Below are 134941 nucleotides of genomic sequence, written 5' to 3'. Positions count from 1 at the left end.
TCTGAACCCTGAACTGAACCCCAGGAGCTGCTCCAGGACAGCACAGCCACCCAGGAAAAGACGGACCTCTGGCGGCTGCAGGAACCCCTTCCCTGGCTGGGAATTAAACCCAGGTTGCAGCACTGAGAGTGCCAAAACCTGACCAGTATACCACCAGGGATGAGTAGTGACCACCAGGGAGGAGTGGTGACCACCAGTGTAGGGTGGCCAACACCAGAATGACCTGCTGCTGGCATCAACCAAGCCCTGAAGGGACAGGGATGCTTGCTCCCCACAGTTCAAGGAGAGGACTAGAGAGGATGGATGCCACAGCCTTCCTGGGGAAATTGGTAGGGATGCCTGTGGCATTGGGAAGCCCCTCTGTGAAAAGGGACCCCACCTCTGTAGGCCAGGGAAGCAGGAGTTGGTAGTGCCATGACTCTGACCACCACTCAAGGCAGGTTTGGGGAAGGCAGTGACAGCAAATGGTTCAGGAAAAGGTGTAGCATCCTCTCGAGGTTCACCAGGGAGGTTTTCCTGCTGCTGCTAGATCATGGCTCCCTTGGGGCTGCTGTGCACTGCTGGTGTGACATACACCACACTGAGCCCAGTGTCATGGACACAACAATACTGACCCCCTGTGCACAGCCCGAGCTTCCCCAGTGTCACCTGGGGAGAACAACAGAAGTGCAGGTATAGGCTGACTGTCAGCAGAGCCTTTCCTGAGCAAGGAAAACTTATCTGAGCCCTGGTGCTGGGCAGGGAGTGTGTCTGGAGCCCCATTCCTGCTAGTTTTACAGTAACTTGGTCATCTTGTTTGTCTATGAGAAAACAGCTGGTTGGGGCCAACTTTTGGAAACTAATCTGGAGCTGTGAAGGGCAGATAACCAGTAGGTGATTCTCTTTTACAGAGAGTCCTTAGGGGGAGTAGACACTTCTGCCTTCCTTTGCCCCACAGAAGGGGATCAAAAAGTGGCTTCCTAATGAACAGGGAGATAGAGGAGGCTGGAAATGATCCCCCCACTCACCAAGGATTTGCTACCAGCAAAGACAGGCATTGCAGAGCTGTAAACCCCTGCCCAGGACAAAAAGCACAAGGGAGAGCCCAGGGCTCAAGGGGACACTACAAGTGTCACCTGTACCTGCAGCTCCCAGCACAGCAGGGCTCTGATTCAAGGGGAAGAAGCATTGACATAGAGGATGGAGCTCCTGGGCTGTGTGCAGGGAGGACACCCCAAGAGGGGAGCATGGGGGCATCTCCAGGGCTCCTCAGCAGGGGGATGACCCATGGCTGAGGTTGAGGTGAGTGGAAGGGCTCCAGGAATGCTTTCCGTGGAGGACAGCAGAGGGCCCAGTGGTCCTTGGATGCTCGCATGTGGTTGGGAGGGGAAGTAAATGGACAGAGAAAAAACCTCCCCGGTTTTCAGGGGTGGAGGCACACAGATTGCAGAAACCTTCCTGTCCCATGCAGCTCCAAAAAATGGTCAGTGCAGCTCCCATCTCCATCCGAGGCCAAACCCCACCATGGTCCCCCTGTGCAGCCCTTCCATGACCTGGTCAGAGGTCCCAGTGGGACTCTGGGCATCCCCCACCCCCTGGGTCCCTGTGGTGCCACAATCTCTTCCCAGGTTCCTCTGCAGAGCCTGGTGGATCCCAGCTGCCGCTTTTGCCAACACCCTTCCTTGAGGAGCTGCCCTGCAAGGAGAAGGAGAAGGCAAAGGAAGGCAGCTTTGGGCAATGTACTCTGGAGAAAGGATGGAGCTACAACAAATGACCTGGCATCTTTCCAGACCTCTGGCATCTCTGCTGTGAGGGCCATGACTGCAGAATGCACCTTCAAAAACCCTGCACAGGGCAAAGCCCCTGAGCAAGGGGCAAGGCTGGGCTGTTTGATGATCCTACAGGATTGTGCCAGTCCTTGGGCATGTCTGGGACAGGGAAGGGAGAGACTGTGCAGGGCTGAGGAGAAGTCACTCTGTGCTGTGAGAGCAATAATCAGATATCATTGTTTTGGTTGCCTTTACCAGCCATGACAGAGCGTGAGTTCTGGCCTCCTTGCGGTTGGGAGATCAGAATCTTTCTGTGGTTTCTGAGATCTTGATCTGGCCCTGTCACACATCATGTCACAGGCAGTAACAGTTCCTTCATCTGCCAGCAGATCTGGGAACACCAAACAGGTTCATTTGCATGTCCCAAGGCAGGACAGTCTCCATCTCTGCCACTCACCAAAGGCAAGTGGGAGGTGACGCAGCACAGCAGCTGTTTTGTGGAGCTCTTTGTAGGGCCATGTGGCAAGGCAGGTGGGGGACATAAAAATAGACTTTTTCTATTGGCACTGCTCCTTGGAAAGAGAAATCCCAGCCCCAGGATCAGCCTTGGGGCAGTGGGGATGAGGCTTAGCACAAAATACAGTTGTTGTTGTTGTTGTGCTGAGAAGATGAGGGTGAGTCCCACTGCCTTACTTTACACCCTACATGGATCTGGGGCATAAGCAATGCTCACATCAATTAGCCATACCAACAGACAAATCACAATTCTGGAATATAATATGGCAGTAGCAATAAATAATCTGTCTCCCCATCTCTGACAGGGAGAGACCCTTGGCAAATTCCAGCTGAGGCTGGTCCTTCGCAAAGCCTGAATACCTGCAGCACATAGCAGTGCTGCCCCAAAATGCCACCCCTATGTGTCTGTGACAACCCCATGATGTCAGGCACCTGGTTCAGCTCCAGCTCCTGCTCATGAAGAGTCCTCAGGGTCCTCAGGCCAGCACCTGGATGCCTCCTGGGAAGATGATTTGGAAAAACCATGGGCTCCTGCCCACCCCAGCAGGGTCCCTGGCACTGCCCTGGAGACTCTCCTGCAGCCCTGGTCCCCACCCATGGGGACATTGTGGTGGAGGGTACACTGGGAAGGTTCTGAATGCCCCCACAGACCCATGAGGCCAGTGGGGGAGAAGGAGAATGGCAGCAGAGCAGCCCTTCTCTGCAGCCCTGGTGCAGCACTGGGGCAGAGGGTCAGTGAGGAAATCTAGGAAACACGAGCTAGTGGCACCTTGTGAGCAGCATCTGGGCTGCAAAACACCCGGAGGAACCACAGGCTGTGAGCTGGCAAAATGGGGACCAGTCACAAAGTAGAGAGATGGAAAAAGGGGAAATGCTCCCTAGCACATCCTGAGGAACCCATCATGTACTAAGGGCAGTGCCAGGGGCCTCTGTGCAGTCCATGCCATGACCTCTGTGACTGTAGGTAGGCACCAAGGACTGCAGTCTCTTGGTCCCTCTCAGCTCCCTGGGATGGGGGAACTCCTGCTCTGCCCTCTGCATCCCACCTTGAACCAAACCCACTGGCACTTGGAGAACATGCCCTTTGTAGAGTTAGCCCAGGCAGGATTCCCAGTCAAGCCCATCCCCTACTCAGATTGTTGGGAGGGGTTTGGAGGGCACAACCCCACACTGGAAGCACAGCAGTGAGAATTCTGTGCTTGATGGTGCCAAGGCTGCCAGGCTGGATCAACAGCCAATCTCCAGGCTGAGTGTTCCTGCTGCCCGTGCTGCCCTCACTGACCCCCTGTATCCACCCTGGACATTTCCCAGACCCACCACTGGAAAAGGGACCCCTTGGTGGAACCTGCACCTTCCATTTGAGGTTCTGAGCACCCCTGACCCCCAGGCCTGGTTCCTTGAAGATGAGACTGAGCTGGGTCCTCCTGGGGCTTTGGTGGGGATGCCGAGGTAACTTTGATAAGCAGAGTTGTTTTGGATGATGCCAATGTGAATCTGCTGCTCAAGGGTGGTTTCATATCCTGTCTTGGTCACTGGAGGCCGATTTGCTCACACTTACCTCCCTTCACACAAAGGCTATTCTGCTACTTCCTCAGCCAACTGTTTCTTTTTTTTTTTTTTCTTCAGTATTTCTGAGGCAAAGGTGCCATGACATCAGCTCTATTATGTTTTGGAAATTCCACGTTTGCCCTCAAATCTGACTGACTGGCCATTGTCCCTATAAAAAGCAAGGACTGAGCTAGCACCTCACAAAAGGCACAGGAGGAACCTGCTCTGATCCTGCCTCTGCTTATCCCTGTCCAGGATGAACATCTCCACACTCTGCCTCTCCATGATCCTGGTTGCTGACCTCTTTTCTCAGGCCCTTCCTGCTCCATGTGAGTACAGCATCCCTCTGCTCTCCTGGAGTGGACTTTTGCTCTGACTGCCTGTAATTTAGAGCAGAACTCACAAAAGCCAGCTGCAAATGTTGGAAACCTGTTTTAATAACTTCTCCTGATTTATTTGGACTGGTCTTCCTTTCTAATATCCTTTTATCTTAGGGAGGAATTTTACTGGTATAAAAGTTTTCAGGTTTCCTCCCCCCTCATTTTCTTGCTGGCCCTTAGGAGTGGACACAGGGTAACAATGGGGATTTTTACCCTGGATGTTAGTGTAAAACATTTAACAAACAATCCTAGCAATATTTTTATCAAGCTTTTTTATCCCAATTTCTCACTGATTTTTAGGGAAAACGGGAGGAGAAGGGACAGTTCAGCTGATTAAGGAGGTGGTTACCTGCACTCTCAGCCAGGAATGTACAATTTATTGAGTTATGGTCTCAGGCTGGATTTCCTGATCTCTTCCAGTGGGGTCTGACATGGCTTTATGCTGCTTCAGCTACATCTCACGAAAGCTGCCTCAGAGTCATGTGCAGGAGTATTTCTACACCAGCAGCAAGTGCTCCCAGCCAGCAGTTGTGTGAGTACCAACACTGGGCCCTGGGGGGAGGCTCTGCCGGCCTTTGGGCTCCTGGCTTCACATCTACCAGGGCCAGGAGCAGGATGCTGTGAGGCATCATACCTGGTGGAAGGGAGCAGCCACCCAGGTTCCATGTGCAGTGTGTAAGCCCTCACCCTCCTCAGGTGAGAATTAAGTGGTCCCTTGGTCTCCTTGGACTGCACTGATGCTGGGAACATGGGAATGAGGTCAGGAGGCAGCTGACCGGGGACCTTCCAGAGATTGATGAACTCAATCCACACAACATTCCACACTGCACCCAGGCTCACCTCTGCATAGGACAAGGGGACAAATATCTGAGCATGGCAGGGTCTCCCAAGGGACCCTGATCTCCCCCTGGGGTTTAGCACACTCTGCAGCTCCAGGATGCTTGAGAGTTTGTGAGAGATGACTCAACAACATGACCCCAGTCCCTGATGCCCCTTTTCCCCCCTGGGACTGTAACCCCTGAACTCATGACTTGCCAGGTTTGTGACCAGGAAGAAGCGGGAGGTCTGTGCTAACCCTGATGCCAGGTGGGTGAAGGAATATGTGAACAGCCTGGAGCTGCAGTGAGCACTGGAAGCTGAGAAGTCCTGCCAGACCACCCATGAAAGTTTGTCACAGACCTAGAAATGCTACTTCCAAGCACCAGGACCTGCTGAGCCACCTTGGGACCCTGGAAGTTTGTTTTGCCTTGCAAAGGTGTCATTTATCCACAATAATTCAGCTACACTTAGGGCAGACGTGATGCTGAAGACCTCTTGGCCTTGCAGACCCATCTTGGGGTACCCTGCTGTGTGATGTAGCTAAACTGAGCCCCACCTTGTGCCTCCACTGCTGGAATGGGAGGGGGATTTCATCCCAGAGCTATTTGTGGGCTGGAATTAGGTCTGAGTGCTGTTTTATGAGCCCAGGATGAGTTTCCCCACTCAGTTTTGTAACAGTGCAGTAGATGCTGTGAGTAAGATCTGTCCCTAGAGAAGGAAGTAGTACCCTGATTACTTACAGGATGCTTGTTGTGGAACCACAGTGTTCAGCCTTATTCTCAAACTGCTTTTGTGCTGGTGCCAATAAATAAAACTGTTTTCTCTCTGTGTCATCACTGTTTGTTCCCCTCCTGCCTGGAAAATGGGGACCCCACTACAACTATTTTTGGAGATGTAGGGGAAAAACCGAACTTCTCAGCTGGAAGTGCTCCAGCCTTCTTAGGTCTAAAAGCCTTCCCTTCTGCTTGGCCTCCCTGATCCCAGCACCACAGCATCAGCTGCCCCAGCACCTCCAAGTCTCTGCGCTGATGTGGAGCCAGAACTTCTTCCCCCATCAGATCATAGCCAAGGCTGGGAGATAGTGGGGCTGTGCCACTGCGGATTTGGCAAAGGAATGCCTGGAAATCTCAGTGTGGGGATTCAGGGGTGTCCCTATGGTGAGAGGAAAGGGGGATGGCCAAGACTACATCCCTGGCACTGGCTCTTTTGGAATGCAGCCTGAGCCAGGCTTAGCTCTTGGGATGCTCTGTTAGTGTTTACTGCAAGACAAACACCAATTCACTGTTGTTCTGCAGCTTCCTAGGGCAGGAAACAAGATTTCTGTTTTAGAAGCACAAAGTAAAACCAACAAAAGCACTTTATCAGCCTGCGGTTGGCACTTAAAACTGGCTGGTAACTCTGTGGGTAGAAAACGAGACTGCTGGTCCCACCTCCCTGCTGGAGCTCTGCAGGGGATGGGAACAATTCGGGCTGTGTCCCTCAGAACTGGTTATGAGGGACAAGAAAACCAGTGTGAGATAAACTGCCTGTAAAACAGCCCCAAGCCCTGTTGGTACCACAGTGGTCTGCAGATGCTCAGATTGTCTCCTGACCTCTCCTTGCTCATCATCACCTCGGCCCAGGGCAGGGGTGGAGTCTCCATTCCTGGAGGCATTTAACAGATGTGTGGATGTGGCACTTAGGGACATGGGTTAGGGGTGGTCTTGGCAGTGCTGGGGGAATGGCTGCAGCCACCATCCTGGAGGTCTTTTCCAACCTTAGTGATTCTATGACTCACCTGGAGCAGAGCAGAATTGGGAAAGAAAAGCAGAAACAAGGAGAGAAACAAGGCTCAAGCAGAGAGACCTTCAAGTTCCCACCAGGACATGGGCAGATATACAGACCATGTTTGTGATCCATCCAGCCCCACTTTGCACAGGGTAGCACCAATGATGGCATGTATAAGTGGGTGGGTTTAGGAGAAAGGATTCTTGGATGAAGTGGCCAGTGCAAGTTGAAAAGACAGAAATTGAAGAGGCTGAGATGTGAGGCCAAGATCAAACCATCAGTTCTCCAGGAGTGGCAGTGGGAGGCCATGACAGGATATTCATTATGGGGTTGGGAGCAGTGACCAGCAGGGAGACAATGTAGACACTGGGACTGAGGGTGTCCATGGCACCTCTCTTCTTCCAGGGCTTCTTTAAGTGAAGCTGGGAGAGACGGAACAGCCACAGGGTTCATGGTCTCAAAAAGGCAAGAGAAAACCAGGCTATTCAGTGTTTTGCCCATGGAACCATGAAGGTCTTCTGATCTCCTGATGCCTCCTGCCATTGCAGGCAGGGAAGGAAATGTTCCCTAAGTCCAGCAACTGGAAACTGAAACCAGAAAGGCTTGAGAGGGAAATTCCCACAAGTGCCTGGGCACACAGCCAGGGACTGTCCTGAGGGGAGACAGCTGCAGCACTGGATGATCCAGCCTCCCCAGCCTGTCCCTGCATCCTGGGCATGGGATAAACCCCAGTGCCCCCCTCAGCTTCCCTTTCTCGAAAACATCCATCCTCCATCACCTCTCAGCTCAGAGTCCCAGAGCAGGGACAATTTGGGGCTCCTGTAGTTGGTCTGCAGTGCCAAACTTGGGGTTGAAATGTCTTCAGGGGTAGAGGAGACATCCAGCACCCCATTCCCAGGATCTTCACCTGCTCCTGTCTATCCACCAACCACTCTGCTCCATGGTTTCACAGCACAGTGAGGTAGCCACACTCAGCCCCCTGCAGATTTTCATCTCTCCATGTATGGCCCCAGCACCATCTCCTGGGACACAGAATGATGCTGGGCTGGGCTGCCCTTGGCTGGGATGCTGCTCCTTGGGTGTTCATGACTCTCTTGACTACAGTCAGCTTTCCTGCCCAGAAAACACAAGACTAGAGAGAAATCACAAGACAACACAGAGGTGCTTTCCCAGCCTCAGAGTTGCCAAATCTGACCTATAACTGCAGGGAGAAAAAAAAATAAACACTAAGAGAACGGTTTTTTTGCTTTAGGAAGAACAAGATGTGGGCACGGCTAGGTCAGCTCTGGACTATGCTGTGGGGGCAGTTGAAGGGGTTCAGTAAGAAAGATGGGAACAAAACTTTTAGCAGGGCCTGTTGCTGTAGGTCAAAGAGGAGTGGTATTACACTGAAGGAGGTCAGTTTAGAATGAGCATTGGGAAGAAATTCTTCCCTGTGAAGGTGGTGAGGCTTTGGCACAGGGTGCCCAAAGCAGCTGTGGCTGCCCCAGCCCTGGCAGTGTCCAAGGCCAGGCTGGAGAGGGCTTGAACCATGCAGGTCCAGTAGAAGGTGTCCGTGCCCACAGCAGGGGTGAAATGAGATGAGCTTTAAGTTCCTTTACAATCCAAATCCTTTTGGGATTTCTTCACAGAGTGCAGATGTCAAGGAACCCTGAGCATGATCTCCATGGACAAGGTGTGCCCAGCACTGTGCCTTTGGGACTGCTCCTCCCCATTTGGAAAGCTGCATCCTGGGAACAACTGCAGCAGGTTTTCTGCTGGTTGTTTTACCCCTACAGCAAGAGCTGGGCCTTTCCCCTTGTCCTACAGGTGGGAAAGTGAGGAAGAACCCCCATCGGAGTGGGCAGAATGAAAGATGGGGTCCCTGTCCCTCTCCAGCACTGCTGGTCTCAACGTTGAACACCCAAGTATCAGTTTGATGTGGGATGTGTGGAGCTGGGAGCAGCAAATGTGTGCAATGTGCCTGGGAATGTAGAGAGCAGATTAATGAATGTAAAAGTCCCCCATGTGGGTACAAACACTTCTAATTCTGTAGAGGATGTGGGGACTGGGGGTGTGTGCTGTGGGGGAATGAGGTTTTGGAGGATGCTCCTGAGTCTGCAGTATGGAAACTTTATGGGTTTGCCTCAAACCATTTTCCATCTTCATGTGTCCTATAGAGGCTCAGATGGCTCAGAGGTTTGTTCTGAGTGTGCTGGTGAACACCACAGAGGCACGTAAAAGGGAAAAAGCAAAGGTTTTCTCCAAATTCTTTATTCTCCAGAATCACGAGTTGACATGTATAAACCAGGGTTTCCCGTCATTCAACACTGGGTCCCCCTCCTAGAAATACCCTCTCTGTCACCCCCCCTATAAATAATATCATCATCCACAGAAAAAAAAATTGACTGCCCCATATGATGAGTTCTTAAATAACTTGAAATAATACAACAGCCAAGGTGCAGTCCCATGGGCCTGGGGTTGGGGCAGAGGGATGAGGCTGAAGCCTGGTCTGTGCAAGCCAAGGATGAGCAGCAGCCCCAAACACAAGGTGCCCTTCCAGCAGTCCCTTGGGGACATTTGCAGATGCTCCTGTGGCTCCTGTTGTCCCAGGGTCCTCCTCCACAGCTGGAGCTCAGGATAACATGACTTGTCCATGACAGCAGCTACTCTTGCCACACTACTTGGCTCAGTTCTGCTCCAAAATTCTCAGGTAGCTTTGGACCCAGGTGTTTTCAGGATTGACACAGACCTGGCGGCCTTCCTTTGTGACAAACCTATGGAACAGGGATGGGACATGTTAGATCTCTGTTTACACCTTTTTCCCAGGAGAGCTTGGATCCCAGCATTGCAAGAAGTTTTTCCCTGTGCTGATGCTGCAAGCAGCAGCTGACTGTGATGCTCCCCACTCCCATCCCTTACCCCTCACTGCTTCCTCCACTCCTGCAGGAGCATCTCTGGGAATCCCCACATGAGCATCCCCAGCAATCCCTGTGCGAGCCCTTTCTCCTTGGTATTCCCCTCTCCCTGCTCTGTTCCTACGGCCCCACCTTGCTGTGCAGAGCTGGTCACTCACCCACCCCCCCAGTGGCTGTCCCTGCCCTGCCCATGCTTGCACTCACACGATGGCCGGCTGGGGGCAGCTGCTGCTGGTGCTGTAATGACGCTGGATGAGCTTCTGCGGGAGCTTGTGCTGGCTGTATGTGAAACAGCAGATTGGGATGTCGAGTCCAGCTAGAAGAGGCAAAGGAAGACAATGTGAGCTCTGGGATCTGTGCTGGCAGGGAAGGTAGCGAGAAATTAGAGAATAATTAAGGTTGAAATGGACATTGGGGATCATCTGGTCCAATGCCCTGAGCAGTATCGAGGTACTGTGAGATTGTCACTCTGCCATTGCTTAGAGCTTCACTTCCGCAACTCCTCCAGCCCTAGAGCAGAGGAAGAAATCTCTCAGTTCTAACCAGGAATAAGTAATTTGAGCCCAGGTTGGAAGGATGGGTGGACAGATGCATGGATGCATGGAGGATGGATAGATGGACGGATGGACAGAGGGATGGATGATTTTCTGATTCCAGGGTTCCTACATGCAGCTGATCTCTAGCCAGAGTGGAGAATGGCACAAATGCTGATAAATTCCCAGTTATCTGTCATGGGATCTCAGTGGAGAAATAATATGAAAGGTTCAGATCTGTTCTCCCTTGACAAATGAAAAAGCAGGACTCACCTGGGCCAGAGAAAGTTTGGGAGAAGGAGGCTGAAATGAGGACAAGAGCCAATCCAGCTGCAGAGACCTTCATCTTTCTGTCGGGTGAGGGCTATCAGACCAGGAGCAGAAGCTCTGGAAGATGCAGCTCAGTGTGCAACAGCTGGATTCAGCCCTCTTTTAAAAGGGAGTCCTGGAGGCAGCTGGGAGCAGCTGAAATGGAAATTCCAGGATGATGATAAAGGATGACAGGAAAGTGAAATAGCTATAGGGAATTAGAGGGAACAGAAAAAAGTGAGGTAGAATGGAATATGGTCCCTCACAATGCCAAGTGACTCAGCACTCATTTTTGCTTTATTCTAATCAAAAGGAAACTAAAATGTGCCCAGTGGCCTGGCCACAAAAAGGAGAATGGTTCCACTGGAAGGGGGTTTCCCTATGAGGCTGTGTAGGGAAAGACAATGTTTGCATAGGATTATGCAGTTCTGGAAAAAACCCCAACAGGCAGCACAGAAGTGCTCTCGTGCCGTTGTGTGCTGGATGTTTGCCAGAGACTGCTGTGCTGAGCTGCTACCCCAGAGCTCAGGGGTAGCTGCACTGAGGGCTCTGTGTCCCCCAAAGCACTCAGCCTGCCCTCCCCACAACCACAGGGCTGGTGAGGAGCTGAGGCTGGAATTCATCCAGCCCAGTCCCTGGAGATGCTGCCCAGGACCACATCCAGTGGGCTGTGAGACTCCACAACCTCTCTGGACAGCCTGTTTCAGAGTGCAATAAAGTTTTATCTGGTGTTTAAATAGAATTTCTTGTTGCCTCTTGTCCTGTTAGTGGCCACCACTGAGAGTTGGGCTGCATCTACTTTATTCCACATACATTGGACAGAATCCTCTGAGCCCTCTCCATCCTGAACTGTACCAGCATCTCCTCCCTGGACAAATACTACTCTCTCTTCATCATCTCTGTGGCCCTTTGCTGGACTGTCTCAGTATGTCCACACATCTCCAATCCTGGGGAGCCCAGAACTGCACCCAGGACTTGAGGAACAGCCTCACCCATGTTGAGTTGAGGGGAAGGGTCCCCTCCTTCAACCTGCTGTCAGTGTTCCTCCTCATGCAGCCCAGGAGCCTGATGGAATTTTGGTGGCAAGGGAATTTTGCTGCTCATGTCCAGTCTGGTGTCCACTAGGAGCCCTGGGTCCTTTTGTGCCAAACTGCTTTGTGCCAAAAAGCTGGTCAGCACTGCCATATACACGTGCCTGGGGATGTTGTTCACAGGGTCAGGACTTCGCACTTCTTTTTGAGCTTCATGAGGTTCTCCATCCTGATGAGGTCTCCATGGATTTCACACAGGCCAAAAGTGATAAAACAGGGGGAACAGCTTTAAACAAAAAAAACAAAAAAAAAAAAAAAAAAACAAAAAAAAAAAAAAAAAAAAGGGAGATTAGGATTAAATATTAGCAAGAAATTCTTCTCTGAGGGTAGTGAAGCTCTGGAGCAGCTTGCATCCAGGGGGAAGCAGTGACTGCCCCCTCCCTGGAAGTGTCCAAGGCCAGGTTGGACAGGCCTTGGAGCAGCCTGGGATAGTGGAAGCTGTCCCTGCCCATGGCATGGGGGACAGACCTGGGTGGGTTTTAAGGTCCCTTTGATCCCAATACATTCCATGATTCTATGATGGCAGCATGTCCCTGTAATGTGACAAGCCATCCTCCCAACTTTGTGTTGCCTGCCAGCTCACTGAGGGTGACCTGTGTCCCATCAGCCAAGACATAAACATATTAAAGACTACCCAGTCTCAATCCCTGGGTTTGCCTGCTACTGACTGGCTCTAGCTGGACTTTGTGCAATAGATCACAGTCCTCCAAGCACAGTGTCCAGCCCATTCTCAGCCTCTCTCACTGCTGTTTCACTAATCCACCCTTTATCACTTTGCCCTTAGCAGTCACAGGCATCCCAAAGGGCAGGATTTCACCTGGGAGCAGGGAACTCGCTAGCAGAAGGGGTTTGCCAGACCTAAGACATTTTGCCAGCCTCAGCCACTCCCTCCAAGTGATGCATTGGGTACAAGATGGATTTTCTGGCTAAAGAGGTGAGATGAAAGTAGGGGACAACCAGCCTGATGTGGGAGAGACTAAGTCTCAGCAGGTCAACAACTCAGGGCAGCTCCTTGGGAAGCAGGAAGAGGGATGACCTGGGCTTCCTGATGTCCTGTCACATTCTGGGCATGCAGTCAAAGACCCCTCCACTGCAGAGAGGCTGCTCAGACCTCTGGTTATGTTCCTGGGCCTGGATTTTCTCTCCCAGAACTCTAAACCCCCTGCTTGGCTACCCTGGAGCTGCACATGAGAGCAATGCAGGCACTGTCCATCTCCAGCTGGCTTGTCCCTGGCAGGGACTAAAAGGAGAAGTTTGGAGGTTCCTTAGACTAGTCTGCTCCTTCCCATGCTTATCCCATGGGGAGGGTTTGTTTTGCATCCCTCCTTTCCCTCATGGTCTGGTCCTGCATTACACCCCTGGTGCTGCTGGCTGTGGCACATCCTCATCTGAGCAGAGACCTCACCAGAAAGGCCAAGGATGTGCTTTTAGAGGGAGCAGAGTCTCTGTAAGTCCTGACAAGGATATCAGAAAAGCTGGTGGATTTTGCCAGAAGCAGGATATAAGGTCTTTGTTCCCTTGGTTAGTCTGATCAGCTCAGCACAGAACAAGAAGTGGCTCCAGCTTGCGGCTGAATTGCTGCTGAAAAAAAATAAATTATGGCTTTTTGCCACGGAAATAATTCATTCAGAAACCAACAGTGGGAGTTTTATGTTGCTCTGTTCTTGCAACTCACATTTGAGTGTGACAAACACCAGCGCCAAACGGAGCAGTGACAAAGGCTGCAGAAAGGCACCCCGTGGCTGGCACCACCCTGTCACCAGCAGGTCACAGCTTTGCTCATGGGAACTTTGCACCTTCCTCTCACCAGCTGCCACCTGCAAGGCACAAACCATGAGGCTGATTACATGCATGGGGCACAGGGGGATGTGGGGAGGTGAGGTGCTGCGATGGGACCTGCAGCTCTGTCTTTCACCTGGAAGCTCTGAGATGGTCAGTGTGAGGAAAGAAAGCACAACTGAATGTGAGGAGGTGAAGGGGGAGGAGGAGGAGGTGGAGGAGGTGGTGCTGCAAAAAACTGCTGCAGCTGCAGCCCCTTGGTTATGTCAGCAGTGGGTGCCCACAAAGTTGCTTTGTCAGCTGGAATGTTGCTTCCCCCGGGGTGCTGGGAAGCCTCCTGGACAGGGGGGCAGCTCCTGCCAGTCACAGTCACCCCCTGCCCGCAGCACTCCTGCTTTGAGTCACCGGCCGCAGCCCCTGGAGCTCTGCACGGCGACCCCAGACCAGTCGCCCTTGCGGACCTCTGGGCCCAGTTTCTGTTTTCTGGTTTCGGTTTTCTGCTTCTGTCTGCTGGTTTTCGCTTCTCTGGCAAATGCTAGAGCTCTTTGCTATTGCAGTTCCTGCAGTTTTAGTGTTTATTAGCTGACCCTTCCCAAGCTTCCTTTATTATTCCTGGAAAAAAGCCATTCTTTACCATTGGCCTCACTTGACTGGGCTATGAGGTTTGTTTTGGTGCAGGCAGGGTAGAAATAGAAAGCTAAAATTATTCAAAGGAGAAGCATGTAGGAAAGGCTGTTATGGGGCTGCTGAGTCTTCACCCCTGGGATATAAACAGTGACAAGGATTAAGCCAGAAGCTTTTAAATTCCTTCAAGCTGCCCTGAAATCCTGCCCTTGCCTAGAGACACAGGTCACAAAGCCAAGAACCCAGGGCAGGGGAATGGGGGTACTTTGCCCATGGGTGATGGTGAGGGCTCCCCCCAGGCTGGTGGGGGACTTTGTCAGCCTCCACCTGTTGCAGTGTGAAGCAATATCCTGTCCCCCTTCAGGTGTGCCAACCTGTCCCTTCCCCTCCCCCTTGCCCCCTTCCTAAATGCTGTCCGTCATGCTCCACATTCCAGTAAGGGCGTCGTGTGATTGGCAGAAGTTCAAAAGCTGCTTCTCAGACTTTGGGTCATTGGCCTGTCCAGGTGTCATTGTCCCCTGAGACCCTCCCCCTCCCACCTGGTTGGTGGCTCACCTATCCTTTCCCTTCCCCCTCCCTGTGGGTTTAAAAGTCACAGAGACCATGTGGTCGGTATTCTGTTGGGAGCTGTTACCAAGATTCAGAGCTTTGTGACCCTGGAATAAAACTCTGGATTTAACCCTCCGGCAGAATCCTCTTCTCTTCCTCTTCACCGTCGCCTGAACCCTTTCCACCAGAGGTAAACTGAGTGTCTACCATGCCTGGACTTGTTCCGAGTGCCTAACTGCAACTTCCAGCCAGCCAAAGGTGTCTCTGAGGTGAAAAACCACAGCTGCTGCCTTTGGTCCAGCACCAGGGCCGGATGAGCCCAGGCACGTTCCACCCAGCAATATTGGGATTTTATTCCAGTATCCCCCTGGGGCACAGCTCATCTGTGGGGGCTGCACTATCCCAGCCCTGGCACTGAAGGACCTTGGAGCACAGGAAGGATTATAATTCCATCCCTGTTACTGCCTGTAGCCTTTTCTCCTCTTTCCATAGGTCCACAAGTGGATGCAAGCTCTGGGGAGTGGGATGATCCATTTGGGAGATGCTGGTGGCTTCACCTGGGGCAGAGGTGAGGTGCTCTGGGGGTCAAAGGACTGCCCCTCAGGTGATCCTTGACTGAGCTCAGGTCCTTCTACTCCCACTCACAAGCTGACCCCACCAAGTCCCAACATGTGGGACCCTGTGTGGTCCCCATGGGATGCAGGAACCCTGGGGCTATGGAGGGATGGGGATGCTGTGGCTGTGGAGGTGGAGGGGGGGGATGTAGGAGAGGCCGTGGGGGTTGTGGAAGGATGCAGGGGCCCACAGGGGGAGGCTACAGGGCCATGAAGGGATGCAGGAGAGGCTGTGGAGCTGCAGCACAATCAGTGAGCAGTGCCAAAGCTCCCTGAGCCCTCCCCTCTCTCCCAGGGGATGCCAGGCACAGCCCGTGCTAGCTGGGGAAGCCAGACAATATCCCCTTTGACGGGCACAAACCCATCTGGGGTGGAAAAACCCTCCATATTACTGGGGACAGGACCTGCACTTCAGAGAAACACTGCCAAGCACCCCTACCTCCAAACAGTTCCACACGTGGGAAGTGGTTTGACAGCTTTGAATAAATCATGAGGCCAGTGAACAACAGTGCATGAGAATGGCTGTTCACTGGCAGCTGCAGAGCTCACACCTCACTGTGGGACTGGGGCTCACACCTCCCATGGGGCTCCAACCTCCCCACAGTGATACAGCCCTGCCAGGACCTTGCAGAGAGGGGCCAGCACTGGGCAAGGGAGTCCAGGGGGCCATCAGTCCCCATCCCTAGAGGGGTTTAACAGATGTGTGGATGTGGCGCTTGGGGACCTGCATTAGTGGTGGCTCTGGTAATGCTTGGAGGATGGTTGGACTCAGTGACCTCAGAGGGCTTTTCCAGCCTAAATGATTCCATGATTCTATGATTAGAGATGTCCTCCAGCTGTGGCAATAGCCCTGACACAAGTTTGGAGGTTATTCCTGCTCTCAGGGGAGGTTGTGGTTCTAACCTGTGGGGATCAGCCAGACATCCCATGCTCCCTGGGGCTGCCTCCAGCCATCCCACCCAAAAATGCCTAGAACACTCCACAGCAGGAGCACCAATGAAAATGAAAACTATTTGTGTCTTGCTTATTTTTATTTTTCCTTGATTATAATGAGCAGGCAAGGCCCACTGGGTTGATTAAAAGTGGGTTTGCTATTCATAGAATCATAGAATCAAAGAGTGGTTTGAGTTGGAAGGGGCCTTAAAGAGCACCTTAGTCCACCCACCTCACCCCCCCCACCACTATCGACAGGGATCCCTCCCACTGTCCCAGGCCGCTCTAAGTCCCAGTGTCCAACCTGGCCTTGGGCACTTCCAGGGATCCAGGGGCAGCCACAGCTGCTCTGGGCACCCTGTGCCAAGGCCTGCCCACCCTTACCAAGAAGAATTCCTTCCTCATATCTATTCTAACTCTACCCTCTTCTAGTTTTCATCCCAGCAGAGCTCTGAATTTTCAGCCTGGTCCTCTCTGCTTCTTTCTGGTGGACTCAAAAATGATCTGAGTGAGGTGGGCAGAGGATGCAGCCCCAGGAGAGACACTTTTTCTTGTCCTTCCAGATATTTGGGGTTTGAGGGATGCTGAAGGGGGTGGGTTGGGTATTTCCCAGCCCCTGAAGCCAGCAGTCAGGGTGAAACAGGGACACAGCCCCACAGTCACCTCCCTAAGGCTCAAAAATTGCAAAACCTCAGATTTTCCCTCTTTCTTTCTTTTCTTTTCATGCCAAGAATGGAGAGGGGTGTGGAGCAAAGAGGCTTTTTTATTTCACCTTAATTTGCTTTAAAATACTGTACAGTTTATCCTTTTTGGTTTGCTCTGCTTCAAAAGAAAGGCCAGGAGGTGTCAGCCATTAGAAAGAGGAGTATTCCCTAGAATATTTTATTTTGCCTTTGCTGGAGAAGAATGGGACCTTTAGCGAGATACACATTTCTTATCAGCTATGACCATCTTCCTGTCCTGACATGACTTTGGGGAAACACAAAGTGTTTTCTGTGAACCAGCCAGAGGTGACCAGCCGAGGTGGCCGTGCTCTCCCCTGGACCCACCAAACTGGAGACAGATGGTCCCCAGTCACTCCCACAGGCACAGCTTCTTACTGGAGTCAGTTCTAGGATGTGACATCATCTAAAAAATTCCAACATTTCTCCAGCAATGTCAAGAATGGTAGGGGTGAAATTTCTCCACGCTGATGGAATGTCATCAGTGCTGGAGCTGGAGCAGGGCAGGATGGAGCTGCAGCAGGGGTTGGTGGATCTTGGCTTAGGGGCAATTTCTGAACTCAGGACATCTTTAATGACTTCCTTTTCTGAGTGAATCCCAATTCCTCAGCATTAAACCCTGCTATAAATAGCAACTTACATCAGCCAGTCTCACCAGTTTTTTCCAAGTTCTCCTTTCATTCAAGACAGAGAATTTCCCTATTTTCTTATTTTGGGCATTTGCTTTACTTAGCACTTTCTCCTGGGATTTTTCAGGGGACTCATAGAAAACCTCAGTCATATCCCTCTATGTAAAACAGGGCAACATCAACCAGACTCCTTCAGATGGCAAATGCCACTGACTCCAAGCACTGCCTGCTGGGTCAGGAATTCTGAAACCACCTGATGGGAAAACTTCCTTCTTACACCACCACTTTGCTGTGTAATTAAATTAATCCCCCCAGAGATGCTCCAGCCCATTTTTCCCACTCTTCCATGGCCATCTTCATGTCTCAAGGCAACTCCCAGGGAAGCTGGTTCCTCCTCTGAGACACACTCAGCCTCCCTTCCTAAAAGGGGGAAGAGCTGGAAGAGATGACTTTCTCTTTTCATCATCATTGGAATGTGGGAAATGGGTAAGAAAACATTTTTAGGAGCATGTTGCATCCCAGGGCATCACTGGCATGACTGTAACCTCCCACCTCCATCCAGCTGGCCATGAGCTGGCAGAGCAGGATCTTTTATCAGATTTCTAGGGAAGAATTAGATTCCTAGAAACCAAGCAACTTGGCTTTGGGGTTCTTTTTGGCTCTCAGCAGTAGAAAAGTTTCAGCCCTTACCAGTCCCCTGTAAGACACATTACCTAAACTAAACTGATCCTAAACTGACTTAGGAAATTTTTCCTTTTATTAATTTCAAAATAGCCCCTGAGAGTCTAAAATAATTTGATATGTGCTTGCTGACAAAGGGATTAAGGCACAGAGGTGTCCAGCTGCCTGAAAGGAAAAATCTCTCATTGAAAACATTTGAATAATCAAAGCAGATCCCAAACTAATTCTTCTGTTTTCATGAAACTCGTCTTTTAGCAGAACATTCTCCACATTTTGGCACTGTGTGCCTCGGGAGCAGGACGGGAGCACTTGGCTGGAGGTGCCAGATCTCCAGGCGTAACCCATGGATGCTTGAAGGCACAGTCAGAGGGGACAGTTCAGAGGCAAACCATGCTCCTACATCCATGTACAAGTTATATTCCCTGAGCAGCCAGGCAGGATCCAAGGGAGCTGATGCTCACTCCCTCCCAGGCCAGCTGGTGTCTGTCAGAATACCAGGTTCCCACCTCCTGCCTGGCTGGGCACCCTGCATGTGGAGGCAGGCTCTCTCCTCATCTTCCCAGGATATTTGGAGACAAGCAAGATGACAAACAGAGTGAGGCAATGGGACATAGACTGATGAGTGAGCCTGCAAGGTGCCTCTCTGCAAAGGGAAAGATGGAAAGGGGCCAGATCAGCTATGCAAGGGGATGCTCAGCTTGGCAAGAGCCATATTTGCTTCATGGGGTAGATCTGCCCTCCCCAGCCTGAGTGAGAGACACCACCACAGCTCCCAGTAGGAGTGTCCCTGAGGGTGGGGACAAGTCTGGGCCATCTCCTGTGCCTTGTCCTCTGGAGCCCTCGCTGCCCACCTGGAGCATGGAGCTAACCCAGCATGGCTGGAGGAGAGCTGAAGGATGTTGGGAAAACACCAGGTTATTTACAGAAGGTTCCTGGGGCAGTAACTGGAAACCTTTAATAGAAATAGGATGAGTCAGTACCCAGCGCTGCCAGGGGGAGTGCAGAGGTGCCAGGCTGAGGTTGTGTTGCTTCATTTACATTACAGACCTTCCACTGTTATTTAGGAAGTGTCTATCAAGACGTCACCATTCCAAATAACAACATGGAGACATTGCCCAGTAATGTCTGCTTTCCTTTAGAGAACAAATATCCTCCTGAGAACATCTCACTACAGCTGGACAGCCCTCAGCTCTTCCCAGAGCACTCATCACCTCCCTGCCCAGCCTTCCCTCTCCTCCTCAGGAAGTCTGTCAGACCTCCATGGCTCTCTGTGTGGAAGGTGTGGCTTCTTCCCAGTGACCCGTCCCTGTCTCAGCCCTTGCCCAGCCTTCTGAGAGCTCTTACTCTCTCCTACACATTGTACTACTTCCCCAGTCTGTGGTCATTTTCCCTCATCAGCCGAGACATTTCTTCCCAACATCCTAGTTTCTGCCCATGCTCTCACCGCACAGGTAATCTGCTCCTCATTTTCAGAATCACTGTTTCCTTCCTCACCTTGTTCCTGGAACTCCTTCTGCCTCATCTTCAGGGTTACAAATGTCCACACTTCTTTCAGCTTTTTGCATCCCTATGCCCAGACTACCAGTAGCTCTCAAAATGTAACTGTATAATCTTTATTTTTAAAAAGCAACTGTTTAATTAAATTGCAATTTAATGTCTCCTTACAGGACCTGGAGTGCATCAGGCATTTCCAGGAGATAACAAGTAGCCCATCTCAGCACTCCTTTCCTTTAAATTGAGGAGAAACTTGAGTGTTTCAGCTTCTCAGATTCCTCTTTCATGCCCACCACTACCTATGCCAGTGCCTGCAGTGCTGTCACAGCTGCAGGACGTGCCCTGAGGCACCTCCAAACATGGGGAACACATGCAGGACACTGGTGACAGCTCCTACCTCCTGCTCCTGGGGCACCAAGGGCTTCGCAAATATGGGAGAAGTCCTTGATAAAGGAGACTTCAGTCTCTTTTTCCCTAACCAGCCTCATCCCACTGATGCTTCTCGGCCCTCCAGTACAGCTCTTTCATGGATGCACTCTCCCCTCCAAGCTGCCAGGAAGCTTGGGTAACAGGGGACTTAACAAATGGAGGAACCTCCACAGAGGAACTTCTTACTAAGGGACAGGCATGAGAGAAGCAGAAATAGCCACAGTGACTGTTTCATATCCTGTGTCACTGGGGAGGCACTGAATCGAGCAGGGAGCTTCACTCTTCCGGAGCTGGGGCTGCCCTTTTCCATCACGAGACTGCAGCACAAGTGGACTCTGGTGGAAATTCCACCATGCCTACGCAAGCCTCTGCACAGACCCCTCGCTCCATAAATTGAGGGGCTGCTGATGGTCTCAGCATCAGACAGCAAAGAGGCTTCCAAGCTACCCTTGCCTGCTCCAGCTCCAGCCACCACTTCTCCAGCAACATGAAGGGGTTTGTGGTTGCCCTCACCATCCTCATCGCTGCCTTCTGCTACCAGACTTCTGCTGCTCCATGTAAGTCCAGGGTCTCTCCACCCTCTCTAAGTGGGGACAGGAGGGATGTTGCTGCTGGAACAGCCTCTTCTGGCAGCAATTCCACTCCGGGTCCCTCCCTCTGTCCCACCATCTTCTGGCAGGTGCTCCAGGGTTGTGGGACAAGAAGAGCTCAAAGACCATTAGCATAAAAGCTAAAGGTTTGTTACCCTTTTTAGGGTAAAAGCACAACCATGCCCCCCACCCCTGCTACAGGGGTAAAATGTGGGCACCCTGAGGAAGGCTAGGGCTGGCCAGGTTTAGGCTGGGAGATGTTGCCTGGTGGCATGGGCTGTGTCAATGCAGCTCAGGGTGAACCAAACAGGGAAATAACTGAGGGAAGAAGAAAAAAGATCCCATCTTTTCTCTTCCTCCTCCACATAATCCCTGCTCCCTAGACCCAGGGATGGGTAATCCCAGCTCCGTGCCCTGTCCCCCATCCCTTGCCACTGCTTATGACTGTCTTTGCCCTTCACAGTTGGCTCCGACCCACCAACCTCCTGCTGCTTCTCCTACATCCCACGGCAGCTGCCCCGCAGCTTTGTGAAGGATTACTATGAAACCAACAGCCAGTGCTCCCAGCCTGCTGTCGTGTGAGTCCCTCCTCCGAGGCAGGGGTGTTTTGGGCTGAGGAGCCAGGGAAGCAGAGGCCCTTTTCCAATGACAGGGAAGGAAGGCTGGGATAGACAAGAAGTACAAGGTGGTGCTTGGAGCACAAAAGCCATATGCTGCTCCTGCTCTACCCCTTTGCAGATAAAACTGGTGGCTGCTGGATAGGATGGGGCAGACATGGAGCTGCTCATCTTTGGGAGAGGCGAGGCTTGGGCAGGGCTCTTGTCCCAGCCCTGGAGGTATCCAAGGCCAGGTTAGGTGGGGTTTGAAACAACCTGGTCTAGTGGAAGATGTTCCTGCCCGTGGCAGGGGATGGAACTGAATAAGCTTTTAGGTGCCTTCCAAAGCAAACCATTCCATAATTCTATGATTCTGTGATTCTCCATTCAGTGCGCTCTCCCACCAAAAACTGACCTCCTTGCACCCCACAGGTTCATCACCAGGAAGGGCCGGGAAGTCTGTGCCAACCCCATGGAGGACTGGGTCCAGCAGTATGTGAATGAGCTGGAGCTGGACTGAGCTCCTGCACAGATCCAGCTACTCCATGTCCCCAGCTGCCGGGATGGATGAGCGTGACCAGCTGGAGTCCACTGGAAGTGCTTCAATGTCATTTAGAGCTAACTGAGAAACTGAAAACATTCCAAAACCCAACTTAATGTTGTGCTATTTAATTTTTTATAGGGGAGGGATCAGGTGCAATAACTCTGAGATAAAAAATATTTTTATTTAATATGTATATTATTTTTTTAACCTGTAGACTCAGGTTATATTTTCTGTATTTAAGTAACTATATTTTTGATATAAAATTCAATTCAGATGTCAATAAATAATTTTTTTTGTAAGAATCTTCTGTGTTTGCCTCTGTTACAATCCTTTGGGATGACAGTAGCTGAAATTATAATTGACAGCTGGTTCTTTATTTCCTCTTCCACACTGTCAAAACTCCTACAAGCTTTCTGTGTTTGAACATCTTGTTTTGCAAAATAATGACAAGAAAAGCCATGAAGAAGGAGTTGTGAGAAAGGCAGGGATTACATTCAGGTAACTTGTCTCAAGCTTTTTTTAAGGTATTTAATCTCCATTCATTATGACAACTGGAAGCTCAATAAATTCCATTTCTGGGCCCATTATAGTCAATCAAAATATTACCTTTAGGGGCTGAAATTCAACATATAGGCTGTTTTAAGGAAAGCTTTCTGAGAGGTACAGATAAAATAGATCAGCTGTTTCCAGAGCTGAGGGGAGAAAAAATATGTTTCACTGCAAGAATTTTATAATTATTTCATTAAGCTCTCATTTAGCTGGGACATGAAGCTTGCCAGATATTCTCTCTCAGTAATACTTTGACTGCAAAACCTGCTCATCTGTGGAGATGCCTGTCCAGACATGACCATGCCAGGCCCCAGCCCAGGGCAGGACCTGACCCTGCAAGGAAATATCTCCTCTAGTCCCACCCTGAGGCTGAAGGAAATGGAGCCCACCTTAGTGAAGGTATTTCCCACATCTGATGGCATTTCCCACACCACTGATGGTGTTTGGGATGCTCTGATCAGCTCTGGACAGGCTCTGTTGGATCACCAAGGAGTATTTGGGTTCCTCCTGCCTGGATCTCTGGTGCACTCCACAGAAAAATTCTCAGCTTCCCACACTGCGTTTCCCTACTGGATTTGGGATTTCAAACATAAACATCAGCGGGACACAGGCTAGTAGGGCAGGAGGTGGCCCTGGGGAGGGGCCTTGAGCAGAAACAGAGGGTGGATGGTGAGCAGGGAGAGGCAGATCATCTGGGGCTGGGAGGGATCAGGGGGACGTGGATGAAGGAACACATCGCTCCTCGCTCAGGGAGCTGCAGCCCCCGGCTCCTCAGCCCACGGGGCCCTGTGGACCCCATCAGTCATCCCACCCCACTGCTGACTGCATCCAGCTTAAAACAGCACCCTGAGAGGAGGGAAGTGAGGTAGAGAGCAGGACTAGAGCCCCCTTCCCTGAGACACTCCTGGGAGGGGAGGGAGCCTGTGGCTGGGAGGTTCAGATGGGCATTGCCACTGGCATGTGAAGGGGCTGGCTTTGGTGAAAGCCTGGACTCACCAGACCCTGCACACCACAGGGCCAGCTCCAGAAGGCAGACTCATCTTGACCACTGAGTACCAGCCACCCTGGGTGCTGCTGGATAGATTCACCCTGAGGACTGACATTGGCACAAAGCCTAGTGCCCAGAGCTGCCCTCACTCCAGGGAACAGCAGGAACAGGAGACAGGAGGGGGAAGACCTGTGATGGGATTATCCCAAAATCACTTGAGTCTTCACAGTCCCTCTTGCATACAAGCCCTGCCTGCCTCTGTGGCACTGGGAGCAGTCCCACAGCCTCAGGTCTCTTGTGGAAGGGCACAGGGTCATCCAGTGAGTACCATCCAGCACTGCTGGAGCCTGCAGCAGACAACCTCTTGTGCAGTGTCCTAAAGCACCAAGGGCATGTTCCAGCCTCCCACAGCCATGCCCTCCCCCTCCACTCCAGGGTACCTCAGCTGGCTCCTCACCGCTGCTCTGGGAGCCTGCAGGAGCCCAGAATTACTCATGTCTTTCTTGATCTTGCACCCGTCTGTGTGTGACAGCTCAGAAGAGCCAGCGAGGAGCTGTAGCTCTACACCCCCAGCAGAGAGGTGAGAACTGAGCGCCTTCTCAGAGGCTCAGAGCAGGCAGGGGCTGTAGTACCCATGGCACCATCAGCTCAGATACTCAACCAGGGTCACCCTGCCATGCGTCCTGGATGTATTTGTGGTTGATGCAGCTGTTTGAGGCTGATTTTGCTGCTAGAGCTGAGGCATGCAAGGAGACCCTCACATTATGCAATCATTGGGTCACAGAATCATGGAATCATAAAATCAAGGAATGGCTTCAGTTCAAAGGGACCTCAAAGCTCATCCTGCTCCACCCCCTGCCATGGGCAGGGACACCTTCTGTCGTCGCAGGCGCCCAGCCTGGTAGTAATTAGCATTGACTCCATGATTCACAGAAGGCTGATCAATCACTTTATAAAACTTACTTATTAAGAAACCCATTGCTTTATAGACAGTTACAATACAGCTGGACTTGACTGGTCCTTCAATCAAAACCCATCACCACTGGCTACTCAAGAAGCCCCCCTTTGGTAAACAAATCTCCATAACACATTCCACATGTTCACAACAACAGGGGCAGCAAGTGAAGACAAGAATTGTTTCTCATTATTTTCTCTGATCTTCTCACAACCTTTCCCAGCACAATGCCTGGGAAAGTTGTGCTGCTCTCTGTAGCCAGAGAGCTACTGCCACAACCTTCCACTATCCAGGCTGCTTCAAACCCCATCCAGCCTGGCCTTGGACACTTCCAGGGCTGGGGCAGCAACAGCTGCTCTGGGCAACCTGTGCCAGGGGCTCCCCATCCTCATGGTAAAGAGGTTTTTCTCCCCAGGAAGTTCATGCCTGGAGCTCAGGGCTAATTGTGGTGCTCATCCCTCCCATAAACGGTATCATGGGGTGCTCCAGCAGGTGGGCACCAGAATCACAGAACATGCTGAACTAGAAGGGATCCTTAAGCTTAACAGACAAAGAGAAAAGTGGGGCTGGGACCAAGAGGAGGGTGGTTTTCTGTGGAATTTTCTCAGAATTCAGATCAAAACAAGAACAATGTTGTTAAGGGGTTTGGAATTTGTAAACTACTCATCCTGAAATCAGAGTGTGGAGTTTACTGAATGTTTTGCACAATGTATATTAAAAAAATCACTTTTTTTTTGGTTTTGTGGGGGTTGGTTTGTTTGGTTAAGTTTTGTTGCTGTTGTTGTGGTTGTTTGTTTGTTTGTTTGTTTTTTGCCAAAAGTTCTGTGCAAACCTAGCTGTGAACAAAAATTCAATCATTACTGTGATAAGAATATCATTATTATACTATACGTGCATATGTCTCCATATTTGCTGTTTACATCACTCTAGTGTGTCTGTAGGCATTTTGAGGCACATCAAATACCAGAGGAATCAGAGGCTGGAGTCCAGCATCTCACAGAAGGAAGAGCCAGGCTGTGCTGATGAAGATGTGGATTGAAGCCAGTCAATGTTCATGGTCTGGGCTTTTACATCTCCACTTTTCAGAGAGGAATTAGACATACTGAAGGTAAAATGCTTGTGCACCCAGAAATGCCAATTCTGTGCCTTCCTCCCCATCCCAGGGCCCTGGTTTGCCACAGGGAGGGGAGGCTTAGTCCTGCATGCAGAACAGCTCTTCCCAGAGACACTATGAGCAGGGGGTGTGTCACTTCTGAAGGACCAGAATCCAAATATAATGTAAAAGGGGATGGGTTTGTAAGCTGCATACAAAAGAAGGGTTTTCCTAAAGTGGTGAAATATCCCAGACTTCCAGGGCTAAGGAAGACACATAAGTATTACAGAAGAAATTGTGCCTGGCTGTTGCCTTCCCTATGATGCCCAACAAAAGGCAGAAGTGGCCAGGAGGACCCAAAAGAACATTTCTGTTGAGTTCTTAGAAAGATGCAGATGATGACTCACATCCCCCTGAGATGATGAAGCATTTTCTTCTAGAAGAGAAGGGTGCAACATTTTTGAGAAAGCACATTTCTAAAGTTGCAGGTCTGTTAACTGTGCTGAATCATAACAAGGGACACTGCCAGTGCCTGGGAGTGAGCAAACTGCCCTGGGAGCCAATGCCTAAAGCGTTATTTTAATCGATTGATATCTCAGAAAAACAGTAACACCCAATCCATGGTTCCTCTGCCGGATTTGGTATCTCAAGGGATTCCTCCTTCAGCCAAACCACACCCCTTGAGCAGAATAGTCCTTGGCTGGGGTAATAGATGGACTCAATGACATTAGAGGTGTTTTCCAACCTGAACAATTCCATGATTCTATGATTCTCTGCTGTGCTGTGCAGCCATTCCCTCTGGATGAGGCTGAGCAGGATCTGGTCCTTGCAGGACAGGGTCTGTGTGGAGACTATAGCCAGACAACAATGCACTGCCACTGAGGACCGGGACAAACTCCATTTGCCATGGCTTAGAGAGGAATCCTGCTTGCAAATCACCCCAGGATCAGTTTCAGAGCAGCAGGGAGCTCCCAAAGCCAGGTTCCAGTGCTCCCAGCTGCTCTCCAGCTGCCTACTGCCAACCAGTCTGGGCATCAGAGGGCAGACTGGTATCTGCTCCAAGCAGTTCCTTAGAAGCACATGATGCAGAGTCCACCAGATGGAAAATCTGGGAGCCTACTCAGAAATATCTCATACCTTTGACCTCCACTGTCCTTCTCGGGGGAGGCAGATTCATGATTGCTAGAAACACTTTGGATGCTGCATTGGGGTGAGCTCATATAGTTTCGTTTCTTCCCCTGCTTGCAAGATCTCTGAATTGTTGCACTTCCTTCTGCTTCTTCTGGAAACACTTTATCCCCCACAGCACTGCAGCAAGTGCCATTTGTCCATCACCTGCCAGGATCAGGTTGCTCTGGACGGTTTCTATTCCATCACCTCCTCCCACTCCTGGTTCAGTGACATTTACCCTACTTCCTTCCCTGCACAACAGGTTTCTGTGGCTATCCTCACCATTCCTTCCACCAGCTGCCTCTGCTTTCAGCTCTTTGTTAAGGTCCTGAAGTTTATGTCCTTTCTTATCTCCTCAGGCTCCATAAACTCCTTCTCCATGGAGTGAAAGTAAGATCACAATCTCCATGTAATATCTCCAGGGTGTCAATACACTGCAGGACCCACTGAGACCAATCATCCTTCTCCTTCCTGGAACTGGCAAAGCTGTGGCTGAGCTTGTCTCACTAGTCTCTTCTCTCTGTTGTGCAGCCTCCAAAACATCCTGAAGGAGTGTGGGACTCCCCAAACACAGCAAAACTCAGTCAAGAGGAACTGCTCTCCCAGTCCAGCTAATTTATTCACTAGAAGACTCCTAAAGCATCATCCAGGACATCCCCAGAGAACTGGAGAGAGAAAATTTACAAGGGCTTGTAGTGACAGGACAAGGGGGAATGGCTGCTAGAGGGCAGGGTTAGATGGGATATGGAAAAGAATTCTTCCCTCTGAGGGTGGGGAGGCCGTGGCACAGGTTGCCCAGTGAAGCTGTGGCTGCCCCAGCTCTGGAAGTGTCCAAGGCCAGATTGGGCAGGGCTTGGAGCAACCTGGTTTAGTGGAAGGTGTCACTGCCCATGGCAGGGGGTGGAACAACATGAGCTTTAAAGTCCTTTCCAACCCAAACCAGTCCAGGACTCTATGATAAATTGTGCTGAGCATTTCAGACTATGTTCTAACAAATCTCATTTTATTTGCATTGAATCAGACTTCAAATTAGGCATCTTCTTGATTTCTGTCTGAAGGACACACTGGATAGCCACTCCAGCTGGTAGTCCAGGGCTGGTGGCACTGCTTGCAAACCATGTGCCATGGGGCAGTGTTTTGTGCACTCAGGGCAGTGTCTCCTCCTCCTGGCCCTGTGCAAAGAGACCATGGTTCCACTCAGGTTCAGATGAGCTCTTCCTCCAGTGACACACTGGCAGCCTGTTCAAGGCAAGAGCCTTGGGGCAGCAAGACAGCCTGGAGGAGAAGGGATGTCCCAGGGGATGGACAGACCAAAGGTGAACACTTGAGACAGAGTTTGGGCTATTTTTCTTTCCCTGGATCTTGCATCCCTGAAGTACCCCTGCCCTGTGATGGGTAGCTCCCCACACTTGGAGATTTCCCACTCATGGGGTTTTGAGGGGGGGGGTGGAGGGGCTGGAGCTGACAGACCTGGAGGGGATCTCCTGACGAGGGGACCAGGGACAGCAGCCCAGGGACCACCCCACCCAAACAGATGTCCTCTCTCTTCACCCCAGGCCCCAGTACCACAAGGCTGGGGTGAAGGCACCACACAGGCATCTGCCACTCCCAAATCCCTGCCTGGAGAGTGCTGCTGTGTCCCACAGATGCCACAGTGGGATCTCTCAAGGACCGTCTTGGAGAGGATCAGGTCCAGCAGCACCCCTTCGCCTTCTGAAATATTTCAGCAGCAGCAGCACTACAAACCCAAACCATTAACCACACAAGGTTCCCCAAATCAAGCCTTTATTGCTTTATTCCAATACAATTCACATCAAAGTCAGCACTACATGGCAGGCTGGGCACATACGCTGCTCCAGCAGCCTGTGAGATGAGTATCAAGGCATCAGTAATCAAGGGACTCCCCTGTCCCCACTAGTGGCACAGAGGGTTATGGCACATTCCTGCTGCAAAGTGCCTTCCCAACACATGGCACACAGTGGGTGTCACACATGGCAGGTCACTCCAGCAGCCAGAACCATGTGAAAATCCTACCAGGACACTCACCAGAGCACTGAAGTTTTCCCCTAGTGCTGCCCCACTCACTGGGAGAAGCAGGTTGGGCTCCCAGGTCTCTGCCCACCAGTGACAAGCCAGGGCAGCCACTCTCACAAGATGATGCATCCGGTCCCCTGTGGGTCCCTGACCCAGGAGATCACCAAGGGTTCTGCATTTCTGCCCCCCAAAAAGGCACCCAAGAAAAAGAGAGGCCGGAGATTGCCTGAGAACTTGTCAGTGAAGGTGTAAATGTGGGAGCGGTCGCTGATGTTGTAGAAGGAGATCTCTCCTGCCTCATAGTCCAGGAAGATCCCAACACGCCGGGGTCTCACACTCAGGGTTACAGGGGACACGGGTATGGTCAGGGCCTCGTAGGTGCCCCCGTTTTGCAGCCGCAGCACCCAGTAACCGTTGTTGGGGGAGAAGAGGACAGAGCCTTTCCGGCCAGCAGCCTCTCGACACAGCCCCAGGCCCCACTCGGGCTTGTCTCCCACCTGCACCTCCCAGTAGTGGCGGCCCGAGAAGAAGCCAGGGCTGCCCAGCACCACTGGGGCGCTGCCAAACCTCTTGGGGCTGTCGAAGAGGGACAGAAGCAGCTTCTTGCTCCCGCGCCGGACACTCTTGCCGTCCTCAGACACAGTGAGGTCTGGGTGTGCCGTCTCTGGGTCCAGAATCACGTCCACTGGACAGAGAGAAGGATGGAAGGATGGACAAGGCTTCAGGCATCTGCAGGCACAGACATAAGCAGGTGCCTGTGACCTGAATGCTGGGCTCTCCCAAACCATCCCACATCTCACAATTATTTGCTTGTGGTTTTGCACAGGTCCCAGCACTGCCTGGCAGTGGGAAGTGTAACATAGAAAATGAGCCACATCAAAATATTTGGTGTCAGGCTGCAGAGCCAAGCCAAGGAGGGCAGTTCCACAGCTTCAGAAAGATGTCTGAAAGCAAGAGGTCATGGGCAACATGGTGCTTGAAATCCCCAAAGACATCCTGGGCTTCAGGGTCCCCTCACAATTCATCCAAGACCACAACAAAAGTCTTCCCACCATGAAACCAGACTGAACTCATCAGTGCACAAACCTGGAGCAACTGGACAAAGCTTATTGGAAAAACCTCCCTGTGCTCCAGGGTACTGGGGAAAACCAGAGCCCAAATGTGCCCGGAGCTGCCCCCTCACCTTTGAACTTCTTCAGCATGTCCCTCATGCCCAGGCAGCGCTCAGGAATGCTGTAGTTTTCCTTCAGGGTCACAGACACAGCCTTAGGGGATTGGAACTTTACCCCTTCACACCTGAGAAGGGAGGGATGACCTTGGGCTGTATTCAGAGCCTGCACCATGGCCCCTCTCCAGCTGGGAGGGGGGTGAATGCCCTTTTGTTGCCCTTCGCCTCCTGGAGCTCTGGCTGGGAAGAGCACTAGGGATAATTACTTGGATACCGGCAATCCAAATGAGAACAGAGTTAAACAATACAGGGAGCAGCAATGCCAGGCCTGGGGAAGGAAGGAACAAAGCCACTGGGCAGCACATCCCTTAGGAGGGGATGCAGCTCACATGTCACAAGCCAGGCAAGACCTTGGCTCTGAGCCCCTGGAAAAAGAGGACGGAACCTCTGAGGGATTGTCTCAGTCCCTCCTGTGTCTACCCCAGGAGGACCAAAGCAGATGCTAGGCAGGGAGAATGGGGTGGCTGTTGTGGAACAGATGCAAATCTGCCTCAAAGCCTGGAGGCATCCAGGACAGTAGGAGGAACAGCCATGGTGCTGGCCAGGAGTAACCATGGGTACCTGCCAGGAATAATCATGGGTACCTACCAGGAATAATCATGGCACCTACCAGGAAAAATCACCCACCTACTCAGGATGCTTTTCATGTCCTAGAAGAAGACAAAAACAACTCTGAGTTTGTCTGGGCCAAGCCACCCACCCAGATGACAAAGGCACCAGGGCTGTGCTAGTGGTGCTGGTGGCAAAGCCTAACCTTGAGCAGCCCATCAGCTGGCTGCTGGCTCTTCCCCTTTATCTCCAGGATCAACTCCTCCAGCAAGCACTTCTCCTCCACCAGCCTGGCCAGGTTTTCATTGATCAGCAGCAGAATCTGCTTCTCTTCCTCCTCCAGCTTCTGGAGCAGTAGCTTCTCCTCATCAGCCAGCAGCCGATGCAGCTTCCCAAACTCACTTACAATCCTCTCCCGCTTTTTCTTTACTGTCTCCTTGGGATAAGAAGATTCATGGGGTGAACATTATCCAGGCAGCCAAGACAGAGCCAGATGCTCCGGCATCCATGCCCAACATCAGGCCCTGGGAAAATACTACATTTTTGTGATAAGTGCATGAATTTAAAAACCAGCCAAAGGCAAACTTGTGCTTCCACCTCACTGTAGTTCCCACTCCACATCCTCAGTTTACCAGCAGCAGGACCTTGCCCGGGGCATTTCTGCTCAGCTGGACCCCAGAGGTCTGGGGTGTGTTGGGCTGCAAGGAGGTGCTTTCAGGTGTCGGGGTAGGTTTTTATTACAACTCATACCTCCAGCCAAATCCAGGCTAATAAACTGCTTGGGCAGGTGGACAATGCTGGAAAAATCCCCAGTTAAGAGCAAGAGGTAGAAAAGTCATAAAATCATGGAATAGTTTCAGTTGGAAGGAATCTTAAAGACCATCTGCTTCCACCCCCTGCCATGGGCAGGGACACCTTCCACTAGACCAGCTTGCTCCAAGACCAATCTAGCCTGGCCTTTGACACTTTCAGGGATGGGGCAGCCAAAGCTTCTTTGGGCAACCTATGCCATGGCCTCAGCACCCTCACATGGAAGAATTTCTTCCTTATATCTAATCTAAATCTCTCCTCTCTTATTTTAAGACAGTTCCCTCATGTCCTGTCTCTATCTGCCATGTAAAGGAAGCCCTGAGGCTGTGGAGGATGGAAAGGCTGTGGAGGATGGAAAAGCAGAGCCCAGGAGGCTCCCTAGGTTTCACTATGAGGTGAAGAGCCAGCAATTGGCAGGGTCTGCCAGTGTCTTACGGCTTTTCACCTCATCCCTAAAAGCTGGCTGGAAATCTGGAGCTGCAGAAAGACACTCTGCAGTGAGCTTGGGCCAGGAAACCTCAGAATGAGGACAATAAAGGAAAGGAAATTGAACTCTTTTTTTCCCCCCCATCCAAGTACTTGGACCTGAGTCATGAAGACTTGATAAGCCAGGACAGCCTCTTCCCCCCACCATTCACATGGGACTTTTTGCTCCTTTTGCTATAAAAGCACAACCAGAGGAAACTGGAGGCAGCTGAGCCGTGACCCTGAGCCTTGACTCAGCAGATAGGAGGACAGTGACACGACACAGCTCTCACAATCTCTGTCCTTTTCCCCCAATGGGGACAGAGGGTTCATAGGGACATCCTTAAAACCCACCACCATTTGTCTGGACTGTCACAGGCAAGGGAGCTGAGCAAAAAACTAGGGGAGTTCAGAGAAACCTGTCTTCCCTGCCAGAGCTGATTAACCATCTGCTCAATAACTGGGCTGGATAACTCATCCAGCAGTTTCATTTCCTTTTCTGCAGTTACTTTTACTTTCCAGCTTTTACTCCAAGAGACTAGAAATCCAGCTGTTTGCTGGCGTCTGCTCTTCCCAGAACTGTCTGGAGTGGGACACAGTTGCAGTAATTCAGCTTTTTTTCTTCCTTATGAAAACACCTCTGGTTCCTGCTGCTGTGGAGCAGAGCTCACCATACAGCTCATACCTGGCTTGGAACTCAAGCACATGTTGTAAAACAAAAGGCAATAAAAAATAGCCCATGTCTACTTGTTTAACCAGCCTAAAGTCCTCATGATTCCAGGGAATCTGGCATGCTGCTCCTTGCAAATCTTTTTATAGAGCTGCACACGTTTACTGAGCCTGGCTTCCAGCATTGCTCATACATGTGACAGCAGAACACAGGGACACAGCCTGGAGACAATGATAAAACTGTGTCCCCAGACAAGATCATTCAGAGTGGTTTTTTTTTTTTAATTCTGATATCTCTGAAGCTCATTCTTTAAGAATTAAGACAGGCACCTGCCTTGCACTCCTGGGTTTTCATCCTTTCTGCTGACTCACTCTTCTTCACCTCCTCCACTTCCTTTAAAAGACTCTCCAGGGATTTCTGGAGTTTGACCTGGAAAGAAGAAAAATGGGCTCAATTCACCCCAAGAGCACCCACTGAGCACTGCAGGTTGGCTGGGTCCCCTCTGCCTGGGGGGAGACACTGACCCAGTGTCTGGCACGGCCTGGCACCCGAACAAAGCAGCTGTGCTCTTCACTTAGCTCACAGTGTTAACCTTCCCCATGCTCCGCAGGTTTCCCCTATATTTTTCCTCACTATTAAGGTTCTGGAGACCAAAGCGACAGCCCTCTTTCAACGCTGGGGTGAAGGGCGGATGATGTCAGGATCATAGCTGGGATGTGGGATTTGGGTGCCAGCATCCCTCCACCGGGGCAAAATGTCCTCTGGGGCCCATCGGCTCAGCTTCTCCAGGGGTCGTGAATGGGCAGAGAGCCAGGCTGTGTCCCTGAGCTGGATGGACAGGGTGAGCCTGGGTCCACCAAAAATGTGTAAGAGAACCAGGACCAGCTTTATCCCTGCTGCGAGGGCGGCTGGGGGAGCGGGGGAGGGGCGGGGGGGGGGGGCAGGGGAGGGGGGGGGCGGAGGAAGCGGGGGGGGGGGAGGGGGGAGATGACCGTCCGCGCCACCCCTACTTCTGCTTTCCCAGCGATGCCACTGAGCATGTTGGGGTCCCGGTGGCCGCACACCCCCGTGCCAGAGTGCCTCGGGGCACGACAGGGACCCGGTGCCTTACCCTCCCGTACCTTGTAGACGTGCGCCGCCTCCTCGATGGGGTACACGGTGTGCGGGCGGTGCTGCAGGGACTCCCGGCACACCACGCAGATGGGCTCCTCGTCCTCCTCGCAGAACAGCTTCAGCCGCTCGTCGTGCTGGGGGCACAGAGGGGTCCCCGGCTCCAGCTCGGGCCCCAGGCCACCCCGCAGCCCCAGCTGGCGGATGCTCTCCACGATGTTGGCCAGCTGCCGGTTGGGTCGGAAGCCGCTGCGGTGGCAGGAGGCCCGGCACTGCGGGCAGGAGAAGGGCCCGTCGGCCCACAGCCCCTTGTCCTGGCAGTGCTTGGCGATGCAGCCTCGGCAGAAGTTGTGGCCGCAGTCGATGCTGACCGGCTCGCTCATGTACTCCAGGCAGATGGGGCAAATGGCCTCCTCCTGCAGCCGCTCCAGGGCACCTGCCAGCGCCATGGTAGCCCGCTGCTCTTCACGGGAGCTTCCCTCGCCCCTCGTCAGCCAGCAAAGGCGGGCTCGCAGGCAGGTGTGGCTGGCAAAGTCCCACGGCGAGGAAGAACGGGCAGTGCCACGAAAGCCTGGAGGACGAGCCGGCCTCGCTACCGGGTAGCCCCGGCCACGGAGCCTCTGCGCTGCTGGGGGGAGGAGCTGGCACCGGCCGGGACAGCTGCAGCCGGCCCCAACGGCTGGGCCTGCCTCCAGCCCTGCGGGGCAAAGCCAGACAAAAACCTCGCGGGGAGAGTGGGACAGATTAGGAAGCACCAGAAGTAACCCGTGGCCAGAGACAGCCCCGGGCCGGGACGGTGGTGGAGATGGGGTCGGGTCTGTGATGGCTGAGCTCAGCAGCCCGTGGAGCCCCTGAGGCACCTGCCCCCTGCCCAGAGATGTTGGCCGAGGTAAGGGACCCCTCGCCACACCAACAATTGTGCCAAGACATCCCCCGTGACGCCCACCCACTGCAAAGAGCAGGGAGTTTGGGAATGTGCCGTGGCAGGAGGCAGGCAGGACAGGCAGGATGAGAAGTGCTCTCCTTTGCATGCACAGAGGGGCTGGGGAACAGCCAGGTGTCACCCCATCACCCACAGACCCTCGAGTGTCCAGCCATTGCTACACACCCCAGTCTCTGTGGAGCATCCCAAGAACTGCTGGGAGAAGTTGCAAGTTTTGCTCCTTTTTATTATACAAAAATAACTTCAACACTTTCAGTACAAAGGAGAATTAAAAGTTTCACTGAAAATGTCAAATAAATTAAGACTGCCTTTGCACAGCCTTCCATAAAAGAGCTAAACACTGAGTTGAATACTCTGCCAAATTCCCAGGCAATGAGAAAATAGAATATGTCTTGGAGGTGTCCATGAGAGCACATCTTGCAGAAGTGGTGCTTGGAGAGAGCAGAGTATTGCTTATCCACTATGCTTATTGTCCTTTAATTGATTCATTATGTCCTTGACCCACATGTCATTAGGGTTGGCACAGACCAGCTTGTCCTTGATGGTGGTAAATCTGGGAAAGGAAATCCAGTGAGGAGAGAAGGAAAGGAAGACAGAGAGGGGAGTGAGACCACCTGCTCCATGCCAACAGTGACACCCCACCAGATACCTCTACAGGCTGCATAACACCCCTAGGGAAATGGGGTGGGGATGGCTCCAAGTCCTTACAGGTGTCCTGCTCTCTGCACTTAAAACACTTTGTCCCCAGCATCTCTACATCTGGGACACCATCCTGGCTGGGTCCCACTATCTGTGGTGAGGGGGGTGACCAGCAAAAGCTCTTTTGGCTCAAATCTAATAAGGAGGTCCACAAACTGGCTGGCTGGGATGTGGGATTGCCCTCTGATATGTTCCCAGGCTGTTCTCCTCACATGGGAGAGCCCTGCCCAGTGTTTTTCCATGTCAGGATGAGGTATGATGTGGGGTTCCCCCATACTGTCAGGACAAGCAGGGCAGGAGATCTACTTACATCACAGCTGGTGGAGAGCAGTGGCTGCCCGTGTGCTCATACTTTACCACACGGCTCAAGGGCAATGTTCTGGTGATGTACTCAACACAGCAGGGACCATAAAAGTTGAGAGAAACTGGAAGAGAAGTTTTCTGTTACATCAGACCAGGAAAAGTGTCAGTGGGGAGAAGTAGGGTCAGAAGATGAGAAGATTTCCACTGGAGGAAGTGCTGCTCCCACAGTGGGCTCCCACCACAGCCATCTTCCCATCAGGGAGACAAGGTAAGTCAAGCCTCTCCTTTCCTACAGCAGATGCTAGTAAGAGAGAGCTGCCAAGCATTATTAGACCTTATACAGCAGACAGAAAGAGGAGACAGCTCCTTGGAGAGGAGAGATTGGACTCACTTGGAGAAGAGGTGGCCTGGTAGCAGAAGACAACCACAAAAAGTACAGAAAGGGCTGCTGTGAAGGTCTTCATGGTCCTCTTGGGTGGAGGTGAATTGTAGGAGTGAGGCTGAACTGTTGCAGTGTGTCCCTCACTGTTCCTGGTGTGGGATCCCTGGGTTCAGCCCTCTTTATACAGGGAGACAGCAACCAAGGATGGAAACATTGCTGAAAGCCGTGACACAATGGAAAAAGTGCAGTGTCAAGGATACCACACAGCCTTGCAGAAGAAACCGTCTAGAGGCCTGATGACAGCAGCATCCTGACATGGCACAGGGTATGATACCATGGGTGATAAGATACCATGAGAGGACAGAGAACAGGATATGACTTGTCATTTCATTTCCCCTGACCCAAGGGCTCTGCAGAAAACCCAGAATTAGCAATTCGGAAGATCAGTAGGTGGACCTCTTGCCTAGAAGTCACAGCAGTGGATGAAGGACAACCATGGTTGTCACGCACTTGTGTTTCCCAGAACATCTGCATCATGGACAACAGGAGATCTCACCTCTGCCACAGCAACTAGAGCAGGGAAAGTCTGAGAGTCAGGCTGACCACCCATGTGCCCACCCAGCCATGCTGGGTCCCACTTGCAATGGGGGCTTCCTCCGTGGGACTCTGAAGGCCATCGGTGCATAAATGTGCAGAGCAGAGGGTGGAGCATGGTGCAATTCCAAACCCAGGCTCCTCTTATGTCCTTGAGCATCCCTTCCAACAAGTCTTTAGGGAACCAGTTCTGCTACATCACAGCTTCTCAAATACTAGTGACAGCTAAAAGAGTGTTCAGTTCTTCATGGACATGGGAATCGGCCACTGATGCCCTCAGAGAACTTTAGGAGCTGATGACTATGTTTGCAGCGCAAAGCTGACAAAGATGGTTATTTGGTTCCAGCAGTGTAGCACTAGCATGCTTCTGACACTGCTCTGTCATTGTCCCCACTGCCAAACACGCACAGAGAAAAGACTGGCTGATTTAGCGCATGTTGTTTAGGATGGGAATGGTGTCTCTGCACTTTCAGAAAAACAGTTGGAAAATGTTACGTCCCTCCAGAAGGGCTCTGCTCTTTCCCAGGCAAAGGTTTGTGGAGAAAGCCTCAAGAGAGTGGAGGAAGAGTGAGGTCTTTTCCAACCAATTGATTCTGTGAAATCAGGCTTGCCATGACCCGCCTTGGAAGAGACCTGGGCTTGGTGGGGTGCTCCAGCTAGACCTGCTTGCCATGCCAAGGGGACACTCTCCAGCAAGTGGAAAAAACACTTCCCACCTCCAGGTCCTGCTCATGAGCTGGTTTCTCACCTAGGCATCTGCCCCTGCAGCCCAATGTCCCTGTGGCATTCAGGTCTTCTCCTACAGATCCATCTGGAAACCTCTTCAGCTTTGCTTTTGAATTCTTGGGCAAGCAGAGGCAGTCGCTGAGGCTTCTGTGCAGAAAACACAGCAGATGATGTTTTGGGGTTACAGCCCTCCTTGTAACACCTGGGCAAATAGGGGACCTAGACAGGACAGAGGTGAGGGCCCAATTGGACCTCAAGCACCTTATCCAAGGAGTCCTCTCCAAGACCAGCTCCCAGTTCCAGACTGTTCTGCCTCCAATGCTTTCCCAAGACTCCAATTCTTTCCAATGCTCTCCCAGGTCCTGCACCAAGACTGTCCCTGCCCCTCATAGCAGTCCAGGGTCTCTTTGGGAGCACAAGCAAAGACTCAGCAGCAACATCTGTTTGCCCAAAGCATTCAAAACATGGGATCAAAAGATGAAAATTCTCCCCGTGCTCCCATGCCTGCTCCTCCTGGCACAATCTTAGCTCCCCAAGGACCCTCCTGCTGGGTCTGGACCACTACCCTTCCCATTCCAGCTGGGTACTTTGGCTCAGAAGTTGTTTTTATCCCAGAGTCTGAGCAAATTACCCCATCACCAGGGCAGGGCTGCATCTGCGGCTTAAGGATTTGGTTTATGGAAGGCCTGACATCGCCAGTGCCCTTTCAAGACGTGGCCCCAGGAATTGCTCATCTGCTTGGGTGGGATCAGGATGGTGTGCCTTGGAATGTGTAAAGGGACTACTGAAGGGGATCCATTTGGGATCCATTTTTCCCACCTCCAAGGGTGAAAGAGCAGGGTCTTAGCACAGCCCACTCTGGCACAGCCAGCGAGATGACAGAAGAAGGACTGTGGAGCTCTGTGATTCTGTTTTGCTGTTGAAACAAGGGGGATCTGTGCTCTCCCTGAGCCCAGGCCACGCCATGGGAGGGTGACGTGTGTTGCAGCAGCACCCGGGGACTCTGGCTGGGGAGGGAACTGTAAAAACAGACTCTAGCTCCCAGCCCCCGTGAAAAGAGCATCCTTGAGCCCTGGACAGGGCCCATAGCCCCTACAGTCCCTTCTGGCCCCTCTCCTGGCACTTGTCTTTCCCCTTTGGGTTAAGGATGTCCTGACAGAATGGGAGCAGACGCCCTTTAGGGTCCTGTGGACAGGAGCCTCTGGGCATGGAGCAGGAGAAGGAAACTGCCCTACAGAGCCCTGCAACAGGGGAAGGATGAGCTCCAGTCCCACCTGCCTGGCCTGAGCAGCACTTGATGGGTGCCACATACTGCTCAGCAGGAAAAAAGAGAGGGCACACATTGTCCTTTCCATGTCCAGACAATGTCTGTCCCCACACAGGCCAGAAACTCCCATGAGAGGCTCTGCCATCACCCTTCAGTCCAGCCTCTTGGACAGGAGTGAGGACAGAGCATTCAGAGCAGGTGAACCCCAGCCATGGCTTCCAAAAAGGACCTGCTGGGGAGGAAGAGCAATGCCTCCACCCTGCTCAGTTTCAGCCCTTCCCCATTATGTCCCCATGGAACCTGAGATAGAGGAACAGACGCTCCACAAGAACAGCTCTGTGCCTTCCCCTCTCAACTACCTGAAAACAAGGCATCCTCTCCCACCGGAAAGGAGCCTCTCAAATCCCTGCAAAGCCCCACAGCACATTCCAGCCGAGATGTTGCATGGAATGGGCCAGCCCAGGGTGGTCTAACCAGACGCTCATGGGCTGGATCCCAGTTCCATCCTGTTACAGCCCCTTCCTGGGGGAGGCAAGAGCAGCCAGTAGAAACAGCCTCTTCTGTCCTATATGCAAGCATCTTCCTCTGCTCCTGCCCAGGTCCCAGAGTGAGCACTGAGCCCTGGCTAGGGAAGAAGAAGATGTGGCTCTGCTCTTCAGTAGGAGGGTGTAGCTACACCAGGCCTCAGCCTAGTGGTCCCTTGCCATGGGCTCCCCGAGCAAGATGTTCCGAGTGAGGTGGAGGGTGGGAGAGATCACAAGGATACCGCTGACCTTTGTCCAGTGCCCTCCTTTGCTCTTCCTTTTCTCCATCTCTATTCAGGAATGATGTAATTTCTTCAATTATTAATCATCTTGCTGCAACAGTGGATGAATGAAACCCATTAAACCTCCCCTGGGAGCAGCCCCAAGGAAGGAGGCAGGTTTCCAGAAAGTTCATTAAGGACAATGCAGAGAGGCAGTTGAGACAAGCCACAGTGGGAGGAATGGCCTTGCTGCTCTGTGCAGGCCATTTCCCATCGGCTGGGATTTGATATCCAATGTACAGGGACTGGGAAGCCTGTCACACATTCTGCCGGGCAGTTCCAGGAGGGTCCTGGTGTGGCAATTATTTCAGCTGAAAAGCCACAAAAGAGAGATATGCTGGGAGAATTGCTTATACAAGAGTGCCTGACAGCCCACATGCTCAAAAGCTGTTTCCAGATTGCTCCATCACCCCAGCAGTGTTTTGCACAGTTCCTCCCCACCCGGAACAAAGTCATTGATTTGTTATGATCTGCTTTTAAGGATGCAGGAACCCAGCTGGCACAACTCCAGCACAGGCCATTTGCCATATCTGGGGATTCAGTTTTCAGTCCCTTCACAAAAAAAAAAAAGTAATTTCTCCCAGTATTGCAGAAATGTTCCAAGTGAGAAATTCACCTCTGGAATATGATGGTAGTCCTGGTCAAAATTACAGGAGTCATCAATTCACCAGGTTGAGAGAATCCCAGAATGGTTTGGGTTGGCAGAAACTTAAAGTTCATCCTGTCACTGAAACAGCAGGAAAAACACAACCTTTCCAACAAATTTTAGTGTTAGAGAACTCAAGCATTATTTTATTCTGGCCAGGATGATGTTCTGGCCAGGATGTGCAACAGAAGTAATTTCATCCACACATGGGGTTGTGCAAAGAAAATTATTCCATCACACATGTCTCTTTTCTAGATTTCTCACATATTTATACAGTCAAAACTCAGAGAGATTAATTGGTTCAATGTTTATTGGTCCCAAGTTACACAGTTCTTAGATTTTGGTTTCCTATTGCTTATCGATCCCTTCACCTTAGCTGCTAATCAGGTTCTCTTTCTTCTCTTATGATCTTTTCCCAGACCAAGTGTCTCCGACACACCAGGAAGGATGTTCAGGCATTGATGCTCATTAACATTCGCTTACCTCTCATGCATCCTCTGGTGGCTCCCAGTCCCTTGAAGTGTTAAGCTCATCAGGTCTTGCCCAGGGAACAGTCTCTTGAAAAGAAACTTCCATTCCCTTCCTGGGCAAAGATGAACAAAACCCCTGATTAAAGTTATTTTAAAAATTTAGAAGTTGTATCATTTCCTGTTCTACCCCCTGCCATGGGCACACCTTCTACTAGACCAGGTTGCTCCCATGCAATGTGGCCTGGATAACTTCCAGGGATGGGACAGCCACAGCTTCTCTGGGCAACCTGTGCCAGGGTTTCAACTACCCTTACAGCCAAGAACTCCTTCCTGATATCCAATCTAATTCTACAAAAATCTCTGATCAGAGTGACAGGGCCACAGACACAGGCTCAGATCAGGTTGTAATAAACGACAGTCCAGCTGTTCAGGGGAAGCAAAATCCTTCTCTCACCTCTCTATTCTTTTTCAGACACTTGTAACCACATTTTGCCCCCACAGCTCTGCCAATGCTACACCCTTCCTGCTGGGCTCTGCCAGCTGTGCCTGCAGCACCCCCCGCCCCCCTCCAAAGCTCCCACCCACAGCCCGGATCCCACAAAGGCAAAGCCTCGCACAACCGTTCCGCAGGCTGCCGGCGCCGTGCTGGCGCTGGCAGACGGTGGAGCCGCCTCCCCAACCCCGGCCCCAGGCGGGGCTGAGGAGCCATGAACACCCCGTGCGCCACGGGGGCTCAGCTCCGAGAAGGGCCGGGCTGGGCCTGGGACGGTCAGCAGGGAGGGGGCAGCGGTGCCGTGTCACCCCCGTGGTCACACTCTGGCCTCGGCTGAGGGGCCGCAGCCTCGCAGGCCGCACAGACGACCTTTAAGGACGCCGGCGGCCTGCGGACCTGGATGGCTCAGCCGCGGCTCAGAGCCTTTGGACAGCACCCCCCTGGGCCCGGCCGACCCCGCGGCGGTGCCCCGTACACGGCCGAGCCCTTCCCGGCGAGACCCGGGTGAGACCCGATCCCTCCCAGGGCCCGACATCAGCGGCATCGCCACTGCCGCTAGGGGGCGCCGCGCCCCAAACCGGTGAGGGGCGGGGCGGAACAATGAAGTGTGAGCGGCAGGGTCGGGGGCCAATTACCGCAGGGTACCGCGCGAAGGCGTGGCCGCATCGCTTGGGTGGGCGGTGCTAAGGGCGCGGCCCCTTTAGGCGGAGCAATGGGCAGGGGACGCTTGGGGCACGCGAGCTAGCGCTGACTGGCGTCCAGATGAACCAATGCGCTTGGCGGTTGCCACGCAGGGGCTGGGCCTCCCCGGGGACCAAGCCGGGAGCCAATAAGAGCGAGAAGTCGGGCAGGCGGGCGGAGCTGCGGGTGGAAGGGTGGTGCCCGCGGGGCGTGCCCTGCCGTGAGTGGCAGGTGAGCGGGCCAATGGCGCGGGGCCCGCGCGGCGGCGGCGCTGCGCGGGGCGGCGGGGCCGGGGCGGTGGCGGGCCCGGGGCGGCCATGGACCGCGTGAGCAGCACTATGAAGCAGGTGTCCAACCCGCTGCCCAAGGTGCTGAGCTGGCGAGCGGGCGGCGGCGGCCTGGAGGCGGAGCGGGAGAGCTTCGAGCGTGCCCAGGTGCGGGCGGGGCGGGGCGGGGCGGGGGATGCGAACGACGAGGAAGGGAAGGTGCCAGCTGAGGGGGCTGGGGCGGGTGCGATGGGAACGGCCCGCCAGGTGCCTGGAGCGGATACAGCGGGGCGCGGCTGTGCCGAGCGGGCTGGGTTAGCCAGAGTGGGCGAGGTTATTTGGGTGGGCGCAGTCAGCCAGGTGAGCCGGGGGCGGGAACAGCTCCAGTTGTCCAGCAGGTTGGTGTCACAAGAAGCGGAGCTTGGAAGGGTGGGCGCGGCCGGCCCAGGCGAGCTGGGCTGGCGCCAGTGGGCAGGGCTGGCCAGGTAGGTGGGTATTGATGGGGCGGGGCGGGGTGGCCCCACCCACCCGGGAGGACGGTGGGTCGCAATGGGGGGACAGGGATGGGGACCCTCAGAGGTCCATTCAGCTGGGGCTGAATCCTGGCCTTAGAGGAGCACCCGGGGACATCAGGGTGCAGTGGCACCCGGGGTGCCCCAGCGCAGCAGTGTCTGCTCAGCCTGGCCTCCCCACCAGTGGGGCTCGGGAACATTCACTCCCTGGCCTGAGATGCCGCGTCTCCAAGCGCAGCCAGAGGCAGGCATCATGCCCAGGACAGTGCCACCCTGTCCTTGGAACCGTCCTGACAACACATAGCCTGTGTCTTCACTGGCTGGAGGGGACATGGAGTGACTCTTTGACCAGTCACCCCACTGGATTCTGCTCCAGTGTCACTGAGGGACCCCAAGTGTGGACAAGGTCTGTCCCTGCAGGTGGCTCCTGGGAAGAGGCACCTGTATGTTGAAAAGCAGACAGAATTTGCTCCTCAGCAGCATCCAGAGTATCTGGATGAGGCCCTTCACTCAAGTTTTAGGTGATGGATTGATGTCATGTGCAGAGGAAAGGTGGCAGCCAAGCTGGAGGGGCAGCAGGAGTGCTTTGGTGGAAAAAGCTGGTGATTTGGGGAAAGGATGTGCTTGGAGCAGCTGGGGATATGTCTGGACAAGGCATGGGGTGAGTGAAGAAAGAGGGATGGCAGCAGAGGGAGCTGGGGACAGCTTGGCCCTGCTGCGTGTCTGGGGATGGAAAGTACCAGTGAAGCGGAGCTGTCCAGACCTACTGCAGGAGTGGAAGGGAAACTGAGGCGGAAGCAAGGGTAGAAGTGGGACCAGTGGGAGCAGACTTGGATGAGCCCAGAGTAGGAGCACCACGTGGGAGATGGCTTAGGGATGGAAAAAACACCAAGGATTATGTCTGAGGGAGTTTTGTAGGAAGAAAACCCACCAGGCTGTGAAGTTGGATGCAGGATCGTGTGCAGGGCTCTGCTCACCTTCCTGCTCAGGTTGCCTCAGACATCAATTATTTATTCATACTGCTAAAGGTAGGAGTGGAACTGGTTTGCTCCTGGAACCTTCTGGCTCCTTGTGTCAGCAACAGCCCTATGGGCCTGGAGCTCTCTCAGATTCCCTCTGAACTCATGGCTTTCCGGGAAGGGTCGAGTGGAGAGGGCAGTGGGGCAGCACCACTCCCCACATCTCTACAAGCTGGATTTCATCTTCCTCATCTAATTTCCAGATGGCTTTTCCTTTTTCTGTGCTTCAGCTCCGTGCAATTCCCTTTCTAACTCTTTTTTTTTCCCCTATTTTTTTTTTTCTTTTTGCATAATTCTCTCTCTCCAGTTTAGAGAACTTGCCAGGCACCCTTAAGTCTTGGTCATACAGTTTTTGTCCAACTTCTTCTTTCTGAGGTTTTTTTTAGAGAAACTTTGTGGGTTTGGGGTTTTTTCTTTTTGAAAGTGACTTCTTTTAAGAAAACTTTCATCTGTTAAATGGTTTTAAAATGAAAAATTTCCCTGTGTTTCCAGCATGTACACACTCCTTCCCTCCCCTCCAATCCTGGCTGTCTCAGGGCAGCAGCACATACATTGCAAAGCCTATTTTGGGCTAAAAGAGCCCAAACAGGCAGAAACTGTGTCCAAATGGGTCATTGGGGAGCCTGAGGAGCACTTGCTTGGGTTGGCAGTGCCCAATTTCTGTGGTTTGAGCTCAGTCTGGAAGAGCAAGAGCACCCTACGAAGCTGTGGTGGTGGTAGACACCCTAGTAGTGGGGAGGTCTGGTGGTGGGATGTTGCTGTGGTGGTAGGATGTTTCTGTGGTGGTGGTAAGCTGGTGCTGGAGTGGCTCCACGGTGATGGGATATTTTTTTGGTGGAAAGCTTCCATGGTGGTGGGACACTTCCGTGGTGGTCATTACATTGCACAACAACTCTGCCCTGACAACCTCCATCTGTTGGCTTGCAGACAAACAAATAAATGTCCTGGTGGCCTCTCTTCTGCTCCTACAGTTGTTCTAGTATCTCCATTTTCCTGGGAATGCAAATGTGGGAAACCTGAGGACATGCCCAGATGTGGTGTTCCTTTCATGCTGTCCTTGCTGCCTGCTGGGCAAGAGCAGCTCAGGGAGAACAAGACACAGACAAGGACTCCTCTCTTCCTTTTCTGTTAATGCTAATAGTTTTCATAGGAAATTGAGCAACAGGAACACCAAATCCTGCAGTTCTGCTGCCATCAGGATGAGCTGGGTGCAGCCCTGCCATGGGAGGATGAGTGTTGCAATGACTGTTCCCCCTTTGCCGGTGTTTCACGTGGTGATTCACCATTCATGACCTCAACCTCAGCACAAATCTTTGGGCACAGCAACGGTCACCAACAGAGGAGGTAAAGCACCAAACGTGAAAATTCTGCCATATTTTAAGATAAATGTTTGCATCCCCTCCGAGTTCTCCTGGTTGGATTAAGGGGCATGTCCTGGAGCTGGAGCTCTGCAGGGAAGGTCTTCTTTGGGTAGTGCTTGGGATCTTCCCTCCTTGGGACCTTCCCTACTTCTTCCTCTTTCTACACTGTGATTGTCCACAGCAGACATCCTTGTGCCATGATGGAGCCAAGGACTGAAATTCCTTCTGTGCTTGGCTAGTTGGCAAAGACTTGATGTTCAACAATCAGATGAGCCGAAGTGTTGAGGGTGAAATCAGAGTTGGAAGGACACAGGACTTCAGCAGGACAGGGATGATGCTCCAGAGGTGATGTCCCAGGCTCTCCTGCTCCTTCACTCATGTTTTGGACTGCCATGGGATGTTTCCCTTTATTCCCAGCAGGTATATGGCCAGCAGGGCATCAGTGCAGGTGCAACTGCAGACTCCCAGAGGTGGTACATGACATTCCCAAGCAAAGCAGCTGACTCCTGGAAGGCTGGAGGTGTGGAAAGATCGTTGCACAGCTCAGCTCTTCCTGCACCAACCTGTTCCTTCTTTTTGTAAACCCATCACTGGATGGGGCAAAAATGCTCAGACATCAAAATTGAGGGAAGTGCCCTTGAAGTTGCAGCAGGACATTCCCTGATCTTTGGTCCTTGTCCCTGCCCTGTGTGTTTTGGGTGGAAGGGAGGCAGCATATTGTGGTTGTGTGTTGTCATCTCCTGGGCTGCAAAGTCACCAAATAATTCTCTTGTGTCTCCCATCCTGAGCACTGCTCCAGTGCCCAGCTGTGCTCCGTCAGGAGCCATCATGTCCCACACCACTGCAGGCTGCCCGTAGTCTGTGCTGTGCCCCAGGGGTGAGGACATGAGGTGGAGACAGTGCCTGGGGCTGTGGGGGAGCTACAGAAATTCCATGTTTGTTTCCCAGAGCTCATGGCTGCTGGGGCTTTATACCAGACAATGAGGCTGCACGCCCAGCATGGTCCCTGCCATAGGGACAATTCCAAGGGTAGTCCATCCTGACAAGGGTGAGGGTTGGGTGGAGACACTTCTTTAAAATTCCTGCAGAAAATCTAAACATCTTACATTTTAGGTTCTTTGGCTGCAGTTTTTTTCTGGGAAATTCAGGGAGTAGCAAAGGGCAACAGGGACCATTTGGACTGCCCACAGCTGCCACTATCTCTGGCACATTTACACACTGGGTCCTTAGGACTGTGTGCAACAATAAAAGCAATTCATGACTCAGGAATTACCCTGCAAAGACATATTTGCAGCAGAAGGTGATTGCTGGCTACGTCTTCACTCCTGCCATCAGAGTCCCCAGGGTGGTGCTGGGGATATCAGACCCTCCTGCTAAGGATTTCCCAGTGGGAAGCAGTGGCATTTTCATGTCAGGGAAATGCAGAACTCTGAATGCAGCTGATGCCACATCTCAGGAAGGTTTTAATGCCCTTAGTATGAGCCATCCCTCAGGGGCTGCAAAGCTGTTTTGCTTCCTTCCTTGCTGCTACCTTGCCTTCTCTAAAGCCAGGTGCAGAGAAATGGTGCAAATGAAATGGATTTTTTTTCTCCCTCAGTGTCAGTTAATAAATCCTTTTGATATGTGAACTCAACTTTTTCACAGCCAAATGCAGGTTAAAAGCAGCTTTGTGCCCATGGGCTGTGCCACCTCTGGGCCGCCATCACAGCCCCATAAATGCAGTTAATCCTTTTCTCCCATCTTTCTTATAAGTGGGAATATGGTCCTGTGTCTTCCAAACACAGCAGCCCAGCTGATTTCAGATCAGACCCAGCTCAGTCCAACTCACAGTTGCAAAGGAAATACCATTTACTACTGAAAAAAAACCCAATTTTTGTAGTTCAGATGCTGCAACCACCAGCAGCTTTGCCAAGAAATTCAGTTCTTACACAGGAAATGAGGCTCCTTTCAAAGCACCAAAGTGGGGCTATATATATACAGCCTCTCTGAAAAGATATTTAAAGAAGCATATTGACATTAGCAAGAACAGGAAAAAATAGCTCCTGGCTGTGGGGAGTGAGGGCTGATGGCAGCTGAGCCCATCCTGTGGGAGTGGGTGGTACAGGGATTCATTCATGGCCCTTTCATCTCCAGGAAAAAGAGCTCCTGGGTTTGGTGCTGTGTGAACCCCCATGCTTTTGGTCTCCTGGCTTTTACTAGGAGCTAGAGGTGCTGGGGATTGAATGCAGCTTCAGCAGTGAGGTAATGAATCATCTCATCTCTTTTCAGAGAGTCCCTCTTAGAAACTTATTTCCCTCCCCAGGGAAGAAAATAGTTTGCCTTGTACCAGATATGGGGCTGCTTTTCTCGTTAGAGCATGCAGCGATGGAGGGGTTTAGGAGTTTTTTTTAGATATAGAAGTATCTATTTTAGATGCAGAAATATCTATGGTTTTTAATGTGGGGATGGACTCCAGAAGCAGCTAAGCCTCAGGAGGATGAATAGATTTGGTGCTGAAAGTACTGCCACTGAGTCCAGGAGCTTCTGCAGCTGGGAAAACATGATGGTTTTGGACCACCAAGTGGCAAGGGGGAACCTTGCCCTGAATTACACCAGTGGCTGAGTGGGAAGACGGGGATGCTGGGGGATGTTGCTCCCCCAAAAACCCCTTTCCCTCCCATTCAGCATGTACTTTCCCCCCAAGGATGTCTTGTGCTAGGGGTGCAGGGGGTTTCTTGCCTTCTGAAATTTATCCAGTTTAACTCCATCCATCTGCAGAGCTGAGGAGAAACAGCCAGGAAAGCAGAGTTTTCACTAAATTCCCCATCAGAGGACTCTGGAATGAGTGTGGTCCCTTCTGCTGCCCCTGGCCGTGACCCAAGTCCAGTGAAAACAGTTGGGAAGGGCATGTGGGATGTGGGCATCTGTCATGAGGAGGGGGTGACTCATCCCAGCTTTGCTCTCCCAGAAGAAAAAAACTCTGAACAGGGGCTGGAGCTGCAGGAGGGACAATTTTTGGCTGAAAGATTGAGAATCCAAGGATGGGGAAAAGGTGCTCATTGCAGCCCATTGCGTCATCCCATGTACGTGACATGCGGCCAGGATGAGCATCGCCTGATCCAGCGCTGTCTGGCACATGGCACTGCAGCACAAGCCCCAGTACCTGGGTTCTGTGCCCATCCTCATCCCATCACCCGCTGATGGCTCTTACCCTCTGAACCTGGGACAGAGGGTCAGCAGCTGGGAGTCATACAGCAGCCTGAGGGCTAGAGGAAGGGCTGGGTCCTGGCCCTCATCCCTGCCACCAGCTTGGCTGATTTATTTTGCAGTCACCAAATAAGAAAACTTCCTGGGGACAGCCTGTTCCCTGGGTGACAGCAGAAATAGGCAGCACAGCTGGTGTTTTAGCCCGGATGTGCAAGTCCAGCCCATGGTTGGACTAATTATACATGGCATGCTGTTCCAGGCTAATCACAGAGTAAATGATCCCAGTCCACAGTAGAAAGGTGAATTATTCTCTCAAAGGCGTATACAGATACTGAATAGTTTATTATGGATTCACCGAGAGGGTTGGGTTGGAAGGCACCTTTAAAGTTCAGCTTATTCCACTTCCTGCCATGGACAGGGACACCTTCCTAGACCAGGTGCTCCAAGAGAGAGACCAGGTTGCTCCAAGCCCTGTCCAGCCTGGCTTTGGACAATTCCAGGAATTAAAGTTGAGCTGTTGGAGTGAGTCCAGAGGAGGCCACAAAGATGTGCTGGGGCCTGGAGCCCCTCTGCTCTGGAGGCAGGCTGAGACAGATGAGGGTGTTCACCTGGCAAAAAGAAGGCTCTAGGGAGATGTTAGAGCCCCTCCAGTGCCTAAAGGGGCTCCAGGAGAGCTGGAGAGAGACTTTAGTGAAGGGACTGGAGCGACAGGACAAGGGGGAATAGCTTCAGATTGACAGAGAGTGGATAGATACGGGATGCTATGAAGAATTCCTGGCTGTGAGGGTGGTGAGGCCTTGGCACAGGTTGTCCAGAGAAGCTGTGTCTGCCCCATCCCTGGAAGTGTCTAAGGCCAGGTTGGATGGGCCTTGGAGCACCCTGGTCTTCCTCTAGTGGAAGGTGTCCCTGGACATGGCAGGGGGTAGAACTGGGTGATCTTTAAGGTCCTTTCCAACCCAAACCACTCCAGTATTCTGTGCTATGTGTGATCAGGCTTTCCTTGTGCTCTTTAGGCCCAGTGGGCCATGACTGCTGAGGTCCCCCCACTGATGCCATCCCCTGTTTTCTGGGCTCTGAGGAGGAGAGGGGGCAATTCCTGGGTCTCCCTGAGGTTCTGGCACAAGCACTTTGCAACACAGTTTGCACATACGAAACTCTATATTCTTGTTCACTTCCATGAGAACATGGAAAAAACTATTTTCCAACCAGCATCTACTAATTCAGATAAAGCACGATGCCGCAGGCTCTCTCAAGAGTGCTGAGCTGCTCACATCCATCTTTTATTCCAATAAAAGAGACAAATGGTAACAATAAGCAGCAAGTCTCCAGGCTGGCTGGCCCTGGCAAAAGAAGCTGCTTCTCCCAAAGGATCCCTTTCTCTGATGGAAGTTTCCTCTTTCCTGCATGGGCAAGCACTTGGCACAACAGGACTAAACACCCACCGGGGAAGGGCACAGGCTGATAGTGTTAAACTGGGATTTAGTGTCATCACACATGTAGGAATGTGGTTTTTTTGATGGAGTGATAAAATTCTTTTTTGTTTTTTAAAAAAGGAAAAAATTTTAAAAGTTTTTCTTTTTAATTAGGTAAAAAGATACTTCATAAGACTTTAGGGTCTTTACTTCAAACTTAAGGATAGTTAATTGGACAGAAACTAAAAAGTTTCACTTAAGTAATTTATTAGAAAGAGAAGAGAAGAGAACAAAAAGAAATAATTGTTTTTGTGAGGTGTTTTATTAGGAGTAAGAGCTTTTTGTCTTAGTTTAGTTTTTTTTTTTTGTAAAGAGTTTTGTTATTTTGCTTTTTATTAAAACTTTTTTGTTTTCAGCACTGCCACAGAAGTCATCCTGCTAATTTTACACCATCTGAAGTAGCTGAGCTATCTCCAGTGTGATATAGATCTCCAAAAGCTTATAAGACCTGGCTCAAAGAGACCCCTGGCTACCAGTGAGACTAGGTAAAAATAGCATCTAAAATTATGGAAATCTTGGAATAAAGTAGCCACAGCTCAGCAGGGTTTTATTAGTTTGCTCCACTGCCAAGCAACAAAGGATCTTTTTCACCTCAAGACTCAAGTGCGTCACATTGGGGCAACCTCAGATACCCTTGAACCTGAGTTTAATGGCCAAACCATCAAACCAGCCTGGCAACCTCCCTGTGAGCTGAATACAGCTAGAGCAACTCTGGAGCTGCCTATTTCCTCAGTCCACAATGTTCCCAGCCTGTGGACTGGTACTTTCTGCATCGGTGGGAACAAAGGCACCTTTTTATTGGAGCACCAAACTTCCACAGCTAAGGCGCAGGAGGGGATCGGTGAGTGAGTGCTGAGCACTGTGGAGGGCACAGACTCCAGGACAAAGCTGATGGACATTCCCAGCCCAGCCCATGGTTAGGACTGACACCCTGTGTTGGCCTGAAGATGTTGTTGGAAGCCGTGGCCAGGATCCGATTCTACAGCAGATACAGAGCTGATTCCATTGTCATCACACAACACCAACCACAAACACAACCAACCTTTAGGACATGCTCTCCATTGGTATGAGGCTTGGCAAGCTGGAGAAGTGTCCACCAAAGAAGGGACTGAGATTCTGCAGTTTAAAAAGGCAGCTCAATGTGCTAAGAGACTGTTCCAAAACATTGAAGTTAGGCTGGAGGATCTTTAAAGATCATCTGGTCCCAATCTCCTGCTGTGGGCAGAGACATCTTTCTCCAAGATCAGGCACCAGGAAGGCTCTTTTTAACTGCTGGAAAGAGCACTTGGCATCTTCCACACAAGCCAGATACAGCCCTTAGATCCCCAGCCTGATCCTGGTGGAGTCACAGTTCATCCACAACCTCTCCATCCCACCTCTAAATAAACTAAATGCAACCTCTGCATCCCACTGAATAAAGCATGGATCACCACTCTGGCATCTCCATAGGCTTGGCAGCAGGTCACACTGCTGCTGGCCCTCATCTTGCTGATCCATGGTCATCACAGAATCCTTTGTATTGGGAAATACCTCCAAGGTTATTGAGTCCAGCCCGTGACTGATTCCTACTTTGTCAACCAGCCCAGAGCTCTGTGTGCCATGTCCAGTCATTCCTTACATACCTCCAGGGATGGGTACTCCACCACCTCTGGGAAGCCCTTTCCAATGCTGGACAATGCTTTCTGTGAAGAAATTCCTTCTGATGTCAAACCTAAACCTCCCCTGGTCGAGCTTGAGGCGATGCCCTCTTGTCCCATCTGTTGTCCCTCTCATCCTGAACCATGGTTACCAAGTGTGCCAGCTTTAGGTTGCTCCATATGGACTACCCAGTCCAGCTCTACAACCCTTGGAACTGCTCAGGAGAAAAGTCCCACAGCACCAGTTAGTGGTGTGAGGACGTCTTCTGGGTCTTAAGGGAATGCTGAAGTAGTGGCAGAGGAAGACTTTGACTTTCTGGATGTTGAAGAAGTCAGTGTATGCTGGAAGTGGCTGTGCCAGAAGAGGTGCTTCTGATGCACTAAGTCAGTGAAGCCATTGAAGAGCTCATCTCTTCAGGTGATGCTGTTCCCAGTCAGTGACCTGAGGGTGTTTTTCCAGCCAGGAATGTTTTGTGCACTTCACTAATGGGAATGAAATGTTCCAACAGTCTACAAGGTTTGGCTACTTCTGCAGAGTTAAATACTTGTCTGGAGAGGGCAAAGATGGGTATTCCTAGGTTTGCTGAATTTTATGGTCACCTGGAACTCGCATAGTCCATCCTGTCCTGCTGGGATTCATGGAGCAGGTGTCTGGTGAGGCTGTTAACCCTTTCAGCAGCCTGGGGAAAGGGGAGCTGCGTTTTGGTGGAGCTCCTTCCATCTTGTGGTTCCAGGGGACACTCCATCACTCCATACTCTGTCCCTGATCACCATGGTACCTTTGATCCTTCCCAAGCACAAGGAACCCAGAATTGTGTTGGGGTGATGAATGGGGCCAGTCCTAGACCATCTCCTCACACAGGAGGGGTGAGAGGTCATGGGGTGCCCTAGGACATGGCACAGACAACATTTTGGTGGGTGGGATCCAGCCTAGAATTTCTACTATGCCCCACAACTTTCCTTCCTTGGGGGCGCCTTAAGAGGTGGGTTGAGCAAGATCCTCTCCTGGCTTTACCCATGTCCTCAACAGAAGGGCAAACTGCTCCCTTGTTTGTCTTCCTGGCTCTTGCAGTCCCACTCCAGCTCTTTTTATAGCTCGGGAAGAAGTGCTTTCAATTTCTGAGTCGGCTTGGAGGCCAAGCACACTGGGAGGAGTCGCAGCTAGAAATAGGGCTGCACTCTGCTCCTGCATTCCAGATTTTTTATTTTTTTAGCTGAAATGTCCAAATTTGAAGAGTCCCATTGCCACAGGCACAGAACTTTTCCATTCACACTAGATCTTTTCTCCTTTGCCTTATTTCCAGTGCCCTCACACCAGCCACTGAGCCCCCTCGGGATGATTTTCCCAGCAAATGGGGTGTGTCATCCCTGCCTGTGTTTTCTGTAACCCCCCGATTTCACCCCTCAACACAGCTGTTTTGACAGGAGAGCTCCCTGAGGAATTAGTAGTGTCTGGGGGGTGGAGGAGCAATCAGGTACCAGCCAAAGCTTCTGAGTGGTGTGCAAAGAGCTCAGACTAAATATCCAGCAATTTCTGCCTATGGGGAGGGAAGCAAAGCTTTGGCAGCAGCAGAGACAAAAAAAAACAGAGAAAAAGAAAGAGGAGAAATTGTTGGACAAAACCTGTGGTTTCCAGCCCATTATTATGTGGGATTTTTGCTGTGGTGCTATACTGGGGCAGGGGCATATGGACAGAGCTGTCCTGGCATAGCATCCACAGCTTCCTGGGGTCGGCTCCTCTCTCCCATAGGAGCAGGTATAATTAACTGTATCACATCTAGACTTTTCCATTAATCCTTTAATACCTGGATACTATTGTGGGGCACACCCTAGCTGCAATCTGCCCTTTGAGAGTTTTTTTAGTACAGAACCACTTTGGGTCCCTGCTGCCCCTGGTCTATCAGCCTCCAGAGTGCCATGTGTGTGCATCAACGTCTCTGTGAGCTGGGAATTGGATATGCCAGGGAAAAATAGATCTGGGATCCAATCTGAACCAATCTTTTTTCTAATCAGCCATCACATGGAAAAGACAATTAGCCAGTGTCCCTGTTAGATCTTTTATCACTTTAACCCTTTTCCGTCCTTTTCTGCAGCATTCACTAACTCTGGAGGTAGTTGCAATCCAACTTCTCTTCCCATCAGCAGGAAAAAGAAATTTTTCGCATGGTGGGAATGCTAAAAACTATGGATTCCTATCAGAGGGGTGAAGCCTGTCAGGCCCTTTCATTGGATAATAAGCAAATTTCAGATACCCATTCCCAGCACCTCCAAGGGATTCTTTCTTTCCAGCTGCAGCAGGAAGTGCTGTGATTTCTGCTTGGGGAAATAGCAAGCATGTCATGAACAGGGTGTGTAGCCATGGGTGAGGTCTTCTCCTTCTTCTTCCCATGGGTATTTCCATCTTTCCAGCCCTGGAGGGTAAGGATGGTACTCAGCTCCTTCCACAGCAATCCCCAGCTGGTCCCACAGCCTGGGTGTTTCAGGACCTGGATGTTTGCTTCTCCCCTGCAGATGTTCCTGGTCCTGTGTTGAGGTTCAATATGCTCTTCCAGAAAGAAGCAGCATTTGGAAATTCCCTCCAATTGTCCCCACATGGATTTGTTTCTCTGCCTCATCAGGGTACAGCAGAGGAACTGGTCATGGTGGTTAAGCTGTGCTCAGGGCTCTCTGGGTTGTTTCTGATAATATCATACAGCAGATTTCTTGCATGTTTTTCTTTATTTATCCAGAAATGGGAAAAAAAAAAAAAGTCTCAATTCCCTGAACATCAATGGAGCACAAAGGATTTTCTCTGCAGAGGAAACTACGGCACTACTGGGTGCAGTTCCCACAGTCCTCGAGCTGGTGCCTGGCTTAGCCATCCATTACCTTCACTGAGGCCACTCTGATTCCCGTGGCTTTAGTGTCCCAGGAGCCTTTTCCCTGTGTCACTCCACCCAACCCTGTCACCTCCCAGCAAAATATGTGTCTAGCAGGAGGATGTGCCAGGGCCGGGGAGGGGAGTGGGGTGGGGATATGAGGACGAGGGTGCCCTGGGCTGGGCTGGGCTGGGCTGACCTTGCAGTGGCTGACAGCTGCTGAATTGCTGGAAAAGAAGGAAATTTGGTCTGTTTAGTGTCTCCCAGAGCCAGTTCCTTGTGTTTGGGTGTCCCACATGCCCCTCTGCCAGTGTCAATGGTATTGTGTGTGCTCCTGTGATTTGCATTCGAGAGCAGAGATTTCCCTCCCACATTAAACCCCCTGTTTTCCTGGAACAACATGGAAATCCTGGGGCTGCCCTTCCCTCTGCCCTGATGAACTCTAGAAGGGGCATCCCTGGGGTGCAGAGCCCTTCAGGCACCCCTCTTCCCACCTTCATCCTTGTGTGAAGATCCTGTTCATAGGGCCAGAGGAAGCAGGGGACAGAGTGGCAGGCACAGCCATCCACGCCCAGCCCATTCCACTGTGGGGGGATGCCCCCCATGCCATGGGGAACCAGTGGCTCCCAGCAGAGGGGGCATCTCCTGCTGCCAGAAAAGCTCCTGATGGAGCTGCTTCTTGTCATCTGCTTATCCCAAGTGCTTCCCATCTGTTTCCCCAATGCTTCCAATAGGCACAGGCATGTTTTCCACACCCAGAGCTGGGTTTCATGCTCTTAGTGCCCCTCCAGCCTCAGTGCTGGGGCTGGCTGGAGCAAGACAGTGCAACTCTTCTCCCTGGGCTGGGTGAGCCTAAGGGTGTGCTGGCAGTGCTCCAGCCAGTGGTGTTTATTTCCACACAAGGAAAATGAGGAAAACAAAATATTTATATATCAGGAAGGGATTTTACAGCCTTTTGCATGGAATCATGCCTGCTATTCCCTTCTCAATTATCTCAGACAGGCGGCAATAACACATGAAACACAGTTTCCTTTATGCGTGGGGTTTTTCCACCTTGGGCTCCACCCTGGTCTCAGCAGAGATCGCTGCTCCAGCCATGCAGGCTCCCCAGGACCTTCTGACTCTTCTACCCAGGGGCAGGCAGCTTGCCAGGTGCTCTCAGCCAGGCAGAGTTATGGGGCACTTGTGGGAGCATCACCTGTGCAGGAGCAGCCATAGGCACTGGAGAGGTGTTGGATGTGGGAGCAGGGGCTACTAAAAGAGTGCAAGGAATGCTTGAACTTGCATAGCAGAGAATCCCGGAGTGTTTTGGGTTGAAAGGAACCTTAAAGACCATCTCACTCCACTCTTTGCCATAGGCAGATACACCTTCCACTAGACCAGGTTGCTCCAAGCTCTACCCAGGCCTGGCCTTGGACACTGCCAGGAATGAGGCAGACACAGCTTCTCTGAGTGGCAGGGCCTCACCATGCTCACAGGGAAGAATTTCTTCCAATATCCCATCTATCCCTGCCCTATGGTAGTGGGAAGCCATTCCCTCTTGTCCTGTCCCTCCAAGCCTTTGTCCAAAGTCCTTCTCCAGCTCTCTTGGAGCCCCTTTAGGCAGAGGAAGGGGCTCTAAAATCTCCCTAGAGCCTTCTCTTCTCCAAGTGAACATCCCAAGGTATTCCAGCCTGGCTCCAGAGCAGAAGGGCTCCAGCCCTCAAGGTTCACCCATGGGGTTTCATCCTGGCACTGGTGCATATGAGGGGATGCCAGACAGGGAATTTACCATGTCATTTTTAGCTGTCATTTGGACACCTATTTGCTCCACCGTTTCCCCCTTGGACTGAACTGGGCACCCTGATCCTGCTGGGAGGGAGAGCAGCTCTTGGCACCTCTGCAAATGTGCAGCTCTCCAGAGCACATGGCTCCACAGCCTTTTGGGAAGCAGCTATTAGGGACATGGGGAGCTGGACAGGGTCTCAGTAGCTGGGGGGTGGGGGGAGAGAGCTGGGAAGTGGCTCTGGTGCCAAAGCAAGCAGCCAAACCTGTGGGAGCACTTGGAGGAGGCAGCAGTGCTGTGAACTGTCATTGCCTGCTCTGCTCCAACCTCCCCCTGCAACCACACGGCACTTAAATAGGAATGAGCTCAGGGCTGGAAAGTGTCCCCACATATGTTGCATATTTCCTATAAATACCTCGACTGCTGCCTATTAGCTGGAGGCAGACACAGCACCCATATCCCTCCCACAGCCCCAGCACTGCTGAGGGGGCTGCAGGCAGGGGTTGGCCAGGGGCTGGCCTTGTAGGATGTGATCTGGTGCAGGAAAAACACATGCTGTGACATTTCCCAGCCTATTGCATCCAGTGGTTTTACTTCAGGTGATTTTGTTCCACCTCTGCTATGCATCTGCAACAAAACTGCTCACATTTAGGACTTGTGGGAGGTGCTGAGGTGTGTGTGCCTGTTCTGGAGCATCCATGCAGCCTCCTGCTCCCTTGTCCGGGTTCACGGGGATATAAAGCTCAGGAGAAGGTGTGGGAAGCTTCTGGGAGGTGCTTATGGGCTGGGCACTGAGCTGAGCGCCACACTTGGCATTGCCAGGCTCTGCTGTCTCAATTCAAGGGGCAAGCAAAAGCAGATAATTAAAGTGATTCCTCTGATGGGGCAATGGAGGGATCACCTAAGGCAAATGTTTGGAGATTCACAAGGGCCTCACTATGCTTTGGGGGAGGGAGGAAGGCACCTGAGGGCAGACGCTGAATGTGTTTTGACACTGTGCTGCTTGTGAAGCCTCAGCTCCCCATTTATGAAGCCTCCAGGGCAGAACTTGGCAACTCTAAAAGGAAATGACTGGGAGATGTGTTTTATGGCTTCAAACTGAAAGAGAGCAGGTTTGGATTGGGTGTTAGGGAGGAATTCTACCCTGCAGGGGTGGTTGCCCAGAGAAGCTGTGGCTGCCCCATGCCTGGAAGTGTCCAAGACCAGGTTGGACGTGGCTTGGAGCAGTGTGAGATAGTGGAAAGTGTCCCTACCCATGGCAGGGGTGGAATGAAATGGGCTTTAAGGTCCCTTCCAACCCAAATCATTCTGGGATTCTATGATTTATCAACCATCTTCTGAGTCACTGGTGACACTGATCCAAGTATCGAAGGGCTGCAAGTAGAGAAAGGAGGAAAAAGTTGGGGGTTGTTGATGGGGGGGGGGTCAGTGGACTCATGGCTGGGGGTAAACATCCCCCTGGATGGGGAGAGCTGCTGGGGGCATTGACCCCTGTAAACTTTGGGGCTTACAAGGTGGTGGGTGACATTGGAGCCCAGGGAGCCGTGAGGGTCAGACATGGCAGGGTGAGCCAGTTCCCACTGCTGCTGTCTTCTTTGCTGACTCTGTTTCCTTCTTCTGTGCGTTGGCTCATCTCAGTGGTGTCAGCATGAGGCAAGAAGGAAGTGACACCACAGCAGGGCAATGTGTGTGTGCAAAGGAAGAGCCAGCCTGGGGTTCCCTAGGAGGGTTCCCAGATAATCTGCATGTAAGGATGGGGCTGCAGGGGACCCAGGAGACATCTGCAATGATGAGCAAGTTGGCACATAGAGCGTAAGTGTGCAGGTTTAAATCCCACTGCCATGATTCACCTGTACCAGCCCTTTACCTCCCTCATGGTCAAACATTTCTTCCCCATCTCTAACCTGACCCCACCCTTGTTCAGTTTAACATAGTTGCCCTGTGCTGGGACCCCAGAGGTGCAGGCAGCTTCAGGGGGGTCTCAGAAGATGCTTAGCTTTTTGGGCTGTCAGCACATATGGCTGGATCATGTCCCATTTGTCACCCACCAGAATCCCCCAGTCCTCTACACGGTTGTCTCCATTCATCCATCCATCTATCCATCCATCCGTCCATCCAATCCATCTGTCCGTCCATCCATCCATCCATCCATCCATCCATCCATCCATCCATCCATTTATGAAATCAATGATGACAGAATACACTGAATCACTATAGAATCAGTGGATCCAGGACATGGAAGGCCTGCAAGTAGAGATGACAGGACAACGCTGGGGGCCATTGATGGGAGTAAATGGCCCCATGGGTGGAGAGAGATGCTGAGCTTGTTTATCCTCACAGACTTCTGGGGTCCCTGCAGACATCCCTAGGCTGTGCTGGCACTAGGGATTGCCCTGGCCGAGGTCCATGATCTTGGCCTTGGCCTGACCGAACCCCATGAGGCTTCCATGGACCCACTGCTCCAGCCTGTCTAGCTCCCTCTGAATGCCCTCCCTTTCCTCCTGCCCACTGATGGCACCATTCAGATCAGTCTCACCCTTTCTATGGGTTCCCAGCCCTACACACCAGGAAGGAAACAGGAGTTTCATCTGCCTCTGGTTTGGATGGGTGGTCTATTTACCTGTCTTCTTGCAGCACTGACAGGAGCTGGAAGCAGCAAGGGGGGAGGATGTTGCTTATCCCACCTCTCTCTTTCCCTCTTGCATTTTTAATCCCGTTGGCATTGTATTGCTGCTCTCTGAGCTCCTGCTTACCTTGTAGCAACCCCACTGAGCCGTGTTCCAGAAGGCTGTGTGATTGCTGTAACACCAACAAGGATGGATTGAACAGGAGCTAAAAATACCAAATGATCAATAATGGCACCATGAACCTGTCATGCTATTTTAATTTTTTTTTTTTTAAGAAAATCTCTATATTGACAGCTCAACCAAGTGGCTTCCTGTAAAGGCCGGAGAGATAATGGAGCTCAGCTCCCTGCTGGGCTGGCAGCAGCTTCACCCCCACCTCTCTGTCCATGGCCCTGGGAGCCCGTCTGGATCTCCTGGTGATGTGGAAGGACTGCTCTCCTCCCTGCTTTTCATGCTGGTCCAGTTGTGGCGAGCAGCTGGGGGAGCTAGGTGCTGAAATAACCCCTGGTACTCCATGCCAGTACAGCCCTGGGCACAGCCACCAGCCCTGGCCCTGTGCCTGCTTCAGCCTGATCTGCTTTTTCCTCTCACTTTCACATGCCCAGGAAACTGCAGCATTACACAGATTTGAAAATGGCCTTGAGCTTTTTAGGCACTGCTCCTAAGCAGATATTTTTCCTAAATAAAGATTTGCGAAGGTATTTGGGCATTAGCCAGACAGGGGGATTTCCAGAAGTGTTGGAGCAGCCAAATACCCTTTAAATCTGCCTCCATGCAGTGCAGGGTTGAGGCTGGAAGTAGCTGGTTCACCAGGACTGTGACCATTTGGGGACATTTTTTACATCAGCAGTGTCAGCATGAGAGTTTTCCAAAGGTTGTTCATTGATGGATCTCTTTGGAAAATCACAGTGGGCTGAGCCCTGAGGGATGTGGCTGTACTGTGATATCTGAGTCAAGAGAAACTAATCACACCTCCAGTTCCTGCCAGTACTGTTCCATCCCTGTATCCTGACTAATCCATGATGTGGTACTGGCAGTAGGGAGCATACCTGGTGCAGGTGTTGAATCTGTTTTGGAAAGACATGGAACAGTGCAGGAAAGTCAATCGCCGTTACAGTGTTCTAATATCCCACTCAGAGGAAAAACTCACCTTGCTGTCACCACATTGGTGGCAATGGCTTTTTTCCCCACTAAGGCCCACTATCCCAAACACTCCCAGTGCCCAGCATTCACCCCCTGCTCCTAAAATGCAAGCTCCTTGCACAGCCAGTGCTGGTCATCCAGCTCCAAGGACCAGACAACAAACCCAGCCTAACCCAGCCTCCACAGCATATTCCCCAAGAGAGTGCTCCAGGGCTGGAAAGCTGCTGGAAAAAACTGAAACCTGAAAAAAAAAGACAATAAATAGTTTTCCAAGTCCTTGGTGGTTTTCCCAGTGAACCTGCTAGTCTCCCTAGAGCTCTGAAAATGCCAGGATACTGGAGCTCTCATATCAGAACAATGCTTCAGCAGCATTTGGACAGGTGTAAGTCGTGGAGCCGGATTAGTTTATTGTGAGCTGGGGAGGTGGGTTTAAACTTCTGCTACACTGGGGGAGATGGGAAAAAAAAAAACGTTCTCTGAGGAAAATGAATTTAGGAGTCTGAATCCAAGGAGTTGGTTGAGCCATGATTTGGTTCCTTCCCTTGGGGTAGACTTGGGAAATACAGAGAGATCAAGAAGGAGCAACAGATATTATTAGTCATCCAGGAGGGAGGCGGCTGCAGAGGAAGATGGTTTTTAGTGGAGTATTTTTAGACCTGGTAAAATGAACAGACGGAGAGGAAAGAAGAGAGAAGGAGACCTTTGAAAGACACGTAAATGCTCCCTGGAGCAGCTTGGCCCAGACTTCTACTCTCATCCTGAGCATCAGCTCAGGCAGAGATTTGCTCCAATAGAAATCAGAGATGTAAAAGCCAAAGCCTTAGGGAGCGTTTTGAGGAGCCTCTCTAGGCTGCAATGACAAAAGGCCACACTTGCTGAGACATTTTACCCTAATTCCCATCATTTTAATGAGAGGTGATTGCTGAAATAGAGTTTAAAAGCTGCTTACAGAGCTTCCAGCAGGTGGGGGAAGATGCTGAATGTCTCTTCTTTTTTCATCCATCGTGATCCAGACCACACATCCCATCCTGGAAGCTGGCAGGAGAGTCACAGAGCTGCAGGAGGGTGGAGTGTATTTCCAAGGTGGAGGAAAGGGACTTGCAGTGAAGCACCCAGGTAGATTCAGTGCAATCAGGGGGAGAGGAAGGATCTGCACCTCTCCAGATCAGACCAGAGGATGATGAATGAAGGCCCTCAGAGGACAGGGTGAAGCAAGGAGCTGCCTCCCCCTGGTTCTTCAGGGAAGCAGCCCTCATTTTGCTTTCCCTCTTCCCTGTGGGAAAGGCTCCCCCGGTGGAGGCAGTGCCTGTGATGCTCTGCAGTTGTGCAGCAGCCCCATCAGTGCATCTCTCCTAATTCCCTCCATCCCACTTGGAGAGGCTTGCTAGGGCCTCTGCAAGTGCATCCCAAATTGTTCACATAGGATGCAGCCCTAGGAGAGGTTTGCTGGAGCCTGGGATGAAGCATGTGTGTTTGCACATCTGACTGGGATACTCTGTGTATCCCCTGCTCTTCATGAGAGCCTGGGAATAACCCAAGAGCACCCTGGGGCCAGGAATGCCTCTTCACCCTTGTGTCCTCACAGTGATGCAGTGAACTACAGCAAGGAACTCGCTTGGGAAGAGCTTGAAATTCCTTCCACCTCAGTGGATCCCCGAAATGGTGGGATTTATCCCCATAGGCTGCACCAGCCTTTCTGGAGCCCTGGATTGTTTGGGTGCTGTCATTCCTGCTTGGTGCTTCCAGCTTTCCTGGCTTCTCTGAAAATGGGATTTCCCTTTGCTCCGAGGACCACTCCCCCCCTCCCCCAAAATTGCTTTTAAGTTAATTTCCAGATTTTCTCTTCAAGCTGCCTTGGCTCTGATTTTTGCCCCCTGGCTGAAGCCCCACCCCCCCACCCATGATGTGAAGCCAGGTGAATTTGGAGCTCTCTGCCTTTGCCCCAAGTGCTTCCTGGTGGTGTTCAAACTCTGGACTTTGCCAGCTGGAGCAGCTCAGCCATGAGGAACACTGCAGCCATCGCCTCAAGTACTTAGATGTCCTGACTCTGCAGGAGACTCTGGATACCTTCCCCCTGAGCTGAGCACTTTGTTCAGAGGGGAGCTGGTCTGAAAGCTTGATTTGGAAAAATAAGGTTAATGATGATTAGCTGATTTTAATTTGGGGGATTGAGCAGGGGTGCTTGGGAGCACAAAGCCTGTGAGTGGGGGTGGGCTGTCTGGAATTGTTGCAGGCAGGTTCCAGTAGCATAGTAGCATAACAGCATGTCACCACTAACTATGAAAAAATGGATGTATCCTGCTTATTATTTTAGAGGCTATTTTCCAAGCAGGTGGCATTGTAGAGAAAGTCCCATCCGTCTTGTGCATGTGGGAGGGACTGGGTTTAGTCCAGATCCTCTTTGGTTTTGGCTGTGCTCTTTGCATACCTGCCTTAAGGTCTCTTCATGCAAAGCCATTAATACTTGATGACCAAGTACTAACTGCAGCACTGTGGCCTCTGGAAGCTGTGGCTTGGCTTCTTGGTGACTCTGGAGATGGTGCCCTGGAAATCCTGGACTGCGCCTCCAGCATATCCTGGGGCAGCAGTGATTGTGGCACTGAGTTCAGAGTGATGCTAAACCCAGCTAAGGGGGAATCAATTGCTTCCAGGATCCCTTTAAGCTGGGGGGAACGCTATGCTGGGGGGTGGGCTGCACAGTGAGGATCCAAGCTCTCACTTTTCATGTTGAGAACATGGCAGGTAGTCACTCACTGTGGGGCTTCAATGGGGGAAGGGCACAAAACCTGGCCCCATGTTGGCACCTGTGACAGGAGCAGGTACCCCCAATATGGGCAGGTGCCTGCCCTGATTGCAGAGCATTGATCTGTACTCATTCCCAGGCTCAGAGCAGCATCCAGCGTCTGCTCCCAAACGAACTTGGCTGCTGCTTGAAACCATCTGCTCTTGCAAAACACATTTAGTCCAGCATAAACCTGTGAGCTGTGTTGTTCGAGACAAGCAGTGCTGCTGAGCAGTGAGTGCTCCATCCATCTGTTCATGCCAGGGATCTCACAGGGCTTTATCAACCACCTGATAAAAACACGACCTGGATTTGACCCTAAAAGCTCCCCCAACACTGGGATGAAATGGGTGGTTGTGGAGCTGGGTGTTGGGAGAGTGCAGGGGTGGCAGGGCTCTGTCTCCTTGGGGATGTGGGATGCTGTTATCTCATTAGGAGAGGCCAAACCATCATCCCAGAGTAAGTGGCTGAGCCGTGACTAGACTGCAGTAATCCCGAGGGATTAGTGTGTTGGATTAGTATGTTGGCTGGGCTGGCCTCACAGCAGCACTTTTTTCTTCGGGCCCTGAAGCATCTCCTCCGCCGACAAGCCAAGGGCCCTGGCAGTGCTTTGGGGTCGCTTTTAGGAGATTCACTGCGTGATAGAAGAATGGTTTAGTTGGTTTCTTTTGTGCCTTCCCATCAGAAAATATTCCTTGAGCACAAGGAGGAGCTAGGAAAAACCAAAATCCTCCTGCCTGGACGCTTTCCTGTCCCTCGATGGGGTGGTCATGGTGGTCAGTGAGCCGTCCCTGCCTGCCTGTGGGACTGACTTCAGCCAGGGGCTTGTTACCACGCTGGTTTAATTGCTCTTGTTGTTGGAAGCAAGATGCTAGCAGCCGAATAGGCTCTGGAGCAAGGGAACTCTGCACAGGTGCCAGACAGACCCACTGGTGTAGCTTCACCCCGAGGCACAGAGATGGGGCAGGAGGTGGGGCAGGGGATGGAGCAGAGGGGCTGACAGGGAATGGACGACGGGACAGACAAAGGGGTAGGGAGTCTGACAGGGAGTAAGAGAGGGGTCAGGCAGTGAAAGGGTCAGGCAGTGGGGCAGGGGATGGAGCAGGAGGGTGTAGATGGTACAAGGGATGAGGCAGGGAATGGGGCAGGAGGCCAGGGATGGGACAGCAGATCTAGCAGTGGGGCAGGGTTTCGGGTAGGGGTCGTGCATCTAGTCGTAGGGCAGCAGGGCTGAGGCGGCTGTGCCGAGGGATGCGAAGCTCTCTACCCGGGAACCCTCTGGCCGTCATCCACTCCTACGCTCTGCCGCAGCCCCGAAGCGGGCGCGGCTAGGGAGGGTGGGCGGGCGGTTCTGCGGGACGCCCCCCCGGCGTGCCCGCCCCCCGAGGGTTCCTTTGTTATTCCGGCCGAGCGCCGCGCCCCCGCCCCCGCCCCGCCCTCTCCGCCGCCGCTGCCCGGCAGAACCTTCCAGCGCCGCCGCCCCGCGGGGCCGCCGCCATGGGCGCTGCCGCCGCGCCGCGCTGAGCCCGCACCGAGCCCCGAGTCCCCGCCATGGAGTTGGGCAAGGTGGTAAGTGCGCGGCCACGGCCATCCCCCGGAGACCCTCGCGCCCCTCCCGGGCTCATTCCTGTAATCAGGGTTCGCATCCAGGGAAACTCCTTCCCGGTGAAGTTCGTTACTGGTGCTGGCGGTTCCCGTAGGAGCATCGCGGGGAGCGGGGATGGTTCGTGTGGCAGCGAGACCCGCCGGCGGCTGTGGGGGGCTCGTCTCCTGGGGATGAGGAGCTTCCCCTGCGGCTGCGGCCGGAGCGGGTTCGCTCCCACACGTCCGTGTGAGTCGTCTTCTCCCAGTCCCCGGCTCGGCCGGGTTCAGGCCGTGCCACGAACACCCGCGTCCCCACGAGCACTGGTGTCCCCGTGCGTCCGTGTCCCCGTGCGTCCGTGTCCCCACCAGCTCTTCCCATGCATCCATATTGCCATGTCCCCACATACCTGTATTTCCATGCACCTGTGTCCCCGTGCCCAGTGCTGCTGTCACAGCTCCTCTGGCCCATGGAGACTGCCCCTCACCCAGACAGAAGGAATGAAAACAAGTTTGGGGCGAGAAGTGGGTTTTAGGGACTGTTCCTACAGGGAGCACGTTCACCCCTGCACTGCTCACCCTGGGAAGAGGGATTTGGCTTTTCGCTGTGCTCCACCATATCCCTCAGATGCAGTATTGAGTCCACGTGGTCATTGCTGCTCTTGGCGCCGTTGCAAGATCCAGACATCTTGGGGGCATAACAGGAGAGGGATGCCCCATCCTGCTCCCAGGAGCTGCTGCTCACCCAGAAGCATTGCAAGGAGTTATTTCCACCAGCACTAGATCTGAGCTTAATTTCAGAATATCCTGCTAGGACAATAAGAGCTGCTGTGTTCCTGCTGGGGTGGTGCTTTTCAAGAAAGGTGGGTCCTGGGTGGTAGTTGATCATAGAAATGGATATCTGGATGAGCTCCTTGCATCTGCTCCCTAAATCTTTCATCCTCATTCCTTTATCTCTTCCTGTTCCAAAAAATGCCTAAATATTTGCATCTGCTGGGAAGCAGAAGACTGTGGTCAACATGACTGGGAAGGTTTCAGGAATGTTTGAAGGTGGTGGTAGACCTTCCTGGACTGACCCTGTCAGACATGGCCACACTCCCTCCCCAGACAGAAATCACCACTGCTGGAAGAGATTATCCTTGCATAAAATCCCCATTTACAGTTAAAAGCCTGGTTATTGGAGCAGCTCATGGGAAAGGCTCCGGCTGCAGCTGAGCCAGCTGGGCACTGATTGACTCCCCTGAGCAGTAATTAAGTGAGAAGAGTAATGAGCGAATGTGCATGTTTTAATGGAGGGATGGGGATCCTGGGGGTGCCCCTGGATTTCTGCCTCTCTTCAGATCTAGCCCCCTGTGATGGGCTCCGATTGTGCTCTGGGGTTGGAAGTGCCAGGCAGCGGCAGCCTCAGCTCTGAACTTCACAGTGTCATCTTCCCCATTTGGTCCCTGTGAGGTCTGTGTTTTGTAGCCTTGCTTTTTGCCAGCTATTCTCCCCAAAATTTCTTCTTACCATAATTTTTTTTCCCCCTAAGGTTTATCTGTGTAAAAGAAAAGTCCACATTCCTTAAACTGGATTTTAAAATTCCATGTCCAAGTAATTAAACTGCTTAAGTTATTTATGGCTGGAGGAAGCCAGTTGCCCAGCACTCCAGGTGCTGGTTCCTTGTGGTGGGCAGTGATGTGATCACTGTGGTAAACACATTAATGGGAGCCAAACTCTCCCTGTGATCATTCCAGCTCTCCCCTGCTGGCATCGACTATCTCACTGGAGCCCTTGGGACCCATTACAGATTGTTTGGTTGGTTGTCCTCCTTCTTTCCTTGGCCTTGAAGGTGGAAGAGCAATTGGATCACACAGTTTTCATCCAACCCCATCCCTCCTGATGGTATGGAACTTGGAATTTTCACTCGAGGCTCTGGAAGAGCCAATGTGGGTCAAGTCCTTGCACACACAGCTCATGGGTGTATCCTCCTGTGGATCCCAACCTCTGCTGCCCTCAGGAGTAACTGGGAGCTGCTGGAGTGGGCTGTTCAGGCACATTCAAAATGGACATAATAGGCATCCTACAACTTTATTTTGGTTTTACTGCTGGGATAGCAGCAATACAGCTCTCAAGGCAAAGGCATGCTAGAAGTTGGGTGTCGGCTTCCAGCCTTGCATGTCTCATTGTGGTCAGAGACCTCTGAACCTCACACCACCACACCTCAGTTTCCTGGCCTAGGTGTTTTTTTTCCCAGGAAACCCCACCTGTGCTGGAAGAGCTCCATAACACTCCTTTATCGGGCGTTGCTGAGTGCTGGAGGGGCTGGTGGTGTTATTGATCTGAAGTCATCATCCTCCTGGCCTCAGGAGAGAGAGCAGACCTGGAGGCAGCAATGACAGAGCAAGGTCTCTGTCAAGAAGAGCATCATGGTGATGCCATTGGATTCCAGTGTGGCTCACGGAGTTTGTTGCCATCTTCCCGGTGACTCTGTTTTGGAGTGTTCCATGTGCAGGCTGTGGGACAAGGTGACCCCACCTACACCGCTATCACTTGGGGTTCAGGGCTGTCTCTGGACACCTTTGTTTTCCTCCTATGGGCATCTGGGCTGGTGGCATCAGCATCTCCTCCTGGAGAGGGACATCTGAAGCCATCACCACTGGGAGTGACCCCAATGGATGCAGTGAGGTTTTGGGGTCTCTGTCACTGAAGTAAGTTGTTGGTTTGAGGAAAACGGTTGTTTTTATGGCCCAAGCACTGCAAAATCTGAGACTTGTTTTATTTGGGAGCTATTCTCATCTGGAGGGAGCAGGAGGTAAGAAGAGCAGCAACATATTCTGGGATATGCTCACAAAGCCTGGACAAGGAGCTTATTCCCAGAGGAGCTCCAGGATGTAGCCAGGCAGAAGAGGAGCACTTGCTTTCCACACTCATGGATTCAGCAGCAGATGCAGCCAAATAGCCTGGATTAAGTGGTGGGAAGGTATTTTTCACATCTCCTGACTCCCTGTTCCCAAGAAGCCTATGGGAATGAGCAGAAAGGCACGTTGAGCATCCTCCCGTCCAATACATAGAAATATATCCCTGGGTTTTACATCCCATGTGGGCAGCCAGGCCTGCCAGCATTGCTTTCCTGCCTCCCTTTCCCTCCAGCTGCTGTCAGGCACAAAGCCAAGCTTGTTTCCTGCTCCTGCTGTCAGGCCACAGGTGCCCAGCATGGGGGGACCACAGCCACCCCAGCTGTCCCCAGGAGCTCTCGCCAGTCCTCAGTGGAGCATTGACTACCCCAGGTGTTACCCAGCTGGCTTTTTTCCAGGATTTTGCTGGACAAAACCATTCCTTGAGCACCTCGAGGCTAGAATTTGACATTAGCTGCTGAAGGTGGTAGATGTTTAAAGAGATTCACAGAATTCACAGAATGACCAGAGAAGAGACCTTAGAAGAGACCTTCAAGATCATTGAGTCCAACTCATGCCCCAGCACCTCAACTAAACCCTGGCACCCAGTGCCACATCTGGTCTTTTTTTAAACACATTCAGGGATGGTGACTCCACCACCTCCCTGGGCAGGCCATTTCAACACTTTATCACTCTTTCCGTACAAAACTTTTTCCCTAATATCCCACTTACATTTTCCTTGGCGCAGTTAAGATGTGCCCTTGGAAGAGCTTGCCTGGTTCCCATGTTCTGTACACCCTCCAGAGCCTGAGCCAAACTTTGCTTTACTGGGATTTGCATTTTAATTAAGCCCATGGATTTTTCTTCCAGACTTGTTGTAGTCAAGTCTTCCTGCTCGCTCCCTTCTCTGAAGCTCCTGCGACTGCAGAGCTTGTGAGCAGTTTTCCAGAGGTACGCTCTATCCCGGCTCTCCATTTATAGAAAGGAATTAAGAAGAAATGAGGGAGCATTACTAAGAGGATTTGCACTGCGACTTACTCAGTTTGTACAAATAATTCGCAGTAGCTCTGGATTCTTTAATCAACACTCGTTTCCTTCTGGAAATGAGAGAAGCAGGAAGGCGTTGTGCTGCTCCTGAGCCAAGCTTGGCTCTTTGCCTTCAGATGGGAAATTTTGCATTCAGAGAGTAATCTGGGGAGAACTGGTGGGGAGTGAGGGTGTGTATGGCAGAGGGAAGTGTATGTCAGGGCTCAGAAAGCCTCTGTCATCCTGACCCTCTTCCTCCATGCAGTTTTGGGCTTCTGTGGAGCCTGCAGACACATGCCTGGAGAGGTGGCATGAGACCTTGTCCATAGGTCACCCCAGTGTGGAGCTGATGATGGCTCTACCCTGCTGTGAAATCTCCATGTGAGGAGGTCTGGGCTGGATCAGGGGTTGGGAATTCCTGTGGGACAAAGCTATGGCGGCCTGTCAAGCCATATGTGCAAGTAGACCTTCCACAGGTTTCTGGGAATCCCCTTGATGTTGCAGAAGGAGGAAAAGACTATTGGAAAGATGTCATTGCTCAGAGATAGGTAGTCCCAGACTGCTCCTCTCCCAAATGGCCTGTGCCTTTCCATGTCTATGGGGTTTCCTCACCCTGCTCAAGTGGCACTTGGAAAGCTAACAGTGCTTGCAGCATTCTATTGCAGCCTTCCCAGCCCCAATACCTTTCTCAGCCCTTGCAGCACCCATGGAGCCACTCCCCAGCCTGGCAGAGCCCCATGCACAGCTGTGCCCCAGGTTCTGCCCCACTGAGCCCAGTCTTGACCCTGTGGCTCTTCAGGGCTGACCAGATGGCAGTGTCACACTCACACCTCTCCTTCTGCAGTAGACCCCTCTGGACTCTCCTCCAGCTTCTTGCCTGGCCCTTGCACAAGAGGAAACTCCAGTGTTTCCTGTCCCAGCAGCAGGGTGGGGTGTGGGGCTGCCCCATGTCCCCAGTGTCCCCTGCCCTGTTCACGAAACTGGAGTGGGGCTGGCAGTGCTGCCCAAATGTGCCCTGGTGGGTCAGAAGTCACCCCCATAGGTTGGAAGCTCATAATTAAATTAAAATTCCATCAGCTGCAGGTGTGGGATGGTAGTGGGGAGGGGCATCTCTGAGTCAGGGTAAAAGGCCCTCTGTGGGGAAGGGGTCTGGGCTTGCTGTCCAAGCAGCCTCAAGTTTCCCTCTGCTCTGACCCAATTTTGCAGCCAAATCACCCTCCGTGACCCCGCTTGTCCCCCAGAGGTGACAATTCTAGCCTTGGTCTCCTGCTACTGCTCTGTGCTCCCCCAGTTTGCTGATGTGGATGCTGCCAGAGACACTGATATGGCAATTTGAGCATACCCCAAGTGGCTCCGGGGATGGGACCCCTGCCCTGCACTCTTGGGGATGCAATGTGAAAGTGTGGTGTCCACAACTACACCCAGAAAGTGAGATCCAGCTTTTCCTCGGAAACCTTTCTGCCTTCCAGATGGATGTGTGTGCTTCAAATGGAGTTGAGGAACTTAGGGATGGAAGGTCCAGCTGGTCCCTGCCTGGAACCAGGGGCTGACAGCCCCCATCACCCTCCTATTGTGTCTCCTCACTCTTGGAGGTCACTGGGGCTTCCTTAGTTGGAAAAAAGTGTCCTTGCTTTGCTGAGAAAAGCTGACACGAAAGAGCAGTTAAACTGGGAGCTCCATTTCTAGCTTTCCCAGGGATGAAGCACAGCTTCTCTCCAGAGACCATCCCTGTTCTGGTCATTCAAGGACAGCAGGAGCAGCTTTGGGAAGGTGGAGCCTACATCCTGCCTCTGGCTATGAGCTTCTGCTCCCCAGCTCTGGCTTTGCATTTGGCTTGTTTCTTGTGGTCCAGGACTCCATTCTGAGGTGGAATGTGCATTTAAATGCTGATCCTGGCACTCCTCACTGTGCCGGCTGGTTCATCACAACTGTCATGACAGTCTTGGGGGCTTTAGGGCTAAGACTGGGATTTTGAGTGAGGACAAGCTGCCCCTGGAGCTGGATCCATGACACGTGTCACAGATGGATGTTGGGATGCAGGCGTTTTACTCCGGGCCTCTAGGACATGGTCATCCCTCTCCAGACTGTCAGAGGCGCCTTCTCAAGGATTTTTTTAATGCTGCATTTAATTTTATGGTTTTCCTGACAAGGGGCTGTGGCTTCTGAGAATTCAGGTCCCCTGACACCTCAACATGAGCCTCCTGCATCTTGCTGATGATGTCCTATGTCACCTCCATTGTCACCACCCAGAGCCAATAGGGATGGGGCTGCAAACACCATAGAGCAGTGGCATCCCTGCAACAGAACTGGAGCATCTGGACATAGTTTCAGCAAAGGGGGTGCTTGGCTCTGGGCTGGGGGTGTAGGGATGGGATGCAGCTGTGGGTGGGGTCTCATCTGTCTCAGGCTGTCATCATTCCCGCTCCAGCTAGCACATGTTTTGGTGTCAGAGGGACTTCCTGGAGGATTTGGGCTGTACTCCACCACATTTAGGGCTCCTGTGGGCCTGCTCAGCACAGACTCACTGGAGTCTGTAGAGATGAAGCCACATGGGGCCACCTCACAGAGGGCCAGGAAGCAGGGTTGAAGCAAGGACTGTAGTGAAAAAGGCATTGAAATTAATCTCACAGCTTTAATTGGTTTATATCAGTAATGAGCTACTTCTGGCAGTGCTGAGCCAGACGGTTCCTTCCCTTGGCAGTGGGATGTTCATTGGAGCAGGTGCCAAGGAAGCACTTGGTGATGTGGGAGCCTGGGGAGAGGATGACCCTGAGCTGGCATCTTTGCGTCCCCGTGAAGGATCAGAAATGGGGTAGAGTTAAAAATCCTGCCTGGAAAATTCTTCCAGTGGCTGCCACTGCATTCCGTAGGATAAATGGTGGCTGGCTGTGCCAAGACTCCTCCCCAAGGTCCTCAACACTTGCATGGCAAGTCCTGCCTGTGGGTTCCACTCCTTTCCCTCTAATCCATGGAGCAGCCTGGACCTTTGCCAGGCAGCCCTGGCAGTGGTCTTGCCATCCTACTGCCCAATTTTTTGTGTCCCCCCAAATTGTCCTCCCCATTCAGCACCCCAAAAGTGGGGTAGGAGCTGCCAGCTGCTACCCACGATCCAAAGGCAGGGAAGGAATTTGCCTTCCCTCTGCCTGTCCTACCACTCTGAGGACAGCAGAGGGTTTTTTGTCAGCACTTTAATTGCTTCATTATTATCCTGAGTAAATGAGTCCTGGCAGCAGCTGAACCTCGTGGATGCCAACTGCATCCCAGAAAGGCATCTGGGAAAGGTCAGCATCCATCTGGCACAAGCAGGGATTGGGGACCTGTATGGAACCCAGCCACCGCAGAGCCAGAGGGTCTCAGTGAGCAACGGGGAACCGTGAGGGAGCCTCAGCCTTTCCCATCTCACCCCCCCCATCACTTCTCTCTTGCAGACCGTCAGCATCAATAAAGCCATTAATGCACAGGAAGTTGCTGTCAAGGAGAAACATGCCAGGAATATCCTTCTCAAAGCTGGCCATGGGAATGTGGGAGTGGGGCTGGGGCTGCCTGGAAAAGGGGCAGCATCAAGAGGGTGTGTGAGGAAAAGTGCCCAGGGTGCTGGGGAGGGTGGGGGCTATTAACAGCATTGGATATTTTTCCAGCATGGCATGGGGTCCCTGCTACTACTGTCACAGCCTTTGAATGTTGGTAGGTGCCCAGGCTGGTGTTCCCAGCACTGCCATCCTAGGAGAAGGCAGGAGGGGAAGGTGCCCACAGTAGGCTGGGACACTGCCACCAAAGGTGGATCCCCAGCATCCCAGCCAGGCACCTGGGAAGGCTCAGCAGAGGCACAGCCCCAGCCTTGCATGTGCCATGGTGCTCCTGGGAGGGAGAGGTGGCTTGTGCCACTTTGGGGACAGCATATGCCTGGACTGGGCACAATTAACTCCCTGTGGTGGCATGGCCACTCTGGCTGCAGCTGTCTTTGGGTGGCCATTCTCCATCACCAAAGGGCAGAGGAGTGCTTCCTTGACCACTGGCACCATGCATCCTGGGCACGCACCATGAGAAGGGAGCGCAGACCTTCTGGTCAGTGGTGAACCGGCTGCCGCTGTCCGGCAATGCTGTGCTCTGCTGGAAGTTCTGCCATGTCTTCCACAAGCTCCTCCGGGATGGACATTCCAATGTGAGTGCCCACAGCTCAGCTTGGGGCCAAATCCTTTCCCTTGCAGGGCTACACTGGGTGATGGAAAATGCTGGACGGTCAGTGTCCTCCTTAGGGATCAGTCCTGGGGTGGGAACTGGAGTCCTCCCAGAGGGTCATTGGCCTCCCAGGGGTCAATCCTGAGCAGGGCCTGGAGCTGGAGTCCCCCTGGAGGGTTGGTGTCCTCCTGGGGGTCAGTCCTATGGGGATACCAGTGCTGGAGCTCTCCCAAAGGGTCAGTGCCCTGCAGGTCAATCCTGGGTGCCAGAGCCCTCCTGGTGCTGCCATGCCCAAACCCCCATGTGCCATCTGCAGTGCCGGTGCCAGAGGAAACTGCTCAGTGCCTGCAATGGTGCACAGGAGCCATCAGCAAGGATTCTCCTTGGGGAAGTGGAGGCACCCAGGGCTGGTGGCAGCAGTAAAGGGTTGGGAATGCATCAAGACCTCCTGTTTGTCACCCAGTTCCTGGTTTCAAGTAGGGAACACTGTCTCCTGGTGCTCTGCCTACTGATTGTCACCATCGTTCCTCCAGGTCCTGAAAGACTCTGTGCGATACAAGAATGAGCTGAGTGACATGAGCAGGATGTGGGTAAGTGACCAACCCTGCCAGCCATGGGAGGGAGACCCTCGGAGTGCCATGGCTGGGCTGGGGGGAGGTGGGGGGGGTGTAGGCTTGAGGGGTTCCCTCTCCCAGGAAGCAGAGCACAGCCATGGCTGACCTGTGGCTGTTATCACCTACCTGGGCTGCGTTTCAGTAGCATTCTGTGTTGCCTTCCACCAAAATCAAATGCTTCCTTCCTATTTTATGGCAAAACCCAATAAAAACGTGGCTCTGACAGTCAAATGAAGCATTAAAACATGCAGAGAAGGCGATGGGAAGATCTGACCAAATCCCTTCAGTACAGCCAGTCTGCATCTAGGTGCTAGTGAGGAGGGTTTGGCTGTGGTTTTGGGGAGATAAGGGAGGGGTCAATCATTCTGCAGCAGAAGGCTTTTCCACAGCCTGCCCTGGATCTCAGCAGCTTTTTGGGGTCCCCACAGGGCCACCTGAGCGAGGGCTACGGTCAGCTCTGCAGCATCTACCTCAAACTGCTGAGAACCAAGATGGAATTTCACACCAAGGTAAGCCTCTCCATCCCTGTCCCCAAGGCTGTAGCAAGGGGTGCGCACTGGGGTGACAGCACGGTATCAGCATGGCTATCCTGCTGCCTCCATGAAATATTCACAAATCTGCCAGTGGCCATCAAAAATGGCCCAAGGACCAATGCTTTGGAGGTGACTCCTGGCGGTCCAGGGCTCCTTGGACTGGGCTGGGAGTTGGTGGATTACAAGTAGTAGGAGACACACACACCCCATTCTCCCCCAGCTATCCTAGATGAGAAAACTGATGGAAAGAGGTGTTTTCTGTGCCCATCACCCTGTTTTGGAAGTGTGATGTGACATTCCCCAGAAGGCCAGGGCAGGTACCCCCTGGGGCAGATATCACTCCATCCTGTCCAGCTCTCTGCTGACAGCCCTATCTCCTCCCTGCTAGGCAAGTTTCTCAACCCAGGGAGAATCAGCATTTCTAGCTGGGAAGAGAACAGATGCTGTTTATTAGGGATGCTGTGGTCACCCAGGGTTCAAAGACCCTGTGCTACCTCCCTTTTCCCCCACATCACTCCCCTGGCTCATCCAAGAGCTGACTTTAAAGCTTCAGGATCACAGCCCTGGTGCTCCCAGAGCTGTGGCCAGACCAGGGGATCTTCTGGAACCCTTTCCTTACTCCTGTTTTCCCCACAGAACCCCCGATTCCCTGGAAATCTGCAGATGTCTGACCGGCAGCTCGATGAGGCTGGGGAGAACGATGTCAATAACTTGTGAGTGCAGGGCTGGGGAAGGTCTGGAAGGGAGTGGGTGCAGGTGGGTGGCACGATCTGCCCAACCCCACCGGCAGCATGATCGAGCAGGGACAGGACCCTTCCTCATGGGTGTCCTTGGAGACAGTCCCCAACCATCCTCAACCCTGTTTCCTAGTTTTCAGCTGACGGTGGAGATGTTTGACTACCTGGAGTGTGAGCTGAACCTCTTCCAGACAGGTAAAGGCCTGCATTACTCTGAGACACGGTGGAGTGACAGATCTGCTGGAGTCCAGCCCCTTGGTGGGGCTGATCCGAGCTGGATGAGGCTCTGACAGGGGATGTTGGCTCAGGCCACCACAGCTCAGCTCTTCTATGGGCACTTCACCTGAATTATGATTCAACAAGGCAAAGTGGAAGGTGCTGCACCTGGGTCAGGGCAACCCCTGGTATCAATCCAGGCTGAAGGATGGAGGGATGGAGAGCAGCCCTGCCGGGAAGGACTTGGGGATGCTGGAGGATGAGGAGTTCAACATGCCCCAGCCATGTGTGTTCCAAAACCTCCCATGATCTGGGCTGATCCCCCAGCATGGGCAGCAGGTGAGGGGGCTGTTCTGCCCCTCTACCCCATTTAAGTAAGACCCCTCCTGCAGAGCTGCCTCCAGCCCTGGTGTCCCAGCACAGGAAGGACATGGGACTATTGGAGCAAGTCCAGAGGAGGCTACAGAGATGCTCTGAGGGCTGGAGCCCTTCTGCTCTGGAGACAGGTTGGGAGAGCTGGGGGTGTCCAGCTGGAGAACAGAAGGGTCCAGGAAGACCTTAGAGCTTCTTCCAGTGCCTAAAGGGGCTCCAAGAGCACCAGGAAGGGACTTCAGACAAGGGATGGAGTGACAGGACAAGGGGGAATGGCTTCCCACTGACAGAGGGCAGGGTTAGGTGGGAAACTGGGAAGAAATTCTTGGCTGTGAGGGTGGTGAGACCATGGCACAGGTTGTCCAGGAAAGCTGTGGTTGCCCCATCCCTGGAAGAGTTCAAGGCCAGGTTGGATAGAGTTTAGAGCACCCTGGTCTAGTGGAAGGTGTTGGAATAAGATGGTCTTCAGCTGCTCCAAGCTGGTTTTGGGGCATCTTCTGTCTGGCACACCCAGCACACTCCAGTGGCCAGTGGGACAACAGTGACAGGCAGAGCACAGGGGTCACGTGTCAGCTCTGCCCCGGGACGTGGCTGGGGCTCAGTCCTGGTTGAAGGCCTATGGTGCTAGGCTGGAGTGTTCCCAGGCCTGGGTAGGAGACCTAGGTGGGAATTTTGCCTCCCACTGAGCTCACAAACAGCTGCAGGGTGGCAGGCTGTGTCCCTAAGGGCCAGTGGGTATCTTGCTCTGGATGACATCTGTGGATTTGGCAGGCATAGTGTGGCACCCTCGGATGCTGCCGGATCTCATCCTGCACTCCTTCCCTGCAGTATTCAGCTCTCTGGACATGTCACGTTCAGTGTCAGTGACAGCAGCAGGGCAGTGCCGTTTGGCCCCACTCATCCAGGTGATCCTGGACTGCAGTCACCTCTATGACTACACTGTCAAGCTGCTCTTCAAGCTCCACTCCTGTGAGTGTCCCCAGCACTACTGCCTTTGATGGGGGGGGACACACAGGGAGGCACTGGGTCCACCACCCTGCTCAGCCTGGGCTGTTTACCATTACCTCTTCCCCCACCTCTTTTGGGGGGTGAAGGGAGTCACCATATCAAAACCCATATCCTTCTGGATCTGGAATTATGACAGCCACCAGCCCACACTTCTCTCTGCCCTGAGGAGTGTGGAGCATGGTCCCTTTCTGCAGCGGGACACTGTGTGGAGTAGTTGGACCCCTAGAGGAGGGTGGCCATCTCTGGGAAAGAGCTGCCTCCATGTGGCTGTGCTTATGGGTTGTTCCCTGATCCATGAAGACATTTCTACTTTCTGCTTCTTCCAGGTCTGCCAGCAGATACACTGCAGGGCCACCGGGATCGCTTCCTGGAGCAGTTCCGAAAGTAAGTGCCCAGACCCAGAGCATGGGTGCTCTGGGAGTGCTCCCAAGGCACTGAGATCAAAAATGAGTGAGCAGGGATGTGCTGTGGTCTCTGGTACGTGATTATTTAGAGTAACCAAAACAAAAACTGGTCACCAAGAGCAGGGAGGGGATGTCATGCTGCCAGGGGAGGATGTCATTGTGCTGAGAGACAACTTGATCAAGGTCACAAACTCAAAGAGCAGATAGCAGTGCTGACTGTACTCTGACCACACAGAGCACCTTGGGACAGGGATCAACAGCGCCAAGATCCTGACTGGGTTGCTCAGGTGACTGGGAGAGGTGGGAGCTAGGAGTGGTGTGGCTGGACACTGTCCCTCCGCAAAACTTTTAAGTCCTGGAGGGAGGTACCCTGCTTTGGGGAGGATGCTCCTGCAAGAACTGAAGGTGAGGGTGTTGGCTCCAGGCAAGAAGCCCCCCTGCTCCTGAAAACTTTGGGTAGGCAGGAAGTGGTTTAGGTTGGAAGGCACCTTTGAAGGTCATCGGGTACTACTCTGATGGGACACCTTCCACTAGACCAGGTCACTCAAGTTTCAGGTGCTTCTCCCTGCCCATCAGGCCTGGGATTTATGAGATAAGACCTCCAGCAGTAGGAGGACTTCCAGGACCTGCTCTGAGTTTGGTGGCAGCACAGAACACATTCCCCTCCAGAGCAGTACAGTGGCCAAGTGACACCCCCCCCCCACTCCTGGAGCCAGGCAAGGGATTGTCCAGATTGAACAAGAACCATCTCTAACCATTCCCTGCTCCTTGCAGACTCAAGGACCTTTTCTACCGCTCCAGCAACCTCCAGTACTTCAAGCGGCTGATTCAGATCCCGCAGCTGCCAGAGGTGAGACCCTGCAGTCCTCATGTTCCCTGTCCCTGTGTCCAGGGGCAGCAGTGGGGGCACTGGCCAAAGGCCCAAAAAAGCCTATTGCTGCCTTTCCCAGCTTCTTAGGTCTGGTGGCATTGTGGGGCTCCTGGGCCTTGAGGATTCTTTTATCCCTCACTGGGTGGCATCCAAGTGGACATAGCTGCCCTCTGACTGGAAGCTGGGATCCCCTCTCTCACTGATCCATAGCCCTTGCTGAGATCCAACCCTGCGGGTCCTGTTTCCATCCCTGTGGGTCCTGGCTCCGTTCTCATGGGTCAAGGCATGGCCAGCTTAGCTCCAGGGCAGGATTTCAACTAACTGTGCTTTCAGTCCAGTAGCAGTGCCAGTCTTTCCACCTTAGCCCAGCTCCATTTCCTCCCCAGAACCCTCCCAATTTCCTGCGTGCCTCTGCGCTGTCAGAGCACATCAGCCCCGTGGTGGTGATCCCCGCCGAGGCATCCTCGCCTGACAGCGAGCCCATCACAGACCTGGTGGAGATGGATGCAGCCTCACAGGTGAGGATGGTGGGGGCTCTCTGCCTCTGAGCCAGGGTTATTTCTCTAAATCCATGCTGCGGTGAGACAGTGGGGATGGCCTTGGGAGCTGGGGAGTGTCACCGGAGAGAGATGGGTTGGTGTTGGATGACTGTCTAGACTGTCTAAGTGCTGGATGTCCCATCTGGGTGGTGCTTATCCCATCTGGATGCTGGGTGTCCTGTCTGGGTGCTGATGGGGCTGAACTAGCCTGAATTCTCCCAGTGCTGCTCAGTGGTGTGGTGCCCTCCAGTGAGCGAGGAGAGATTTGTCTTCAAGCATTGCCATGGAGACCTTTAGGTCTTCACCCTCCTCTCCACCAAAGGTTGTTCTCAGGCATTGAGTGGGGAGGGGAAGGAGCATGCAGTGACATGGCTTTGGGAATCTTCTCCCTCCAGGAGATCACAGATGCCCCATGTTCATCAAGTTCATCACATTTAGTGTCCTGGAAGCACGGGGAACCAGCCCCGGTGTCCAGGCAGCTCGTAGGCTGGCTTGGCAGTGACACTGGGGACATAGAGGGACCAGGGCTCCCAAGTGGCAGTGGGGTCACTCTAGGTCTGTCCTGCTTTTCCCACAGAGCCTGTTTGACAACAAATTTGATGACATCTTTGGCAGCTCCTTCAGCTGCGACCCCTTCAACTTTAACAGCCAGAACGGGATGAACAAGGATGACAAGTAAGCAATCCTGGCAATGCTGCAGAATGGCCAAGATGGTACCAGGACCTCCCTGCCTGGAACGGCATTGCAGCCATGGTGACACAGGAGACACCTCCCCTCCCAGGCTGTGTCCCCATGGCACTGAGAGTGAATCCCATGTCTTTCCTTCCTAGGGACCGGCTAATTGAGCAACTTTATGGGGAGATCACAGCCCTGAAGGAGGAGCTGGAGAACTTCAAGGCTGAGGTGGGTGATCTTGTCTCTGGGTGGACAAGATAGTGACCCTATCTCTGTCCTGCCCTCTTCCCAGTGGCTTCCCCCATACAGGGGGTCCCTAGGTGTGCCAGGGGGCTGCATCTCTGTCAGGGGGTGGACTAAGGCCCACTGCCCAGCATCCTTGTGCTTTGCCCAGATGCACTTGGGGGCCAGCAGGGAGATACCCGTGGGGGGGCTGCTGGACATTACTGGAGGGCATTGGATGGTACCAGTGGGCATTGAATGGTCCTGGCAAGCGCTGAACAGCACCATCAGCCCCCACCCATCACCGCAGAGTGCACGAGGTGCAGTGCAGCTGCGTGGCCGTGCCAGCGAGTTGGAGGCTGAGCTGGCCGAGCAGCAGCACCTGAAGCAGCAGGCACAGGACGAGAGCGAGTTCCTGCGTGCAGAGCTGGAGGAGCTGAAGAAGCAGCGGGAGGACACGGAGAAGGCTCAGCGGAGCCTGACTGAAATTGAGAGTGAGCAGGGAGTGCCAGCACTGGCATGGGGTGGGGGTGAGCCTCGGGCAGGGGGGTCTCAGGTGCTCAGCTCTGTGTCCCTGTGTGCATGGCAGGACGGGCACAGGCCAACGAGCAGCGGTATAGCAAACTGAAGGAGAAGTACAGCGAGCTGGTGCAGAACCACGCTGACCTGCTGCGCAAGGTGGGCTCCCCAGACCACCCCCCCCAGCCTCCCCTGTCCCAGCCCTGCCCTCTGCTACCAGGGGCTGTGCAGCTCATTCTCTGATGTTGCCAGAACGCGGAGGTGACCAAGCAGATTACCGTGGCCAGGCAGGCCCAGGGGGATGTGGAGCGAGAGAAGAAGGAGCTGGAGGACTCCTTCCAGCGTGTGAGTGAGCAGGCACAGAGGAAGGTGAGTAGGGATGGTGGGGGACACACCAGGGATGAGCAGGGGCTCCCCATGAGGCACCATTGCTGTCAACCTCTTCCCTTGCTGCAGTCTCAGGAGCAGGCAGAAGTGCTGGAGACACTGAAGCGGGAGCTGGCAGCCAGCAGACAAGAGCTGCAGGTCCTCCAGGGCACACTGGAATCCAGCACACAGGTGAGAGCACCACTCTGGGCTGGTAGCCAGGCCTTAAGCATTTGAGAGGTGATACCCACCACTGAGCTGAAAACTAGCTCCTTGTCATCATCTTTGCCACATCTGAGCAGGTTTGATGTCACATAGGGGAGTTTCACGCTCCTGAGTGTCGTAGTATGTGGAGTAATGGGCTCCAGCAGCAGGGATCAGGGAATAAAAATGCCTGAAAGAACAGGGTCAGTCAGCACTTCTGCCTGCTGTAAGCCCAGGTAGCAGTGTAGCATCACACTGCAAGATGTGCCAGAGGGTAACCCATGCCCACAGAGCTGTGGAAGACAGGAGGGGTGCCTGGGCTCATTGTAGGAGGCAGAAGCTGGCAGGAAATTGCAGTCACCCATCTATGAGGTGGGCAGACTCAGCAACAGGATGGGGATGGGGCAGAAGCAGCACGCTGCATCCACTCCTCCATCAGGATGGTGACAGTTGTGATAAAAATGCATTTTCACTGATAAAAGTGAAAAAGCTCCCCAGGAGCCTCAGTTGTCACCAGATAAGATCATCAGTGCTGCTTGGTGTGGGGAGCTGTGTTTGTGCAGGCCATGGTGCACCCAGCAGGGACAGTTGGGGTGGCCCAAGCCTGGACGAAGAATGGGTCACCAAACTGGAGGGTTCACCCTCGGCACAGCCCCAGCTGCTGTTTCATGCCCCACCAGGCAGGAGCAGAGCAGAACACTCGGATTGCCAGCCTGGAGCAGGAGAGGGACAGGCTGAGCCAAGCAGCAGAGCAGCACAGGGACAAGATGGCAGCTCTGCAGGCTGAGCTGCAGCAGCTACGGGACACGCTCAGCTGCGAGCAGGAGAGCAGTAGGACAGAGCTGGAGATGCTGCAGACCCAGCTGAGAGACAAGGTACCGCGAGGGTCCTGCCATTCCCCTTCTGGCCAGATCAGAGGGGTTTGGGCAGGCCAGGTGCAGGGAGTGCCCAATGGCCCAGCAAGGGCTCTGAGCCTGGCTCTGGCCCAGCAGGAGAGTACAGAGCGAGTGCTGCAGCAGTGCCTGGCCAAGGAGCAGCTGTCCCTGCTGCAGGGCATCACGCGCGAGGCTGAGCGCATGGTGCAGGATGCCTTGGCTCGCATGGAGGATCCTGCTCATATCAGCTGCACCGGCTCAGCAGGTGATGCCCCTGCTACTCCCAAATTTGGTGTTATCACAGCCTGCCTGCTCCCTGTGGTCTCAGCTGAGCCCTGCCTGCTGTCTGCCTGCAGATTGCCTCCTGTCCCAGACGCTGGCAGCCTCTGAGTGCGCAGAGCGGCTGCGGGATGCACACAGCAAGTACCTTTCGAGTGGCGCAGGTGAGAGGTGGCAGCCCCAGGCATTGGGCACAGGGGCAGCCCTGCCATGCGGGGTGGGTGGTCAGCGCAGTGGGGGCTGAGGCCTGTGCCCGTTGTCCTGCCACAGCCGTGGGCTCCCTGCTGCCCCACCTGGCACTCTTCGCCCACCTGGTCAGCAACACCATCCTGCAGGGCAGTGCGACCTCCCATGTGGCCCCTGTGGAGCCTGCTGACCGTGAGTGCTGCCCCGGGCCAGGGGTTGGGTGAGCAGGGGTCAGAATGGGCAGGGTATCAGGGTGAACATGGTGGGTGGGTAGGGGTCAGGATGGGCAAGGGCTGGGGTGGGCAGAGGATTCAGTGGGCAGGGACCAAGATGGGTAGTTGAGCAGGGGCTGGAGTGAGCAGATGTCAGGGTGGGAAGGCACCAGGGCAAAGAGGATACTGGGGTGAGCAGAGGCCAGGTTGTGCTGGGGTCATGGTAGGATGCTGGGATGAAGTGGGCAGAAACCAGGGCAGGCAGAGGCCAGCACAGGCAGGATGATGTGGAGGGTGGGAACCAAACATCTCCCCACATGTGGCCCCTTCAGCCCCCCATGCTGCCCATGCAGGTCTGCTGGAGCTGTGCAAGCAGTGTGGCAGTGAGACTGTGAGCTACCTCAGCGCCCTGCAAGACCCAGGGATGGTCGCAAGTGCTGACTGCAGCCTGGTGACAGCCTGCCTGGGCCAGATCAGCGCTATCGGGGAGGTGGGTGGCCCAGGAGGGCTAGTGGGATGGGATCGGGCCATGGCAGGCACCACCAGAGGGACTGTAGTGCTCCTGGATGGTCCCTTTCATCCCATCCTGTCCCCAGGAGCTGCGCCCCAGAGGCCTGGATGTCAAGCAGGAGGAGCTGGGTGACCTAGTGGACAAGGAGATGGCAGCGACGGCCACGGCCATTGAAATCGCATCTGCCCGTATTGAGGTGAGGGTCACCACAAGCAGAGAGGTGCCCACAGGCATGATGCTGGGGGCCTGCTGGGACCACTGTAGAGGCCAGGGAGACACATTGGGCTCAGTACAGCCTTTCTCCCCTCAACCAGGAGATGCTGAGCAAGGCACGGGCTGGTGACACTGGGGTCCAACTGGAAGTTAACGAGAGGTGAGTGATGATCAGAGCACTGGATAGAGCCAGGCAGGCAGGGCAGCAGCTCCACAGAGGGGACTCAGTGGTGTTTGTCTCACAGGATTCTGGGCTCCTGCACAGGCCTCATGCAGGCCATCCGTGTCCTGGTCCTGGCCTCCAAGGATCTCCAGAGAGAGATCGTGGAGAGTGGACGGGTGAGCTGGGACAGGGGTAGGGGCAAGGGGGTGCTTGTCCAGCTGGGGGTCATCGTGCACTTGTTGGGATATGCTGCTCCAACCGTTGTCCTGCTGGGACTTCTGCACCAGCTGCCAGGAGCTGCTTGCTGACCCCAGGGGCTCACCCTGGTTATGGTTCCTGGGGTGTTGTGGTGATCCTTGATCTCCCTTCCCACAAAGGGGACCCCACAACCCCCAAGTTCAGTGTATCCCTGCCTCCCACACACAGCCTGAATGACACCCTGACCTCCTCCTTTCCGCCCCCCAGAGTAGGGGTTTGGGGGTGCTCAGTAACTAATTGCACCTTTACCAATGGCAGGGTGCAGCATCCCCCAAGGAGTTCTATGCCAAGAATTCACGCTGGACTGAGGGTCTCATCTCTGCTTCCAAGGCAGTAGGCTGGGGTGCCACTGTCATGGTGTAAGTGCCACTGTCACCAGAGCAGGGAGAGAATGACAGACTCCTACCATCATTACAGGGAGGGGACACGGGTGGCAGTATGATGCTCCAGCTCCTCTTTGCTGTCCTGCAGTGATGCTGCTGACCTGGTAGTGCAAGGCAAGGGGACCTTTGAGGAGCTGATGGTCTGTTCCCGGGAGATCGCGGCCAGCACCGCTCAGCTGGTGGCAGCCTCCAAGGTAGGAGCAAGGCTGCTACCCTTCCCATGGTTCAGGGAGATGCTGGGGCGCCATGTGGTCACCCCAAATCCTGGGGCTGGTCTTCTGCTCGCCTGGTGGGGTGTGACCCCCTCCTCACTGTCCTGTCAGGTGAAGGCAGACAAAGACAGCAGTAACCTCTGCAAGCTCCAGCAAGCCTCCCGGGGTGTCAACCAGGCCACGGCCAGTGTGGTGGCCTCCACCAAAGCTGGGAAGTCTCAAGTGGAGGAGAAAGGTAAGTGTTGGGCTGCAGGGATCTTAGAATCATGTAATAACTAAGGTTGGAGAAGCTCTCTAAGACAATTGAGTTTACCTGTTCCCCCACCACTAACCACATCCCCAAGTGCCACATTTACATGGTTTTTAAATCCCTCCAGGAACTGTGACTCCACCATATCCTGGGCAGCTTCTGCCACTGCTGAACAACCCTTTTCATGAAGAAATTTTCCTTTTTGCCCAACCTAAACCTCCTCTGGTACAACTCGAGGCCGTTTTCTCTGGTCCTAATGCTTGGAGCACAAACCTGCCCCAAAACCTCTCCTCTTGGTTGGCTGTGCCCCTGTGGTATCTGCCAATGACTGCCCCTCACTCCCTCCCTGCATATCCCCTGGTGCCAGAACATGCCAGCAGCATGGGAGCTGCTGGTGGGTGTGACTGGGGTTCAGAGCTTGAGGGGGCCTGTGGTGTCTTTCTCCACAGATAGCATGGACTTCTCCAGCATGACACTCACCCAGATCAAGCGTCAGGAGATGGACTCACAGGTAGGAGATTCCCATGTTTTGAGAAACACACCTAGTCAAGTCTCTCTTGGGCTGCCTGAGGTGGGGCATCAAATTTGGGGTCACCATGCCCAGCTGCTCCTAGGTAGCACAAGCAAAGGCAAAGCCCAAGGTGTGAAGGCAACAGATGGGTTTGCACAGGAGTCACATGCTCTTGGTCCTCAGTCCCTCCCTGATGCTGTTCCCATCATGACATAGCAGCCAGTGGCCACCCCCTACCCACAGCATCCACCTCTGCCTGGCATGAGGCAGCTCTGGGGAATTCCCCTGCCAGGGATGCCCACACAGATCATTGTGCCTTCATTTGTCTGCACAAGCAGTGCCCACCTGAGCTCTATCCCTTCCCCAGGTCCACTCGTCATTTTGGAGCACTTGTGGGATGCACCTCTGTGGTATTTGGGCTTGATGTTGGGGGCATAATGGGTGTGAAAGGGCAGTGCTTGGCCCAGCTCCATGCCAAGGTGGGCATGTCCTGGCCGTGTCCCCAGGTGCGGGTGCTGGAGCTGGAGAACCAGCTGCAGAAGGAGCGGCAGAAGCTGGGGGAGCTGCGCAAGAAGCACTACGAGCTGGCTGGCGTGGCAGAGGGCTGGGAGGAGGACGGTGAGTGGTGCCAGCCCTGCTCCAGCTGGGCAGCTGCTCCTGGAAAAGGTGGGGCAGGGTGGAGAAGCCCTTCCTGCCATCCATGGCAGTGAGAAGGTTTTGCTGCATCCCCCACAAGCCTGGGGATAGTTGGCACACATGGGCAAATCCTATGGGGGTCTCTCCACAGGAAAAACCCCAACATGTGGCATCTACATCATCCCCAGGCAGGGGGCTCAGGTGCTGCTAGAGCAGCCTTGTGGTCCCAGAGGGATGAGGCAGAGGGATGCCGATGGACAGCGCACCCCTTGACCCTGTCTTCCCGCTTATAGCTGCAGATTAGCACCAGTGGTAGAAGCAGCCCACAGGGGACATCTGGAACCCTGTGGGGGACACCCTTGGGACCCCACTTGGTGCAGTCTGTTGAGAAGAACCCCAAGGAAGTGGTGCAGAAGCCCCCCTGAAGCACACATCCCCTGTGTTCCTCCAAGAGCCGCCTCCAGAACCAGAGCTGAGCCGCCAGCAAGACCCCAGGGCTGGGGCAAGGGCACAAACCACACCTGTATTTATTAGAGCTGCTGGGGGTGGGGGGAGGTGTCCACACGGGGGTCTTTAACCCTTTAGTTTTGTTTTTGCACAGATTCTCGGAACTCCTAGAGCCTTCTCTGGCTGAGCGAGAGCGGTCAGGCTTCTCTTGCCTCTCGCTGCTTTTCCAGCCTTAATCCAGCCCCTGGTTCGACATGAATGTCTCCCCACCCTGGGAATGAGCATGCTGAAGGCCCCGGGGGTGCCACTAGGTGGGGAACAGCCTTTGGGGTGCTGCTGGGCTTGGTGCTAAGTGTGCTCCCCCTCGGCGGGGACACCGAGTGCCTTTGGCCACTGCAGGCTGAGAGGTGGTGTTCCCATGTAATACCCTGGCTGATGACACAGGGTGCTAGGAGCAGCTAGGAAAGGGGCAGCAGCAGGAGGAATGCTGCCATGAGCTCCTGTCCCTCATTCCAGGTCCACCTCCCAAAATGCCTCCTAAGCCCCCCTGAGCTGGGCTTCTCTGCCCTGACAGTTCACTGTGTTCATGCCAGCAATAAACCCTCCGCAAGGTGCTGGGTGTGGCTTTGGGCCACCAAGGTGCCACCAGCTCCTGGGGACAGGGGGTGACTCTAGGGTAGCAGCACAGAGGGTCTGAGGGGGAGCCAGGGTGCCCCAAAACCAGAGCACCCCAAAAGCCAGAGTAAGTTAGCTCCCTGTCCCTGGTCACTTTGGTGCCACCCTGGTGTTATCACCACCCTCTTGGGTGCAGGGGGACAAGGGCCAGTGTGGCTGTGGGCAGATGTGGCCACAGAGCTGGCACCAGCCAGGGAACCTTTGTGCCTTGAGCAGGGGGCTCAGAGGGCCGGGGGCATCAGCCACCTCCGGGCCCCCCAGCTCGACTCGCTGCAGTGGAGACAGTGACGTCAGACCATGCAGCAATGTCCCCATCCTCCACGGTCCTGCTGGTGCCCCTGCTGGGACCAGTGTCCCTCCACTTGAGGTGCTGAGGACAGGATTTGGCCTTTCTCCCTTTGGGAAGAGGCTGGGCTGTCACCGTGTACTTTCCCAGCAACGCCCACCTGTCAGCACCCAGCTGGCACCTGAAGCAGTGGGACCTGCCACTGCCGTGGCCTCAGAGCTGCCACCCATCCACGCAGCCATCTAGTGTGCAGGGAGCCACTGTTCCCGTGTTCCCTCCAGCCCTGCTGCTCTGTGTGCCAGCCCACCGGAGGGACCTGGGCTCCTGCTGCTTCCCCAACCTCAACCCATGCTGGCTCCCCTTGGATGCAATACCAACCATCCTGTTCCTGCAGGACACAGGGAGCCCCGAAACCCTCCCCACTATTTTTGGGGGGAGTCTCGCCTGCACGCCCAACTACCTCAGGCCTTGGGGCCCGGGAGCGGCATGGCGGTCACAGTGGCACTGGGGGCTTGGGGACAGCAGCACTGCTCTCGGCCTAATCCACTTGTCCCTTTTGTATCTCAGCCAGGCATGGGCAGAGGGTCTCTGTGGTATCCCCAGTGATGGCAGCTGGTGACGGGGATGGCGGCGGTGCCCCCCCCCACTGCAGGGCAAGTCAATTTGGGTTTTCATTGTATGATAATGACCATGTTGTTTGTTTTGGATTTTTCAATAAAGCCTTCAGCCCAGCCCCGCAGCTTGAGGGGGGACACAGGGGACCTGTGTCACAAGGGGGTTGTGGGCTCTGCCCTTATCAGTATGCTCAGTGGCCCCCAAAATCACTTGGGGTCTAGGTGACCCAGGTGTTGTTCTGGGGATGACCTCGACCTGCGTGTCCCTAAGGCCAACCTGCATGTCACCTCTTTCTGCTGGGAGGGCACCAGGATCTGGTCCCAGACCAGCCCTGAGGAGCGTGGGTGGCTTTGTCCTCCCTGGGAGGATGATGCTGTAGTGGGGAGGCCATGCCGATCATCCTGTCACCCCAGCAGAGCCGGGTGGCCCACGTGGTCCACAGACAGGGATCTCAGAGGAATGTCCCCTCCTAAGCGTGGTTAACCCACCCTGGGCAGCACGTAATGTTCTCCAGCCTTGCCAGGGCCACCTGGACTCCTGGGATGCAGAAAGCCCTGTGATAGCAACCACTGTCCGTGTTACTTTCCCTGCTGTTGTCCCTGCCTGCCATGGATCCTGCCCTGCAAAGCACAGCTGGCTGGCAGTGGGGTGGGATATCCCCAGGGATAGCCATGTCTCCTGAGGAGACCAAGGGCTCACTCAGCCTGCCAGAGAGTTTCCCACGGTTCTCAGCCCTGTCCTCAGAGCAGGAGGGTGGCAATGGCACCCTTCATCTGGGACAAGGGGACAGGCTCGACATCGTGCTGACTGGGGAGCGGCAGGACTGCCTGCCCCTGGGTTCCTGCACGTGGGACACAAAGTCAGATATGGGGTCGGGACTGGGGACATATGACAGGGACTGGGACAGCGGGACACAGAGACTGGAATGGTATAGGGGGGCTGTAGGGGACAGGGTGGGAAGAGGAACATAGGGAGGGGTAGAGGGGGGAACACACAGGCTGGAATGATGTTGGGGGTTGTTAGAGACAGGACGGGAACACAGAGACCAGAAGAACGTGGGAATTGGGATGGTAGACAGGACTGCGGATTGGAGATGGGGAAATTGGAAGCTGGGTGGGGGAGACGTGGTGGGGAAGGGATGGGGATGGAGCAAGCCCGAAGGTCCCGGTGGGAACAGGGACACATGGCTTGGGGCAGGGGGGCATGGATGACGGCGGGAGAGACCCTGGCCGTGGAACGAGAAGTGAGGACAGGGCGGCCATGAGCGGTCCAGGGGCCGAGCTCCGCCCGCCCCGCGCAGAGCACGCCGGGAACCCGCGGAGACAGGGCTGGCCGTTCTCCCGCCCATTTAGCCCCGCCTACTTCAGGCCCCGCCCACACGCAACTGGAAGCGCCGCTCACCCCAGAAGCTCCACCCCAAAAACCCACGTCCCCCACGTTGACGCAGAAGGGCCGGTCCCGCCCCCCCCGCTCCCCCTCGTTAAGCCCCGCCTACCCGTGGGGCCCCGGCCCCTCCGTGCTTGCCGGCGGGACTCGTCGCTCCTACTGGGCGTGTCCCTAAAGCTAAGCCTCGCCTCCGCGGTACGCGCCGAGAGGGCCGGTCGCGCCCACCTTAAGCCCCGCCCACTCGAGAAGCTTCCGCCCTGCTGTTAAGCCCCGCCCGCCCACCTCCGCCCCGCCCCGCCCCGCCCCGCAGAGCACGCCGGGAGCGGCGGGCGCGCGGTGATGGCGGGCGCGGGGCCGGGCGGGGGGCGGGATGGGGCCGTGAGGGCCGCGCTGGCCGTGGCCGCTGCGCTGGCGCTCGCTTTGGCCTGGCTGCTGCTGCGGGGCGCGCTGCTGGGCGCGGCGGCGCTGGGTGCGGCGGGTGCCTGGTGTGCCATGCGGCCCGGCCCGCCCGCGCCGCCCCCGCCCGGCAAAGCCGCCGCCAACGGAGGCCTGGCCGCGAGGGCCGGGCCACGTCGCCCCCAGCCCGGGTAAGCAGGGGGTTGAGCGGGCGGGGAAGCCCCAGACCGCGTCGGAGGCGCTGACCGCCCTCTGCCCCGACAGGGTTGCGCGCTGCCGGCTGCAGGCCCCGCGCCGCCGGTACCCGCTGCCTGAGGCCCGCCCGGCTGTGCCGCTGTGCTTGCCCGCCGCCCGCTGGGAGGGCGGCTCTCCCCGCAGCACGCCTTGGGCCCGCCGTGCCGGGCCGCTCCGCAGCCCCGTCACCGTGAGAATCGCCCCGCCGGCCGTCGGCATCGCCCGGTCCCCGGCGTGAGTACGGGGGAGACCGGGACATACCTGGGGGAGCCCGGTTATCAGCCACGGTGGGGACCAGGACACACTGTGGGGAGCGCTCAGCCGTCTGTCCTGTGCCTGGAAGCAGCATCCCATCCTGAGTGCTACCATGTGGCTGTGGGGATGGTGCTTTCCAGACCTCTGGGAAAGGCTGCAGGGGAGAGCTGTGTCCTCCCTTCTGTGGGGAGATCAGACCGGGGACCCCAACCTTTCTCCCACCTCACTCTGCTCTGTTCCACAGTCTGGAACAGCTGGTCTCGCCTCTGGCCTTCCCAGCCACCAGTAGCCCTGACCCGTGTGCGAAGGAGACTGTGCTGAATGCCATCAGGGAGAGCAGGAAAAGGGCTGTGGAGGAGGAGGAGGAGGACCAGACTTTTGAGAATGACCAGGAGTGCAAAAGAAGGTAAAAAGGGAGCAGTTCTAGTTGCAGCCGGTGTGTTGGGAAGGTCACAAATGGGATTCGTTCTCCAGAGGTGACCAATGGGATGTGTCCCAGAGCATGCCAGGCCCCATGAGACCTGGAGTCAGGGCTGGAAATGTGCTGTGAGAAGTGAACTGCAGAGAGGAAGCACACCGCATCCATCACCCAGCCCTTGGTGCTGCATCTGAAAGTCCTACTTTGCTGTCAAAGGAAAGTGGTTTAGGTGTGGGTCCAGTGTGTTCCCCTGCCTGGCTGGGATGTGTTTTGGGAAGCCTAGGTGGGAACTGGTTCATCTCCTCACAGGGGTTTGAAGACTGAGAAAGCATGGTGGGAAATGTTGGTATCTGCTGTGGGCTCTACCCTTCCGTCAGCCCCAGGCTCCCAGGAGAGATGGAAGCATTGCTCTTTAAGAGCTCCAAGCGCTTCACTTGTGAGCTGATCTAGCAGAGGGAGGTGAAACAAGAGAGAAGATGAGACACTGTCTGCTGCTTTTGTTACTCAAGGTCAGCAACTTCCATCCCTGAGTTTGAAGGAGGGAGGGTGCTATGTTTTTGCCTGTGTCCATAGGAAGGACAAGGAGCAAGTCCTGACAGCCATGGTCTACCAGAGCCTTCCCAGCTACCAGCCACAGCACTGCCTTGCTATCCCACCCTCCTGCTTTTTCTAGAATCACAGGATGATTTGGGTTGGAAGGGACCTTAAAGGTCATCCAGTGCCACCCTCTATAAGAGGCAGGGACATGCTCCACTAGACCAGGGTGCTCCAATCCCTGTCCAGCCTGGCCTTGAACACTTCCAGGATTGAGGCAGCCACACTTTCTCTGGACAGCCTGTTCCAGGGCCTCATCACTGTCAGAGGGAAGAATGTATTCTGTATATCCAGCCTAAATTACCCTGCTTTCAATTTGAAGCCTTTCCCCCTTGTCCTATGACTGCACTTCTTGATGCAGTGTTTTTCCAGTTTTCTTGCAACCCCCTTCAGCCTGAAAGGCTGCTGGGAGCTCCATACAACCTTCTCTGCTTCAGGCTGAACAGCCCCTGATGTCTCAGCCTGTTTCCACAGGGAAGGTGCTCCAGTCCCCTTACCGAATTTGTAGCTCTTTTCTGGACTTGCTCTAGCAGTTGCCTTGTCCTTCCTAGTTGTGTCCATGGAGGCTCTTCCATCTGGGCTGCGATGGGGAGCTGAGGCAGTGCTTGGGCAGTGCCTGGGGCATTGTCCTGCACTGGGGCTACTGCTGGGGGTGGCCCAGGGAGCAGAGCAGGGTAAAGCAGGGCACACTGTCCTCTCCCAGCACTGAATTCCCATCTCTGAATGCTTGGCTCATTGGATCTGAGCCCTACAAGAGCCAATCAGGACAGCAAAATGGGTGCACAGACAAGATAAGCTCAGGGTATTCTTCTTTAAACTGTTTTTGTAATATGCCAGTACACAGCTCTGTCACAAAAGCCAATTTTGAAGGCGTTAACGTCTGGCAAGCACGAGGAATGGTTGTAGACAGAAAATTTCGTGTACTTGGTGGACAGAAAGGAGCTGTGTCAGCTGGAGAGTGTGGGACCACCTGTGCCTTGGAGTCAGCTTGCCCTGGGCTTGGGGGGAGCACCTGGCCAAGTGACCAAGTGACCGGGCTGTTCTACACCTCCAATTTCACTTTACAGCAGGGTGTCTTTTGTTATTTTGACACTTCATATCCTCATGAAATCATAGTGGGAAGAGGAATTCAGTTTTTGACTTAAACTGTCCAGGGCACTGGTTAGGAAGAGGCCAGAGGGGGGAGTTTCAGAGCTCGGGTCTGTTCAGAAAGACTGAGCAGCTCATTTCTAGAAGTATTTTGGCTTTTTTTTTTTTTTAATTATTTTTATTTTTATGTGGAACTATTGTGCCAAACAGGCAGCTGGAGGAGCTCCTGGTGTTTGGGGTGAGAGTCAATGAGGACAGGCCCACAGGGAGAGAAAATCTGCAGCAGGTTGTAGGTGGGGGAAAGCTCTGTCCTGAGTATTGGCTGCCAGGAAAAAAGCAAGATTTGCTCTCTCTCTGGGTGCTCAGCCTGCCTTTCCCCAGGTTGGGAGAGGCTTCCACACTGTCATAGGCTTTCATACTCTCTTCCCACAGGCGCCACGACAGCAGTGGAAGTGGGCAGTCAGCATTTGAGCCACTCATAGCCAATGGTGCCCCTGCTTCTCTTATACCCAAGTAAGTGCCCAACGGCCAAAAGCAGCTCTAGGATGGGAGGGAGCAAATGACTGTGGGATCTGGAAAAGGGAGCTTGAGTTTTGCTTGCAGAGCAAGAGAGACTGTATTTGTGCCTTCAGTCTGTCACCCTGTGACAGCAAGGCTGCGCTGCTGCTGAGAGTTGTTTCTAAGCAGGATTTCTTTCCTCCACCTGCCCTGCATGAAAAGGACTGATGGGCAGGAGCGGTGAGGAGCTCATCAAACCTTCATCCCCTTCCAGGCCAGGCTCTCTGAAGAGGGGCCTCATCTCACACTGCCCAGATGACTGCTCTAACAAGAGGTCTCGCACCTCCTCCGTGAGCTCCCTCAACAACACCTACGTCAGTGGGATCCCCAGCTCCATCCGCAATGCCATTGCCAGCTCCTACAGCTCCAGCCGGGGCCTCACACAGGTAGAGACGCTATCTTGACATTCTTTTGGGATCACCCGTGTAATTCCACCTGTGGGCTCGTGAGGAAACACTGGAGGTGTGGCAGGATGTCTGGACCTAGTGTGGCTCAGCCTGGCAGTCTCACCACCCCAGAGAGGAGGTGAGCTGTGGGCCATGGGCCAAGCAGCAATTATTTGTTTTTGGAGGAGTCCCAGGCTGAGCTGTACTGCTGGTTTTACACCAAACCAAGAACAAGACTGCTTTCTCCTCTCTCCTGCTTCTTGGTCAGTCTGCTAGACTGAATAGATCGAGGTGAAGGAAAAAAAATGGTTTTGCTGTGCTGACATCTTTTCAGCGGGAATCAGCTGTGTGGGAACCGTGTGTTCCTGTTTTGACCCAGGTCCCACCTGTTGATGGTGATGGAGCACTTCTTGTGGCCTGGCTGGGCTTGCAGGTGTGCCAGGGACAGATAGCCATGGCTACTGGAGCTTTGTCTGTGTGGGGAAAGGTTTGCTCCAGGTGGTGGGAGGGAGGGGTTTGCTGGTTCTGCGGAGAGTCTCAGCCTTGCATTGGGATCCATCTGCTTTGATCTCCTGGCAAAGATAGATGCTGCCTCCTGCCAGAGCAGCCCCACACATGAGGGTGTCTAAAGCAGTTGGGTGGCCTCTACCTGTGTCACACAAAGGCAGTGTACTCCCTCCCTGGGCTCAGCCAGGGCAGTAAAGGCCCTGGAGGCTGCTTGTTCCTTATGTGGGTTCAGCTTAGGGTGGCCAGATTTTGTGCTCCCTAAAATGTGGAGGGGAGTTTAAGTGGTGGTGAAGCAGGAGAAGCTCTGAGCTCATTGGACTCAACAACCATGGCCCTGGGCAATGGGGCTTATTGTGGGTGAGCAGGGGGTCTGTGCTCTCTGCCAGACCCATGTCAAGTTACTGCTGATATCTCTCTGCATTCCAGCTGTGGAAGAGAAGAGGTGTGAGTGTGTCCCCTCTGTCCAGCCCAGCGTCCTCCCGCCCCCAGACACCAGAGTGGCCTCTAAAGAAAGCCAGGTAATAAGCTGATGGCCAGCCAGCAAGAGAGCAGTCTTTCCCAGCCATCTTAGCCTGCAAGTCCCACTTTCCCCTGGAGCTGGGACAGTCCAGGCCCCTCTCCTACACATAATGATGTAGAGGCCCACTTGTGTCAATTGGCCTCCCTGTCACCTTGTCACGCTGTGGTGTGTCTAAGCTGTGTCACCCCTGGCCCACTCACAAGCAAGGTCAGAGATTTAAGGGCACAGTTTGCCACAGTAGTGATGGTGCCTGCTGGCATTGGCATGGCCTGGATTGCCAGATCACTGAGGAGAGACAGGCCCTGATTTTTGCCCTGTCAGAGTCAAATCCCAGGATCTGTATTTCAGTGCCTGCCTTGCTTAGAGCACAGCCTATGTTCTCCTCTTTTCCAAGTCAGAGGAGCCTGAGCTTATGTCAGAACCAAAACTGGTGCAACCATCTTAATGGGCCCAACCTTCAAGGGGCAGTGACTGCCATCTGAGACCCCCAGCTACCTTCCTGAGTACCCCCCAGCTACCTTCCTCATCTTGTGGACGGTGCACAGGCTCAGCCAAGCTGAGTCTGGAGGAGGAAGCAATTCCTCTGCCTGGAGTTGGGCAAAGCTTTTGCCTTGAGATATGTTTGCAGGAGGCAAATTAACACCAGGGATACTCCTGCAAGTCTTCAGCCTGTTCAGTCTCATCCTGCTCCCTGCAGACAGGGCTGGGCCCAGGGTTGACTGTAACTGTTCCTCCTGCTTACACAGGGAAGAGGAGTCACAGCGTTCCAGCACTTCCACCCCAGTGAAATCAGACAAGGAGCTGCAGACAGAGAAAGGTAAGTGTAGGTGTGCCCCAACACTGCACCCAGGTCACCAGTGTAAGCAAGAAAACAGGACAGGAGGCAGCTGAGGTCTGCAGTGGGATTGGCTTGAGGGGTCACCTGGAAACTTGACATGTGCTGGTCCCAAGGCAGTGGTACTTCCGCTGCCCTCAGTGACTGCCCAGTGGGATTTCCAAGTGATAAGGGGGTGCTGACAGTGTTAGGGTGCTAGCAGATGCCTGGGAGTTGGCTTGCAAGGGGGAGCTCCAGCTCCCAACGCAGCATGGGTCAGGTGTCAGCCTTGATCCACAACCTTCAGTGGGATGGGTAGCACTCTGACCATATTCCAGTCTGAGCTTATTCCAATGCTTCTTCAGCTAAAACAGAGGAAATCCTCTGTGCCCATGGCAGATGAGCCCCATAATACAGTGCCAGCTGTGGCACGTGATTTGGGTAAGGCAGCGTGTTGACACAATCCATGGAGCTAGGAAGGGGCCACTGCCCACAGAGCCCCACCAGCCTCATGTCACAGACCTCCTGGATGTGAAGCTGCTCTTCGGGGTATCACAAACTTGTCCTCAGCTTCAAACTGTGCCCCTGGCCCTGCCCTCTGAGCGGGGCCACCCAGAGTGGGGTCAGAAGGGACAGACCCATCACTACAACCAAACACTTCTCTGCCCAGAGCTCGGCCTGACTTGTCTCCTTCTATAGTTGTGGAGTCACCAGTGTGGAAGAAGCAGAATTCCCTGAGCCCACCATCTGCTTCGGGGAGCAGTGGGAAGCGCAAACGGAAGATCCTGTTGCTGTCGTCTTTCCGTGGGGATCAGCTGGTGCTGGTATGTTGCTGTCTCACAGCCCTTTTGGTCCCACTCTGGCAATAGAATGTGCTCACTGCAATTTCTGCAGGGCTGGGGGCACACTGACCTGCCTGCCCTCAGGAAGGAGGCCCCGTCCTTGGTCGAGTGGGAAGTGACGCTCTCCCCAGCCCCAGTGTCTGGTGGGCTGTGCGTGGTTGTGCTGCCTGCTGCCGGACCAGGTAATGGCCTGGGGAATGCCTGCCGTGCCCTCAGTGCCACGCCGGGGCCCACCAGTGCCGGGGACCCAAGCAGCTGCGGCAGGACCACCTGCTTCACAGGGCTCACCACAGACAGTCGCCAGCACACCTTCAGAGAGGCTCTGCCCGCTTCCCTGGGAGGGAGCTAAGCTGCTGCTGCTCTCTCTTGGCAGCCCCCGCCACCTCAGCTGGGCTACTCCGTCACCTCAGAGGACCTGGATGCAGAGAAGAAGGCAGTGCTGCAGTGGTTCAACAGTGTCTTGGAGGATAAGGCTGGTAAGGATGGGCTGGAAATGTGGAGGAGTAGGAGCAAGCTCGGGTCTGGGGGTGCTCTTGATGCCTTCCAGCTGAAGAGATCTCATGCTTTGTGGTGCTGGGTGAGGTTGCCAAGGGCTGTAGGGTGTAGGTGCAGTTCCCCTGCCTGCTGGGAACCTCTGCTGAGGGTTTGTTCCAGTTTGAGCCAGTTGTGGATCCTGATATCTTGCTGTTTCCCTGTAGATGCAGTCCCCAGCACCACTGCAGAAATGATGCCTGTGTCCAAGCCGCCGGCGTTTGTTGTGACCTCCCCTGGGCCTATTCCTGCCTCCACAGCTCCTGCCCCAACCGGCTCCTCACTTCTGGACAGTCTGAAGAAGATGCAGAGCAGCCAGGCTGTATCCACAACACCAGGTGAGGAGGAGAGTTGGCACAGTGGAATGCCAGCAGAGTCAGGCAGGTGCAGCAGGAACTCGTAATTGTCTCTGCATGAGGCAGCTGACAAAAACCCTCTGTTCAAATGCTCTGCTGGCAGCAGAACTATCATTCACGGCTTGAGGGGACACCTTTGCAGACGCTGAGCCCCTGGTTCTGCTGGAGGCTATGATAACCGTGGAGGGCTAGGTGTGATGGGAGCTCCAGGAGCCTTTGCAGCCATGGGTCAGTACCTGGCAGAAGGGTGGGCTTCTGAAGGTGTCCCCTTGTCCGTAAATAAGCTCTTTCCCCTTTCCAGACTCCACTGGAACTCTGTCAGCATCCCAACCACCTCCATCAGCTGCACAGCCACCTGCTCCTGCTGTGTCATTGGAGTCAAGCTCTCTTCCTGCCATCTCTGCTGATGCCAAGCCTGTGCCTGTATTGAGCACACCTTCCCCCATTGTCCCCCCTGCCCTGGTGGTGCAATCCCCCAGCAGCCTGGCCCCTCCTGTGTTCACTGAGCTGGGCCAGACCCCCAGCAAGCCTCCCTCCTTCCCAAAGCCAAGCATCCTGTTTGGGATGCTGAACACCCCGCCAGCCAGCCGGCCAGCAGTGTCTGCGGCCGCTACTGTGCCCACCACGGCCACTGCTACACCCACTGCATCCACTGCTGTGCCCATCCCACCTACTACCATGTCCACCACAGCCCCCATCTTCAAACCCATCTTCGGTGCTGCGCTGAAGAGTGAGAACACAGCATTCTGCACGGCTGTCACTTCCACCACAGCCACCATGCCTGTAAGCTCAGACCCTGCCTCAACGTCCTCCACATCCTCCATATTCAAGCCCATCTTTGGCAGCATCACTGCAGCTTCATCTCCAGCAAAAGTTTCTCCTTTTGCCTTCAAACCTGCCACACAGCCAGCCTCAGAGCCAACAACTGCCTCCACAGCTACTCTGGCAGGAATCACAGGTCTTCCCAACGTCATCTTCACCACTGCAGCTACAACTGCCACCACCCAGAGTTCCTCCACAGATGCCACTATTAAACCTGTCTTCAGCTTTGGATTGAACCCACCTGCTTCCACTGGCCCTGCTGCCAGTGTGACTGTCACTGCTGCCACCTCCACCAGCACAACAAAGCCCTTCCTGTTTGGAGGCCTCTCCAGCTCTGCTCCCAGCACAGAAACCAGCTTTGCCCCCTCAGGGCCTGTGTTCCAGTTTGGGAAGCCACCTCCAGCTGCAGTCACTGCCACCACCAGTGTCCCAGGAGGCCCTGCCTTTGGCCAGGTACCTTCAAACTCAACAGTTGCTGCCACCACCATGGGCTTTAGCATATTTGGGAGCACTACACTGACCACCTCTGCCCCAACCACCACAGCTCAAGCGCCACTGACATTCAGCTCCTCCGTTTCAGCTTTTGGCAGCTTTTCAGCCAGCGCAAAGCCACCGCCACCATACCCTGGCACTGGGAGCCAGCTCAGCTTCAGCACTGGGGCTGCTGAGAGCCAGGTGCCCACCAGCAGGCCTGCTGCTGGCCCCATCAGCTTCACTTCCCCGTTCAGTTTCGGAGCCTCTCCGGCACAGTCAGTAGCTCAGCCAGCATTTGGCAGTGGTGCCCAGCCAGCCTTTGGCACAGCCAGTGCCCAGGGCTCCTTTGGCACCAGCAGCACCCAGGCAGCATTTGGGACCACCAGCTCGGTGTTCTCTTTCGGAACCACCACCTCCACCACATCCAGCTTTGGTGCCACCACCCAGACCACAAGCAGCAGCACCGGTGCCACTGTCTTTGGCACCACCCCTTCTCCATTCACTTTTGGGGCCAGCACCCAGCCGGGCCCCTCCACCAGCGCCTTTGGGATGGGTACGCCGGGCCTCAGCAGTGGGTCCCCAGCTGTGGCCTTCAGCTTTGGGGCTGGGCAGAGCGGGGCAGCCCCAGCAGCAACGCCCTTTGGCTCATCTCTGCCGCAGAGTGTACTGGGAGCGCAGGGCCAGAGCACACCCTTTGCCTTCACCATGACCAGCACTCCCAACAGCAAGCCTGCCTTTGGAGGTGAGTCATTATGAAATCATGGAATGGGTCATGTTGGAAGGGACCTTTAAGATAATGTTGATCCACCCCCCCTGCCATGGGCACAGACACCTTCCACTAGACCAGATTGCTGAGGGCCCTGTCTAACATGGCCTTGAACATTTCCAGGATGAGATGGGAGCAGACAGGCCATCTTAAGGGTCTAGAGTTGGGCAGGAATATTCCTGATAGACCTTGCCAAGGCTCCCAGGGTCAACAGCCCTGGTGAGGCCAGTGCTCCTGCTATGCAGAGCCTTGCTGTACTGTACAAAGGGAAGGCACTCCCATCACTCCCGGTAAGGATCCTGCCCCTCTGCAGAGGGGAATCCCTAAACTCTGCTCATTGGCCCCTCTGAAGGCACCAGCTCCCCGACTTTGCCCATCCAAGTATCCTGCAGGAGCCGAGGTCTTCTGAGTCCTTAAGAACCACCTGGAACACCTTAGTGAGCTGGAATGCTGCCAACCAGCAACTGCCATTACTTCATGCTTTCTCTCAGGGTTTCCCTAACACTTGAGATCCTCGCTGGATATTTCCCAGCTCCCAAGGAACTGAAACCCACACAGTGAGCAATTCCTTGATCTAGCAAGGCCAAGGTCTTTGTTCCTCCCTGACAAATCCTTCTATGCAGCCCTGCTGTTCAGAGAGCCCAGGGATTATCTGGAGAGTGTAGCTTTAGCATTAAAAGGGCTTTTCAGGAGCAGAGGCTGGTTCTGGGGGATGGATTCTGGTGCTTTGGACCCCAGAGAACATCCTGTGCCTCCTCTGGGTGCCACCGGCTCCCAAAGGCTCTTTCTCCTTTGTCAACCCTGGCTCACAGTGACCTGTTGCTTTCCAGGAGCTCCAGTGCCCACCTTTGGGCAGGGCACACCTGTCCCTGGAGCCGTGGGCAGTGGAAGCAGCACCCTTTCCTTCAGGACACCCAGCACTCCTGCCTCAAGCTTTGGAGGAGTCAGCACTTCCTTTGGTAAGGAGGGAGTTGGTACTCCAGCCTTGTGGAGCTCATGGGTCATGGTGTCCCCTTAGGCTGGGGACAGTGGTAGGGCCAGGTGTTCTCTGGGAGATGGCTCAGGTAGTACATGCTGGACTCTTGGGGATGCCAAGCTTTCTGTTCCTCCCAGGGTGAGAATTGCACTGATCCCAAAGCTAGCAACCTGAGCAACCTTTCTGCTTCCAGGTTCATCCACTCCCACCTTCTCCATCGGGGCAGGAACCAAGATGGGTACTCGCCAACGACTGCAGGCACGGAGGCAGCACACCCGCAAAAAGTAACCCTAGTGCTGCTGGGGTCCACTGGCTCACGTGTAGGGGGCTCTGGACTGGAGCTGTCCCTATGGTGGGACCAGGCCCCATCCCTGACATCCACTGGATATACCATGCTGGGACAGGATAAGCCAAACTTTTGTTACTTGAACAGTTCCAGAGCCAAGACTGGACAAATCTCTGTACATATCCACAATGTTCTTTCCCTCAATTTATTTTGCCTTGTTTAATAATGTGTACATTTCTCCCCATTTGCTTTTTCTAGCTGTTTCCATGCCCCTCCCCAGCCCTCAGCCAGCCCCAAGGCCATGTCCCGCTCAGAGCTTGGCTGGTGACATGCTGTGGTTTGGTTCCGAGTTGCTGTCAGACACCATCTTCACCAGGTCCCAAAATCTTTCCCATTGTTCATCCCATGGCCTGGTGAACATGGTCCTATGCCTGCAGCCAGGGTGGGTTCCAGCCTGGGTTTGTTTCGGTGCCACAGGTGACTGGCATGGGTGTGGCTGGGTGCCACCCTTGGGACCTAATGTCCTGCTACCTCCAGCTGAGGACATGGCATAGCCTGGGACCTGGGCTGGAGGCATGGGGTGAGGATGGGGGTCCCCCCACCCCTCTCCCATCTCTGCTGCTCCGCTGCTCCATGGGGCTGTGGGCTGCCCCCAACCTCCTCCCCAGTTCTGCTTTATCCGTGCTCCTGTTCCTGCACTCACTGAATCGAGTTTGGAGGAAGAGCTAAACCGTGTGCGTGGCGGCATGTTGGTTATGCCGGATTTGCTGTTTGGAGTTTCTTTTTCAGGGGCACCAGTCCTTGGGGGAAGACGTGTCCCGGCTAATTGGGTGTTGACAGTAGCATCACTGCGTGGCTGCTCGTGCTGGGGAGTTGTCCCTTCTATGTTGTGACTAAAAGGCAGCTAGGACAGGGGATTCCAACCATGGCAGTCTCCCTACTCCCTTCTCCTCTCTCCTTCCCCTCTCTTCGTACTTCAGGGGGCTCTGGAATTGCTCACAGAAGGAGTCCAGAGCAGATACATTCTCCCCTCCATCCCAAATTCAAGTTGTTTTTCATTTTTCAGCTCATTTCCAACCCAGTGGGTTTTACTAGCTCCTAGGACCTGTGGTGCTGCCTCCCCTGTCCTCATCCAGCTAGGAGTGGGATTCCCACCCTTCGCTGCCTTGGAGCTTCTGTGGGAAGACTGCCAGAGCTGGGGGTCACCAAATAGCCACCCCCTGCCCTGTCCCTGGTGAGGGATGGGCACTCCATTCCCAGGAGTGCTTTGCTGCCGGGTTTTTACTCTCCGAGCCGTGTGAGTGTGTGTGTTTGCTGGGGTCTAAATTTAAAAAAAAAAAAAAAAAAGGAAAAAAAAACCAAAAAAATCACAAATATTTAAACATTTTTTAAAAAAAATTAAAATTTATTTTTGTATTTAAGCTAAATTGCCTTCAAATTCCTTCAAGCTTGGTTCAGTGAAGTTGCCTACCCCGCAGCCATTAGTGTTTAGCTATTCCCACCCTCGCTGTGCCTGTGGGAATGCACTGTGCTGGGAAAGGCAGCTGCATCCTGCAGGCTCTGCCATGCTCCCCCCGCTGTTCATCATCCCCTTCCTTTTAAATGTGATGTATGTGGATGTGACTAAACTTTTTTTTTTGTTTTTTTAAAGTTTTTAATTATTTCTCTGAGGATGGGGGGAGCAGGAGCTCTCATGTTATGGTGCTGAATGCCAGGGTCAAGACATCTCTCCCAGCAAAAAGGGCAGGTGATGGGTTCTATGTGGCACAGAGGGGAAACAGCCCTGTAGTAAGGGGAGATAAAGGACCTCCAGGTGCTGGTGGGAATGTTCTGGCCATCACCCACCAGCATGGCTGTGGATACAGTGGGCCAAGAGCAGCCAGGCTGGGAAAATGTGTTCTTGGGGTTGGAGGAAGCAGAGGGAAAGGCGCTAGTGCCTGCCATGACTGATCTTGGGTGTCCTTCCCTCTGCCCCAGTTAGGATCCTGGGCCAGAAGAGCACCTGCTCCCCATCCTTGAGGTGCCAGGGTTTGGCCGGGTCAGCTCTGAGAAGATGGGGATGAGCTGGGACAAGGTTGAGGGCACCCTGGCTCTGGGTCTTGCCCCCAAAAGTAGCTGCCACATGTAGTCCCACACACCTGCAAGGAGCCAGGCTGTCCCTTCCCTGCCACACAGGCCCTGCTGGGAGAGTCCCTTGTGTCTGGGGAGAGGCTGGGTTTTAACTGACTGAAGACTTGGATCATTCCTGTTGTGGCTGATGAGGATTTTAGTGTGAATGTGCAATTTTTGTTTCCTTGCTTCTTATGTCTCCGGTTTAAAATAAAATGACTGTGTTCACTTGGCTGTGCCCATGTGTGTTTCCTGGGACTCAGATTCCCAGGGCAGGGTGGTGCTAGTGGGGTGTAGGTGCAGCACCCTCTGGCTCATGTGTCCTTGCTCCCCCAGTTCAAATAGAGGGACAGGATTATGATGATGATGATTATTATTATTATTTCACCTTTTTTCCCCCACTATGCCTCTACTTTGAGCAGTGGCAGTTTCAGGGTAGGACTACACAAACACACAGGAAAAAAAACAGTGGAGAAAAACTTTTAATCTGCTTTATCCCTACAGTGATTTTTTTTTTTTTTTTGGGAGGGAACGTGATGAACTACCCTTAATCCAGCTGGAGGACCCCAGCCCTGCAGGGTGCAGAGTGGGGATTGCCTTGGGAGCAAACCTGGGGTGAGGGTTGGCTGCAAGGGGCAGCCCTGGGTGAGCGGTTGCCCCTTCCCAGCACCAGGTTGGTCCCAGCATTGGCACTCAGTCCCCAGTGTTACACAGCACATAGCTTGACTTGTGTTCAGGCCAGTATGTGCTCCCCACAGCCCCAGCTGTGCAGGGGTTTGTCCAGAAAATGGTGTTTCACTCTTTCACCCGCTGCTTTTTCTTTTTCCTCTTCTTGAGAGCTGCTCCTGGCTCTGCTCCCTTTCCTGGCTGTGGGTTCTCCTTGGCTGCTGCAGGCAGGGAGCTGTGGACAAGAGCAAACGGCCTGAGCCACAAATAACCCCTCACACCCTCCCTGAGGTGCCCAAAGCACTGACCTTGGCCAGCTGGAGTCCCCCACAGCCCCCCCCCTCACCTTGGGTCAGCAGCCCCTTCCCTGCACCGCTCCAGCACAGCCACGAAGAAGCCATGGGTGAGGGTCTCTTCAGGGGAAGCACGGAGGCAGCTCTCTGCTCCAGAGAAGGCTGCAAGTCCTCGGCAAGACCAGGATGGGAAGGCAGTCACCAGCCTGTGGCATGGAAAGGGGGTCAATACCAAACCCTGCCCTACAGCCCCCCAGGTTCCCTGAGCCAGACCCACCTGAAGGCCGAGCCCCACTCCTGCAGTACAGCCTGCACCACATCCTCGTTCTCTTCCTGGTGTAGGGAGCAGGTGGAGTAGACAAGGCGCCGGACAGCTGGAAAGCTCAGGGCATGGCTGAGGATGCGGCGCTGGAAGCCAGCCAGTGCCTGCAAGCGTTCAGCATTCGGGGCCGCCTCCTCCCCTGGCCCCCGTGTCACCATCCCTGCGGACAGGAGCTGTCACCTGGGGTTTTGCACACCCACAGCCCAGTTCCAGGTGAGCAGCTGGAGCCCCACACGTTACCTGAGCCACTGCAGGATGGGTCAAGAAGGATGTGGGTTACCCTGCTGTATTTGGGGTCTCTGGGGTCCACAGTCAGAAAGTCTTGCTGGACCAGCTGGCAGCCAGTGACCCCTGCCCGTGTCAGCAATGTGTTCATGGTGGCCATGCGCTTGGCGTCCACATCAAAGGCAAAGATCTGTCTGAAGGCAGAGCCGAGAGCCCAAGACAAGCCGTGAACTGACCACCTGGCCCCCAGGAACACTCAAATACTGAGCAGGCAGACCTTGAGAGCAGCCTCCCCTCTGGCAGGGTTATGAAATGTGCCCAGGGCTGGGGGCTGGGAGTGAACCCCTGTGTGAGGTCATGTCCCCTCAGGTCCTTCCAGTGGCCCAGAAGAGACCAGCTCATCTGAGTTGGTGACAGGATGTAGCTCCTCCTGCCACCTTCTTGTGGGCTCAGGGGGACCAGGGCCACCTCCTCCATTCCCTCCACCCCTGCACACAACCCTGCCCTTACCCCTTGTTCTTCAGGATGGCAGCTAGGTGGCTTGTCTTGTTTCCAGGGGCGGCGCAGGCATCGATGACATGGGAGCCAGCAACAGGGCCAAGGAGGAAAGCAGGGAGGCAGCTGGCCTGCAAGAGGACAAAGACCGTCAGGGGGTGGGCAGAAACACCTGGCCCCTCCTCAGGCATGGCTGATGCTGTGGGGTCACAAGGACCACCATGACACAGGGTCAAGGCCACCACCACGCTCCACTAAAAGCCTTGCCCAACCCATAGGCCCCTGCTCCTCCCAACTCCCACAGGGATTTTATACCCCAGAATTTCAACCTGAACCTTCAAAGAACGGAAGCAAAGCCCCAGGAGAGTCCCACAGTTTCTGTTTTGATTTAAATGCTGCAGCAAGCTGAGCCATTGTGGAAGGAGCTCATCCTTCATTCCCATCAGTAGTTTTCCTGCCCCTGTAACTTTCTGCTCCCCAGTTCCCCCACCTTGTCCTGCAAAATTATTTGTCCTGTAGTATACAGCAGGTTGTCATGGAGGTCTGTCTGTGAAGGGAAAACCAACAGTTCCGGAAGATGCGGATCCAACAAGAATTTTTTTCCAGAAAGGGCCTTCAGCTCCTCCACACTGTCCACAAGACACATGGAACATGAATACAAAGTCCCAATCCCAATGCTCACAGCAGAGCCCAGGCTGAGAAATCCCTTCATCCCACAGTTCTCCTCCAGCTCCAGGTAGCACCCAGACAGGCAACATCTAAGAGTAGGGAGTGATAGAGACCCCAACCCAACCCCTCTGAGCACCAAGTTCAGCAACCCTTCAACTCACCAGACCCCATCCCACTTGCTGACATTCTGGGAAAGGTGGGATAGCAGAAATACTCACCTGGCTGCCTTGCCCAGATAGGCATATCCCTGGCGCTTGAAGAACTCGATCACATCGTCCACACAAGTCTTCAGGGTGTTGACCCGGATGTAGCGTGGGACCTGGGAGGCTGAAGGGGCCGGACAGGTCAGACACAGACCCCACTGCTCCCAACACAGGGTGCCCACCCAGCCCGAGCTCACTCACCTGCGGCGCTTACTGACTTCTCCGGGGCCAGCAGGTCCTCGTTGCGGCTCACCTTGCGCCGCACCTTCATGCGGGCCAGCTCGGCCTCCAGCCGTGCCCGGTGCCGCCGGGCCAGGGCCTTCCACCGGCCCCCGCACTTCAGCCCCTTGCCGAAGAGCAGGTCATACACCAAGACCTGCGGGGAGGGGACGAGCTGAGCCTGGTCCCGCCGCCCCAGGCAACCGCGGCTCCGGGACACCGCGGCCCGGGGATTCTGCGAATCCGGGACAGCCTGGCTCCGGGACATGGTCCCACGGCCCAGGGATTCCGCGGATGGCTGTACCTTCGCCAGCTGCGGCCCCAGCTTCTTCTCGGCCTGCAGCAGCGCGGCTCTATCCAGCAGCTTCTCCAGCACGGAGGCGTAGCGGAGGGTCTCGGACACCAGCGCGTACAGCTGCCGGACATGCTGCGGAGCAGTCAGCAATGAGCGCTACCCGGGCCCACGCCGGGCTTCGGGGCTCCCTCCGCCCTCCCGGGTGCGACTTTCCCCCGGCCGCCCCGCACCCCCTTTCCCTCCGGGCGCACCGGGAAGCCGCTGTTGTACACGAGGCTCTTGAGGCCGCCCTCGCCGCGCTCCAGCCCCGCCAGCACCGCGGCCGCCGCGCTGTACAGCGCCATGTGCGCCCTGCGCCGCTTCCGCCGGGGCCTCCGGGGCCGCAGGGGGCGAGCGCGGCCCCGCTCCGGGCTCGGTGCCCGGGGCAGAGCGGGCAGAGAGCGCGGAGTGGGCACCGTGCGGGCGCTGCTAGGCGGGCAGCGCCGGCGGAAGGGCCGGGCTCACCCCGGCTACACCGTCATCGCAATGACCCCGGCCAACCCAGTCACCCCGGTCACCCTGGTTACCCTGGTGATCCCAGCCACCTTGTCCACCCTGGCCACGACGACCACCCCATCATCACAATTACCTTGGCCACTCTGGTCGCCCCGGCCAGCCAATGATCCTGGTCACCCCCATCATCCTGGCCACCCCATCATCAGTGATTTTGGCCAGCCCAGTGACACCAGTGACCCCCGTCACCCTGTTCATCCTGGTGATCCCAGCTACCCTGACCATCCAATCACCCTGACCATCCTGGTTACCTCGGCCATCCCAGCCACCTCTACCATCCCAGTGACCTTGGTCACCAGCCCCAGACACCCCATCCGGTCCCTGCGTGTGGAAGCACACTGACATTACTACTGATTGTTAGACCCTGTGGTACCCTGTGGGTGATGGGTTGGTGGGGATTTGCTGCAGACTTTGGTGGTGTTCATGCTGCACTCAAACAGAGCAAAGAATGCCCAGCCCTGGAAAGAGGGGTCTGCTCCAGGAAAAGGATTTGCTCTGAGAAAGACAGATCTGCTCCGGGAAGCTCAGAGCTGTGTACAGAGGGTAAAGGATACCCCAGAACAGTCACCATAAGGCAGTATCCCAGCAGCCTGGACATGGCTTTGCAACTGTCCCCGAACCATCTGGTGTGATGGATCAGTCACTCCAGCACGACCAGCTCCAGGGACACCTGGATCCAGGAACAGGCGAGAGCTGCTTTGCAGGGTCTGAAGGGTTAGCAGTGGGTACTGGGGATCAGTCATCTTGTACCTGAACAATCAAAGAGTGTAAGAATCTCATTCTAGTGACAGGATCTGGGGGAATGGCTCGAACTCTGTCACTGTCAGGGAAGGTTTAGTTTGGTTTCAGAAAATGGTTCTTCCTCCAGAGGGTGCTGGGGCACTGAACGGCTCCCCAGGGAATGCTCATATCCCCAGGCTGCCAGAGCTCCAGCAGCATTTGTTCAACAGTCTCAGGCACAAGGTGGGATTGTTGGGGTGTCTGTGCAGGGCCAGGAGTTGGACTCGATGATCCCTGTAGGTCCCTTCCAACTCGGGATATTCCATAATTCTACAATACTTGAACCTGTGGAAAGGCACATTCTGGAGCCCATGTTTGGCAGGGATGCAGGAACAAACATTTACCTTGGTGGTGGTATTTTATTCCCTGGCTTCTGATTGGCACAGGCTGGTTGTGCATTTTGGTGACAGGCCCAAGGAGTGGGTCCCTGGTGACCCTTTGCAGTTTGCAGGAGCCACTGCTGGGCTGTGTGCAGGGTGACTGAGCCCTTCAGGTGCCTTGCTCTCCTCAGCCCACGGCCCTGGGCAGTGTCCCTCCCTAGCAGACTGAGCACACAGTCCCCCATGCCAGCTCACAGCCCTGGGCAGCTGGAAAGACCAGGATTGACCTGATGCCTGCACAAAGGTCTTCAGCTGCTTTTTGTGCTCCCATTTCCCTCTTCAGCTGCCTCTCACCATGGCTGCCTGCTTGGCTCTGGCTGTGCTGTTCTCTCAGAGAGGGTCCCTGTGTCAGCCAGCAACCAACTCATCTGCCTCAAACTCTCTTTGGAAGGATGGGCCACAAAGACTCTGAACACTCACTGTTTACCCGCTTCAGGCATACAGACCTTTCCTGTGGGGACATCCTGGCAGGTAAGCTGTGTTTCAGTGTGGTAGACTGGGGATGGGGGTGCAGAGGTTAAGGCTGACATTTTATGCCCTTACAGGAAAGGACTCTCCTGTACTGATGGAGTTTGTTGTGCAGCACCACGGTTTCCACAGGAGGACAACTCTGCCACAGCCATAACTGAGATAAGTTGAGAGAGCTGAGGCTGTTCAGTCTGGAAAAGAGAAAGTTTCAGTATCTGAAGGGGGCTACGAGGAAGCTCAGGAACTGAACTTTTCATCAGGAACTGGATAGATGTGGAGGCTTGGCTGCAGAAGAAAGGACATGGACTTTTGCAGGGGGTGCATAACCCAGGCCTGAAGCTAGCAGATAGTCCTTGAATTGCCCTTGGACACGAGATAAGAGGAAGTTGGCTGGTTACACCATGATAGCAGGATGTGCCAGCAGGATATCTGTAAACCGCAAGGCAGAAATATTGCAGAAGTAAGCAGGAGTGTGAACAGCTGGCTTGTAGCAATCATAACACTAGTTAGGGTGCGTGAACAGCCACTTGTAACCAATAATATGTAAGCCTAAGCCGCGTGAACAGTCGACAATGGTATATAAGAGCATGCCAATTAGCAATAAAGGGAACAAGATGTATACCTCATATTGATCTGCTTCTTGATTCCAGGCCCCTTTTTCCCAACAGATAGATCAGGGGGAAATGCATTCAAATTGAAAAAGAGGAAATTTAAGTTAGATAAATGGAAGAGATTTTTCCCTGTGAGGGTGAAAAGGCCTTGGCACAGGTTGCCCAGAGAAGCTGGGGCTGGTCCATCCCTGGAAGTGTCCAAGGCCAGGTTCGCTGGAGCTTGAAGCAGCCTGGTCTAGTGAAAGATGACCCTGCCCATGAAAGGGGGGTGGAATGAGATTATCTTTAAGATCCCTTCCAAGCTGAAGCATTCCATGATTCTATACCTGTGCGTCTGTGAGGTGTGTTGGGCAAGACTCTGAGGTGGGCTCTGCCCTCACGGGCCAGCACAATGCTGGGTGCCAGGGGACTGCAGGCACTTGGCAGCACACGGGGCACAGGAGCTGCCCCTCCAGCACCCTAGGGAGGGACAGCATGCAGGGCTGACAGGTCAAGTGCCCACACTGAACCATCAGTGCTTGAACACCTCCAGGCAGATGGGACAGAGCAGCTGCTTCTCGAGCTTGTCGATGCTCGTCTTCTGAGCCATGCTGCCACCTTCCCACACAGATATGGGCTGGGAAACACTGGTGGGAGATCAGTCCTGTTCTAAGAACGAGATCAGCAGCACAGACAGTTGTAAACCCATCCTTAAAACTCCAAACAAAGTCTCAGATGGTGATTTTAACCCGTTATGGTTTTGTGGCTACACCTGGCCCACACTTGGCCATGTGTCCTGGGTCTGCCCAAGGTGTCAACAGTCACCCTTAAGCTGTTCCCACCTTGGCCCAGGCAGGGATGTCAGATTGCAGTGGAGTCCTGCCTGTGTGCCAGAGCTCAGACACAGCCAGGAGGGATTTTCCGCTGAAAAATCCTAGTTTTGACCCTTTATGAATTCCCACGGATCTCTTCGGCGTTATCTCAGCCCATGGACATCCTCAGAAAGACTGGCATCACTCAAGTGATACATCTAAGAAGCAGAAGGAAAACATGAAAAGCACATTTATCTTGGAGAGGGGGGGTTGGATTTGGGAAGCTGAGGCACAGCTCACCCCATTGAAACTTGTTTCCATGTTCCATGCTCTGCCCCAAAAGATGTGAGCTGAAATCCCAGCCTCTCCCATCAGCCCCAGGGAGCACAGGGCAATGTGTTTCCAAGCTGTAAGGCTCAGGCAGCACTGTCTTCCCTGCTGTTTGCAGCTGGGACAGAATTGCCAGACTCCTAGCAAGTCAAATGTGGCCTTGAAACTGAAGAAAATGAACCTGAAGTCAGGAATTTGGTTGGTTCCCCAGGGAAAGGGGAGGCTGGGACCTGAGCTGGGCTGGTGTCACCATTGCTGTGGGTTGAACCGAGGGAAGCTCAAGTGTCCATCAGATATCCCAGGAACACAAGCAGAGGGACTAGCCTCAGTGTTCACAGAGAATTACCTCCCAGAGACCCAAATAATACCCAAGCACTGAGGTGGCCTGCATGGGTTTCTCCAGCTCCACTTCTCCCAGGGCATAGACCTGAGGGATTTCCTCAACTTCTCCTGGCCAAGCTGATGGGACCCAGTCACACAAGGCAGCTCCTCCTCAGGATGGGGACTCCAGTGGCTCCCTTCTTGCAGCCTCAGCCACTTTGGGATGTTTCTGCTCCCAGGGAAAGCCAGACAGGCTTTTGTCCCCCTGTGCTGTCCCTGCCTGCAGCCTGGCATGGGCACATGCAGTGCCAGAAGCAGAGCAGCTGAGTTTGCCTCCCACAGCAGCCAGGCTCTCCAAGTCCCCGTGGGGCTTCCCTTATCCCCACTGCAACAGAGGGAATGTTCTCAACAAAGCATGCAAAGCATGTTGTTATCAGCTAAGTTTAAGATAACTTGACTTTAGGATATTGTTATCAACTAGGTTAAGTTTGCTATTAATTACAATTTCTTTTTTTTTTTTTTTTTTTTTTTTTTAACCATTGGGGTTTTTTGTGGTGAGGTGAAAACCTGTTATGCTTTTGGAAAAAAATGAAGGAAACCAAACAGTGCTCTAACTGGCACAAGGAATTATTTTGTCTGATTGTGAAAAAATACAGTTTCTCATATAATAGCTCCTGGTGAGAGACAGCAAAGCAGAGGATGAAGCACCTTCTCTCCAAAGGGGGGCTGGGGACAGGCTGCAGGGACCTCCCTCCCTGCCACCTTCTGTGAATAAAAAACTTGGGTTTATGTTCTTTTGTAGTGATCTCAAAAATTCTCAAGAATGTGGGTTTCTTTCTGCAGTTATTTTGCATTCTCATTAGTTTTGCATTTATACAATTTCAAGTGCCTGAAGAAGGCCAAACTTACCAACTTGCTCCAAACCAGTTTGGATTTTTTGCCTCTGGTGGTTTTTGGTTGGTTGGGGTTTTTTGTTTGTTGTTTTGTTGTGGGTTTTGTTTGCTTTTGGTTTTGGGGGGGTGGTTTTTGTTTTGGTTTGGTTTTTGGTTTTGTGTGTGTGTGTGTGTGTGTGTTTGTTTGTTTAATTGGTTGGTTGGTTGGTTGGTTGGTGGGGGTGGTTTTGTTGGGTTTTTTTTTCCCTTTGGTTTGGGGTTTTTTTTGTGATTGGGTTGTGGTTTCGGGTTTTGGGGGTTTTTGTTTGTTTTTTTTCCTGTAGTTGTTTGGTTGGGGTTTTTGATGTGTTTTTGTGGGGTTTGGTTTTGGTTGTTGAGTTTTGTGTTGGTTTGGCGTTTTTGTGCTAACGAAATGCAGAAGGCAGTGCACACGCGGACTACATCCCCCAGCGTGCACCGCGGCGCTCCGTGCCGTTCCGCCTTCCGTTGGTCCTGCGCAGCCGCGTGTCCATTCCCGCGTGGCTCTAAAGCCGCGAGTTGGGCCGGGGCCGCTGCTCGGAGCGTGATTGGCTGGGGGCGCCAGGCTTGGACGACGGAGGTTGGTGGCGTGGCCATGATGGCGGGCGACGCCTGCTGGGAGGGGCTCGGGGCCGGGGGGCGAGACCCGGACCCGGCTTCGACTCCGACGTGGGCTCTGACGCTGACCCCAGCACCGACCCTGGCCTCGACACCCTCTTTGTCTCTGGCCTCGGAGTCTCTCCAACCCCTGCAGGACCTGACCGGCGATGGAGGGGTGCGCAAGGAGCAGCTGCGCCCCGGCACCGGGCAGCCCGTGCCCCCATCCGCCTCCGTGGCAGGTAGAGCCGGGTCTGGGCCTCCGGAGCCTCCTGTGGGCCTTGAGAGGTCCCGTGGCCAGGGCCGGACACTCCTGTTAGGGGTGTCCCAACTCTGGCACAGGTTGCCCAAGGAAGCTGTGGTTGCCCCGTTCCTGGGAATGTTCAAGGCCATGCTGAAGCAATCAGCTCTAATGGAAGGTGTCCCTGCTCATGGGCAGGAGGTTGGACTGGATGATCTTCGAGGTCCTTTTCAACCCAAACCATTCCATGATTCTCTCAGTCTCTCCAGGACTGGTGTCCTGGAGTGAGGTTGCCTGAGCTCGGCCTGGCTGCCCGGGTGGGTTCAGGGTGCTCTGCCTTAATGTTGTGCCTGAATTCACTGGTAGTTCAGGCACCAGTAGCCATCTCCTGAGCAGCTTTTAAATAGGAATTGTTTTGTTTAGCCTGTGTTCAGCAGGACTAAGAATGTGAAAATCCATGGAAGTGTGGGCTGGAGTGAGGATCTGGTGCTCATCTCTGTCACGTGTGTCTCCGTGTGAGGTTTGGTCTGTGTGGCTGGACCTGAAGCAGGTGCTGAGGGAAACAGGGCAGAGCCTGTTGGGAAAAATCCCCCAAGGCTCTACTGTTGACATGCTGGTGGCTGGCAAAGACCACAACAAGGACTTTAGAGTGCTGATATTATACTGTGGTGTGTCTCTGTTTCAGAGACTGTCTTCTCTCCTTATCAGTGTTTTAACATTTGGGATACCCTCTTTAACTTCCTGTGGCAGACACATTAAATGAAAAGGCATCTTGACCTTGAGGAATGAAGGATTTCTAGGGCCCACCTGTGCTCACAGAGAAGTCTGAAGTTGGAAGCAGTTCCTGAAGTGCAGGGCCCTGGTGCTGTGTCAAGAGAGGCCCATTACAGTGTATTTTCTGAGACAGATCTGGAGTTACAGATGCAGAGTTTCGGGTAGGGGTACATTTTCTCTCTTGTTCCTCTTTCCAAAGCTCCGGCTTTGGTTAGGGAATTCTTTTAAAATATTTCTGCATATAACTGGGGCATTTTAATTTGCTCGGCTTAAGTTTCCAATTCTTAAAAGTGCGAAATCATATCTCTTAAATAGATCAGAACTGTGAAGCAGCTGCTTTTTCTGGGAATGATGCTAAAACACACAGCAGTTGGCTGCTTGGATGTGACCAGATTTTTGGTGTAAAACAGAAAGGTTTTTGCTGCCTCTGCTGTTGTATAGGAGAGTGGAAAAGGAGAAGCAGGATAACTGGGTGATTACAGTTCCTGGTGTGCTCCTGATGTTGCTGTTATGGGATGTGAAATCAACCTCTTGTTTTTCCTTTCTTCCCACTCCTCGCTTTGGGCTGTACAGTGAAGTACTCTGGGTACCTAGGAAATTGGAATAAGCTCTTCTGTTCAAATGGGAATAGCAAGTATCCAAGGCTGATGAAACTTGGAAAAGGTAGGTTTGAGCCACAAACTTTGTCCTGGGGCTTGGGATTGTATTAAGGCGTTTTGGGCCCTGGGGTTGTATTAAGGCATTTCAGTTTAAATGCTGTTTGGTGTCTTTAGGTTGTTTGAAACCTTTTAACACTTGTTCATGGAGTCCAAAATACTCCTGGTTCACATGGGAGATGGAATCTGGACCTGCTCACCCTCTGCCTGGGAGTGGTAGGGAGGCTGCCCTCAGGTAGTTTTAAATCTCTTGAGAGGAGATGATGTTTTCCAGGTTGGACAGGCCTTTTAGCATGCTGGTCTAGTGGAAGGTGTCCCTGACTGTGGCAGTGCTTGGACTGGATGATCTCTAAAGCCCCTTCCAATTCATCCCACTCTGGATTTGCAATGCCATGTGCTCAGTCCCACAGCAGCAGTACCCCTCATAATCCCTTCTGGACCAACTGGCCGTTGTAGTTGCTGAGACAGGAGCTCCCAGGGATTTTTTTTTCCTTCAGGCTTAAGGAGAAATCATTGTTTGGTGTGTGTGGGTGTTGGTGTTCCTGAACCTCACCTGTCCCACCCCTCGTTGTGACAGACATCACCCTGTGGGGACTGGAGATCGGGCTGCTGTCCATGACCAAAGGAGAGGCTGCGCTCTTTGTCCTCACTCCGGAATACGCCTACGGCCAGCGGGGCTGTCCTCCCTCCATACCCCCAAACACCACGGTCCTCTTCAAGGTGGAGGTGTTGGACTTCATAGACTCAGAGGAGTGTGACGCCTTCTTTGAGTTGACTTATGTGAGTTCCTTTAATAAGGCTTGAGACTGAAATCTGGATGGTGAACCATCATTGTCCTGTCTCACAGTTACTGTGGCTTGTGTGTTACATGTGTTCACGTGAATGCTGGTGCAAGTATCTAGTCCCTGGGCTCCCAGCTCTTCTCTGATCCACATGCCTGCCCTTTGTGTCTCTCTGTTTGCCCTCCCAGGCAGAGGGAGAAGGCAGGACCTGCCTTTGTTTGCTCCTCTGTGCTGGATGGAGTCAGTGGAATGGCTCCCATTTATTTTTAGTTTTACCAGAAACCTCATGGTTGCACTAGAGGGCACCAACTTCCAGGAATTTCTTTAAGGAACAGTAAGGAGCTGACTGTAACAATCCTCTTCAGTCTCAGTGTCCTAGTGCCCCACCAGCCCCCACCCTTTGTCTCTGCCTCTTGGCTCCTCTCCCAAGTGCTCTCTTTTTTCCTTCCTGGTGAGTCACAGCGCTATTGTTAATTCGCCTTTTCATGTCAAGTGCTTTGGGCTGTGGTTGTGGGTCAGTGAGTGGAGGCAGAAGCTAATGGGGGAGCCCCTCCAGCCCCTGCACAGGTAAATTTTCCCCCAGAGCCCTGTGAGCAAACCACACTTGTTGTGCTCCCTCCTTGCCCACCCATTTTGACTGACTGACCTCTCTCTATGAGCTGGTTCCAACTTGGAGACACAGAAGAAAACCCGTCCCTCCATTTTTTTTTTTTTAATGATTGTTGGGATTTTTGTTTTGCTGTTTGGTGTCTTTAGGAGTGTTGGGCTGTCCCAGAGCTGGCCTGAGAGCAATTAGAGCAACGGAACATTTCGAGCAGCTTTGTGCCAGTGGCAGCATTTGTGTTAACTCAGCTGTGTGCTGAAGGAGTTGGGCAGGTTTTAAGAACACATTCCTGCTTATTTTCAGTCCAACTTTAGGCCTGGGGAGCTTCCTGACCTCTTTAGTGGAATAATCAGCACAAGAACACTGTAATGTTTCAGCCTGGCTGGGGAGATATCACGTGGTGGTGGCCTGGCCTGGGTAAGGACCTGGTTTCTGCTCTGTGAATAGGAGGGGGCTGTTCAGGACTGTCCTGTCTGAGTTCTCTGCCTCTTTTCTGTAGTTTGAACTGAAATTCAGATATTTTTTCGCACAGGAACAGCGGGATAGACTTCCTTTAGAAAAGGTGTTGAAAGTGGCAGCCACAGAGAGAGAGTTTGGCAACTACTTCTTCTATAAACAGCGCTTCAAGATTGCCAAAGACAGATACAAGAGGGTATGGCACCAGGATAATGTGGGGTGTGCTTTGGGAAAGCTGTGGAAAAAGAGATTATTTTAGCTCACCACAACAGATACAGGTTAGAGATCAAATAACTTTATGGTATTTTTCCAGGCATAGTTTGTTGCTTCAGAATAGGGCTTGCACACCTGGTTTTGTGTGAGCAGCAGTGGTAAATGAAGGAATAATCACAGAATCATTTTCCTGGAAATGCTCTCTGACACCACCAAGTCCAACTGTTCCCCAGCACTGCCAAGGCCACCACTAATCCATGTCCACAAGTGCCAAATCCACAGGGCTGTTAAATCCCTCCAGGGGTGGGGATTCCACCACTGCCCTGAATAGCATCTGTGCCAGGGCTGCTCAACACTTTCAGTGAGAAATTTTCCCCAGTATCCAAACTGAACCTCCTGTGCTGCAACTTGAGGCTGTTTGTCTTGTCCAGCTACCTGGGGGCAGTTTGACCCCCATCTGGCTTCACCTTCTTGTCCAGGAATTGTAGAGAGTGAGAAGGTGATCCTCCTAATTCTTTTTCCCAGTCTGAGCCTCTTCAGCTCCCTCTCCCAGCAGGGTAAATGCTCAGTTATTCTCAAACTGGAAGGCATCTACTACTTTTTCAGAGGTAGAGATGATTCAAAGTTGCTTTTGTTTGGATTTTTGAAACAAAAGTAATTTGACTTGCCTTCTTCCCTGTAGATATTCATATTTATCCTGTAAGATATCCATATTAAATCTGAGTCCTGGGTCCCTTTTTTTTGATTCTTCTGCTTTCCATGGTAAGTTTCTAAACCTGTGGTCATATGGTCAGCGTGACTGGTCCTGCTGAGAATGCCATTCTCTGTATTTAGAGTTTTGATTGTTACTACATTTTAGTGACCTAGGTGAACAGAAATATGGGTGTAGCTGTTGGATGAGATGGATTTCTCACTTTCCATGATGGATTTGTTGTGCACTGGCTGATTTTCCCTCTCTGCTCAGGCGCTCTCCATCCTGGGTTGCAGCTCTTCCAGTAAGGCAGAGCAGAGCCAGATCAACGCTTCCAAACTGCTGCTGTTCCTGAATCTCTCACTCACTTACCTCAAACTGGAACGTGCTGACCGAGCTTTGAAGTATGGGGAGTTGGCCTTGGAGATGGACCAAGGAAATGCCAAAGCACTGTTCAGGTGTGGCCAGGTGGGCAAATAAATCATGATGGAACATCCCGGCCTGTCTGGCTCTCTGGAAATGTGTCAAATGGAGCTTTTCCTGGAGTGTTCCTGAATTACTTTTCTCTGTTGCAGGAAAGCTTGTTTTGGCACAAGGCCTGAAGAAGGGCAGTGGGTCTGTATTTTGTATCTTGTGATTCATCTTGCTTCCTTCCATGACAGGCTTGTCTCTACATGAAGGAGTACAGCAAATCCCGGGATTTCCTGGCCAGAGCTCAGTGTATCCAGCCCTTCAACCGTGATATCAACAATGAGCTGAAGAAGTTAGCAAGGTGAGAGCCCTCCTTTCTATACCTGGGGAAGAGAGAGTGTTTGGACAGGCTGTAATACCCATTCAAAAATACTTAAAATAATTTAAAAAGCCCCAAACTATTGGGTTAATAAGTGACTTGGGAAAATGCATGTGGAGAAAACAGCTTGAAACATTTCTTAGACACAGAAGCTGCAAGGGAGGAGCTCAGAGCACCCACCCTTTCCATGTATTTCTTTGGTGAGATGTATGTTTCCTGACCTGTGAGCAGATCAGGGTGAGGACAGGGATGTGGGGGCTACTAAAATACCTCAAATCCAGTGAAATACAGTTGGCTGATGATCCAGCTGGTAATGTTCTCAATAAGTATGATTTTCATTCCCTATAAGATGTGTTGGTTATTTTCAGCAGCTGCACGTGCTTCAATGCACAATACTAATATTCATTAACAGTGAATTTCTTGCCATCTTGGAGATAATAAATAAACAGCCCTTAAGATGAGCTCTCCCTTACCTCACAGGCTGAGTTCAAGACTATCCTGCCTGCTTTTAGTCATGCCCCCACCCCACCAAAACATGACTAATGCTTGTTTATGCCCTCATGATGCTCTTCCTTTGAAACTGCCAAAAGCATTAGCTTTTTCCCAAAAGTGTGTGCTGTCCTCCTGGCACTGTTTACTGAGGCAGGAGCGATGCTGTCCTCAGCTCTGGAGCTCACAATGCAGCCCTTGAATACGAGCCCTCTTCTGTATGTCAGTGCCAGGCACTTGCAGAAAGGCAGTAGTAACACCTAAAAAGAGTGGTTGGTGCTGCTGGAAAAGCCAGTCTGGTGGGCTGGGTGCCTTTTGCCAGGGGATATGTTGGTGGAGGGCTGTTCTGTCCTGTGTATTCATGTTGCCTTTAATAGTCTGTCATAACACCAAGTCTGCAAGTTTGTACTGTTACTTCCAAAGCACAGAGAGCTTGAAGGTAGTATTAGCTACTGGTCTGGAAATTTTAAATTGATCTCTTGTATTCATCCTGATCTCCCACTGGGTATGGAGCTACCAAATCCTCCACTGAGGGTGGGGAGTTCTAAACTAGAACTGGCTGGCTGCTCTTGGAGGCTAGTACTTGTATAGTGCTAGAAGGCCTGATTCTAGAAGCCTCATTTATTCACTTAGATTTATTTGAAATATGTTGGTAGATAAAAGAGAAATTTTGCTAATGGTGTTTAGGTGGTTTGGCTGGGAAGCAACAAGGCATTTCTGCCTTTGTCAGCTCCAGCTCTGTAGAGGGCAGCACGTTCAGTGAGTGTCCGTGTGTCAGAATTGAGTGCACCTTAAACCGCTCTTGTCCTGGAGTTCCTGCTTTGCTGCCTGTTAAAACTGGTGTACTTTTGCTTTTAACTGTGCAATGGTTTGGGTTGGAAGGGACCCTAAAGCTCATTCCGCTGTCCTGGGCAAAGACTCTTTTCACCATACCAGGGTGTTCTAAGCCCTCTCCAACCTGGCCTTTAACACTTCAGGGATGGGGCAGCCACATCCTCTCTGGGCAACCTGTGCCAGGGCCTCCCCACTCTCACGGGGAAGAATTTCTTCCCAGTATCCCATCTAACCTTGCCCTCTGGCAGCAGGAAGCCATTTCCTCTTGTCCTTGTCCAAAGTCCATCTCCAGCTCTCCTGGAGCCCCTTTAGGCAGAGGAGGGGATTCTGAGGTTTTCCTGGAGTTCTTTCCAGGTGAACACTCTTGCTCTTCCAGCCTGACTTCAGAGCAGAGGGGCTCCAGCCTTTGGAGCATTTCCATGGCCTCCTCTGGACTTGCTCCAGCAGCTGTATGTGTTTCTGGTGCTGGAGGCAGCACTGCAGGAGAGGTCTTTCCCTGTGAGAAAGAGTGGAATTAGTGTGAAAGAGATGAAACAAGTGTTACTGGGTGTTGTTAATGAGGCCTTACCTCTGGCTAGATATGTAATGTTGCCAGCCTGCCCTTGCCTGAGAACTTGTAGTGTGATCTGACAAATGCTTCAGAAATGGAATATGAATCAAAATCTTATTCTCAGTGGCTTTTCACTTCCTTACTGAGTACATTTATACTTTGTTAAAAGCAATGTTTTTGTGGTAATCAGCAAGCTCCCTTTTGCTGTCTAAAACAAAGCTTTGGAGTGCATCTGTTTACTGCTGAAACAGGTTCTTGGCAAAACCCCCTGGTGACCAACAGGCAGAATCCAGGGTGAGAGGTATGTAGAATGTGTCTGGTACCAGCTGTGGTGCATTTGGTACAAATTCTGCTCCTGGATTTGGAATTCTACTGGAAGGCTTGCATTGCATCAAAACCAGAATGAATTTGTGTTCTTCTAATATCTGGCATTAATCTGTTCCTCCAAACAAGCACTCTTGGATTTCCTGTTGTCATAGGTGTGAGAATGTGCCAGCTACATGTGGGCATCCTTGGTCAGCAACTTCTGTGTGAGACTTACTAGGAGAGATCTCTTGTGCTGGGATTTCATACCCTCTGAGGTTCTGGGCTCCAAGGCTGCTGAGGGCTGGGGCTGAGAGAACCTGAGCCAGCCTCTCACTGGGGTTGGTTCTAGTGTGTTGCACAAAACCCTTTGCTTTTGGCCTTATATGGCAGCAGATGCAGGAAAGCTGAACTCGTGGGCAGTCACTGATCCCTGGAACAGTGTTCCCAAACTGAGTCAGCCTGCAGCTCAGGAATTCCTTACCGGTGAGGTGAGAGCACAGAGACAGAGGATGCTGTGCTTGGAGAAGTTCAAATGGAGCAGACTGCAAAGCTTTTGCCATCCTGTCACACAGGCAAGGAAGAGAGAACAGAGGAGGATTCATTTGCTTGTCATCCACTTAGTCCAGACACAAATCCCCGCCGTCTCCTTCCCATCCTGTGCCCAGATCTTAAATTCATGGTAGATATCCTACTGTATGGTAGTCAGACAGTGTTTCCCGGGTGCTAAAAGAGCTTGCATAAAGACACACAAAAGTATCCCACAGCACACAGGTGGGATTCCTCTGCACTGTCCTGTGTTTCCAGAACTACTGTAGAGAGCACTTGTCTCACAGAAGGCAAATGATCTAATTAGTCCCTAGCAGAGCAGAGATCCAAGGTCTGGAGGTGAGGCATGAAATTTCCAGCTCTCTTTCCCTGACATTCCAGAAAGAAGGGCTTGGAGGAGCTGTGTCTCCTCTGCCAGCACAATTTTCCATTATGTTAATTTATTTGTATCCAGAAAATAACATTATTTTCAGGTTGTGACACTGAGGGTGGCACAGACAGTCTCCAGCCCCTGACACCATCCTGTGCTCTACTTTGCAGATACTACAAGGAGTACATGGAAATGGAGAAAGAAATGTGCTGCCAGATGTTTGACCCTCTCAATTCTTACGGCTGAGAAGAAATCAAGGTAACCAGGTTTTAAAAAGGGCTGAACTCTCCCAAAACATGTCATGCCTGTATTGTTCTCAGGTGGGGAACCTGCTTCTCTTCTGCGGGGTAGACTTTTGGAGGCAAAATGGAAAGTGGTGGGAGTGTGTGGAGAGGAAGGGCAGGATGGTGGGGTGGAATACTGCTACATCATCACCTTGAAAAATCTTTCGTGTGAGGCAAAGCATGTGTGGGACAGGGACCTGGAACTGGCAGTAGTTGAGTAAATTTGGTTTGTTGTTTCCTGTGCTGCTCATCCCAGCTATTCCTAGTAAGAGCCAGGGGCTAAAATAGCTCTGTAGTCTTGTTTCTCTGCCAGTTAAAAGAAAGGGGAGAAAAAAAAAAGAAAAGTTCCTGTCAAACTTAAGAACTGGATTTCCTCCTCCCCTCCAGCACTTCTGTCTGGAGCTGTTGGAATGCCTCACTTCAGAAAAATCTAAATATTTTATTTCTGGGGTTTTTTTTTAAGTATTAGAAGAAGTCTGTTTGGATAGAAAATTTCAAGTAGATGTTTTGGGCTCTTTAAGGCCTTAAATCTTCTAGCAAAATTGACAGGTTTATAAATGCACAAAGGCTCTTTGATCCTTCTTTTTTTCCTCAAAATCTTCAGGAGGGTGCAAGCAGGAGCAGAAATCTTTTCTGGTCTGTTGTTTTGGGGGAAACCTTAGGAAAAGAATTCTGGAAAATGACAAAATCCTTCTGTCATGAACCATCCCCAGCTCAGGGCCATCAGTTTGCTGTTGTTGTCTCTCCTGCAATACAGGTAGTACCTCTTTGCTAGCAGAAAATGAATATTGGCAGCCTTTCCATCAGCTCTGGTGTTTTAAGGCTGTCTCTTTGGGCTTGTGAGGAAGCTAAGGCAGTATTTGAGGAAGAGGTTGGATTGAACGCTGCTTCCTAAAGGAACACAACCTTCTCCTGACTGGACATGACTCCTTGTGGAGCCTTTACCCTTCCTGCTGCCCCTGTGCTCTGGTCCAAGCTTGGCATGTGACCTCAGAGCACAAATCATCCTGCCCTGGGTTTGGGATGAGATTTACTAAGTGTGTTAGCAGGTGCCTGCCCCCAGGAAAGAAGCTCTGAAAGGAGATGTAAGACTGATGAGGTCTTGTGCAGAAAGTCTGTGGCTCTAGACTTGGCAAGAGGCTCTGATTTTCCACTTGCTGCATTTCAGGAAGTTGCAGTTTGGAAGCATATAGGATCTTGGGTTTCATCCCTGGTTGTGTCTGACCTGGGAAGCTCTTGTGGGGGTCTGGGATCACCTGGGCCTGGTTTGTGGTGGATGTCAGGGTGATTGTGGTGATCTGCTGAGGCACCAGACAGGTCCTCCCGTGGGAAGATTGTGTGGCTATTTTTTTCCCAAAAAGCATCTTGTGAAGATGCTGATTTCCACACATCTGGTGTGAATAAAACCAGTGATTTTGGTTAGAGGAGACTGAGAAGTACAAAGGAAAAGGGCAGAATCTCTCCAGTAGGCAAGCTTAAGTGCTGGGCTGAACTGCTTATCAGCCAGTTTATCCAGTGACTTCTGTGTGTGGAGTTCTCCTGCCTTACACAGCTGATGGGTAGCTGTCAAAAATATTTCCAAGCTTCCTTGAAGTTGATTTTTGTTGCAGTATTAAAAGGAAACTGTCTCCCAGATGAACATAAATCACTGAGACCCAAACAAAAATCGACTGTTCTTTCATGGCAAAAGAAGTCCTTTGCTGGAGGAGGTTCCTGCAGGGCCCAGTGTGAGCTGAAGGTTGAGCTGCTGCTTTAAAACTTCATTATACATTCAGAGAGGAGCAAAGCAGTTCCAGCAGGAGCTCCTGCTCCCTATCAAAGACACTGGGAACTGGTCAGAATTGAGGCAGAACATTCTTTAGTGTTTTCCAACAGTGTTGTACCAGTTAAGTTTAGGGTACAGGCTGTACTGGGGCAGTTTGGCAGGCCAGCTTCATCTATTCTCTTAGACCAAGTGAGGCAATGGGCTGGGAATGCTGTCTGCAGTCCGTGGTTAATGGACCAGTGGAATCACAAAAGTTATAGAAAATCTCCCTATATACTAGCTGACAGGTGCTTGTGGAGCACTGAGCTGACCTGTGGTCCAGCTCCTGAATGGCTCAGAGCTGTAGTTATAGTATCTCTTCCCTCCTGAACATTGCTGCATCCATCCCTTGTTTCAGAGCTCTTTCCAATCTGAGACTGCTGTGCCTTTGCTGAACCTTTGCGGTGTTCCAGGAACAAAGTTCATTTCTCTGTTCTGAATAATCCAGAGCTGTTTTGTATAATGACACTCAAACTTGGGTGCACCTGAGCATCTTCCTTCTGCCTGATATTTTTGCGAGATTTTGTAGTGATAGGACAAGGGAGAATGACGTTAAGCTTTAAGGGCTTTAAGAGGGAAGATTCAGATTCGATACAGGGAGGAAATTCTTTCCTGTGAGGGTGGTGAGAGCCTGGCACAGGTTTCCCAGAGACACTGGAGCTGTGCCATGTCTGGAAGTGTTCAACGCCAGGCTAGATGTGGCTATGAGCACCCTGGTCTAGTGGAAAGTGCCCCTGTACATGGCAGAGAGTGAAACCAATGGGTTTTAAGGTCCGTTTCAACCCAAACTATTCCATGATTTCTGTATCCCCTGCCAGCTGTAGAGCCCAGTTCTTCCAATTGCCACAAACATCTTGCTCCAAACACATTTCCTGCCTTTTCAATGGAATTTCAGGAAAGAATAGATCTTCCCTTTGGCCACATGCAAGGCTGCTTGTGGTGCTTCTTAGGGGAATTCAGAAGTACTCAGAGGGAGACAGAAGCACAAACTCCTCTTTAAATCCATCCTGCTGCATTTCCTTCTAAATCTCTTGGGTCTCAAGCTGGCCCCTCTGAGGGTTTGGTTTGTTTACCTGTCTCTGTTCACTTTGTGTGGTGCAGGTATGTAGAGCCTAGTTTCCTGGGATGTGCAGAGCTTGAAGTCCCCCTTGGTAAACTGCAGAATGGTGGGCTAAGGCCTCTGGCTTTTTGGAGCTTTTTGTTGTGTTTTGATTGAAAGACCCATGAGGAAAAAAAAAGAACTTTCCCATTGTTGTGCTGCTGTGGACTCTCATAAGAGAACTAAATCATGAGGACTGTGGACAACTTCCCTGGGAATGTCTGGATTCTAGTAGAGGGTCCTTGGTGATAGTTCTGTCCCAGGAGGATGAGTCTCTGCACTCTTATTTTTGGTATAGGTGAGCCAGAGTTGAAAGCTTGTCTCTGATATGTATTTCAGCTCAGAACACAGGAGAAGTGGTCCCAGGAATTGGGAACACACAAGGAGATGTTCCAGTGAAAACAAACAAGACTGAAATTATGACAGCAAACAGTAACTTTGAGGTCAAACTGGTGATTGCCATGAATGGCAAGTTCTATCAATTCTGGAGGCATTAATGGGTGAGAATTGGCTGCAGAACTGAGGCTGTGTCGCCAGGTAGAAGGGGCTATAATTGAGCTTAAAATCAGCAGCAGTTGCCAGTTGAATTGACCTGCTAAGCTGCAGGAGACTTGCAAATAAACTGAGAAGTCTGTGCATAACACAGTCAAGCTCCTGCCTTGGGAAAGCTCCAGATTTGGAATAAACAGCAACTTGCTTCTTCCCCTCCTGCTCTCTCTTATTCCTGAGCAGAGCTGAAATGTACCTCCTGCTGATTTTGTCCCTCCCCACTGCGGCTGAACAACAGAGAACCAGTGATTCACTGCTCCTTTAGAGTATGCAAATTCCTGTCCCACTGAGGTGTCCTGTGCTGCCGAGGAAATTGTTAAGTCTCTGCTTTCTCTTGAGCCTTGCCAGGTGAGGGGGAAGGCTTGAAGGAGGACTTAATTAAGCATTCTCCTTGTTAAGCAAAGGAAGGAGAAAGGCTTTAAGGAGATTGTTGAGTTGGGGGTTTTGTTTTCCTTCCAACTCTCTCCTCTTCTAGCATCTTGCACTTTTTTCTGAGGATTTCTGTAGTTCCTGCCTACAGTAGTACCTGTGATACCTCTCTGGAAGGGTCCTGGGCTCTGATCTCTTCTGGAAACTGAAGAAATTACTGTGGCGCCTGGTTTTAGGGATCCCTGATATGCTTTCCTAGGGGACATACTGGACATGGGTCTGGATGCACTAGGGCTGCCTTTGCCCAGACTGGGAGGACTGGCCAGGACTTAGAAGCCACAAGGTGATGTGAAATGGAAAGGACAGAGACCTGTGCAATATCCCAGTGTCCCACTGTGCCTGTCCTTCAAGGCTGTGGTGAAGTATCCAAGGATGGGCCCTCAGCTGTTCTCTCTGATTTAGGAAGTGCCTAAAGCCTTCCTTTTGTGCTCAAACATGAGGCTCCCTGGTGAGGTAGGAGCAGATTCCTGGCAGCAGTGCTGAAAGGAAACTTTGCTGACAGGAGTTGGGGCCAGGTGGGGTTGGGCTCTGCTCTCAGGTGATAAGTGACAGGACAAGGGGAAACAGCCTCAAGTTGTACCAGATTTAGATTGGATATTTGGGCAAATTTCATGGAAAGGGTTGTAAAGCGTTGGAATAGACTGCCCAGAGCAGTAGTGGAGTCACCCTTCCAAAAGTGTTCAAAAAATGCTTGGATGTAGGACTTCAGGATATGGTTTAGCGGTGAACGTGGTGGTGCTGGATTGATAGTTGGATTTGGTCTTAGAGGGTTTATCCAACCTTCTGTGATTCTGTTCTCCTCCAGCTCCTGCCTGTTAAGGGTCACCTGGCACTGGTCCTGGGAGGGCCAGGCTGAGACCCCAAGGGATATCCCTGTGTGAGGTGTTACTTCTCAGAGACTTTGCCAGCAGCTCTAATATAAAATACTGTGGTGTTACAAATCAGTAGAACATGAAAAAGGTGCTGGGCTCTTTCCATTCCCATGATAACAGCTGGTTTATCATGCAGGTGGAGTTTAAACAATCTTGGCTACGTGTAAGATAGGAATTTCTTTATGACGTTTTAGCTTTGCAGAGCACTCAGAGTCACTAACCTTCACTTCCTGCAGCAAGGAGGCACATGATTATCCTAAGTTTTTCTCTGACTTATAATTTTTCAGGCCTCCTTTCTCTCCTCGAGTTGTGCTCTGTCTGGGCACCAGTCCTGCTGTTTTGGAGGCTCCAGACTTTCCGTTTGAACTAACAGAAGAGATGTCTTTGTCCTGTTTTTCTTAGTCTTTAATCCAGGAATTTTAAATTATTGTGGATGCTTATTACTGTCCAGATACCCTTCAGGGGAAGTGCTCTCCTGGTTATGAGAGGGTGTTGGTGCTAGTCTGAGTCCTGAGACCTGCCAGCTCTATGCTCTACTGAGCAGTGAAACACCAATAAACTTGAGCAGAGTTTTAAATGCTCTAATTGGACATTGCAGTAGCTGTGATGATACAGGAGCAGCTGAGGTTAATGTGATGAGTGCTGAGGGCCCTCAAAAGTGTTCATTATGGTTTTAAAAAACACTCATCTGCTTGTGAGCTCCTAAGCCTTGTTCCCCCTTGTTCACTTGTGCCTGGAATCACTGAATCACAGAGTTGTTAAGGTTGGAAAAGCCCTCTAAGATCACAGAGTCCTTCTGTTCCCCCAGCACTGCCAAGGCCACCACTAACCCATGTCCCCAAGTGTCACATCCACACATCTCTTAAACCCCTCCAGGGATGGACACACTACTGGCCTGGGCAGTTGTGTCAGTGCCTGACCAACCATCCTGTGAAAAAAATTTCAAGAATATCTAAACTAAGCCTTCCCTGGCAGAGCTTGAGGCTCTTCCCTCTTGTCCTGTCCCTTGGTCCCTGGGGGCAGAGCTCATCCCCCACCTGGCTGCCCCTCCTATCAGTTAGCTGTGTAGAGTGAGAAGGCCCCCACCCCCCCCCCAGCCTCCTTTTCTCCAGGCTGAGCCCCTTTCCAGATCCCTCAGCTGCTCCATATTGGAGTGTCTTTTCCATCATCAGCAGCACAGAGCCCCTGATGGAATTGGGGTTGCATCCCTGCTGGAGCAGCAACTGGGCACTAGCAGCTGTGTCTGACACAGCAGCAGCAGCACTTTGCAAGCAGGTGATGGTTTTGGCTGTCAGCACCAGGAAGTTCCCCCAAGGGCTCCATATTTAGGGAATGAGCTTTTGGAAAGTCTTTTTGCTTCAGATGCAGGGAGTGTCTTGGCACTGTTGAGAGTTGGTTTGCAGAGCTCAAGAATTTCTGCAGAGCTTCAAAAGTAAGGATAGACATGACCTTAATGTGCCTCTTGTGCAGCCCACCCTGCTCTGTCAGGGGCTGTTGATTCCATAGAATGCTGATCATTATTGTCATAGAGGTTATCTGAGCACTTGAAGGACTGGGAGCTGCTCTGAGGATCAGTTTCAGCCCTCACTTACTGGGTGAAGTCCTTCCTGAGTCAGAAGTGTGTGTTGAAGAGTTCATCACTTCTTTCACCTTCCCATAATCGTCCCTCTTATGGGACTGTAGCAGATGCAAGGCCGGCTACGGCTCTGTGGAGGGATGTTTAGAGACAGGTATTTGCTGAGTCATAGGAATTGAACCAGGAGTCCTCACTCTGGTCCTCCAGGCCTGCTTATCTCTCTATGACCCCACAGGCTAGTGTCCCTAACCCTTACAACTGGTCAGTTTTCAATCCCCCCTAGCCCTATAAAAGAGGCTATCTTGGCCCATTTCTTTGGAAGAGCAGCTTCAAGACCCTTCGCGAGACCCTCAGAATAAACCATCGTAGAACACTCTGAAGCCGCCTTCCCTCTCTCTTCTTCGTCCGTCTTCCAGAAGCCACGGCCAGCCACAGCCCCTACGAGCAAGCTAAGAGCTGAAACCATAAAAGAGCTGATATCACTAAGAGCTGACAATCACTAAGCTTGCTAGGGGCCATGGCTCTGCCGCAATCTAGCCTAGGGCACCCCAGCCTCCAGAGAGCTTAAGTATCTGACCTTGAGACTGCTTGCCTGAGGCGCTTACCCTAAGGAAAACCAGCTATCCAGCTAAGAAGCTAGCCCCTGTAGCTTCATTATTTTACATGGGACCTCTTGCTCTCTGAACAAGAACTTTTGTTGCTTTGGCTGGGTGCTGTTTTAAGGGTTTGGGTTTTGTTGTTTTTTTTTTTTTAAAGGTGTGCTTGGGGAGGAGTTCTGCTTTATGTTCTTGGTTTTTGCTTTATGTATTCTTGTCTTATCCCAGATCTAAGCAGACTTCACAGCTCTTCCTGCCATCACTTTAGGTTCGAGATGGTAGTGCATGTCATCAGCATTCAGGGCCTTTGGAGTCAAGACTTGTTACAGCCCTCTGGAGAATTCCTGCTGCCGCAGAGTGTCTCTCTAGCATACATGCAGCTCTTGGAACTCACTGTGGATCTTTTGCAGAGCTGATCATCTTGGTAAATTGACTTGGAAAAAAAGTCCTGAGGAAAAAATGTGTGTAAGTGCAGATCTTGAGATGGCAGTTGACATTTATGTGGCTTGGCTCTAGAAAAGAGGAGCAGCATATCTGTTCCTTCCACTTTCATCTGTGGATTTAGGCATCTGTGATGGGGCTCTGACTTTGGATGTGGGAAGGGTGAGTGTCTGTGCTTGTGTGCTGCCATGCTCTGAGAATATATCCACAGCCACCTCAACCATTGGAGTGGCTGCTTGAAGTCCTCACAGCTGGACATCCCTAAAGAGCACTTACAGAGAAAAGAGGAGGGCATGGCTGACTGTAGAGCCGCTTCTACAGAGAGCATATCAATGGTCCCTAACTGGGGAGTTTTCTCCCTAAGGCATGTCACCTGCTCAGAGAAAGCTCCCTGGGATCGCAATGCCTCATGCCCAGATAAATCAGGACAGGCTGGTGTTGTAAATAGCTGGACAGGCTGGTGTTGTAAATAGCTGTTCCTTTCCTGGTGTCAGGGTGGATTGCCCAGCACATAATGTTATCAGCTGCTGAGAACACCCTGATGTTGCTGGAATTTCATCTCAGCACTCCAGAGCACTGCAGTGTCAGGAACCCTTTGTGGAGTCCATGAGACTGTTCCCTCCTGGTCGCAGTGGTTTTTCTCCAGAGTGTCAGTGCCTGTGGGACTGGTCAGGCTCTGAGTGAAGAGCCCTTCTCAGGCAGTTGCTGTTCACGGTTTTGGCTCTTTGCCGATGTGTGCACATAACATCTGCTTTCCCAGGCAGGCTCAAGTGGAGCTGTGTTAGGATGTGCTTTATCCTTCTGGCTACTGAGTCACAACTTCCCTTCCTCTCTTCTCCATGCTCAGTTGTGAATCCCATTTAGATCTGAACAGAAGCATTGAAGAGATGTTCTGTTTCCCCTAAGAGAGGAGGGTGCATTTCTCTGAATATCCTTTGAGGTATATTTTCTGAGATGGGAAAGCTTTCCAGATTGCCATCATCAACCTGATTTCTTGCCTTGAGGAGCATTCTTTTCACTGAGGGTTGTCCCAGTGCAACACTCTGGGAGCTACTGCCTCAAGGCATGGGGGCAGTGAGGGCTGAACTGGCAGGAGCAATGTTTAAGTGCACAATTCTGAGTTTTCCAGTTTCCTCATGTTTTGACAGGAACTTTATTTGCTGTGTTTGGTGCCTCCCTACAGCCCTTCTAGAGATGGAGGCAGAAAAGGGGGAGCTGGGAAAGATGCACCTGCAGTTTTTTATGCAGAAAATCAGCTTAAACAAATAATAGAGTCTTAGTTAAGCATTAACTCTTAATTGTGGCTTTAATGCAGGGTAAAGGTGATATAATTATATCATAATTATGATTATAAATGACCCGTGACCTAGTGTGTTGCTCCCTATGAATTGATGATCAGCTTTGCACTTTGAAAGGATGAGTTAAAATAGCAGAGACCAACAGGCTTGTGTGTGACCTTTGAAATATGAATGTGCCTTGCTGGATTTCATGGCTGAGTTGCTGCCTGCCTGCTGTAGTGAAGGAAACAAACCTTGGAGCAGGGCTCTGGTTGGAGTGTGCTGCTCTCCATCCAGGAGCAGCACTGGTGTTGAACCCTATCCAGCTGCTGTGTCTACAGGGTCCTGTGATTCCCCTCCACTTCTCTTCTGATTGTGGAGCCATTTGGTGGAAATGAAAGAGATTAAAATGATCAAACAGTCCCTGAAATGGCTTTAGGATTTCAGTTTGAATGTTTTTTTAATTAGCTGCATGTAAAGACTTTATTACTTCAAATAGCAGCCATGAAACCAAAAACCTCTTGGTCTGATCCTTTCTTTTCCTGATGTACAAGAAGCCTTAGTTAGCTGTAGGCTCGTTCCAAATTAGACACCCCAAACCCCAGCTAACATCTGGTGGGACCACCCAGTGATCAGTTTTGAAGGTTTCCTCTTGGGAACATGTGAAGGAACTGCTGTGTGGGGTTGGGGTTAGACTGACAAGGAGCAGAGTGGAAGTCAGTTGTATTTTAGGAGGAGCAAGAGTGCTTTAGTTTAACAATGCAGAGAGCACTAGCACATCAAAAATAAGGATTCCTCTTTCCCACTTGAAGCCTTTCTTTCCTTCTTCTGGTTGAAAGAACTTTCTGCTGTGAACTGGAGAAATTATTTAAGTGTTCCTCTCTCTGATTCATTTTCAAAGAGGAGATCAGCTGAAGTGTCCTTCAGTCATTTTCCTTCTTTATGGACTTCCTTTCCCCCTTCTCCTGGAAAGTGCTGCCAGCCTGGACTGACAACTGATATCTTGTGTGTCAGGAACCTCGTGTACCCCCAAAGTTTTGGAAGGTTTGGCAGTCCGAGGGGGCCGGTTAAACAAGGCTGTAGCATGGGATTTGGTGAGTGCACTAACTTCCAGTTTGTGGTAGGCTGGAAGTCTTGGTCCTGTGTATTAAAAGTTCCTCAGCTCATTGGTGCTTTTATTATCCTTAACTCTAAATTGGGGACAACCCTTGTAAGAGGCACATTGTGCTGACTCAGACCCAGTTTTCTGGCAGTGTGACCCTTGGTCATGGGTTCTGTGTGGCTCTCAGCCCATGGACTGATGATCCCGCTGCTTCACGGTCATCAGAGGGAGATGAGTCATTAAAGGGTGGGCTGGAGAGTCTTGATGTTCCTCAAAGCCCCAGTTATCCTGTGGTTCTGTGGTGCCTCTCAAGGATGTATAATGAATGAGGTGTGGATTTTGAGCATCATGTGATGCTTCATGTTCTCCTTGTTTAGTCTGTAAAGAAGCTATTTTCCTCACAGTTCCTGGGGGGTTTTTTGCCTCCTGGTTAGCAGCCTGTAACTCAAAATTCTCTAAGGAACAGGCTTTCCTATTTTGCTACCAGTAATTTGATTTACATGTGCTGAAATGGCCACTGCAGCTGAGCTGGCTGAGTCAGCTGTGGTGGCATACAGATGCTGGAAGAGTATAAAAATGGGTTTGGGCTCCTGGTATTCCTGAGCTATGAGCAGGTCATGCACCTTTTGGATGGGATCCTTTGATACTCAGAGCTTCTGTAGGAGAGAGATACTGGGTTGTTCTGGGGAAAGGTTTCTAAGGATTTTCTTGGGTTTTCATTTATTCTATTTTTCCTTCTGCTGGTAATCCTATGGATGAGAGAGGGACAAGACTTATGTTCCAACAGTATTTTGGTGTCTTTTGTGCTCACAAATTGGGAAAATACTTCCAGTAGGAGTTTTTCTGTGTTGGTATTTGAGAGGAGCCACTTGCAGCTACATTAAGAACAGCAGGATGTGACCTGTGGTACCAGACACAGGGGAAGGTGCTGATTCTGTCTGAGGACCAGGGAGGGGAAGGTGCTGCTTCTGCAGAAGCAGAGGGAAAGCCCACGTGGGAGAGGCCCTGGAGGAGCAGGTGAGCTTTTGGCAACAAGGTCAGTGAAGCCATTAGAGGGTGAGGTAGGTGAGCCAAGTCCTGATCAGTAATCAGAGAGGTTCCCCTTTCAAATTTAGAGCTGAGGAGGAAGCAATCACCAGTTAAAAATAGTCCTGGTTGTTACACAGGCCAAGCTGATGCTGCACCAAGATACGGATTTCCTTCTGGTTACCCTAAAGAAGGGGAGGTATGGGTGGAGGCCGAGATGAAATAAAGAGGTTTTGCTGTCATTTCCCTTGTCAGGGCTTCAAGACTGTCAAGGACCCAACTGTGAGTGATGGGGTAAGGTAAACAGTTGCACAAAGTGCTGGGGGTGCTCTGTGATCCATTGCTGGGATGCAGCAAGATGGCCAAGCCTTCCAGTGCTCCTGTCCTGCAGCAGGAAGGGGCTGGGAGCAGGGAAATACGGGGAGAAACAATAGAAATCTGGGTTGAGGAGAAATTCCTGTGTGTCATACAAGATTCCCCTTTCTTCCAAAGGCAGAGTAAGTATCCAGGCTTCAGTTTCCCAGGACCAGGAAAAATGCAAGCGATGGGAAGAATGGATGACCCTGTGTAGGAACGGAGGTGGCCCAAGGAGTGCTCTGGGGGTTTCCCTGAGGAGGCCTGGCTGGTTTTTAGTTCTTGTCGCTTAATCCTCTGTTTTCTCCAGGTCTTTCATGAGGAAGTTGAATGGATTTTAAGGGGATTTCACTGTGTTTGTTCCACTTGTGCTAATCTGTGGAATTCTAGGTGTTTATTTCAGGGCCACTGGAGGTGTGTGCTGGTAACCATGAATCATTGAGGGCTGAAATTCAATAAACTGCAGGTGATGCTGGGGAAGCACTGACTGTGATACTTTGTCATCCTAGGACTGTTGCAGCTGTCCACCTTTTGGCACATGGAGATCTCAGCATCACATACAAGTTTTGGGAAAAGGGGCAGGAGCACTTACTTCAAGAGACTGAAGTGAAGGTTCAGGGTTTATACACAACCTGATTTTCCTGAAGTTTGGTTTGTTTCTATGTTTTGAGGCAGTTTCCAGAATAATTAAATCTGTGCTGTTGGAGAGAGGAATGGGTCTATGTAAATTCCTTCTCTTCTCCCATACACACTGTTTGAAGAAAACTCTTTCCTGACGTCCTGCCTCTTGCCAATAGATGCCAGGCATCTTTCAGGGAATTTGTAAATGGGAGGAGGATGCCATGAAGTTTTCTATTTACACAGGTTGTTCTTAAAAAATATGTTTGGTATTTTTGTTCTGAGGAAATAAACCAACCTGAACACTAAAACTGGCAGGACTTGTGCCAATTTATTGCACAAATAAAAGTGATTGCAAGAGTGATTATTGCCTGAAAGGAGCTGGAATTTGGAATGGGGTCTGTAGAGCTGGCTCCCTTCGTGTGCGATTGGTTGTTGTACTCTTTGTTTTGGCTTAACGTTCCTGTGAATGTTGATGCTAGATCTAAAATTGCTGAATAATACCAGCTTTGGAGCAAACTCCAGAACTCTGTGTGCTCACATGGGGCTGTGGCTGGGATTGAATAAATGCAGAGTCAGAGATGCTCTAAGAGCTGCAGTCCCTCTGCTCTGGAGCCAGGCTGGCAGAACTGGGGGTGTTCACCTGGAGAAGGCTCCAGGAAGACCTTAGAGCCTGTTCCTCTGTGTAAAGAGGCTCCAAGAGAGATGGAGAAGGACTTTGGACAAGGGGCTGGAGTAACAAGACAAGGAGGAATGGCTTCGTGCTGATAGAGGGCAGGGTTAGATGGGATAGTGGGAAGAAATTCTTCCCTGTGAACATTGAGGCCCTGGCACAGGGTGCCCAGAGCAGCTGTGGTTCCTTCTGGATCCCTGAAAGTGTCCAAGGTCAGGTTGGATGGGGCTAAGAGCATCCTGGTCTAGTGAAAGGTGTCTCTGCCCATGGCAGGGGGGTGGAACAAGATGAGCTTTAAGGTCCCTCCCAACCCAAACCATTCCATGATTCTGACTTCCTCAGCCATGCATGCATCACAGGTGGCCTTGTCTGTCCATCTTCTTGGCCTTGCTCTTTCCCAGAAGGGTCTAAAACCATATCTCCAGTCAGTAGAGGTTGGGGTGGCACTAAGAGGAGAATTGTAGAAGTATGGAATATCCTAAACTGAAGGGACCCACTGGGATTATCCAGTTCAGCTCCTGCTGCAGGGCCAATGTGTCCCTGAGCCCTTTCCTAGCCTGACACTAGATGGCAATGCCTCCTTCCCAGCAGTATTTAGGACTCCTTTCTGAGAGCCTTTAAATCTGGATCTCTGTCTTTCTCTGCATAAATTTCGTAGGAACTCTGAGTGGGAGTTGATGCCCCTTTCCTACAAGAAGCAGAGAACTTTGTGCTTCCTGGGATAAGATAGTTCTGAAGATATAAACACAGCAAGTTGTCCAGAATGGGACAGCTGTGCCTCCCAGGAGTTCCCTGACAAGGGCCGTGCTAGCACTTCCCTGCCAGCCCTTGGGTCAAACTGCCTTGTGGGCAGCTGGATCCATCATAAGTGGAGACTTTGCACATCCCTGTCCACCAATGCCCTTGGAAAGGCAGGATATCCTGGACCCCAAACTGTGGGGACAGAGCCCATTGAGGAAGATGTTTCATCTGCTAAATCTGAAGTGTAGGAGTGGTGTGACTACTGTGGCACAGTGAGAAGCTTTCCAAGCCTCTGGAAGATCCACTCCAGTCCTGCTGCCAGCAGCGCACACTGCAGGAGCAGCAGCCACCCTTCCCTGCCACCCAGGCCATGTAGGTTAATTGTACTTCACCCAGAGTCTGTTGACAGGCAGGTTGATAGGCAGTTTGTTGCTGTTGGAGACTTCCCATGATGAGGTAGATCTTGCTGAAGTGCATTTTTCTTTACCAAATTATGTCCAAAAACTACTTTTTTTTTTCCTTTTTTTTTTTCATTTTTTTCTTCCCTTCCTTTCTCCCTTCCTTTCTCCCTTCCTTCCTTCTTTTTTGTTATTAAAGGAAGAAATACAATCTCTTAGCCTCTGGGCAAAATCAGAGGTGTGTTCGGATCCTGACTTGACATTAAAGCAGAAATACTAGTCCTTGAGCAAAAGAGGCAAAAATCTCTACAGACAGCCACACTTTCATGATAGTAGTCAAAAAACACCTAATCAGAGAAAAGTTTCCTACTGAAATTTTAAATTTTGGCCAAAATGCCTCCCTTTCCCCCCCCTCCATGAAATAGTTTTTGACAAACATCTTCAATGTGTTCCCTGGAGAAGCCTTTCCAAAGGTTGGTCCCAGCTTAACAGTGGTCTTGTATTTTCAGTTTGGGCTTATCAAATGTCAACCTGCAGCTCTGCAGCTGTGCTGGGTTTGTTCAATTCCAAGATTATCTGATCTCAGGTGAAGTTTTCCTGGCATGACTGTTTACCCAAACCTGAGTTGTCCTGCACCCTCAACCCATCAATCCAGCAGCTCCTTGGGCTGCAAAGATAAGGCCTCTTTGAAGTGTGAATCACAGCCCCTGTGTGTCACCTGAGCATCTCCCATCATGTTGTCCTCCTCTGCACACCACTGACTCCCAAGAACACATAAGGGCAGTGAAATCCCACTCCATGCCTGTTCCCTCCACTGGCAGCTGGTGCAGAAACCTGGAGAGTGTGGGTGGGTGTCCTTGTGGCCCCTATGGTGTGGGCTGTGCTCAGCCAGGAGCAAGGGTGAGCTGAGACTGCTGGCAGGCAGCCAAAACACATGAAATGGCTGTGCTAAACTTGTGCTGAGACATCCAGGGCATGTGAAATAGGAGTGCTGGAAGGTGCTCCATGTTGTGGCTGGCACCTCCTCTTGTGATGCAGGCTGGTCACAGGTTACCTCCAAGGCACAAGGTGCTGCGGTGGGAAATGGCAGCATCTCCCCAAACCTCCCTGGCATACGTGAGGATGCTGGTCCTATCAGCTCAGTCTGGGTGGGTGCTCAGTACCCTCCCCTGGGCCAGGAGTAATCCTGCTGATCTTGGGGGGGGACTTGGGGGCTCCGGCTCCTGTGCTGTTGACAGGGCAGAGAGGAGGCTGCAGGCAGGGACCAAGGGTCCCTGTGGCACTGGATCTCATCCCCTGGGTTGGTATAGGTGCAGAGGACTCCCTGGGCTTCTTCTAGAGCCCCTTGAGTCACTGGGCACCCTGTTCTGGGCTGGGACAAGAACCAGGAACTCCCATGGCACTGGAACCCCTGGGATGGGACGAGGACCAAGGACCCCCATGGCACCGGAGTCCCTTGCCTCACTGAGCACCCATTCCTCCAGGTAAGAACAAGGGACTCAGATCTTTGTGTTCTAATGGCTGGCCCTGGAAGTCATGGAAGCAGAAACCCCTTTATGCTGCCAGCTGCAGGCAAGCCCAGTGGGGCACAGAACATGCCAGCTCCGTGCTCCGCTCCTGGCCCCTCGTTTGTGTTGGCACCAGGCAGATAGCGAAGCCCGTTTAATAGGCAGTTGTGTTTGTGGCCAGGGTGTTATGAAAAGGTTTTCTGTCTCCCTCTCTAAGTTCCCCTGAATATGTTTTCACTCTTAATATAATATTCACTTCATTATTAGCTGAAAGAGGCTCTTTTCAGAGTGGGCTTTTTTTTTTCCTCTCATTCCAAAAATACATTAAACCGCCCCTTCATGCAGCACTGCTCTGAGGGCTGGGATTGTCTACTGGGTGGGAAGTGAGAAACCCAACAGTAAATGGGATTTACACAGAAATTCCTTTCTTCCCCAGTGTGCTGGCACTGCTGGCTGGGTAATGGAGAAAGCGGCTGTTGCTTACAGGGTGATTTGGGGTACCTCAGCTCCCCAGAAACGTGCTCACCAAGGGGATACCCCCAAGCAGAACAGGGGCTCCCAGTGCCCTCAGCTGGTGTTTCCAGGTGCAAACCCCTCTAGCAGAGTTGGGACCCAGCCCCAGGGATTCCCATGATGTGCTGAAAGCGTTTCCAGCATCTGTCAGGTTTTGGAAGCTTGCTCTCTCTTGGGTGGGTTTGAGGGCATTGGGTGCAACTGGACCCCCATATTGCCATCTTGTGTTGCTGCTCTTCATGACTTTGCAGCTTCCCTAAGGTTTTTTCCTTCAGCTTTGAGAAAATGCCTTTGAAAATTCTGTGAGCTGCAGAAGCAGTGAGGATGATATCACATACAGAGCATTCAACCTGGCTCAGCCTTGGGGATCCAGGGGAAACAATTCTGCTTTCATCTTGTCTGAATTCCTTGAAGGGCACCCACAGCCCAAACAAGCTCTGAGTTCAGTTGTTTGCCATTTTTAGGTGGTTTTGCAGGGCCTTGCAGCCCCCGGTGTCCTCACTCAATGTACTCAGCCCAGCTGGGAATATCTCAGGCTGGGGCTGCCTCTGGGGTTGTGCTTTCTCAGCCCTGGCCCCAGCTACTTTGGGGATGCCCTAAGACAGCCAATCACAGCTGGGGGAGGTGGGGGCGGGGGAAACGACACTAGGCCAGGTCTTGCACTACTGCTATGGGGCACTGGGGTCCCTGGGGACCTCCACACCTCTGCTCCATCTTTCAAAGAGCTGTTATGAAAGCCCAGGGGAGCCCAAGCCATGTTTTCCCTTTCCCTGAAGGTAGCATAGACACAAATCTCCCCTCTCGGGGCAGACGCCAGCAGCAGGAGCCTTCCCCAGCTCCACTGCCCCCATTCCCAGCCATCCTGGGAAAATCATTAGGGCTGGTACTATGTGCTGATAAGTATCCAAGTTCTGTCCTTAACTGGAACAATTAGCATTTGTTTCAGGATACATCTGTTTCAGGATACAGCTGTGGCTCCAGAGCTGACAGAATCATTCCTATCCAAGCAGGGCCCAAGGGAACTCCCTAGGGATGATGCAGCTCCCAGGTAAAGACGCTCTTGGGAGGGGTCCAGCTTATGCATCCTCAACCCCTCATCTGTTCCTGACATTGGCAGGAAAGTGGGAGCTCCCCGATGATCCTGTACTTCTTTTTCCAAATTTTGGAAAAAAATAAATCAGATTTGAGCTGTTTTCTCTGGGGTTTTGGTAGTTTGTCCACCCCTTCCCATGCACGTCTTGTGTTCAGTGTATCCTGGTGCCTCCCCTGTCTCTCCCTCAGTGCAGAGCATCCTCTTGTGTGCAGCCAGACAGGAACTGTGCCTGACAGGCTCTGGGGGCTGATTAGGTAGTAGAGAAGGTTCTGGAGTTACCCAGGCAAAGGAAGACTTTGGATTTTGCACATGGGTCTGAAAACTGAGGGTGGAATACTGACCTGTATCAGGAATGAGAAGTGCTGGGGGAAAGGTTGTGGTCATTCCAGTGTGGAAGGGTTAGGAACGTGGTGATTCCCAGCTCTGCTCCCCTTGGTGAGCCCAGAGGAGAGGCACAGTGGTGTCTCCCAGGCCTCATATGTCAGATGCTGGAGGGACCAGTCCCAAATGTGGACTTAGGAAGGCTGGAGCTAAT

At 52.7% G+C, this 134941-nt stretch overlaps 9 protein-coding genes and 3 long non-coding RNA genes across 18 annotated transcripts; 7 read left to right on the top strand and 5 right to left on the bottom strand.

Moving 5' to 3' along the window:
• Positions 1 to 3895: 3895 nt before the first annotated feature.
• On the top strand, positions 3896 to 5844 carry LOC132337443 (C-C motif chemokine 5-like). The gene is made up of 3 exons (XM_059866035.1): positions 3896 to 4141; positions 4613 to 4724; positions 5231 to 5844. The coding sequence occupies exons 1-3, from the start codon at positions 4069 to 4071 to the stop codon at positions 5316 to 5318; spliced, it is 273 nt and encodes a 90-aa protein (XP_059722018.1). The 5' UTR covers positions 3896 to 4068; the 3' UTR covers positions 5319 to 5844.
• A 3171-nt stretch (positions 5845 to 9015) lies between these two features.
• On the bottom strand, positions 9016 to 10765 carry LOC132337522 (C-C motif chemokine 4 homolog). Its single transcript, XM_059866173.1, has 3 exons — positions 10482 to 10765; positions 9880 to 9991; positions 9016 to 9534 (listed from the first exon to the last, which is right to left on the bottom strand). The coding sequence occupies exons 1-3, from the start codon at positions 10552 to 10554 to the stop codon at positions 9447 to 9449; spliced, it is 273 nt and encodes a 90-aa protein (XP_059722156.1). The 5' UTR covers positions 10555 to 10765; the 3' UTR covers positions 9016 to 9446.
• A 9542-nt stretch (positions 10766 to 20307) lies between these two features.
• LOC132337444 (C-C motif chemokine 4 homolog) lies at positions 20308 to 22094 on the top strand. The gene is made up of 3 exons (XM_059866037.1): positions 20308 to 20619; positions 21116 to 21230; positions 21681 to 22094. The coding sequence occupies exons 1-3, from the start codon at positions 20550 to 20552 to the stop codon at positions 21766 to 21768; spliced, it is 273 nt and encodes a 90-aa protein (XP_059722020.1). The 5' UTR covers positions 20308 to 20549; the 3' UTR covers positions 21769 to 22094.
• A 6221-nt stretch (positions 22095 to 28315) lies between these two features.
• Positions 28316 to 34056, bottom strand: LOC132337307 (E3 ubiquitin-protein ligase TRIM39-like). Its single transcript, XM_059865760.1, has 6 exons — positions 33425 to 34056; positions 32637 to 32732; positions 30564 to 30794; positions 30437 to 30459; positions 29765 to 29877; positions 28316 to 29266 (listed from the first exon to the last, which is right to left on the bottom strand). Exons 1-6 carry the CDS (start codon positions 33860 to 33862, stop codon positions 28695 to 28697), a joined length of 1473 nt encoding a protein of 490 aa, XP_059721743.1. The 5' UTR covers positions 33863 to 34056; the 3' UTR covers positions 28316 to 28694.
• A 505-nt stretch (positions 34057 to 34561) lies between these two features.
• LOC132337308 (C-C motif chemokine 5-like) lies at positions 34562 to 41280 on the bottom strand. Its single transcript, XM_059865761.1, has 5 exons — positions 40262 to 41280; positions 39749 to 39859; positions 35750 to 39443; positions 35366 to 35480; positions 34562 to 34909 (listed from the first exon to the last, which is right to left on the bottom strand). The coding sequence occupies exons 3-5, from the start codon at positions 35820 to 35822 to the stop codon at positions 34810 to 34812; spliced, it is 288 nt and encodes a 95-aa protein (XP_059721744.1). The 5' UTR covers positions 35823 to 39443; positions 39749 to 39859; positions 40262 to 41280; the 3' UTR covers positions 34562 to 34809.
• A 418-nt stretch (positions 41281 to 41698) lies between these two features.
• HIP1 (huntingtin interacting protein 1) lies at positions 41699 to 85820 on the top strand. 5 transcript variants are annotated; one of them, XM_059865616.1, is made up of 31 exons: positions 41699 to 41856; positions 70962 to 71025; positions 71553 to 71695; positions 72246 to 72302; positions 72755 to 72835; positions 73496 to 73572; positions 73730 to 73791; positions 74956 to 75153; positions 75519 to 75576; positions 76371 to 76446; positions 76854 to 76985; positions 77584 to 77681; positions 77837 to 77909; positions 78214 to 78397; positions 78493 to 78581; positions 78675 to 78791; positions 78879 to 78980; positions 79673 to 79867; positions 79985 to 80132; positions 80224 to 80310; positions 80417 to 80524; positions 80898 to 81034; positions 81141 to 81251; positions 81370 to 81428; positions 81514 to 81607; positions 81948 to 82048; positions 82161 to 82266; positions 82396 to 82519; positions 82984 to 83045; positions 83552 to 83663; positions 83975 to 85820. In XM_059865616.1, the coding sequence occupies exons 1-31, from the start codon at positions 41740 to 41742 to the stop codon at positions 83983 to 83985; spliced, it is 3183 nt and encodes a 1060-aa protein (XP_059721599.1). In that variant the 5' UTR covers positions 41699 to 41739; the 3' UTR covers positions 83986 to 85820. The 5 variants fall into 5 exon arrangements, with proteins under 5 accessions (XP_059721599.1, XP_059721604.1, XP_059721600.1 ...); XM_059865617.1 differs by having other exon boundaries at positions 41700 to 41856; positions 75013 to 75153; XM_059865620.1 differs by lacking the exon at positions 41699 to 41856 and adding an exon at positions 63483 to 63619 and having other exon boundaries at positions 75013 to 75153.
• Positions 44572 to 59939, top strand: LOC132337252 (uncharacterized). Its single transcript, XR_009489117.1, has 2 exons — positions 44572 to 46821; positions 49595 to 59939. It is a non-coding gene; the product is annotated as an uncharacterized LOC132337252 (long non-coding RNA).
• LOC132337253 (uncharacterized) lies at positions 65686 to 87321 on the bottom strand. The gene is made up of 2 exons (XR_009489118.1): positions 87200 to 87321; positions 65686 to 66632 (listed from the first exon to the last, which is right to left on the bottom strand). It is a non-coding gene; the product is annotated as an uncharacterized LOC132337253 (long non-coding RNA).
• Positions 87322 to 87391: 70 nt separating this feature from the next.
• POM121 (POM121 transmembrane nucleoporin) lies at positions 87392 to 100251 on the top strand. The gene is made up of 13 exons (XM_059865615.1): positions 87392 to 87677; positions 87751 to 87954; positions 88220 to 88381; positions 90509 to 90589; positions 90849 to 91020; positions 91954 to 92045; positions 92794 to 92864; positions 93561 to 93685; positions 94077 to 94179; positions 94402 to 94572; positions 94892 to 96628; positions 97483 to 97611; positions 97822 to 100251. Exons 1-13 carry the CDS (start codon positions 87430 to 87432, stop codon positions 97914 to 97916), a joined length of 3390 nt encoding a protein of 1129 aa, XP_059721598.1. The 5' UTR covers positions 87392 to 87429; the 3' UTR covers positions 97917 to 100251.
• Positions 100252 to 100487: 236 nt separating this feature from the next.
• Positions 100488 to 103821, bottom strand: NSUN5 (NOP2/Sun RNA methyltransferase 5). 2 transcript variants are annotated; one of them, XM_059865622.1, is made up of 10 exons: positions 103662 to 103821; positions 103420 to 103542; positions 103098 to 103272; positions 102912 to 103020; positions 102515 to 102653; positions 102040 to 102155; positions 101545 to 101768; positions 101260 to 101464; positions 101036 to 101188; positions 100488 to 100924 (listed from the first exon to the last, which is right to left on the bottom strand). In XM_059865622.1, exons 1-10 carry the CDS (start codon positions 103752 to 103754, stop codon positions 100819 to 100821), a joined length of 1443 nt encoding a protein of 480 aa, XP_059721605.1. In that variant the 5' UTR covers positions 103755 to 103821; the 3' UTR covers positions 100488 to 100818. The 2 variants fall into 2 exon arrangements, with proteins under 2 accessions (XP_059721605.1, XP_059721606.1); XM_059865623.1 differs by having other exon boundaries at positions 101545 to 101723; positions 103662 to 103820.
• A 1024-nt stretch (positions 103822 to 104845) lies between these two features.
• On the top strand, positions 104846 to 106216 carry LOC132337337 (uncharacterized). Its single transcript, XR_009489152.1, has 2 exons — positions 104846 to 105593; positions 105668 to 106216. It is a non-coding gene; the product is annotated as an uncharacterized LOC132337337 (long non-coding RNA).
• Positions 106217 to 109037: 2821 nt separating this feature from the next.
• FKBP6 (FKBP prolyl isomerase family member 6 (inactive)) lies at positions 109038 to 129791 on the top strand. 2 transcript variants are annotated; one of them, XM_059865869.1, is made up of 8 exons: positions 109039 to 109393; positions 110740 to 110829; positions 111400 to 111602; positions 112741 to 112860; positions 113842 to 114036; positions 114231 to 114340; positions 117624 to 117711; positions 129372 to 129791. In XM_059865869.1, the coding sequence occupies exons 1-7, from the start codon at positions 109150 to 109152 to the stop codon at positions 117697 to 117699; spliced, it is 1038 nt and encodes a 345-aa protein (XP_059721852.1). In that variant the 5' UTR covers positions 109039 to 109149; the 3' UTR covers positions 117700 to 117711; positions 129372 to 129791. The 2 variants fall into 2 exon arrangements, with proteins under 2 accessions (XP_059721853.1, XP_059721852.1); XM_059865870.1 differs by lacking the exon at positions 112741 to 112860 and having other exon boundaries at positions 109038 to 109393.
• The last annotated feature ends 5150 nt before the right edge of the window (positions 129792 to 134941 follow it).

The sequence above is a fragment of the Haemorhous mexicanus genome, chromosome 22 (genome assembly GCF_027477595.1).
Source record: "Haemorhous mexicanus isolate bHaeMex1 chromosome 22, bHaeMex1.pri, whole genome shotgun sequence".
Taxonomy (NCBI): domain Eukaryota; kingdom Metazoa; phylum Chordata; class Aves; order Passeriformes; family Fringillidae; genus Haemorhous; species Haemorhous mexicanus.
Note: the sequence above shows the minus strand (reverse complement) of the source record. Positions and strands in the feature narration are given on the sequence as shown.

Excerpts from the sequence above, each read along its gene's own strand:
- LOC132337307 (XM_059865760.1), bottom strand. The coding sequence starts at position 33,862 with ATGGCGCTGGCAGGTGCCCTGGAGCGGCTGCAGGAGGAGGCCATTTGC. Across the intron at positions 30,795-32,636 it reads TGAAAACCCAGGAGTGCAAG|GAGACAGTAAAGAAAAAGCG; the intron begins GCAGGTGCCTGT and ends TCTTATCCCAAG. Across the intron at positions 30,460-30,563 it reads CAGCTGATGGGCTGCTCAAG|GACATGAAAAGCATCCTGAG; the intron begins GTTAGGCTTTGC and ends GTCTTCTTCTAG.
- LOC132337522 (XM_059866173.1), bottom strand. The coding sequence starts at position 10,554 with ATGAAGGTCTCTGCAGCTGGATTGGCTCTTGTCCTCATTTCAGCCTCC. Across the intron at positions 9,992-10,481 it reads CCAAACTTTCTCTGGCCCAG|CTGGACTCGACATCCCAATC; the intron begins GTGAGTCCTGCT and ends TGCCTCTTCTAG. Across the intron at positions 9,535-9,879 it reads TGCCCCCAGCCGGCCATCGT|GTTTGTCACAAAGGAAGGCC; the intron begins GTGAGTGCAAGC and ends CCTGTTCCATAG.
- LOC132337443 (XM_059866035.1), top strand. The coding sequence starts at position 4,069 with ATGAACATCTCCACACTCTGCCTCTCCATGATCCTGGTTGCTGACCTC. Across the intron at positions 4,142-4,612 it reads TCAGGCCCTTCCTGCTCCAT|TGGGGTCTGACATGGCTTTA; the intron begins GTGAGTACAGCA and ends GATCTCTTCCAG. Across the intron at positions 4,725-5,230 it reads TGCTCCCAGCCAGCAGTTGT|GTTTGTGACCAGGAAGAAGC; the intron begins GTGAGTACCAAC and ends ATGACTTGCCAG.
- NSUN5 (XM_059865622.1), bottom strand. The coding sequence starts at position 103,754 with ATGGCGCTGTACAGCGCGGCGGCCGCGGTGCTGGCGGGGCTGGAGCGC. Across the intron at positions 103,273-103,419 it reads TGGGGCCGCAGCTGGCGAAG|GTCTTGGTGTATGACCTGCT; the intron begins GTACAGCCATCC and ends CCCTCCCCGCAG. Across the intron at positions 102,156-102,514 it reads AAATAATTTTGCAGGACAAG|GCCAGCTGCCTCCCTGCTTT; the intron begins GTGGGGGAACTG and ends GTCCTCTTGCAG.
- LOC132337308 (XM_059865761.1), bottom strand. The coding sequence starts at position 35,822 with ATGAAGACCTTCACAGCAGCCCTTTCTGTACTTTTTGTGGTTGTCTTC. Across the intron at positions 35,481-35,749 it reads CCAGGCCACCTCTTCTCCAA|TTTCTCTCAACTTTTATGGT; the intron begins GTGAGTCCAATC and ends CTTCTCTTCCAG. Across the intron at positions 34,910-35,365 it reads TGCTCTCCACCAGCTGTGAT|ATTTACCACCATCAAGGACA; the intron begins GTAAGTAGATCT and ends TTCCTTTCCCAG.
- FKBP6 (XM_059865869.1), top strand. The coding sequence starts at position 109,150 with ATGATGGCGGGCGACGCCTGCTGGGAGGGGCTCGGGGCCGGGGGGCGA. Across the intron at positions 112,861-113,841 it reads CCAAAGACAGATACAAGAGG|GCGCTCTCCATCCTGGGTTG; the intron begins GTATGGCACCAG and ends CTCTCTGCTCAG. Across the intron at positions 114,037-114,230 it reads CACTGTTCAGGTGTGGCCAG|GCTTGTCTCTACATGAAGGA; the intron begins GTGGGCAAATAA and ends CTTCCATGACAG.
- HIP1 (XM_059865616.1), top strand. The coding sequence starts at position 41,740 with ATGGACCGCGTGAGCAGCACTATGAAGCAGGTGTCCAACCCGCTGCCC. Across the intron at positions 75,154-75,518 it reads GCTCTTCAAGCTCCACTCCT|GTCTGCCAGCAGATACACTG; the intron begins GTGAGTGTCCCC and ends TGCTTCTTCCAG. Across the intron at positions 79,868-79,984 it reads AGACCCAGCTGAGAGACAAG|GAGAGTACAGAGCGAGTGCT; the intron begins GTACCGCGAGGG and ends CTGGCCCAGCAG.
- POM121 (XM_059865615.1), top strand. The coding sequence starts at position 87,430 with ATGGCGGGCGCGGGGCCGGGCGGGGGGCGGGATGGGGCCGTGAGGGCC. Across the intron at positions 88,382-90,508 it reads GACCAGGAGTGCAAAAGAAG|GCGCCACGACAGCAGTGGAA; the intron begins GTAAAAAGGGAG and ends CTCTTCCCACAG. Across the intron at positions 94,573-94,891 it reads GGCTGTATCCACAACACCAG|ACTCCACTGGAACTCTGTCA; the intron begins GTGAGGAGGAGA and ends TCCCCTTTCCAG.
- LOC132337444 (XM_059866037.1), top strand. The coding sequence starts at position 20,550 with ATGAAGGGGTTTGTGGTTGCCCTCACCATCCTCATCGCTGCCTTCTGC. Across the intron at positions 20,620-21,115 it reads CCAGACTTCTGCTGCTCCAT|TTGGCTCCGACCCACCAACC; the intron begins GTAAGTCCAGGG and ends TGCCCTTCACAG. Across the intron at positions 21,231-21,680 it reads TGCTCCCAGCCTGCTGTCGT|GTTCATCACCAGGAAGGGCC; the intron begins GTGAGTCCCTCC and ends TGCACCCCACAG.